The 144179-nt window shown below is 45.6% G+C and overlaps 1 protein-coding gene across 2 annotated transcripts; it reads right to left on the bottom strand.

The window, feature by feature from the left end:
- Positions 1–46839: 46839 nt before the first annotated feature.
- Positions 46840–114293, bottom strand: LOC143943349 (cysteine-rich protein 1). Of its 2 annotated transcripts, none has more exons than XM_077465066.1 (5): positions 114152–114293; positions 59795–59889; positions 56681–56738; positions 56514–56554; positions 46840–47964 (listed from the first exon to the last, which is right to left on the bottom strand). In XM_077465066.1, the coding sequence occupies exons 1-4, from the start codon at positions 114189–114191 to the stop codon at positions 56514–56516; spliced, it is 234 nt and encodes a 77-aa protein (XP_077321192.1). In that variant the 5' UTR covers positions 114192–114293; the 3' UTR covers positions 46840–47964. The 2 variants fall into 2 exon arrangements, with proteins under 2 accessions (XP_077321192.1, XP_077321193.1); XM_077465067.1 differs by lacking the exon at positions 114152–114293 and adding an exon at positions 108819–108873.
- Positions 114294–144179: the final 29886 nt, after the last annotated feature.

Genomic DNA, 144179 nt, shown 5'->3' with positions numbered 1-144179 from the left:
ACTGGTGAAGGTGGTATCGATAAAACAACTGCAAGCCCCAGAATCAATAATGGCGCTGATGGAGACTGTCTTTTCCTGGAGCTGTAACGAAAGAGGAAGAGCAATGTGGGTTGTCTTGGCTGGCAAGAATACAGGGCTGGCAGACACAGAAGAGAGGCACTTATGTGTCTTAGCAGGGCAGTTAATTACATAATGTCCGGATCCACCACAGTAAAGGCATAGGTTCAACTGCCGGCGCCAAGCTCGCTCCTCCGGGGGACAAGGTGGGTCGCATAAGTCCGAGCTGCATGGATTCATCAGAGACAGAGGTGGAGCTGGCAGTACCCCCTCGTGGGACGGGTGAGAAAAGGGTAGCAGGGGTCAGAACTCTCGCAGTCATCCAAGCAGGGCGATGGGGTTGCGAGGAACGTTCAGCTCTACGTTCCCAAAGCCGGTCGATTTGGATGGCAAGTGCGATCAGACCCTCCAGGGAGTCCGGAATATCGACACGGGCAAGTTCATCTTTGAGTCCTTCAGAAAGGCCCATGTGGAACTGGTGCCTCAGGACTGACTCGTTCCACTGGGTGTCTGCGCTCCAGCGTCTGAAGTCCGTAACATAGTCCTCAGCCATTCTGCGGCCCTGCTGGAGCGCAGATAGAGCAGATTCAGCTGTGGCAGTTCATTGAGGGTCGTCGTACAGCTGAGCCATACCCTCAAAGAAAGAAGGAAGAGTCTGAGTGTGCTGTCATTCTCCAGGAGATGATGGACCCAGGTCTGAGGCTCCCCTTGCAATAGGAAGATAACAAATCCCACCTTGGTTGCTTCCAAGGAAAAAGTTCTGGGCTGGAGGGCAAAGTACAGCTGGCAAGCATTGCGGAAGGCCCAAACTTGGAACGATCCCCTGAGAACCTCTCAGGAATAGACACCCTTGGTTCTGGTGGAGGCATCATAACAGCAGGCTGGGAGGTGGGTTGAGCAGGAAGAGATGAAGGTACTTCGACCGTGGGACTGGAACTGGAAAGATGTTGAACCCGCTCCTCCAATCTAGTATACCCCGCCAGGAGAGACTTTATGGCCTGAGTGAGAGCCGCAAGGTGTGAACAGATCTCCTTCATAGCAGAGGCTCCATCCGCAGGCTCAGTCATGGCTGTTTGTACTGTTAGGTACCTGGGTGGTGAGCCTGACTTGACGGAAGAAGACCTCTCTTACGGCTCTGGTCCAAGTCCCACTGGAATGAGAACAGTGGTACGTGAGCGCAGCGGGTAGGAGCGTCTGGGCTGGATGCAGAAGCTGATGCAGACAGGGTAGATGATCCTCCAGTTCCTGGAACTGCAGGAGCTGGTGGAAGCAGGAGACTGCTGGCAGAGCTGGCAGCAGGAGGCAGGGCAGGCAGACCAGTGGCAATCAGAGTAAGAGAAGGCCCTGGATGGCAGCAGCGGATTCTGGAAGGACTCAGAAGGTTAGGTACAGGCAAGGTAGGTCAGGCAGGCTGAGTCAAGCATACAGGTGGTAGGCAATGCACAGTCACAAGCAGGCAGAGGTTCAGCAGCAATAAGCAGTCCGTAGCAAAGTCAGACAAGCCGGGATTGGGGCAGGAGAGATCAGCAGAGTCAAATGAGAGCCAGGTCGGTAACAGTAATCAGCAAACAGGTAACAGGGTTTTCAGGTACTAGCTGCAGACAAACAGCACAGAACATCTGCAGCTGTACCTTTAAATAGGGCCACTGGCGCCAACTGTGCTAGCGCGCACACGTGCGCGTGCACATGCGCGCACGTCCCGCGCACGCGCCTGAGGTGCCCAGCGGCGCGCACACACACGCCGATGCCCGGGCTGCCTAACGGCGCATGTGCGCATGCGCACATGGCGATTTGCTCGTACAGCGCCCTGACACCCGCCTTTTAGTGTTTCTCTTCCAGGTACAAGACCCTGCCTAAACCCTTAAATTAGATGTGCTAGCAACAACGGATCTGCCCATGTGAGACGAATTTCTCACGTACTAGAATGGCATGCCAATGTTTTTTCCATCAGCATCTCCCTCTTTCACCTCAGGTAGTCATGGACGCCACAGCCTCCACAGGTCCTTGCCTCAATTTTTGGCCATCTTTGGTTTACAGGGCCATGGCCGTCAGAAATCCTCTTGATTCCCGGGTTCAGTTAGTCCTCCTCCTGGCTTTCTACAGCTTCCTATGCCCCAGTGAACTCAGTCACCGTCCCAGTTGTAAGCTGTTACGTAGTTGCCACCTCACACGCCATCAGACTTGTTTCATCTTGCACCTCAGGGTGTACAAAACACAACAGTCCGGTCCGGGGTTGATATCAAACTTTCCGAACTCTCAACGCCCGGTGCCCCACGTCTGTTCTAAATCCATTAGCTGATTAGCTCATCTGTCCGATCCCTCGCAGGACAGCCCATTACTACCGTTCCCGATTAGCCCCCTAAGCAGGAACCAGTTCATTAGTCACGTCAGGATCCTTTTGAGCAACTTAGGCCTTGACCCCGGCCGTTTTCCTGGACAATCTTTAGCATTGGAGCAGCATCAGCAGCCTCACTAAATGGGGTCCCAGACCATGTGATCAAAAAGGTGGGCAGGTGGAAATCCACCTGCTTCGCTCGATATGTCCCGAGCCTTCAGCAACCTTGCCTTGTAGTGTCTTATTGTACATTAATTAATAATTACCTCCCTAACCAAGTCTTTTGCACCCTTCTCTTGGCATATCGCCCAGTTCACCAGGGCTTACCTTACAGCAGGCCAGGGCACACTTCAGGTCTGTTTTTGTTGTTAGTCTTGTGACGTGTTTATGTGCTCTTTCATATCTCTTCAGCCCCATACACACTATCAGATTTTCTGCTAATGTTTTCCTTCAGATTTACCAAAACCATATAATATGAGGTCAAACCTTAGGATTTTCAATGTGTATGCAGTCAGGCAGGCCCTTACACTACATGGTTTTGGTAAATCTGAAGAAAAAAACAGCAGAAAATCTGTGTATGGGGCTTTAGAGCGGAGGGCTCCGACCATAAATATGAATGCCAGTATGGTGGCCTGTAATTATGGGAGGAGCCTGGGGGTATTTAACCAGACCACCCACAACGGTCTGTGTCGGTTCCAGTGCGCAGTACCCACCCACCCTTTTCCCTTCTTTGAGTACTTCTCTTCTTAAAACACGCTTCTCTATAGAAGCATCCATTTACTTTCTTAAGGTATGCGCCCTTCTCTTGGCATATTGCCCAGCAGACCAGGGCTCACCACCCAGTTCACTGGGGCTTACCTTACAGCAGGCCAGGGCACACTTCAGGTCTGTTTTATGTTGTTAGTCTTGTGACGTGTTTATGTGTTCTTTCATATCTCTTAGCCCTTGTACACACGGTCGGATATTCCGATGGACAATGTCCGATAGGACCGTGCTGTCGGATAATCCGACAGTGTGTGGGCTCCATCGGACTGTTTCCGACAACATGATCCGATCACGTCAGTTCCGATCATGTGTAGACTAGTCCAACGGACAAGGTGCCATGCATGCTCACAATAAAATTCTGAGACTGAAGTGCTCGCTCAGGTAAAACTACTGCTCGTAATCGATATAGCACATTCGTCACACTGCAATGTTAAAAATTCTTTCATGCAGCACATTCTCTTTTTCTTTACAATGCTACAAGAATGAAGTTGTTTTGATGCTCATATTCACACACACACTTCTCCCAAATGTATTTCTTTATTCTTTTTACTCATTTCAGCAATACAATATTTTAATTCGTCACATCTCCCCAATCATTTTTTTCATTTTTTATTTTGTGCTTGGTTTTTTTAATCACCATCTCCTTTTTTGACAGTTTGCTCATCTTTGTATTTTTTTTGGTGTGTTTTGTGTGTCATCTTACCACAACACCATTATTATCTTTTTAATTTATTGGTTTCTTTTTTAATCTACAGGAGGTTGTATGGTGTTGGTGCCCCTTGTTATTAATTTGACTTTGTATTTTTGAAATGTACCTGCCTACTCACAAATAAACTGTCCTTTTTGAAGTAAAACACATAGACAAGTATTTCTTCAACCAAAAAAAACCTTTATTTAGGTGTCAGTAACAAATAAAGAGGGAGGCAGCGCTGGAGAAACTGGGGAGATTAGCGAAGCCTTTGGCCCCCAGGGCACACATCAACTATTTAAATGCAAAAATTGGTGGGCTGAGGAGTACATGTCTGAGGGAGAGCAGTCTGGTCCTGAAGTCCAAGAAACCCGGAACAGCAGCAGATGACATCTATGTTCCCAGGCTGTGGTCCTACAAGAGGCTGCATCTTCTGTCAGACCAGACTGAACCCAGGTTATCACACTCTGGTCTTCTTTCCACGCTTCCTTCCAGGCTGTGGCTGCGGTGCTGGAGGTGTGGCAGAAGGAGGAGGAGGGGCATGGGCCAAATCACACAAGTGTGTTGCTTGTGTGATTTGGCCCAACAGCCCCTTGTTGAGGGTCTGATCTGTTGCCCCTCCTCCATTTTCTGGAGTTTGCAGGCAGCCAAGGCAGCAAAGGCCTCTTCAGAGCCGACTCCTCCACATTCCCCCCCTTTCTGGCCCTTTTGCGTGGAAGGCGGAGGGGAGGGACCTGTGATTCAGTCAGGCTCCTCCGCCCGCCCACCACTTGGCTGCCACTTACCCCTGCCGACCTCCTGGCTGATGCATTCCACACCCTCCTCCTGGCTGATGTCTTCCTGTGTATGAAAAAGGGACATAGTTTTCGTTTTTGGTTCATCAAACACACACAATTTTCAGCTCAAGACTGTTGCAAATTGTTAACAAATACAAAAGACTATCATTCTGAGCCCAGCATTTTTCATTATTGGCCACTATTGTCTATTGATATGGGAAACACTTTCTAAAAACAGCAATTAGAGAGCAAAAATCAAGTTAACATCATTCATTTTTACTCCCAAAATATGTAGAACAATACTATACCTGCCTCAAGTTGGGCTCCCCCAGTTCTCCCTGAGTGGAAGGCCCAGGTTGGGTGTCGGAAGACTCAGCAGGTGTGGAATGTAGCATAGAAGGACGCGTGGAAGGAAGGGTAGAGAAGGATTCCCTGACCTCAGCCTGGTCTGACAGAAACTGTATCCTCTCATAATACCACAGCCTGGGGACATAAACGCCATCTGCTGCAGCTCCAGTTTGCATGGACTCCAGCACCTTCTTCCGTTCCCTCAGATATGTACTCCTGAGGCTACCAATTTTTGTTTTTAAATAGTTGATGTCTGCCCTGGGGACCACAAACTCAACCAGTTTCTCCATTGCTGCCTGCCTCTTTAGTTTGTTATTGTAATGTGGATGGGTAGATTGCCACAGGCAGTGCAGCTCCCTGTACTTATCGATGAACAGAGGGAAGAAACTGTGGTCATTAAACCCGTCCATAATCTCTGCAAGACACAACACAAGACAAACCCTAAAGTCAGGCTAAACTCGACTAAATCTTGTCCCAATGCAGGCCTCAATCTAGAAGCAGTATAGGCTAGTGATGTACCAAGTAAAAAATTGTACCTTCGTTTGCACGATCGTCGCGTCAGCTTCTCCCTCTGTTCACAGATCGTACATACGACACACGCATGTTGCGTTTATATACAGTGCACATGCGTGAAACTTTGCCCGCCCCTTACGTTCTTTCTAGACTATTCCCCGCCCCTTCTCTTTCGGCGCAGTGGGGAGAGCACATGACGGAGACAACGCAGGTGCACAATCATAGTTCCACTAACGAGGAGGAGGGCGATGAAAGCCCGGAGCCTGAAACGTCTCAATCCTGGGGGAGAAGATTTAAGGCCTCAAATATGTCTTTTGGAGAGATGTTGGAGATGGTGGACATATTGAAGAGGAACGACTATGGTGGGAAGTATGGACCTTACCCAAACCCAAATGTCAGAAAGGCCAAGATTGACTAAAGTTGTGAAGAGTCTTCAGAAGAATTTTGGGGTACAACAATCCAAGGATCAACTGAGAAAACGCTGGTCAGACCTGAAACTGAGGGAGCATGATCAGTACAGAAGGATCAAGCGTGTTCTTCAAAAAAGTAAGTAGTTGTTCATATTATTATTATTATTATTATTATTATTGCTTGCATACTGCTCCATGTGCTTTGATTTAATGTTGTACAGTTTAAAATGGCCACATTCATGTTCATGGGTTCAATCATTCGTAATGAATATCGTTCGTTAGCCCACTCCCAAAACGATGTTTTCCCACCTTACACTTCACTACATTTCTTCACACTGCAGGTAAGTATTCCAGCTTTAGAAATTGTCTAAAATAATGTTCTCACCTTTTGAACTCGGCCGAAAAACACAATTGTACGACACATCCAAGCAATGTTTCATATTCCTATTTCTGCCCTCTGTGTGCTAAGTATTCCTTTTTTACATTCTCATAGGAGAGAGAAGACTTGGGACGTCTGAGGACACCAGGGACCCCACACCTCCCAAAGAAGGGGAAATTCCAACACCAGAAGCAGAAGAGGTGGAGGAAGGAGAGATTGTTGAAGTTGGACAAATTGTCATCACAACAGGTGAGTGTCAGAGACCACAGCTTCTGGTAAGCTAATCAATGTATGTCTGCATATTTATAATACATGGTGTGTTTATTTTATTTTTTTAGGTGATGTGGAAGAAGAATCGCATTTTACCAGTGAAAGTGCCCAGATCCTCATTGGGGAGATAATGGGGTGCAATCGCAATTAGAAAATATACAGAAAAACATCAATGATGTTCAACAGAAAATGAAGAACATCATTGATGTTTTGGGGAGAGTCAAACACCCCAAACTAGCTAGCATATTTGTTCAAAAAACTTTTATATTTTTCAAAAAGCCAAATTTGGAAGATGCACACAGTGTGTCAACATGTACTATCTCCCATCATGGGGGATCAATGTACGTGTTCTTTGGGTGCAACCCCTTCCTTGCTACGAAAGTGGCTGAGATGAAGGGGTTGCACCCCCAAAACATGTACATTGATACCCCATGATGGGAGATGGCACATATTGACATTAGGCATGGGATCAGGAGGAAAATGGGCACTTTTGAATTCTCAATGTGTGTGCATCTTCCAAATTTGGCTTTTCCAGGGGTGAAACCCCATCCGATGAAGGCAATATCAGCACAGTTTGTACATACTCATGTCTGATATTGTCTTCACGTTTCAAAGTTGAACTTTGTAAGTCCCTGTGTACTGTATGTTATGCTTTGATACATGCCTGTTTACACAAAAACGCCAAGTTATAAAAATGTTACCCAAAATAATGTTTTCTATACACCAAATATGTTGGTTTGTTGTAAAACCCTTTTCTAAACGCACATATGAATGTTGATAATTTCACTTTTTACTCAAAGCACAATGTGTGGCTTCCTTTTTCAATGCGCAAAAGCAGTATTTGGAGTAAAGTTGTTGTTTTCTGTGGCAATGGGTGTTATTTACTAAAGGAAAATCCACTTTGCACTCCAAGTGCAGTTTCAGGTGCACTTTTGCAGTGCACTTGTAGTGCATAGTGGATGTGCCTTTAGTAAATAATACCCGCAGTGATGTTTAAATTTCCCCAATCACGCCATTTTCATGACCCCACATATTTCTGCCACGGTGCTGAAAATGAGCAATATTTTTGTCAGTAATGCACTACATACTTTAGAAACAAAAACAAGGTGTGTGTGTAGCAGACCCACAACATTATTATCTGAAGAAGAGACTGTCACCCCCTCTTGCTCAGAACTTGGGTTTGCACTGTTGTTAAAAAAGGCCCAAAAAAAACTGCAAAAATACCTATGAGACACCTAAAACAAAGCCAAGCAGTAAATGAGAGTTTCAAAGAAAAATTTATTAAAAAAATGCCTCTCAGACATTGTCTGGCAAATCAATGGCCCCCCTACCCACAAAGTACTCCATGTATTGGTTTCTGACCTTGCGGGCGCTTTGGGGGGGCAAGCCAGGACGAGCAGCTTCAAGGGCCGTGAGGTTTCATTTTCCGGCAAGTCTGCATCTGGGCCAACTGAGACCACATAGTTAGCTGAATGTCTTTTCAAAAAATTGTGCAGAGCGCAGCAGGCAAGCACGATGTGATTTAGTTTATATTCCGCCATGTGGATTGGCGTCAAAAATAGGCAGAACCGGCTGGCCAGTATTCCAAAAGTGTTCTCCACGACTCTTCTGGCTCTGGCTAGCCGGAAATTAAAGATCCTCTGATCCGGGGTGAGGGTCCTCATCGGGAAAGGCTGCATCAGATGGTTTGACAGAGCAAACGCCTCATCGGGAGTCCTTCCAGATTCTCCTCTGGAGGTGGCAAGCCCAGACTGCCACGCTGGAGACGCCAGTAGAATTCCGTCCGTGCGAACACTCCCCCATCCAACATCCGGCCATTTTGCCCCACGTCCACATACAGGAAGTCATAGGTCGCTGACACCACCGCCAACATCACGATACTATTAAACCCCTTGTAATTATAATAGTACGACCCCGGGTTGGAGGGTGGGACGATGCGGACGTGTTTCCCATCAATTGCACCTCCACAATTGGGAAAGTCCCAACGGCTGGCAAAGTGAGAGACCACAGTCTGCCATTCCTGTGGCGTTGAAGGAAACTGTGGAGTGAAACAAGAAAAAAAAATTGTAATTTGGCACATCAACATTGCAAGCAGATTAGACACAAACATTTTTGGACAATATCAATATAACATTTTGGGAAATGAGTATTTAAAGCCTAAAGTATAAGGTCCCCTTATCTGAGTCATCACCCCCCCCATCCCCCCCCTTGTAAAAAATGAGGGGGGGGGGTGTTTTGGACAGGTAACTTTCTCCACTTCATTGAGAGCTGAATGCAGAAATAATGTGTGATACTTTGGCCAGCCCCTCCTTACTTACACTATTGGCAGCCCACCGAACAGGTAAGAAGTGTCATAATACCAAAAAAATTTAACAAATGGAAGCACATTTTGACATTCTGCTATTACCTATCAAGATAATAATAGGAGAAAAAATACTTGAAACTGTAGCATTTGAAAGTATTGAGGCAGGCCCTTGCACTACATGCTTTGGTGAATTCGTCCATAAATCTGACCAGGAAAAGGTAGGTATAGTGGGTATTGGGTTTGTCAAAGTCAGCAGATAGAGGATTGCTATAAGAGCATGCTGGGGAAGTTAGTGAAGGCAAATATGCATGAAGGACAAAAATGGAACTTGAAAAGCTTCCAGCATGCATGAGGACAAAGGGGCACAGCATATCAATTAGAGCATATTGAAATCATGGTAATTAGGGAATGAGGAAAGAAATCCAATACATTAGCAATCATTAAATACATATAATGTGATGTTAAAGGAGAAAACTTAACTTCATATAGTGCTTCTGCAGGACCTGAATGATGGCAGAACAGGTCTCTGGAATAGTGATCCCCAGAGCCTGGGGGGAGATGCCTGTAGAGAACTTCAGGTCCTGAAGGCTTCTCCCTGTCGCCAAGTAGCACAACGCGGCGATGAGCCTCTGCTCCGGAGTGATGGCTTGCCGCATGCAGGTATCCTGCCTGGTGATATAAGGGGACAGCAAAGCCAGCAGACGGTGAAAAACAGGGTCTGTCATCCGGAGATAATTCCTGAAATCATCAGGATTATTCTCCCGTATTTCACGGAGCAAAGGCATGTGCGAGAACTGGTCACACTGGCGCAACCAATTCTTGGTCCACAAACTCCTCCTCACCCTGTTCATGGACCGGGCTTGTGTCAAAGCTAAAAGCCCAACACCAAGCCCCTGCACAGGACAAACTCTACGACGAGTACGTACACAAAACATGGCTTAAAACAGTCGGCTGGTCAGAACGGACAACAGAAAGCACCGATAAACAGCAATGCCTGAAAGAACGACCTGAAAAGCAGAAACGAGCAGACAATAAGCAATGCAAATCAAAGCATTCTATACCAAGATATAGTCCACAATGAGCAACAAATGCTTACTGACTACACACACTGATAATCAGATATGCACCGACAAGCACAAACTGAAGAGCAGTAACGAACTGAAGCACAAATCTGAAAAGCGTGAATCGTCTCTCACCAAACTTCTACTTACACGCGATAAACACGAGATCAGCAGAAGGAGCCCAAAGGGTGCCGGACGTGGTGCTGAACTTCCCTTTTCTAGTCCCATCGTACGTGGCTTACGTCACCGCGTTCTTGGCAACCGTAAATTCCGACAACTGAGTCCGACCGTGTGTATGCAACACCACTTCCGGACTAAATCCGGCCAAATTTATCCGACGGATTTGGTTGCCGGAATGTCCGACCATGTGTACAGGGGCTTAGAGTGGAGGGCTCCGACCATAAATAAGAATGCCAGTATGGTGGCCTGTAATTATGGGAGGAGCCCAGAGGGTATTTAACCAGACCACCCACAACGGTCTGTGTCGGTTCCAGTGCGCAGTACCCACCTACCCCTTTCCCTTCTTTGAGTACTTCTCTTAAAACACGCTACTCTACAGAAACATCAATTTACTTTCTTTTTTTAATCAATAGTTTTTATTAAAGTTTACATTTTTATCAAGACAAATGACAGAAATTATGACTAAATAACAGATCAGTTACAGTAGTTAGATACATAGATAATAGTATCCAAAAATAATAAAAAATATAATATAAAGAAAACCATATTAATTATCTCAATTACTCCCTTAAGGTATGCGCCCTTCTCTTGGCATATCTCTTGGCATATTGCCCAGCAGACCAGGGCTCACCACCCAGTTCACCAGGGCTTACCTTACAGCAGGCCAGGGCACAATTCAGGTCTGTTTTATGTTAGTCTTTTGACGTATTTATGTGTTCTTTCATATCTCTTAGAGCGGAGGGCTCCGACCATAAATAAGAAGGCCAGTATGGTGGCCTGTAATTATGGGAGGAGCCTGGAGGGTATTTAACCAGACCACCCACAACGGTCTGTGTCAGTTCCAGTGCGCAGTACCCACCCACCCTTTTCCCTTGTTTTGAGTACTTCTCTTAAAACACGCTTCTCTACAGAAACATCCATTTACTTTCTTAAGGTATGCGCCCTTCTCTTGGCATATTGCCCAGCAGACCACCAGGGCTTACCTTACAGCAGGCCAGGGCACACTTCTGGTCTGTTTTATGTTGTTAGTCTTGTGACGTGTTTATGTGTTCTTTCATATCTCTTGGGCTCCGACCATAAATATATATATATATATATATATATATATATATATATATATATGTGTGTGTGTGTGTGTGTGTGTGTATATATATATATATATATATATATATATATATACAGTGCCTTGCGAAAGTATTCGGCCCCTTTGAACTTTTCAACCTTTTGCCACATTTCAGGTTTCAAACATAAAGATATAAAATTTTTCTTTTTTGTGAAGAATCACCAAGTGGGACACAATTGTGAAGTGGAACGAAATCTATTGGATTTTTGAAAGTTTTTAACTAATAAAAAAATGAAAAGTGGGGCGTGCAAAATTATTCGGCCCCCTTGCATTAATACTTTGTAGAGCCACCTTTTGCTGCGATTACAGCTGCAAGTCGCTTGGGGTATGTCTCTATCAGTTTTGCACATGGAGAGACTGAAATTCTTGCCCATCCTTCCTTGCAAAACAGCTCGAGCTCAGTGAGGTTGGATGGAGAGCGTTTGTGAACAGCAGTTTTCAGCTCTTTCAACAGATTCTCGATTGGATTCAGGTCTGGACTTTGACTTGGCCATTCTAACACCTGGATATGTTTATTTGTGAACCATTCCTTTGTAGATTTTTCTGTATGTTTGGGATCATTGTCTTGTTGAAAGATAAATCTCCGTCCCAGTTTCAGGTCTTTTGCAGACTCCAACAGGTTTTCATCCAGAATGGTCCTGTATTTGGCTGCATCTATCTTCCCCTCAATTTTAACCATCTTCCCTGTCCCTGCTGAAGAAAAGCAGGCCCAAACCATGATGCTGCCACCACCATGTTTGACAGTGGGGACGGTGTGTTGAGGGTGATGAGCTGTGTTGCTTTTACGCCAAACATATCTGTCATGGTTATGCAATAGAGTTTGTCTGCTTACCTGTCTCCGTGTGTTCATGTCTAAAGACCAGCTGACCCTCACCTGACTGCTTTTATAATCCATCCTCTGGCACCCTAGTTCCTATCAGAGAGCTCTATATTAACCTGTGCAGTGCAGGCCAGCCCTGCTGATCAACCTTAGTGTGTTAGCTTCCTGTTTCCTGCCGTGTGCTCTGCTACTGTTTTCCGTTACCGACTTTGGCGTGTCTTGACTATCCCTGTTTGCCTGTGATCCTGACCTTTTGCCGTGTCCCCGACTATTCTTGTCTGCTTGTGGCCCCGACCTTGGCTTTGTCCCTCCCCATCCCTATCCTCCTGTTTCCTACTGTGGGTGTGAGCTGGGGGACCCTGGGGGTCGCGGCCTGAAGTCAGTTGCAGCCTAGTCCATCCTCACCACTAGAGGCGCTGGTGAACACCTGCTGGCTCTTAGACTCCGGGCCCCAGGGAATCTTATGCTCTAACCCCAGTGGGATCTGTCCCCCGTCTGCAGCAGTCAGCCGTAAGGTCCACAACCTTGCGGTGCACTCCTGATCCCTACGGTGTGCACCTGTCACCTCGCCTCAAGGTGACCTGACAATATCGTTTTGCATTGTGGGCAAAAAGTTTGATTTTGGTTTCATCTGACCAGAGCACCTTCTTCCACATGTTTGGTGTGTCTCCCAGGTGGCTTGTGGCAAACTTTAGACGAGACTTTTTATGGACATCTTTGAGAAATGGCTTTCTTCTTGCCACTCTTCCATAAAGGCCAGATTTGTGCAGTGTACGACAGATTTTTGTCCTATGGACAGACTCTCCCACCTCAGCTGTAGTTCTCTGCAGTTCATCCAGAGTGATCATGGGCCTCTTGGCTGCATCTCTGATCAGTCTTCTCCTTGTCTGAGCTGAAAGTTTAGAGGGACGGCCAGGTCTTGGTAGATTTGCAGTGGTCTGATACTCCTTTCAAAATGATCGCTTGCACAGTGCTCCTTGGGATGTTTAAAGCTTGGGAAATCTTTTTGTATCCAAATCCGGCTTTAAACTTCTCCAACAGTATTACGGACCTTGCCTGGTGTGTTCCTTGGTCTTCATGATGCTCTCTGCGCTTTCAACAGAACCCTGAGACTATCACAGAGCAGGGGCATTCATACAGATACTTGATTACACACAGGTGGATTCTATTTATCACCATCAGTCATTTAGGACAACATTGGATCATTCAGAGATCCTCGCTGAACTTCTGGAGTGAGTTTGCTGCACTGAAAGTAAAGGGGCCGAATAATTTTGCACGCACTACTTTTCAGTTTTTTATTTGCTAAAAAAGTTTAAAATATCCAATAGATTTTGTTCCACTTCACAATTGTGTCCCACTTGTTTGTGATTCTTCACAAAAAATTAAAATTTTATATCTTTATGTTTGAAGCCTGAAATGTGGCAAAAGGTTGAAAAGCTCAAGGGGGCCGAATACTTTCGCAAGGCACTGTATATATATATATATATATATATATGTAGATTTGTGTGTGTATATACATGTAGGTATATGTAGATAAATTAGAAAAAGAGAAGTGGAATCCATTCTCCTATATCTACTCCTGATCCTTCTGTCGCTTTTCAGCTATCCTCACCTCAGCTGGCCATCCCATGTCTCCACAGACCAAGAGTCAGTTACTGCTCATACAAAGACCCTCAACAACTAGTGTGGGGACCACCGTATCTGTCAGTTTTCAGGAAAAGAGTGCCCTTTCGTGCCGATTGCTTTGAATTGCTTCAGCCACGCATGCCCATGCTCTCAAAAGGGCCGGGCCAAGGCAAGGGGGACGTTCTTCAGAGGAGCATAGCCTGGATGGCACTCCCACTCAGGAGAAAAGTTCCAGGGAAGAGGTCTTTGCTCCTCTTCCCCAGAGCCAGCGCCCCAGCAAGAGTCCTGCAGGGCCTGTAGTGCAGTATCTATGCCCAGGAGGCTGTCAAGTGGACACTGCCTGGAGAAGTATGCAGCTAACAGGTAATGCCAAATGTCTTTATTATTGATAAGAGTGGCACAAGATTCTGTTTTGAACTCTCCTTAATTACCTGAAGAAATTGTTACACTTGTATTGGAAACTGTTGGAGGCTGTTGCCATAGGAGACAGCGTTCTTGTCCGTGCAGATGTGGCATCTTGCTGGATGCCTTTCCCTGTGTGGCTGTCCTCCTGTAGAAGTCTGGGAGTCTGCAGGGTTGGCATTGCACAGACACATTTGGGTTTCCCAAGGAGTGTAGTAATGTAGCCCACAGAGCGCGCTAGTGGGTGTGGCCAAATTGCCCTTGCTGACATCATCAGCCTTCAGTGATGCCAAACAGCCACCTACAGCGGCAACAGATTTGTGTATGACTATCTCAGTTGCTTGGGGAACCACTGCCTGGTCTGGTTAATGTGTTCGGGTTTCAGGTGGGTTGAAACCCTGACACATGATTCAAAACCCGAACTGTCTGGGTGAATCCTGGACAGGTGGCCCACCCTAGGTGGCTGGCGCCTATGAATCTACTTTGCACTGCACTTACTATGCCATGCGACCTGCTCTATGTGGAGGGATGTCGACAACTCATGCCTCTGGAGGTTCTCATTGGACTGAAGGAGGCCTGAGTCCTTGCTACATATAATATATTACAGATGCAGTAGTCTGCTAGTCAAAATATGGAGGCTAACCAGGATGCACCCTGGCACTTTGGCAGCTAGTGAGGCCATATGGTTGAGACCCTGGGCTGCGTATTGCTTGCTTACTAGAAACAAAAGTGGGGAAGAATGGAGGTGGTTCAAGAAAAATGCCCATATAAACAGGCCGTTGAAACTGTATACTCTGAACAAGCTAAAAGGTCAACCTGCTCCTACATACTGTAGCATCTGCAGGTGCCGGCAGACCAACAATAATCAGCCCATATACTGGGTAAGTCTAATGGGAATGGTTGAATTACTATCAACCAGCTGCTGCACCTGCATGACTATGTGGAGAACGGCAGGGTCTGCATCCCTTTAGACATGATTTCCTATTGGGAGTATCTTGCCCAAAAATTTTTTTTTGGTAGCAGTGGATGCCAAAAATCTGACTTGTATCTTAGTGCAGACTTCTGGGAAAATCAGTGAGCCAGTCACACAAGTGCATGCCCAGACTCTTAAGGTAAGACCTAGAAGGCGCACTTCATGGGTTTCTGGACAGCGTGTTGTACAGAGCCTTGGATGAAGGTATCAGGCACTCTTCAGGAGATTCCTCACTGCTCCTCCTGTAGACCATTTCTCTCTCTGCTAAATCCACCAGCGGGTGGGCTGCTACAATGCTTACAGACACTTCAGACTCAAGAGGGATTTCAGGTTTTCTACCCAATCCCATTTGAAGTTTGCAGATGTTGTCCAGCAGATCAGAAGAGGTTGAACCCTTTTGGGCACTCTTTGAGATCTTTAAGACGGAGTCCATTAAACAGTACAACCCCATGGCTGGATGCTGTTGCCGGATTGTCAGGATGCCTATCCTATCCTCACACCTTAGAGGGAAAGCAAAGCCAACGGATGGATCCCAACGGATAGTTTACCCGGGGGTGTTCTGCTAGTTCCCCTGGCTTACTTCCATCAGAGGAAATGGTGACAGTCAGGAACAGATTTCTGAGGACAGATACTTCCACTTGTTTGATGGCTTCTCAGTGCCTCAGTCATCTGGGCACAATGTCATCATACATACAGATTGATCCCTGCGGTGAATGGGCACCTGCGCAAATTTTAACTAGAATTGTGCAAGGGAGGAAACTGGATCGAACACAGTTAATAAAAGTGTTACTCAGTATGAGTAGTGATCCATGGTGATGGAAAGTCCTTGAGGAGGTCTCGGTCCGTTAGGACCTTCAGATGGGAGAATTGCTACGAATCATGTCTGCTGTGACAGCCGGGAAGATGCACCGGGAATTGACTTTCAGTCAAGGCAAGCAGAGATTCCAAGCCAAGGAGGGTAATCTTGAATCAGCTTGGGGTTCAAACAGCCTTTTTAGCACTTTGGTCCTCCTTGACTCTGTGTAGTAAGGCCAATCTCCTTGCAGTTTAGCAACAGGGCAGCAGTTGCCTATATTCAGCTTCAGGGTGAAACTCGCAGAAAAATGCTATTGAGAGGGGTGACACCCATAATGCCTGGGGCTGAAGATCACCAGCAAAATTCTGGAAGCAGTTTACCTCCCAGCCGATTTTTTTTGAACAAGTACAAACTTCACAGAGCACAATGAGTGGTTCTACGTCCCAGGTCTTCTCTGAGCTGGTCCACAGGTGGGGCTTACCACAGACAGACCTCCTCGTTTCCCACCGTAATCACAAACTTTGGTCTGACTTTTTTTCCGTACCCCAAGGCGCAGGGGGCAGATGCTCTGGTCTCTCCCTGGGACTGCAATCTAACCTATATATTTTTCCCCAACATTTCCCATAAATGAGATTCCTCTTGAGGCTGTCAAGGGAGAACATAGTTGTCATAGTCAGTCCTCCATATTGACCAGGAGGCCCTCGGTTTTCCCTGGTCATTCATTACAGAAGACATTTCCCCTCCATAACATACGCAGACTGGGGCTCCAAGCAGGGGCACTAAAGGGGAGGATGGGCAACTCTGGTTGCTCCAGTTTCACTCCAGAGTGATCTCTACTTTGTTGTGTGCGAGAAGACATTCTACTTACAAATCTAGGCCTAATTCTGGAACAAGTTTGCTTTTTCTTCGTAGGGTGAGACATTGATCCTACTGCCCTTCCAGTGTCAGCTGTTTTATACTTTCTCCAGGCCTTAACTTATTCTCACATAATCGGTAATAACACATTTAAAGAATCCTTCAGTTTGCACAACTTTTTTTTGTTTTCAAAAAAGGTTTTTATTAAAGCTATTAACAGAAATACAAAGTCAGCAAAAAGAATCATATTTCAACATTGGCATAAGAAGTTGGATGACAAGGTTACCAAAAGGTGATAAACAAATAACAGAACCCTGCAGGACCAACCACAGATAAATAATTAACTGTATGGGTCTTACATCCAACAATCGGTCATAAAAATAAGGAGAATGACAAGTTAAACGAGCTGACCATCATAACCAAATTACAAAAGAGAGATCATGACAGGGAGAAAGGGAAGAGAGAGCAGAGAGAAACTAAGGAAAAAGAAGAGAAAATGCAAACAGAGAAGAGAAGCAAAATGAAAAACCTAAGGTGCGATCACTTCAGTAAACGAAATAGGAACCATGGGTTCCACTTAAGGTCATAAATGTGTTCAGTGTCATGCAGAGTGTGAAAGATCTTTTCAGACAGCATTACCTGATCAATACGAGAGAGAACCTGTGCTAATGGTATAGACGGGGACTTCCAATGAAGTGCAATAGTCCACAGTACAGCGACACAAATAGAGTGCACTAGCCTTATAAAATGTTTAGGAGTGTCAGGGGGGGTCTGGAAGAGAAGACAGTGGTGGTAAGAGAGGGACAGTGTTCGGCCCGCGAACCCATCCACCAGTTTTAAGACCTCCTGCCAGACAGGGCGAATTAAGTCACAATCCCAAAAAATGTGAACAAAGGTGCCGGGATGATTACATCCTCTAAAACAGTTGGGGGATGTAAGGGGATAAATCTGGTGCAAACGTACCGGGGTGTAGTACCACCTGGTGAGAACTTTGATGGCCGTCTCTCTAACAGTTAGGGATCTGGTGCATTTGCGCATGTTGTTCCAACCTTCCTCCCAATCCACCACTCCCGTCTCCAGAGCCAACTCCTCCTCCCAGCGCGCTCTATATCGCAGGGACTGACATTCCGAATGTCCCTCAAGGGCCCTATATATCAGAGAGATCAGTCCTTTTTGGCGTGGGGAATTAAAACACACGTCTTCAAAGATAGTGAGCTGTGCCTGGGGACGGAGTCCATATCGGGAGAGAAAGAAGTGGCGGATCTGTAGGTATCTATAACGTTCAGAGTCCGGGAGTTGGTGCTGGGCCTGCAGAGTCGAAAATGGAACAAAGCCAGAGCCCGTCACAAAGTCTTTCAGCTGGGTAAGCCCACAACGGACCCATATATCAAAAGATTCAGGATGGAGATAAGCCAGGGGGAACCTATGGTCACCCAGGAAGGAAGCCCCCATGGAGCGACCCAGGGTGATGTCGTATTTCTGCTTAAAGCGGTGCCACAGTTGGAGGCAATCCGCCACTATAGTATTGCGAGTGGTTAAAGTCAGGAGGGGACGATTAGTTGACCACATAAGGCCGGGGAGATAGAATGGAGTGATCGAGTCACCCTCAAACCTCACCCAGGGGACTCTAGAATTAGGGATCGACCACTGTGCCTGCTGGGTAAATCTGCAGGCAAGGTAGTACAACCAAACCTGAGGTACCCCCAAACCACCATTTTTCATAGATCTGTAGAGTACCCCTCTCGCAAACCTTGGAGGTCTACTGTTCCAAATAAACCTATTGAAATGGGACTGAAGGTCAAGGAGAAAACGCTTGGAGAGCTTGACCGGAAGAGAGCGAAATAAATATAGCAACCTGGGAAGGATGACCATTTTGAGGGCAGTGATTCGTCCTATAAAGGGGATACGTAAAGAGAGCCAGCTTTTTAGGGTGTTTTTAAGTTTGCTAATCAGAGGGGGATAATTGACCCCAAAGAGGTCCCCGAAATTCCCGGGAAGTCCAACCCCCAGGTAAGGAATGTGGGAGGTGGCCCAAGTAAATGAGTAGTTTTGTTTAATAAGGGCCAAATCATCGGGGGTAAAGCCTATAGGGAGGGCTACAGATTTAGACACATTAATGGAAAGGCCAGAGATTTTCGCAAAGTGAGACAGTGTCAAAAAAAGATTGGGAAGGGAGACATGAGGGTTAGTAATAAACAACAAAACATCATCTGCATACATGCAGAATTTATATATTTCGGATCCCTTAGTGTAACCAGTAATATCAGGATGTCTAAGGAGGGCAATTGCAAGGGGTTCCAGGGCTAGAGCAAAAATTAAAGGGGAAAGGGGGCACCCCTGTCTAGTGCCTTTACCTATGGGGAAGAATTCTGAGTTACAGCCAGGCAACTTAATGCGAGTCATAGGATTGTTATAGAGGGCTTGGGATCCTGCTAGAAAGCTACCCCGAAAGCCCATGAGAGGCAAAAGTGTGTCTAAATAGTTCCATGTAACACTGTCAAACGCCTTCTGTATGTCTAAACTCAACAGGAGGAGATTACGGGAGAACAGGTTGGCATCTTGGATAACATTGGAGGCGAGGCGTATATTGTCAGTGATAAAGCGATGTGGAATAAACCCAGATTGGAAGGGGGAAATCAGGGAAGGGATAAATTTTGCTAGTCTGTCAGCTAAGATTCTGCTAAATACTTTGATATCATTATTTATAACCGAGATTGGCCTAAAATTTTGAGGTAGATTATGATTTTTATTGGGTTTAGGGATCAGTGACATGTTGGCTAACAGCATTTCCTCCGGGAAGCTATCACCTAATAGAATCGAGTTGAAAAGTTGCATCATTCTGGGGGCTAAAATCATGGAGAATTTTTTGTAATAGAGGGCTGAAAAGCCGTCCGGACCCGGGGCCGAACCCAGCTTTAGTGACTTGAGAACCCCTAAGATTTCCGGGACCGTAATGGGGGCATTCAACGCCTCCATTTGTGAGGGGGAGAGCGTCGGGAGAGGGATGTCCTGCAACCAGGACAGGTCATCGAGAGAAGGAAGGGTGCGGGGGGCTTCTAGGAGTTTAGAATAGAATTGCTCAAAGATCTTGAGAACCTCTTTGGGATGTGACGATACAAAACCCTCACTATTAGATAGCTGGTAGACATGAGGCGGGCGAAGTGTGCTAGACAACTTCCTAGTAAACAAGGTCGATGCGGAGTTGTTGAATAACAAACTGCGAGCCTTGGCCCAGCGTAGCGTCTTCTCAACCTTGGAGGACAACAAGGAGTTGAGTTCCAGGCGCTTCTGGTCTATGGAACGCCTGGTCGAGTCCAAGTGCAATGAGGATGAGTCTTTGTATAAGTGATCTAATTCTCTAGTTAGTTCTACTATCCTAAGTCTATTGGATCTATTCCGGGCTGCGGAAAGACTAATAAGTCGTCCCCTGATGACGGCTTTATGCGCCATCCAGAGGGTCGAGGGCTGCGTATCCGGGCGAGCATTCAAGGAAAAATACTCCTCCAGAGACTGAGCTACCTGGGCTTCCACCCCTGAATCTGAGAGAAGGGATTCATTCAATCTCCAGGAGTGAGGCGTGGGAGCGAGCCTAATGAACCCCGTAGTAAAGGAAATAGCCTGATGATCGGACCAAACACAGGGGTGGATGGAGGCCTCCACAGAGTTAGCAAGAATAATTGGAGTGGAGTAAATGTAGTCCAACCTCGCATAACTGTTATGCGGGTGGGAGAAGAAAGTGTACTCCCTGCAGCCTATGTTGTGGGCTCTCCAGGTGTCAGTGAGTTGCAGGTCACGTAGGCCCCTGGAGAGCGACTTCGGGAAAGCTCTAGAAGTGATTGGGGTCGATGAACGGTCTAGAGTGGCGTTGGCAACTGAATTAAAATCACCACCTACGATCAAGTGAGGAGAGTGGTATTGAGCAATTTTCTCAAAAAATGACCCAAAGAAAGTAGCCGATCCCTCATTGGGAGCGTAAATACTGGCAATAGTAAGTTCTCTGTTGTGGACAACACCCTGAACAATAACATAGCGGCTCTCGGGGTCTCTAAAAATATGCTTAACCTCCATCGGGAGGGAGGAGTGAAGGAGTATGGCGGCACCCCTGGTCTTGGACGAGTGGAGCGAGTAGAAGGCTTGAGGGAAGTCCTTATGGAAAAATTTAGGGTGAGAGGAGCGGGAGAAATGTGTCTCTTGGAGTAGAAGGATTTTAGCTCCAAGGCTTTTATAAAAGGAGAAGGCTTTACGCCTTTTGGATGGTGAATTAAATCCCTTGACATTGTGGGAAACACAAGTTATTGCCATGGAAAATAAAAAATAACAACTATAGTGGAGAGATCAGATATGGTGGCAAGGGGAGAAAGGGAAACTCTCAGGGACTATCGTCCAACAGGCGCCAGAAACACAGGGGGATATATAGGGCTCATATCATCAGCTGGGTAACAGAAAAATAAGATAAGGTGCAATAACAACAAGTGTAGCATGAGAACACCAATCTTGAGCACAAAAGGAGCCTGAATGATTGAAAGAGCATAGAACAAGGAAAATGATCGACCTAGAAGGGAGAAAACCAAAAGACATAAAAAAAGAGAATAAACATCAAAGGGAAAAGGCCCAGAGCCTGATAAAGTCAAAAAATGTTACCCTGTGACACTGCGCTATCCAAATAAAAAACAAAGCTGCTATCACAATCACAAGGATATAAAACAGTGAATCATTAACAAATATTAAATCATAGTGTAGCGCTAGAAAACAAACAAAAACAACCTAATACATAACGATATGTGATCATGAAATATTTTAACCAATCACGAAACTCATATAATGTGCAAGAAATACACCTTAAGTGTATAATTCGTAAGTGTATATAAAAAAAAGTCCAAAGAAAAATAAAAGTCTCTGTATAAACGTTGATCAAATCCAAACGTGAGATAAAGGTCACCATCCACCTTCCTTAAATGAGACTAACATGCAGACACCATGTGGTATTCCCGTCACCTTTCAAGATAAAGGCTTACCAGATGTAATGGACCCACACGAATCTACATTCGGAGGATCACACAGGCTTGTGTACTCGTATAGGAGATTTTAGACGTAAATTTTCCAGGAAAGTAGCGAATCAGACTGGATGTCTCGGCTAGTTGACAAATCCTTCAGCAGTAAAATCCAACTCAAATAGTATTGAACCCATACAAAGAGAAAATAGGGGCCACAATAGTGTAATTCCGTTTAAGAAAAAAATTTAATAAAAAAGTAATGAACTTACATGTAACCAAAGAATCAAGCGCTTAGTCAATAAAAACAGTGCTACAGCAGGAGTCCCGACGCGTTTCGTCCTCCAAAGACGTCATCTGGGGTAACACTCCACTGTAGCACACTCACTTTTATATCCCCCCTTTCAATCTGGGCGAAAATTCCATCTGCCTGTGTCACCGCATATTACTTCCGGTTTAAGATGGCGCCCGGCGTGCGTTCCACGCCTCGTTCCAATGCTACAACAAAAATCTGCCAGCGTTTTACTGCCATAACCTATATGGAGTAAACCGATAAATAAAATCAGCTTTAATCCACCTAGAAAAACAAAATACTAAGGATATTCCCGTCGCACAAAAAACCTCATATCCGGGTCATAGCTGAAATAATAGCAGACGCCCAATAAGAGGACTGATCCCATAGTGGGCGTATCTCATTGCATAACCAACCTCATATCCGGGTCATGAGTGAAATGATAGCACACGCCCTACATGGGAGACTAATCCCACAGTGGGCGTATCCCCGATTAGGGCGTGACGTTTCCAGACAGCGGCGCTGATAAAGGCCTGGGGCCCAACATTACTGCTAAGCATGGTAGCGTGTGGGGAAACATAGCCACACCAAAATAACCGTCAAACACCGAGACAACAAGGTCTCGTGACCAGTAGGGTTGCGCAATGGTAGGGGGTACCCACCAGAGAAGCAACCGACCACTGGAAAGGGGAGCCATACAACAGCTCCTAGGGACTTGTAAATGGCTTGTGGTTTGGGTAGGGAAACCTGGAACACATAAGGCCCCTCTCTCCGGCAAGCTTCACCGTCCCCCGAAAGGACGGAGGCGCGGAGCAAGCGGGAGATACTAGGGGGAAACAGTATAAAACCAGAAACCTGAACACACTCTACCCTGAACAATGTAAACAAGAGCAGCATATAAACAGCCATTGAGAACTATAGCAAACCGCAGTCTGAGCCTTCAGATAAAGGAGAGAAAAACAACTTCATTGAGGACTATCTTCCACCCGATCATCCGCACCATATCTGATTCTACGCCTGTCTCTCCTGGTCGGAGGAGTTTGCCAAATAGGTGTAGCTCTGGGAGTGGAGGGTAGTCTGCGAATCGTCGAGGCGTCCCAAAGTCCTAGCTTCACCAGGATCTCCTGACCCTCCAGGACCGAAGTGGCAGAGTATGTCGAGCCGTTATGTGGAATCACAAGACGAAACGGGAACCCCCAACGGTACCTGATGCGGGCTGATTGCAAGACTGTGGTTATCTCCTTTAGGTTCCTCCTCCGCTCCAAAGTCGCCGGTGCGATATCTGGGAAAATTTGGATAATTTTGTCATCGAGAGTGATCCTCTGTTTGTTACGAGCTGCTCTCAAAATCTCCTCTTTGACCAGAAAGTCCTTCATGCAGAGAATGATATCCCTGGGAGGTTTGTCCTCCGGGGGTTTGGGGCGCAAAGCCCTATGTATCCGATCACATTTGAACATATTGGCTTCATGGTCAGGGAGCAAGGACTTAAACAACCTGATCATTACCGGAATGAGCTCAGATTCGGACTCCGGGATGCCACGGACACGCAGATTATTGCGTCTATTTCTGTTATCGAGGTCTTCTATTTGAGACTGTAGAAGCTGGACCGTGGAGGATAGGGCTTCATGTTCTCGGCTGAGGTCATTATGCGCTATCGCCAACTCGTCGTGTTTAGTCTGTAGCCTCTCAGTCCTTGCGCCCAGGGCCGAGATTTCCTGTGAAAGTGCATGAGAAGTTTTCTGAAGTTCTGATTGAAACTTGGAGGCCAATCTATTGTACATGGAGTCCAGGCTATCCTCTAGGTCTGCCTTTGAGAGGGCACTGGGAATTCTTCTATCCAACAAAGGAGCAGGAGAAGTTGGACCCAATAAGCGAGGCGGGGAGGCCGGATCGGGGGAGAGGCGCCCCTCAACTGACCCCTCACGCTCCATGCTAGATTGTTCCTGAGAGCGTAGAAGGTATTGTGTGAGAGTCTTTTGGGCGGTGCTCCGTGCCTTCTTTTTTTTAGTCGGCATACACCAAGGCTCAGCGGGTTAGGAGATGAGGTAAGAAAAAAAAAAAATGTTGAAGGGGTGAAACGTGGTGCAGGTATACCTCAGAGATAGATTGAAGTCCCGAACGGAGCTAATCTGGGGTCTTAGAAATACATTTGGAGACTAGGTGCGTGCGCTGCTACTGTGGAGGGAGGCGGTGCAGTGAAGCAGAAGCAGCTAGCGCAGTGTCAATAGACAGTCTGTGGGCCAGCTCAGGGCTCCTGTGCCTCTGACTGATGTAAAAGCCCGGCAGCAGCTAGTTCCAAAGTGACAGGCAGAAGGGGGCACCCCCCAGAATGAGCAGTCAATGGGGGGGTCAGGGTACCAGGAAACAGCCCGCAGCAGGGGGGGGGGCTGTGCCGTACTCACTGCGAGTCCAGGGGGAAATGGAGCAATTGTTGAGGTAAGGAATCCTGCGAACCGCAAACGCTGGAGGTGAAGTGATGAAAAGCGGTGGCAGGGAAGACACAGTAGGCCCAGGCAGCTCCTGACTCCAAACCGCTCTGTCTGAGGGCTAATTATTGCTGGGGGGGCTGGGGGAGCCCCCCCTGGCTCCAAAGTAGTCCCACGTCGCTCGAGAGAGCGGAATCCAGAAGGGGTGTCCCACTTGCAGCAGATGTTGGTATCAGATGTGCGGACGGAGGGCTGCGGCCTGCTCCGGGTGTACCAAGATGGCCGCCGTCTGGTGCTGTGGATCACTAGGCCCCAAACCTCCAGGCGTTCCTACTCTGCTTCGTTCGGCCACCGGACCAGGGCAGGGATGCACCACTGCGTGGATGATTGGGAAGAGGAACCCCTTTGGAGCCGAGGGATGTCCAGACGCTCCAGATCGAGGTAGGCCGCAAGATGGCGGCGGAGCACCTCACGTGTGGGCGGCAGCCCCGGGACGGACCGGAGCTCGTGGACCGCCCGGAGATGCACCGAAAGGCCCCCAGATGACAGCGGGCAGCTCCAGCAGGGCTTGCGGACGGATGGGAGCCCGACCAGCGGCGCCAGGAGTCCGGATCGTGGTGGATGCTAGAAGGCCACAGCGGAGCTCTTGCTGAACACGTCCGTCCTCATCAACTTCCGGCCCCGCCCCCGTCGTTTGCACAACTTTTGAGGGCAGTCATGAGGAGTCTGTCACCAAGGAAGAAAGATCTATTGAAGTTGCTGGATCTCATATTAGTTTAACCATGTGTTCCAACAGAGCAGTGTTCGGTTCAGGCCATCACTTACAAGTTACATAGTTAGTTAGATTGAGAAAAAAGACACAAGTCCATCCAGTTTAACCACAAATAAATTAATAAATAATATCATACAATCCCATATACCTAATTCTATGCCCACAGTTGATCCAGAGGAAGGCAAAATAAAACCCAGCAGAGCATGATTCAATTTGCTACAGCAGGAGAAAAAAATTCCTTCCTGATACCCCGAGAGGCAATCTGATTTTCCCCGGATAAACTTTTTTTTTGTAATTCTTTTATTTATTTAATGCGGAAGAAATAACAGGCACATGGACAATCATAATAAAACATACAGAGTTTCAAACATAGAGCTTACAGTATCACTCAGGTGGGACATATATAGAGACCACCCCCAACACAGGCTTAAAACGAAACAAGAAAAACATTCCCAGACCGGGGGCTAGAGTCCTTCTCCAGACCTCCAACATCAATTAGCAAACCAATCCCACCTAGGTGAGCAGCAATCATCGCATGGCCATGTATTACAGTGAGATGGACAAATTTTTTGTGTTATAAAGAAAGGGAAAAGGAGGGAGATGGGCGATGAGCCGCGCCCCAGGCGGACAGAACAAACACTCGTTGAAAACCAGTCAGTCCCAGGGAAGCCCACAACCCACTACTGTCCGCCAGGGCTAACCGGCAGGATCTAAGCATGAAAAATAAAGGCTGAGAAAGCAAAACGGTAAGGGGAAAGGGGGGTACGGAAGGAAGAGACTACAGGGGGAAACAGAGAGAAAGGGGAGCCAGGGAGAAGGAAGGGGTATCAGAACAGAGAGACAGACCACGTAGAAGAAACACAGAGAAGGCTCCAGGCGAGCGAAAGCGAGGAAGGCAAACAGAAAAGAGCGAAACAGGGACCGTGAGTACCATCCCCGGATAAACTTTACCTATAAATGTTAGTACCCAGTTATATTATGTTAATTTAGGAAAGAATCCAGGCCTTTCTTAAAGCAATCTATTGAGCTGGCCAGAACCACCCCTGCAGGGAGTCTATTCCACATTTTCACAGCTCTTACTGTAAAGAAACCTTTCCATATTTGAAGAATAAATCTCTTTTCCTCTAGACGTAAAGACCCTGCCCTCTGTGTTGTCTGTAAAGTGAATAACTCAACACCAAGTTCACTATATGGACCCCTTATATATATGAACATGTTGATCATATCCCCCCATAATCTCCTCTTATCAAGAGTGAATACATTCAGTTCCTCTAATCTTTCCTCGTAGCTCAGCTCCTCCATGCCTCTTATCAGTTTGGTTGCCCTTATGTCAGGTCTTAGGAGTGCACCGCAAGGTTGTGGACACTACGGCTGACTGCTGCGGACGGGGGTCAAGGTGATAGGAAGGCAGGGCCACCAGAACACCAAGATGGATCCCACCGGGGTTAGAGCGTAAGATTCCCTGGGGCGCGGAGTCTAAGAGCCAGCAGGTGTCCACCAGAGCCTCGAGTGGTGAGGATGGACTTGGCTGCAACTGGCTCCAGGTCGCAACCCCCAGGGTCCCCCAGCTCACACCCACAGTAGGCAAACGGGAGGATAGGGATGGTGAGGGACAAAGCCAAGGTCGGGCCACAAGCAGACAGGAAAAGTCGGGGACACGCCAAAAGGTCAGGATCACAGGCAAACAGGGATAGTCAAGGACACGCCAAAGTCGGTAACGGAAAACAATAGAAGAGCACACAGCAGGTAACAGGAAGCTAACACACAAAGGTTGATCAGCAGGGTTGGCTATCAGTGCACAGGTTAATATAGTGTTCTCTGATAGGAGCTAGGGTGGAGCCATGCCAGATGATGGATTATAAAAGCAGTCAGGTGAGGGTCGGCTGGTCTCTAGAAATGAACACATGGAGACAGGTAAGCAGACGAACTCTATTGCATAACCATGACACCTTCTCTGCACTTTCTCCAGTTCCCCAATATACTTTTTGAGAACTGGTGCCCAAAACTGAGCTGCATATTCCAGATGAGGTCTTACTAATGATATGAACAGTGAAAAAACAATTAAAACTCAATTGTGCAAACTCCGCGCCATGTAGAAAAAATAACAAAAATCAAATAATAAAACAAAAAGCTGCACCCTATATGTGAGAAAAACACACCCTCCTCAATAGTGAAACGGTATTAATTTTGGGGCACTCTTAATACATTATTAAACTAATATAAATTATCTCAAATTACACAAAAAACTCAACAGTCAAAATTGATAACCAATATATGTGACACCAATAAGTTCCCACTCGTGATCCAGTGACAATAAAAAAAATCTTCACAAATTAATTATATTTCAATCATAAGAAGTCTCATAAATATGCCACTTCAGCTTCTTTGATGAATGATCCCAAGTCCACCAAGTGCAGAGAAATCTTGTAGACTGTGATAAAAAAGTAAATCCAGAGAACTTGCGTATACCTCCACCAAGGAACATCGACACCCAATCGTGACATACAAATACAATCTGCTTACCAGATTTGTTTGACCACTTTAATCAAAAAGTAAGTCAAACAACGCCTGTACAGGTAAGTGCCTATTCACATAAAAGTGTTGACATGGATACATAGGATAGTGTGTCCCCCTTCGGAATCTCAGGCGGTATGTAGAGAGAGTACAAAAAATCCATAGCATAATACAGATTTTTATTAAAAAAGAATATAAAACACACAGCCAAATGGCTATGTGCCCGACCCGGCACTGGGGTTGCTCGCTTTCAGAAAGAACAATCCAACAGGTACAATGTAACCCCTCCGTCCTGTTGATATGGCGTGTGTTCCAAGCCGTCAAACTGGCAACCAGGTAACCGGATATGGCGTCAAGAGCGTGACCAGGTACCGCTTCAAAACGAAGCGGTACCTGGTCACACTCTTGACGCCATATCCGGTTACCTGGTTGTCGGTTTGAAGGCTTGGAACGCACGCCATATCAACAGGACGGAGGGGTTACATTGTACCTGTCAAGAGTGAATACATTCAGTTCCTCTAATCTTTCCTCGTAGCTGAGCTCCTCCATGCCTCTTATCAGTTTGGTTGCCCTTCTCTGCACTTTCTCCAGTTCCCCAATATCCTTTTTGAGAACTGGTGCCCAAAACTGAACTGCATATTCCAGATGCGGTCTTACTAATGATTTGAACAGTGAAAAAAATATTAAAACTCAATTGTGCAAACTCTGCGCCATGTAGAAAAAAAATAAAAATCAAATAATAAAACAAAAAGCTTGACCCAGTGTTCCTCGGTGGAGATATATGCAAGTTCTCTGGATTTACTTTTTTTTATCAGTCTACAAGATTTCTCTGCACTTGGTGGACTTGGGATCATTCATCAAAGAAGCTGGAGTGGCATATTTATGGGACTTATAATTGAAATATAATTCATTTTGTGAAGAATTTTTTTATTGTCACTGGATCACGAGTGGCAACTTATTGGTGTCACAAAAAACTCAACAGTATTGATTACCAATATATGTGACACCAATAAGTTCCCACTCGTGATCCAGTGGCAATAAAAAAATTCTTACATTTGAATTTTTAAAAGTGTAATTTGGGATAATTTATATTAGTTTAATAATGTATTAAGAGCGCCCCAAAATTAATAATGATTTGAACAGGGTAATATTATATCTTTTTCCTGGGAGTCCATACCTTTCTTAATACAAAGGACTTTTCTCGCTTTGGAAACCACAGCTTGGCATTGCATGCCATTATTGAGCTTATGATCTACCAAAACCCCCATATTCTTCTCCACTATGGATCCCCCCAGTTGTACTCCCCCTAGTATGTATGATGCATGCATATTCTTAGGCCCCAAGTGCATAACTTTACATTTATCAACATTATGTGGCCTCATCTGCCACATAGTCGCCCAATTAGACCGAGCATTGAAACTGATATTTCCAAACCTGTAGACTTTACCTTACACAGGAGCAGTGTGTGCGGAACTGTATCGAATCTGCTTTTGCAAAATCCAAGTATACAATGTCCACCACTACCCCTCTGTCCAAGGTTTTACTTACCTCCTCAGAAAAAGAAATCAGGTTTGTCTGACAACTTCTGTCTTTGATTAATCCATGCTGTCTGTTGTTTAAAATATTTTTTTTCCTGCAATAACTCATCTATGTGGTCTTTTATTAATCTCTCCAGTATCTTCCCAACTATAGAAGTTAAACAGGTCTATAGTTACTTGGTAAAGACTTTGTTCCCTTTTTAAATATAGGCACCACACTGCCCTGCTCCAATCCAGTGGTACTATTCCTGTCATTAATGAGTCTCTAAAAATTAGATACAATGGCTTTGAAATTACAGAGCTCCATTCTTTTAGGATCTGTGGGTGACTGCCATTAGGTCCAGGTGCTTTATTCACCTTTATTCTGTCTAAATATTTTTGGACCTTATCACTTTTCTGTTGCAATATTTTTTATTGAAAAGTTGAATAAACAGGAATAAACAAGAGACTACAATCTGCTCCTTGTGCGCCCTCGCAGGGGCTACAAAGCATGAATATGAAACCAAAGGGACAGCCATCACATTATACTTATAATAAACAGAAGAAAAGGAGGGAATATGAGTATGGGATGGTATTGAGACTGGTTCCAGAACCAGGCAACTTGTTCCCTCGTCGTTTCCGGAGGGCAGGCCCTTCTTCCACTACCCCCTCCTACGGGGGGCAGCAGAATTCGTTAGCAATGGGAGAGATTACAAAGAAGAGTGAAGAAATATAGGGAACAAAAGAAGAAAAGATAGAGAGACAAGAGGGGGAAGGAAGGAGGGGGAACGTTCGGGTGTGGGTGCCTCGCCAAGAGGAGTTAGACCAAGCCCAAGCATGCAGCTTGGAGTGCGGGGAACTCATAGGAGATCCACGGCTCCCAGATTTTTAGAAATTTAGCATGAGAATCATGAACAATACTGGACATACGTTCCTGAAGTAACATTGCAGTCATGCGGGTTTTACCACCTTGAAAATCTACCCGTTGGGACTTCCAGGCTTGGGCAATGGTCCGCTTGGCCGCTATAAATAGATAAGTAGCCAACTTCTGTTGAGGGCCCCGCAAACCAGGTACCGGGCAATGTAGGAGAGCTAGCTTAGCGTCCCTTCGGATGGTTAAATGGAAAAGTGTCTGCAGCAAACCAAAAATCCTAGACCAGAACCCCACCAGCCTTGGGCAAGCCCACCATGTATGCATAACATCACCTCGCTGTCCACAGTTGCGGAAGCATCTGTCAGTACTCCCAGGGAAAGCCCGAGCTGTGCAGGCAGGTACCCAATACCATCGGAGCATTACTTTATATGCAGCCTCCAGGGTATTTGTGTTGAACAAGCATTTGGTGATTGTTTTCTAGGCCCTGCTCCAGTCCTCTAGGTCTACTGGGGTCTGAAGGTCCTTTTCCCATTGAGTCATATAAGAGAGGGGCGCTGATGGCGAACGGCTATTCAGGGAGGCATAAATGGACGAAATAAGGCCTGGGGACCCTGGGGCGTGTTGGCATGAATGTTCAAAAAAAGTTTTTTGGAAGGGGTAGGTGGACCTGCGGCGCAACGTTGCAATCCAGTGCTTTAATTGGATAAAGTGATAATGCTCGTTAGCCGGCGCCCCTTTTGTTTCCCGGATACTCTCCCAGGAGGGGAATAAGCGTGAGGAAAGAAAATTTTGGACTCGTGGGTAGCCATGTGAGGACCACCAGGAAAATGCCTGGGGCTCCTCCAGACCCGGGGGGAAAAGAGGGTTATGGGTGATGGGAAGTAGGGGTAGAAAGGGTGACATCAGATTGCTGGAAAAGCGAACTGAGTCCCACACCTGCAGACTATGTAGGAGCATGGGGCTGAGGGAGGGAGGGCGCAGATTTCTGGGGAGCCAGAGGAGTGCCTGAAGTGCACAGAGGAACATCCGTGGTTGCAAGGAGCATAGTCAACGGAGCGATCTGGGCCGCTGTGTAGTGTTTAGAGATATTGGGGACCCCCAAGCCTCCCCGGAGCCTATGGGTGTAAAGGGTCGCTCTAGGTACCCTGGGGCGTTTGCGCGCCCATATAAATTGGAGGATCCTATTCTGCAGGAGTCGAAGAAAAAAAGTGGGTACCCGGACAGGCAAAGTACGAAAATAATAAAGGACTTTAGGGAGGATGGTCATCTTCGCCGCCGAGATCCTGCTTACCCATGAGAGTGTGGGGAATTGCCAGGCTTGCATAAGGGTGGACACCGTTCGCAACAGGGGATAATAATTAGCAGAGAAAAGGGAAGAATAAGACGGTGTCAATTTGACACCTAAATAATCAATCGAGTGGGATGCCCAACGGTATGGAAAATGGTCCTGAAGGCACTGCATCAGTTCCAGATGGAGGTTAACATTCATCGCTGTGGTCTTGGAGAGGTTAATTTGAAGACCTGAGAAGGTCGAGAATCAGTCCAATACTAGTTGCAAGTTGGGCAGGGAGATAAGCGGGTTGGACAGGGTCTATAGGGTGTCGTCCGCAAAGAGGTTCACTTTGTACTGAGTGCCCGCGTTAGGGATTCCCGAGATATCACCACAGGCCCTGATCGCCGCCGCCAGCGGCTCCAATGCCAGGATAAATAGTGCCGGGGACAGGGGGCATCCCTGTCTAGTCCCCCGGAGTATCGGGAAAGGTTCAGAAAGGAAGCCCGCATATTTCACCGACGCCGACGGTGCGGAATAGAGGGCCTGGATCCATTGTAGAAAATGTGGTCCAAATCCCCATTTGGTTAGAACAAAGTAAAGGTAATCCCAGGAGAGCGAATCAAACGCTTTATAAATATCTAGGGATAGCAAAAGTCCTGGTATTTTACGCTGACGAAGTATATGAAGGAGATGGACCACCTTGCGGACATTGTCCCCCGCCTGGCAACCGGGCACAAAGCCCACCTGATCCCCATGAATGAGGGCCTGAAGATATCTGTTGACTCGTGTGCTCAGAACCTTTCCCAGAACCTTCAGGTCAACATTCAACAGGGAGATGGGACGAAAGGACTGTGGGTCTGTGGCCTCCTCGGATGACTTAGGGATCATAGAGATACGGGCTTTCAGCGAGTCCGGCGAGGGTCTCGCACCTTCCCGCCAGGCGTTGAAATAAGACGTTAAATGGGGCATGAGCAGGGAGGCAAATGTCCTATAGTATAGACCGGTAAAGCCGTCCGGACCCGGGGCCTTGGACGGCTTAAGGGACTTTAGGGCTTGGGCGACCTCCAGTTCAGTTATGGGAGCATTAAAATTAGCCTGTGCCGCTAAGGGCAATAAAGGAAGACTAATTGATTGGAAGAAACTCTCGGCCCTGTCTCGGTCAAAGGCAGCTGGTCCACTATAGAGGGAGGAGAGGAAGGAGGCAAAGCCAGCAGCTACTTTGGATGGATTGGACGTGAATCCCCCACCTGTCACTTGTAATCGAACCGGCCTGCCCGGACCCCCCACTGAATTAAGTTTCCTAGCCAACATGGGACCAGGTTTGTTTGAGCAACTGTAAAATTTATATTTGGACCAGCGCAGAGCTTTCTCCACCTGAGCGGAGGTGAGCAGGTCCAACTCAGTGGCCAAGTTGTCACGTGTCCGCCTATGGGCTACCGTAGGACGCGCCTTCCACGTTGCATCTGCCGTTTCTAACAAGGAGGTCAACTCCCATATCCGCTGCTCCCTGGCCCGCTTTGTACGGGAAGCGAGCTAGATTAGGTGTCCCCTGACCGTCGCCTTGTGGGCTTCCCACAAGGCAACTGGAGAATCAACTGAGCCTACATTTTCTGTGAAATAGGTTTGGATATATGTTTCTATCTGAGAAGATGTAGCTTGCGTACTCAGGAGGGATTCATTAAGCCGCCAGAGATAGGTCGGGCGGGAGAATCCTGCCAAGGATATTCCGAGGATCAGGGGATCATGATCAGACCAGGGAGAGGTAGCAATAATGATCTTATGTACCAACGGCAGGGAGCTAAGTTGCAGAAACACGTGATCTATTCTACAAAAACTCTGGTGGGGGTTAGAAAAAAAAGTGAATTCCTGTGACAACGGATGTTGCTCGCGCCACACGTCCACCATGCCATATGACTGGAAGAGATCATGTAATATTTGTTCTTGGGAGGCATCACGGGACGGAGGCACTTCCCTGAGACTACGCCTGTCCAAAGAGGAGTTAAAAACAGAGTTAGAGTCTCCCATCATAATCAGAAGGCCTTTCTGGTGCCTAGTGATCACCTGAAACAAATGGGAGAAAAACCTCTGTTGAAATGAGTTAGGAGCATAATACCCAACCAAAGTGACCTCCTGGTCCCAGAGGGTGCCTTGCAAGATCAAATATCTACCCATAGGGTCCGCTATTTCCTTAGAACAGGTAAATTGGAGGTTACGCCTAAAGGCCATCAGCACCCCCCTCTGCTTCTCAGAAGCGGAAGCCATAAAAAACATTGGATAATGGGAGGACAAATATTTGGGGGAAGAGGATAGGGAGAACCTGGTTTCCTGCAGACACACCACATCAATGGATTGAGATTTTAAATGACGGAAGACCTTCGACCTCTTAATGGGGGAATTGAACCCATGGATGTTCTGCGAGAATATTTTCAGCACATTCTGAGCCATCTGGGGGATAAAGGAAGGTTCATATAATTATAGAGCGACCAACAAGGTACATACTTACCCTGATCCCATGGCGAGGCTATCCGAGCCCGAATAGGGGAGTGGGAGGGAGGGAAACACAAGGAAGAAGAGAAAGAGAGAGAAAAAGAAACACAGAATAGAAAAGTGAAACACATAAACACCACAATTGGTGGGCATTGCATCCTGCAGCAGGACACTAAAGGAGGTGGCTCCACCACCAACCACAAGGCTAGCAAATAGTAAAACATAACAGCATTGACAACAGTAAAACTACAATAGTACTAGAATATTACTACATTATTATCTTATTACCGCCCCTGCACAGGGCAATTAAAACTAGAACAAAAATAGGTGAGACGGACTAAGCCCATCCCCTAGTACTGCTACTGGGTAGCAGTGAATAAAACTAACAATGGGATTAAAGGTCTTCCCCAGCCGGCGCCGCCCCACCGGGAGCGCCCACGGAGAGAACACAACCTCGGTTCCCGAACGTGACCCCCGCGCTGGAGCGCCACCAGGCCCCCAGAAGTCCACCAATAAAAGAGGGGACCCCGTATGGCCTAGGGCCACGGTCCAGCGGGGGGCCACCGGTGCTGATCATGGCCCGCACCCTTAAGGGGGGTGGACCTGGAATGAACCATGGCTTGACCTGAGCAAGGAAGGGAGGGTAGGAAGGAAGTGGGAGGAACAGGGAAGAGAGAAAAGGAAAAAAAATAATAATACTAATTTAAGAGGGAGGGAGAGGTAAGGGAGGGGAAGTAAGAGGAGGGGGATGGGGAGGGGGAAGTAAGAGGGGGAGCAGGGGGAAGAAGGAAAGTGCAGGAAGGGGGGAAGAGAGGCGCAGGGTATGGGGAGCGGGGGAATGGAAGGGAAACGGGGAGGAGGCATGGATGAGGAGGAGGGAGTGGGGATGAGGAGGGAAGGCAGGGTAAAAGATGAAAATATTAGAACCCTTTACAGTTCTTAGGGTCCATAAACCAACCAATATACATAGGAAATTAGACTTTATATACAGTAAGCCCTGGAACCGGCCCCCCAGACTACCCCTATCCCACCAGGGTTACAGTCCCACTTTCTTTATTTTTAAAGAAACCATTGGTCCAAGAGAAGGCTCCCAGATAAGCTGGGGGGCTTGGGCAAAACTAGGCAGTCATAGTAGGGCTGGAGCACTGACAAAAGCATAAAGTCAAAGGTGAAGGCGCATAGGGCCTGTAGATTAAGTAAAAACCACAAGTAACTAAGTTTATAAAATAAAAACAAGGAAGGGAGGGGGGAGGTATGGGCCAGGAGAGCATGGTCCCATCATCTGATAGGAGGCAAAATCCAGCACCAGGCAGAAACAAACAGCGCTTCAAAGGTCCGGGGAGGGAAACCGAACCAAAAGCAAGGGATCATGGACGGGCTGACCCGTGCGGTCGTCATCCCAGATCTGAATAGGGGGATCGAGCATGTGATTGGGTAGCAGAAAGGGGGCGTTTCCGGTTGCTGACTGGTTCCCACACACGGCCCAAGCGCCTAGAAGAGGGCCCAGGATCTGAAGCCTTCTCACGGAGGTTGGGGTCATCCGAAGAGGGGAGCAAATGTAGTGCTTCAAAAGTCGCCTGGGCTTCCTCCGCGGTGCGCACTGTGTAGCCCCGGCCTTGGTAGGTGAAAGCGAGGCGAAAAGGAAAGCCCCATGTGTATTTGATGTGGCGTTCCACCAGAGCTGAAGTATATGGTTTCAGTTGTCGCCTCTTTTGCACTGTGGAGGGGGCCAAATCCGTAAAGAGCTGGTACTTATGGCCTTGGAAACGGAGATCAGGCTTGTCCCATGCTGCCCTAGCGTTTCCTTGGTGCGGTAGTATGTGAACTTGATGATAATGTCCCGAGGAGGCCCCCCTTCCTTCCTCGGCCCCAGGGCCCGGTGAATCTGGTCAAATTCCATGCGATCAATTGGGATGCCTGGGACCAATTCCTGGAATAGAGCCGTGGCGGTGGAGGTTAAGTCCTCAATAGTTTCAGGGAGTCCCCTAAGCCGGAGGTTCCCTCGCCTAGACCTGTTCTCATAGTCCTCTAATTTTAGGAGGGCTGCATCCAGCTCCCTGCGGATGTCCTGCAAGTCCTGCTCATGGTGATCAATGACTGTTGCTGCAGCCTCCATTCTATCTTCCAGCGCATTCGTACGGTTACCCAACTCACGGATTTCCTTCGTGAGATGCGTGGCCAGTTTGGAGGTGGCCACTGACAGTTCCCCCTGCAGCATGGTTTTAAAGCGAGACAGCAGGTCTGCATCCCACAGTGAAGGCGCTACATAGGGTTGCTGGACTCCTGGTATGCTTTCTGCATCCGAACAGGCTTCGGGCTCTCCAGTGAGCAACGGAGGGGTGAAGTCCATGTCTGAGGCCTGCGACTCCAGCAGGCCGTCCGGTGGAAAGGCCTCAAGGCTCGCACGCACAGCCTGTCTCTTCGTAGTGCTCCGTGCTGTGCCCGACTTGCGCCCCATATTGTCAGTCTCGATCCCGGGATATAGTCAGTCAAGATTAATGTGCAGGAGCGGTCATATCACAGCCGGTGTGGTCGGTGGTGGAGAAGTGCCTCTAGCTTGCGGTCATCCTGGCTCTTAGCTCACAAGTGCCCTTGGTATGTAGTGATTTCCGATAATGCCAAGTAATTACATTCTCCCCTCACACCAGCAGGCTGTAGTAAGGAGATTTTGTTTTGGGTGCTGGGTGTAGCAAGATGGCCACCGTCATCCAGGGTAGGCCGGAGCCAGGGCCTTTCCTGGGAAAAAGGGCTGCAGCAGGCTAGTATTTGGCTTAAATTCAGGAGCAGTTAACAGGGCTACCGCTAGCCTCGGCCTCCTCACTGCCCAGGGAGACAGCACCCGTCCGATGGGGAGAGAGTAGCAGGGAAGTCTAAGAGTAACCCCTCAGGGGACTCACCAGGCCAAGGGAAGTCTGTTTTGGTGGCCGAAAGGCGACTCCGGTCTGGGAAGTTCAACGAATAGAGGGACCTCTCCTGATGGCCATCCCAGCAGTCCCGGCAGGCAAGCGCGGTGATTCCGAAGGCCGAGTAGGCTGCAAGATGGCGGCCCGCCGATGGGATCCGCGGTGGGCCGAATCACGCCATCCGTGGGCTATGAAAAGCTGCCAAAGTCGTTCCGAGCCGTAGGGGAGAGCCCGGCAGAGCTGATGGGTGATTTCTGCGGCAGTACGAGCAATCCACGTTGGAGGATGGTTGTGGATTGTCGGCAGGCCTCAGGTTTTCAAGATGGCAGCGGCCATGGGTGTCTGAAGGCTGCAGTATACGAGTGTCCAGGGATGAGTTCAAAACAAAATATCAGCCCAGGACTCTGCAGTGGGCCAAGCTGATGCGGCTGGTATGATTTTTTAGCCCGTTAAGGCGATCAGATGCGCGGATGGCTGCGGATTAGGTGCAGAGTATCCAGAGCTCCGACGCCGTTCACAGCAGGCCACGCCCCTCCTACATTGTCAGACCTTATCACTTTTGAGCCATTGTGGATTTGGGGCTGTGTCACTACCACCCCTATTATGGACATGAGCTCCCCCATGCTCCTTTGTATACACAGAGCTGAAGAAAGTATTTAATAAATTAGCCTTCTCTTTGTCCCCAGTCACCCACTCTAGATTCTTTTGTAAAGGGCCTACATGCTCAGACTTGACCTTTTTACTATTAATATATTTGAAGAATTTTTGGGGGTTTGTCCTACTATCTTTTGCAATCTGTCTTTCGTTTGAATTTTTACATCCTTGATTTTCTTTTTACATATTCTGTTATATTATTTGTAACATTTAAATGACACTAGTGTTCCTTCATTTTTGTATTTTTTAAAAGCTATTTTCTTATAGTTTATAGCTTTTTTAACTTTGGCCGTGAGCCACATAGGTTTTATTTTTAGCCTTTTAAACGTATTGCCCATGGGAATATACTTTGCAGTGAGTTCACAGACAGTCTTTTTGAAGAATTCCCATTTCTGTTTTGTGTATGCCAATATTCTCTCCCAGTCTAAGTCCTGGAGAGCAGCCCTCATCCTTGAAAAATTAGCTTTCTTGAAATTAAGTGTTTTATGGGAAAGATCCCATATGTGATTTTTGCTTACAGCCAACATCAAATGAAATCATGGTATGGTCACTGCTACCCAGGTGTTCCTTTATCTGAACATTAGTAATACACTCTGCATGGTTTGAGATTACCAGGTCCAACAGAGCATCATTCCTAGTTGGGGCCTCAATAAACTGGACCATATAATTGTCCTAGCAGTGCCATTTCTCCAGTCAATTTCTGGGTAGTTAAAATCCCCCATTATTATCACCGTCCCAGCCCTTGCAGCCCTTTCAATCTGTGCAAGGAGCTGAGTCTCCACCTCTTCATTAACAAACTCCAATGATTAACTTTGAACTATGCACATGCAGTTCCACCCATAATGCTTCAGACTCATCACACTCTCCATCTACCAGGTCCTCTTTCATACTCGCTTTCAGATCACTTCTCACACACAGACAGACCCCTCCACCTTTGCTTTTTACTCTGTCTTTCCAAAAGAGTGCATAGCCAGGAATATTAATAGCCCAGTCATGTGAGGAATGGAGCCAAGTTTCAGCAATACCGATTACATCATATGTCTCCTGATACACCAGCGCTTCCAACTCACCGATTTTGATTCCGCCACGGGAGGGGGGCTTTCGCCCACTGAGCTGAGAAGAGGCTGAGAGATTGTCTGGACCGCCCCATCCCGCCCCGCCTATCCAGAGAGAGAGAATGTAGGGAGGCAGGGCGGACACTGAACAATTAAGTCAGCTGACCAGCTGACACCAATCGAGTAAAGGGGAGGGTCTCTCTCTCTCTCCCCATAAGGGAAGGCATCCCTGGAGGCATTCAAGTAAGTGACTGTCTAATAATTCGAATTGCAGTGCAATCGATCCATCCCAAGTCCTCCACCACCTCTGCTTCTTACTGATCCCATCCCTACCCACCCACCATCACTTCTACAACAGAGGTGATGGGGGGATATGGTAGGGATGAGATCAGTGGTGGTGGGGGATGGGATCAGTAAGAAGCAGAGGTGGTGGTGGGAGCGGATTGCACCACCACCACTGCCACCCCCCCAAGTACCACCGCTGCCTGCTACCCCCCAAAGTACACCACTGCTGCCTTCCACCCCCCCAAGTACTGTACACCACCACCGCCACCCCTCAAGTACCACCGCTGCCACCCCCTGTCACAGTTACTTTCCTGAATGACAATGTTACCACCTTTGTCGGCCGGTTTAATGGTTATAGCAGGATTTTCCTTTAATGATTGCAATTCTATATGTTCATTGTGTGTCAGATTGTTATGTCCATGGGGCGAATATTTAAAGTCACGTATGTCCCTTGAAACTGACTTTAAAAATGTTGCAGCGTTGGGGTTAGTGCTAGGTGCAGGGCAAAGACTTGATCTTTTTTTCAAAGAGATGCTTTTAGGTTGTGGTGATAGAGGTGTAAAGGTAACTCCATCCATCTTAACCAATATACTGTCGAGATCTATAGAATCTATAGGATCAATGAACTCATTTTCTTGCAATAGGTCAGTGAGATCTCGCAAAGCCGTGAGTTCAGTGGCAGTATACGAGGAGCCATTGGTCAAATGTTTGAAGACTTTGAAGACTTTTCAACAAAAGATTACGAATAAACAAATTAATATCTTTAATAACTTCAAATTTGTTTATGTGTGTTACCTAACAAAGTAGGACCCTTTTCCAAAACTCAGATCTTACTGGTGGTTAAATTGTGATCAGAAAGATTGATAATATTTAGTTATTATGAGGTAGTTGTTTTTGTTTTGTGCTCGTATGCGATCTAAAAAAAATCAATTCGTTACGATGTTTCTGGGAGTGAATAAGATCTAGGGGTGTTAGATTGATATGGTGCCCTATTTTGGGTGCGAGAAATTTTCGTCTTTTGTGAAGTTTTAGACTGGTCTCTAGTGTATGGAGTTGAGATGTCATCATTTGAGATATTGATTGGGCGATCACGCTTCTGTCGCCTACGTCCATTTCTTTGGGCTGGGACAGGTTATGGAGCTTTTAGAATGCTAGTGTTATTAGATGTTTTTCCTCAGGTGGTAACCCATTGAGGGGCAGTGGATTTGGGATAAGATGGTGAAGCCCATCAATCCCCCTCTAGGCCCGCTCCTCCTGAAAAGCCTTTTTGTCCCTGAAAAATTTCTTGTTCTTTTTAATTAAAATATCCTTATTTACATTTTTCAAATCTCTTTCTTAGTTGGATTTCTAGTTCCTTGTGGAGGGTATGAGTTTAAAATTTGAAAAGTTGAAAATTTAGAGTCAACTTTAATGTCAAGCTCTGCAATTCTCTTGCGATACTCATGAGTCAAAAAACTCATAAGTTCAAATGAGCATTGTTTGAGTATTTTCTTCCATGCAACTTTGAATTTGGGTTGGATTTTCTCAAAAGTGGGAAAAATCTGAACCCAAAGTCCAAATGGATTAATGCAATTTTTTTGGTATTCCTCAAACGATTTGATGTGCCAAAAAAGTGAAGCCTTTTTCTGTACTGTATGTGTCAGATTGAGAAAGGCAAACTTAATTTCACACTCAATCAATTTATTTGTGTCATAGTCCTTGGCCATTTTGGTCATCAGGCTATCCCATCGATCGGGTTGGGGAAGACCCCCAAGTAATCCACCATGGTGGAAAGAGATGGTATTTATAACCAACAGGTGACCAATCAGGCAACAAAAGACTATATCAAAAAGAGGGGGCAATGTGCAAGATCCACAATGCTTACAGCCCAAAAAAGACGCAATAAACAGAGATGATACCCTTAAAGAGTTCTATATGATAAGAGGCGATCAATGATTAAAAAAAAAATGTATATATATATATATATATATATATATATATATATATATATATATATATATATATATATATATATATATATATATAAAATGCGAGAAAGACAGGATAAGTACACAAATTGTCATTTCCAAATTGGAGGGGATTTGGTGGGCGCTGAACCCAATATTAAAGAATACTAAAGGATATAAGATTGACAGTGTCTGTATGGCCCTTACATCAGGATCCTCAGAGAGCCCCCCTACTTACATCCTCATCCTCAGAGAGCCCCCTACTTACATCAGGGTCCCCAGAGAGCCCCTACTTACATCAGGGTCCCCAGAGAGCCCCTACTTACATCAGGGTCCCCAGAGAGGGCGGGCAGCAGAGAGATGCTCGTGAACAACACTTTAGGCACTAGCAAAAAAACTGATGTACTCCCAGTAGTGGGAGGGGTTATATAGGCAGGCAACTTCCTGTTTAGGGTGTGCTAGTGTCCATCACCTGAAGGTGGCCTATAACCCACATAGTAATTACTATAGCGCTGTGTCCTGTGATGTACTATTAAGAAATAATCACAGTGGTAAAATAATAAAAACACCAGACACATTATTACGTGTCTCCACAGCATAATACTAATGATAATGTCTTGTGGATAAACCATATTTGTGACCATATACCTTGCATAATACCAGAATACATACAATATAGTAAAACAAGGAAACTTTAATTCCATAACATAGTACATAGTAGCAAAGTAACATAGTGGCATAGCAGCATAATATAATCACAGTGGTAAAATAATGAAAACACATGATCGTGACGAACACGCGTCGGGGCTGTGACACCGGAAGTGATGCAGATCAAGCGCGTCGTTCGTTTTTACATTGCTCTATTGTTACTTTTTAATGTGAGTACCTGTTATTCTACATTTTTATCAATAAAAAAGCTGTATAATACTACACTATGAGGCATCCTTCCTCTCTCTAACCTATGGTACACTGGCGAGCTCCCTCACCCCGGACATCTTAAAGGAGACGCCATCACTGACTATAGGCAGGATAGGACCTGGGCCACCACGATAGGAATGGTCACCCCAAAGACATATAATTTTATGCTGTTACCTTACAGCAGTAAGGTAAGGTGACAACCATATATTTTAACCAGCACGGAGGAATGCACGGTTTCTCTATCACCTAGTAGAACCTTTACAGAATTGTGTTTACCAGCACCTGCACTTTATTTTCCAGATCCATAGGATCATGCTATTTTGCACCATTAGTATTTCTTTTTGTTGAAAGAACATTTGTGGACATTTCTTTGTGCATTTACCATCTAGTACAGTGTGATATTTTTCCTTTTTTTTTTTTCCTTCTATAATTTCACTTGGGAGACGAGCACATTGTTTTTATGCACAAATATTTTGCAGCTATCATTATTTGCATCATTTGCACTTATATTTTGTGCTCATTCTATCCCCTCTAGCTTACATGTAATATGTAATGTTTATGGACATTTTTATTTTGTATTTATTTAATTGATGTGACATTTCTGCATTTTCTTCTTAAAAAACACATTTGTGCTATATGAGCTAACAATTATTCATCATAACCCCTCATCTCTCACTACCATCTTTAGTATTTTCTCTGGCACTTTTGCACAGAATTCATTCCTCTCTGCCATATATACTTTATATCTTTGTGTGACTACCTTTAGCAGCCTATTTATTTACTTCTAGTACAGCGCACCACTACTCCTTTTACCAGACGCATTGTTGTGTGTCCCCACAGTAACAACATGATAAAAATTGGTAGAGTCCAAAAGAGTATAATATCAGTAAAATTATATTGTAAATTATACATCATAAAAATTGTATGAAAGGCATCTAATAGCTTGACGCGTTTCTTGGCTATGTTGCCACACTTCAGGAGCAGATGCGATGTAGATGTCTATAAAGGTATTAAGGTGAATATTAGATTAGGTATTATATAAAGAGAATATAGCCAGCACCACCAAGGTGCGTTTATCATTTTACTATGATTGACTATTTTGCCATGATCAGGAGTATGGATGGGTGGTTGTTGGTTGGGGGCTTAATTCTTTGTAATTAGGGTCCCCACGAATATTCCCCCCCCCCCCCGCTCTGCTGCATGCCCTATGGGGTTTGGATTTTGGTGTACTGGGTGCTCTGGCCGTGCTGGGTTTCTTCTGGCCCGGGGAGCTGCGATGAACTCTGTGTGTCCTCCCCTTTTCCTCCTCTCGTTGCGACATGAGGATTGGGACGGGCTTCCCATTACTCATCAACATCACGCCTTCCTCTGTTGTGCGTACTATTTCATTACTAGTGGTGCTGGCTTGCCAACATGGTGATTTTCACATTGGCGGTCTCCATGAGGCTACATGCTACAGCCTCTCTTCGTTCCCACTTTTCGACTGTTGCTCTAACTGACCCACAGGGGGTGGTTATCCCCAGTCACACAGGAGTATTTAAACTCCCTTTATTCAGTGAGATACATCCCCATGGACACCGTGCACCATTGGATTTAAACATCTACACACAAGCATTTAGGTATTTCTGCTACAAACTTTTTTTTTAAATGTTTTCATATACAGTTTTCTTATTTCTGTCTTGTTGATTGTAATTTATAACCCTCTATCAAAGTATTAGCCACCATGATATATACACTTATATGTTTTATTACATTATATACACAATTTTTTTATAGATGGGCTTTCTATATGTGGCTCACACTACTCTCAAACTATCCATGGGGTATTCGCTCCTGGGGACTACTTTCTCTGTTGATGGTTCCATCTGTGTCATGGGGGTCACCGCCTCAGCTCCCGGGCTGATGATTCGCCCGGCCGGCCCTTGTCCTGTCTGCCTGTGCCCAGACTCATGGCTGGTCTGTAAGTATGAGCAGGGGATTTGTTCCTGTACTATTCTCTCTATATAATACCCAATATAATATTTACCTCAATACCTTTTATAGACATCTACATCGCATCTGCTTTAAAGAGTAGCACCATAGCCACGAAACGCATTGAGCTATTAGATGCCTTTCATACTATTTTTATACATTACTTATAATATGCTCTTTTGGATTCGACTTTTTTTTATCATGTTGTTAGTGCGGAGACACACAACAATGAGTCTGGTGTTTTCATTATTTTACCACTGTGATTAAATAATGTTATGGAATTAAAGTTTCCTTGTTTTGCTATATCATATTGTATGTATTCTGGTATTATGCAAAATATATGGTCACAAATATGATTTATTCACCAGACATCATCATTAGTATTATGTTGTGGAGACATGCAATAATGAGTCTGGTGTTTTTATTATTTTACCACTGTGATTATATTATGCTGCTATGCCCCTATGCTACTTTGCTACTATGTTCTATGTTATGGAATTAAAATGTCCTTGTTTTACTATATCATATTGTATCTATCCTGATATTATGCAAGTTATATGGTCACAAATATGGTTTATCCACCAGACATCATGATTAGTATTATGTTGTGTTGCCTCCCTGGCTGCATACTTCACATAAAGTCCCAAACCTTTTTTCTTATATATCCAAATGTCGGGAATGGAGGTACATTCCAAAGTCCCAAATTGTTTCTTCTCCTTTTCATTCCTTTTGTAAAGGAATGTTCACTTCCACTCAAATACGCCGTTCAAGTATGAATGACTGTGTTCCCTCTCCGAGACGCCTAGACATCTACTCTCTTCAATTTATAAATTACTTCATGTGTTAATGCACAATGGACTTCCCCCAATATACCAGAGCATGGTCCGTGGCCTTGGGGAAGGAGCCTAAAACTGCTGATTGGAAGACTTTCTTTCACTTTACTCACAAATCCACGATTTCTTGTTATGCACAAGAAAATAATTAAAAACTCCTCTCCAGGTGGTACAGAGACCTCCATTTATTACATAGAATTCCCTTCTAGATTCCCTTCTGTACCGGCCACTTGTTGGAGATGTGGTTCGATAGAGGGAACGATTTACATTTTTGGTGGGAGTGCAGTAGGATTCACCCCCTTTTGGTCCAAAGTTTTTACTATCTACAATAAAATATACCACGAGTCCCTGTAACCTACCCCAGAGGTAGCATTCCTGTCCATGCTCCCATGTTCAGTTGATTGCTTTGTTTTGGAAAATGGATAAGCCCCCCTCCATTATCCCTTTGGGTTTCTACCGTTAATGATATCATGCGGATGGAGGAGATGCTTGCACTGGATAATGATACTTTTGAGAAATTCAAAACCCTATGGTATGTATGGCTTGACTTCTCCACCTCTGCCACGCTTAAAGATTTGATATGATCTGTCAATTATCATACTTTTTCAAATTCTAACAAATCTTTTTTTAATACCTTTTTATTATCCGGTCATGGGGATGCTCATGTTCTTTCTTTCTCTCCCTTCTCGGGCCTCCTTAGGCCTTTTTTCTTTTTTTACTTTAACTTCTTTCCTCCTCCTTACTTCACCATGTTCCTTGATATTATATGGTCATACATGTTTTCTGTTTCTGTACTACTATGTTATAAAGTCCGTGAAATGGTTATCCATTTTACACTACGCCATAGGTGAATCTCTTGTTACGGACCCCAATATTATTGCTTTCACTAAACTTGTACTGTTTGGGCATACATATCAGGCCCTTCGTGTCTGGTATTGTTTTAAGGGGATAGAGAAAATAATTAAATCCAGATGTCCGCACTCCAACAACACTTTTTCTATTGGAAAAAGATGAAATTCAAAGCTGACATGTTTCACACTATAACTAGTGGTGCTTACTCATAGCTAGATGAGCTATGATAGCTATGGATTTTAAGGGAAACCCCATGCCAAAAAAAAAAAAATAATAATTAAATATCCCAAAATCCATACCAGACCCTTATCCAAGCATGCGGCCTAGAGGTCAGGAAAGGGGGGTCAAGTGAGTGGTCCCCCTCCTGAACTGCATCAGGCTGCATGCCGTCAACATGGGTAGGGTGCTTTGGGGTCCCCCCACCCCAAAGCACCTTGTCCCTGTGTTGACGGGGACAAGGGCCTCTTCCCGACAACCCTGGGCAGTGGTTGTCGAGGTCTGCAGGGTTGTTGGGCATGCAGAGGGTCCTAAACAGGAAATCACAACTTTGTGAGGGCTACTTCGCACAAATTGGTGACAAAGAGCATTTGTCATTCATCATCAGCATACAACATTAAAATATGTGTGCAGGATCACACCAGACCTATACATCCATATCTGGGCCAAAACATCCCAGTTCTAGATGTGGTGCAAACCCACACTTGCTTGATTTATAATGTGATTTCTTGGGGTTCTATTATGTGAAACCCATCAAAAATTTAATCACTGGTGAAAAATTTAACTTTTATAGCACAAAAGAGCAAGAACATGGAAACCTCTAGTCAGGGAGCTGGATTGGGATTCAAACTAAGAACCTCAGCGTTGTTAGGCAGAAGTGCTAATCTGTTAGCCACCCTGCTGCTACATGTTTGTAGGCTGCATCTTTGTGGTGTCAAACTGTCCTAAGTCCCAGGGGTGCAAGAAGTTAATGCAGATGTACTGTGGAAGGCCAGAGAGACACTGAACAACCTGTTTTTTGCAGTCAGGAGTTATGTTTAATAACATAGGGAAAACAGACAATTTCTCCACATGAAGTGGCATATTTGGGATTTGAAACCAAGAACCTCAGTGCTGCTAGGCAGAAGTGCTAACCTGCTACTGTGCTTCCACATGTGGAACCCTCCTATACATAAATACTCATAAATATTGCATTTCATTGGACAAATAGGTGGTGAAATTGCATTAGTCAGGAGTTATTCTTCTTGATTTATTCTGTAATATTTGGTGGTTCTTGGTGTGCAAGTGTAGAATAGTGATGTTACCCTCCTATTTTTGGGAAAGACATTTTGGTTTCTGATGTTGGTACACATATCAAATTTTTTGGGATTGAAATATGATCATTTGGAAATAATTAAAAAACACACAAAATTGTGACTAATTTTAAATTTGCATTGGTATTGGTATTGTTTGTGGTTTTTAAAGACACCTGTGTGAGTTTGGGTAAAGATTTTTGTGAGATTGACAGCAATAAGTGAGAGATACGGAGAAAAATATATTTTACCAAAAAATTCCACATTCTAGCATTCTTTTAAAAAAAATACATGAAGACGCAACATTGTTGCAAGGACCATTTATTTGAGAGAAAGATACAGTTCATCTCATCTCAAAATTATAAATATTTGGGGAAAATACAAATGTACCATTAGAATCAATGGCTGAACTTGCATTGGGCTACATAACTCTAATTTTCACTCTCAAAAACGCTTTTTAACCCAGTGCTCATTTTGGTATTTACTATACCTCTTGCTAAAAAAGGCATGGGAGTTAAAATGAGAATAGTTTGCATGTCTAAGCATGCTCAGTTGTGCTGGCACCTAGTTGTAAAGAGACGGGGAATGTATCCCTTCTCAGACTTTTAAAGATATTTTGGTGTATATATCCCTTTTTAACACCGTTTAAAAGCAGATTATCTTTAAACAATATACAACATATTTAAGTGCCATTTAGGCGATCATATCATGCTCTAAACATTATTTCCATATGCAATACTCCAGGTTCTAGCAGAGTAAAGGTGTGCCATAGTAAATTTTGGTTTTGGGAGTATTTTTGCACCAGCGTTATTGTGAATTCCGTTAATTAATGTGTTTGCTGTAATTTGAGCACTAATTAGCATACGGTGCTATAGTAAATGACCCCCACAGTATTTTACGTGTTTAAATGTGACCCAATATACCCCCACGGTATTTTACTTGTTTAAATTTCACCCAATATAAACATGGCTCACCCCAGCTCTTAATAAGAAATGTAAGATTGGCAGATAATAGAAAGTGCTTTTCAATAGCCTCTCATTTTATCTTATGTACACTTACATCTATCAATGGAAATTTAACCAGCAGCTACATTTAAAAACATTAGTGACTGAGTCATATTTCTATCTTTAAATTACACAATAAATAAGTCTGGCGTTTTTTTAAATCATTTTATTTTGTATCAACCATGTACACTTGTATAATGTTTATGGTTTACGAACAATAGTCATTTTTCAGTGGTATTACAGAAACAGGGCATTTTGATTTCACTATATTGTGACATTAACATTGGTTAACTAGATGACAAAGCACAAGACCACCATTTTTAGCATGTGTTGGCAATTAAATTGTAATCATCGTTATATCATCATGCAGTAGGAGAATGAATTTCTAGTAGAGTCTGTATTCCTCCAGATAGTAAACCAACAGACCTATAAATTAGGTGATATGAATATAATTAGTGTACTACAGAGAAACATGTCGAACACTGTAATATTTATTTATAAAGTCGTTTTTGTGAAGCACTACCACTGAGAAATTTCACAACCATTTCCTTGTCTTTCTTTTCACAGTGCTTCTTATTGCATAAACAAGAGTCAGTATATAGTACTTGGGCATCTTTAATCAGTTTGAGATTTGAGTGTATGCTCCTCCCCTGAGGGAGTCACGAGACTCTGACTATATGAATTGGGAGGAGCCTATGAGCTCATGCTGCCATGGATCAGATATGCTGACATGGATCAGACTGGCAGGAGACACTAATGCCGTGTACACACAATCAGACTATCCAGCGGACTTAGTCTGATGGACAAACTGCCGGAAAGTCTGCCAGACTTTCCAAACGAGCGGACCTACCCACACACGACCGGACTTTGGCGGGAGTCCGCCGTACTTTTGAAATGAACGGACTTGCCTACACACGGAGGAAAGTCCGTTCATTTTGAACACGTCTCCACACAGACAGCCGGTACCAGTCCGGCGGACAATTTTTAAGTCAAAACTGCTTTCTAAGTCCGCCGGACTTTTGGGGAAAAAAAGTGGACCATAGTTTGATCATGTGTACACGGCATAAGTGTACGGGTCGCCATCTTGCGAGAGACATTCCTATATATTTGCATGCAATCTGACGTGCACCAGCAAAGTGCACTTTTTAAGCTACGTTTTTAATCTTGGACTTAATCTTAAATATACGGAAAGCACTATACAGGTATATATCCTTTTTTAAGATTCCTATGCACAACCACTGAAAATTTCATGTGAATGGAGATGGCTTGAATGACATTCGAATACAGCAAAAGGGAACAACACTTTATGTATACAGTATCATACCCTGTTTAAAAGGGAAAGCGCATGAGACCTGATTTTTATTAGGTCAAACCAAAAGGTGGGAGTATTTATTGGAATGTTGGTGATGGGTTTTGCACAATAAAAGTTGGAGCGATTCACAAAAAGGTAGCAGTATTTATGGCACAAGTGAAAGAAAATAATAAATGGACACACACATTGATAACTGAAGGTTGTATTTCATAATTATTGTGGACTTGCACAGTTGATTTTTTTATAGATATTTGACTTGTTTAATTCTGCGTGGCACTATTCAATATATTGTTTGTAGATTTTAATGTATACTGCTTCCGAAAGACTCATAGTTGACAGGGACAGGATGATGAGGTGTTAATGAGAGAGATAAAAAAGGTCTGGCAGTGAGGAGGCAGGAATTTTATTTTTATAGGGCAGATTTATACTGGTTGAAATCTTTCTGAGATTTTGTCCTACCCCACAGGCGCTCAAGAGCATGGCTGTGTTTTTTTTCAGACTTCTAGTGTCATCTGTTTGCCAAGGTTGAAGGAAACGGGGCCTGATTCTGTGTGTAGTTAGGGGGACCAGTGTGTCCAGTGAGGGTAGTAGTGAAGTGTTGTAGTCAGAAGTGGCTAGGTTGGTGCAGAACAAGGGTACAATTTTGTCATAGAGATGGTCAGTAGCAGAGAAGAGAAGAGAAGGGTTGAGATGGCGTAGGTTTCTACAAGTAACTGTTAGACAGTTGGAGGGAGAGGAAGTGGAGGAGAGGGGGAGAGTGAAACTAATAAGGATCAGAGAGAGGGTAAGGCTAGTTGGAGAGGTTGCACGGAGTGTAAAGGTGAGAGAAAACAAGCTCAAGGGTATTGCCTTCAGAACGAATAAAAGCATGTATTCATTGCTTCAGGTCAAAGGAGGAGGTTAGACTGAGAAGTTGATCTGCATATGGCTGGAAAGGGATACAAAGCAATTTCAGATTGTTTAGGCCTCCATTAGGCGACAGTTAGACAAATTGTCTATAAATGGAGACAGTTTAGTACAGTGGCTATTCTTCCTAGAAATGAGTGCCTAGCCAAGATGAGTCTCAAGGCACAACATAGAATCCTCAATGAGGTAAAGAAGAAATAACAAGTAAGCCCTTGTACACGGGGTCGGACATTCCGATGGAAAATGTCTGATCGAACCGTGTTGTCGGATAATCCGACTGTGTGTGGGCTCCATCTGACTTTTTCCGTCGGAATGTCTGACCAACAAAGTTTGAGAGCTGGATATAAAATTTTCCGACAACATGTTTGTAGAGAATTCCGATCGGACAAAGTGCCATGCATGCTCAGATCAAATTACGAGACCAAAGCTATTGGCTACTAGCCTGAACGTAGTCCCGTCGTAGCGAATGAACGTCATAACTTTCTGAATGATTGGATTTTCCGACAACTTTGTCCAACTGTGTGTATGCAACACCAGTTTCGGACAAAATCCGTCTGAAAAAATCAGACGGATTTTGTGGTCGGAATGTCCGACCGTGTGTACAAGGGCTAATAGCTAAAGGCTTGAAGACATCACTGTTCATAAGTTTTCAGTAAGTCTTTCTAAAGGCAAGGTGTTCATGGCAGAACAACACAGAGGAACCTGCTACTCTCCATAAAAAAAACAAACAAACAAAAAAACATTGCTGCAAGCGGAAGCTTGTTAAAGAGCACATTGGCAAACTGCTGGAAAAAGGTTTTGTGGACGGATTAAATAAAAGTTGAATTGTTTAGGATGAATACTATGTATGGCGCAAAAAGGGCACAGCTTACCAATATCAAAATATTATCCAATGGTGAAGTATGATGGAGGGAACATCATGATCTGGGTTTACTTCACTATCTCAGGGACTAGACCATTTGCCAATGATGGGAAAAGGAATTCTCAAATTTACCAAAATATCTTACAGGATAATGTCAGAGTGGCTGTCTGCCAGCTGATGCTTAGTAGAAGTTGGGTGATGCAGACAGACAATGACCCTAAGCATCAAAGTAAATCCACCACAGACTGGCTTCAGAAAAAGAAAATATGCCTTTTAGAGTGGCCCAGGCAGGGCCCAGTCCTTAACCCCATAGAGATGCTGTGGAATGATCTCAAGAGATCTGTTCACACCAGATATCCTACAAATATGTCTGAGCTGAAGCAGTTTTGTAAAGAGAAATAGTCCAAAATTCCTCCTAAACATTGTGCAGGTCTGATCCAGAGCTACTGAAAGTATTTGATTGAAGTCATAGCTGCCAACTGAGGTTCGACCAGCTATCAACTCTAAGGGCTTGCTTACTTTTTTCTCCAGCAGTATGAATGTTTAATGGGTTTAATTCTGCTTTAAATTCACAACCTTCTGTGGCTGTCAAATTTAATGAGACCAGATCTGACTTCTTTCACATTTCTCCCCTTACTGACATTGGAACCCTTCCCCTGCATGTTTTGTGATGACCCCAATATTGCCGGTTATCATAAACCCACAGCAAACCATAAGGTGGTGGCTTTTATAAAGCTGAAGACAACTGATATACATTTAACTTATGTAGGGAGATTTGTTTCATCCCTGTGTATCATCTGAGGCTGTTCACTTCACTGGGTATATATGAGGTTTTACATCCACTTAAACACCTCTACGGACCCTGACGTAATCTGAAGTCTCCGGCCTATTATTTCCTTTTCGATGGGCCTCTGAGGTGATCAGTTATCTATGCACCAATATCACTTCTGACTAGTCCAAATTGTATGGAACCAATTTTGAGACGCTTCTTCTCAAGTTGAAAGAAGACTCAATGCACTGGCATTCCTTAACAATGGTTCGGCTATTGCAGTGCTCTCAAAGAGAACTCTTTCCAATAGAAAGCCTTCTCAGACATCTCCCGCCTATGCTCTTTTACAACTGTTTACTCCCAGTTCTAAAAATTTTGTTTGGTTATATAAGAAACCACGTCAGACATTGAAAAGTTTATCTCTACCTAAGGTCTCTGGGGGCCTTGCACTTTCAGATATTCGGGCTTATTATCACGCCATACATCTCACGAGGACTGTTGATTGGCATTGCCATGGTGTAGCTAAGCTTTGGGTCTCAATGGAACTGGAAGACTCTCAGGGTACTGTTTTGGGTTGGCCTTGGATATACCTTGGGAGCTGTGCGTGCATCCTACCCCTGGTAATGCCTTACAGATTGCATGGAAAGCGTTTCAAAGCTCCTGAATTTCTCCACTTCCCTCACCTATGATTCTCATCTTAGGTAATCCCAAATTCACTTGTTTAACTCTTTTAGCAAATCAAATTGATCAGTAACATCAAATGTTGGCAAGTTACTGCAGAATGCCAGCTAATTCCAAAGAACTTGCATCCTTCTTTTTTTTCAATGTAACATGGCAATACTTCTGCACTGTGTGCAAAGAGTAAGCAGATTCTCTCCTTAGTATTACTGCAATACAATATTGCAGAGGTAAAACTCTCTGCAAATAACTAATAATTTCCATATTTTTTGTAATTTGTGTTTTAATAGTTTTCTTTCAACAGTTTAATGTAACAACCTCTAACATTTGATCCTATGAGAAAAATAGCTTAGAAATAATTGAGCTTGAGAGTTAAAGAGGTTGTAAACCTCTGGAAAAAACCCCCTCCAAAAAAAAAAACCCTGCAAGACAAAGGCATAATGAGCAGTGCCGCCTGCACACCGCTGCCATGGCTGACAACTTTCACTGGAGTTACTTCCGGGTTCGCGGGCTCTGGTGCCGGAGCCACTGGTCGAAGCATGGGTCCTGAATAAACGGCGGGCCATTTCTTCAGTGCGCATTAGCTGATGACATCTGTAGCAGCGCATATAGTGAATATCTCCTAAATTGTGCAAGTTTAGGAGATATTTACAGTACCTACAGCTAAGCCTTAATATAGGCTTACCTGTAGGTACAAGCAGTGGTATATTTTGGTTTTGTGCTGCCCTAGGCAAGACAAAAATCAGGCACCCCATCTACATTTGCCACACCCCTTCTTGTTTAAGCTACACCCCTCCATCTGTAAACTCCCCCCTTCCTCTTTAGGCCACACCTCTTCCCAGGAGTTGGTCAGAGACTGCAGACATGATACAAGAGATGGTTAGAGACTGCAAACATGATCAGAAACTGCGGACATGACACAAGAGATAGTCTGATTATCTCCTGTATCATGTCTTCAGTCTCTGAGACTATGGACATGATGGAAGCTGGGGACATGAGTAGAGGCTGTGGACATGGCCAGAAGCTGCCGACATGGCCAGAGGCTGAGGACATGGCCAGAGGCTGTGGACAAGGACAGAGACTGGGACCTGGTCAGAGGCTGGGGACCTGGCCAGAAGCTGCGGACACTGTCAGAGCTGGTGGACACGGTCAGGGGCTGGGGACCTGGCCAGAGGCTGCGGACATGGACAGAGGCAGGGACCTTGCCAGAAGCTGCAGACACTGTCAGAGCTGGCGGACACAGTCAGGAGCTGGGGACATGGCCAGAGGCTGCGGACATGGACAGAGGCAGGGACCAGGCCAGAGACTGCAGACAAAGTCAGAGCTGGCGGACACAGTCAGGAGCTGGGGACATGGCCAGAGGCTGCCGACATGGTCAGAGGCTGCAGACATGGTCAGAGGCTGGGGACATGGTCAGAGGCTGGGGACATGGTCAGAGGCTGGGGACATGGTCAGAGGCTGGGGACATGGGCAGATGCTGCGTACATGGTCAGAGGCTGCGTACATGGTCAGAGGCTGCGTACATGGTCAGAGGCTGCGTACATGGCTAGAGACTGCGTACATGGCTAGAGGCTGCGGACATGGCTAGAGGCTGCGGACATGGCTAGAGGCTGCGGACATGTCCAGAGGCTTCAGGCATAAAACATTTGTCAATTATTACTTACATCACTGTGACCATCCCCTCCACCAGAGCCCAGCAAAGCTGAGGCGAGTCAAGACCACCTACTTCCACCGCCTGAGCCCAGCGTCCAGCCAAGGTGAGATGAGACCGCCCCCCTGCCCGAGCACAGCCGAGCCCAGCTGAGGTGAGCTGAGACCACCCCCCTGCCCGAGCACAGCCAAGGTAAGCTGATGCCACCCCCTGCCCAAGTATAGCTGAGCCCAGCCAAGGTGAGCCAATACCGCCCCCCTGCTCGCACCCAGCCAAGGTGAGCTGAGACAGCCCCCTGCCCGAGTACAGCCGAGGTGAGCTGAGACCACCCCCCCACTCGAACACAGTCGAGCCCAGCCGAGGTGAGCTGAGACAACCCCCCACTTGAGCCCAGCCGAGTGGAGACTGCCCCTGCCAGTCACTTCAATTGCGAGACTGTATTTGTGCGGCTGTTGGGATGGGAGAGGAGATGGGGGGCTTTTTTTAGTGCCCCCGCAACTACTTTTAATAAGCGAAGAACATTCAAACAGAAGGAAAGTACTATGAGAGACTTCTGCACTGTGTGCAGTCTACAGAGAATCTTGTGTAAACAGCTGAACGAATGAGTGTTTGGCTAAACAAACCTCCAGCCCAGTGGCGTAACTAGAACCTTCAGGGCCCCGATGCAAGAAACCATGAAGGGCCCCCCTGAACCCCAGCCAGGGCCCTTCCCTCCGAGTCCAGCGGTGGAACTCCAGGGCGTGGTCACAGGTATGACCTTTGTGAGCCCTGTAGTTCCACCACTGGTATCAGTAGTTTTTTTTTTTATTATTATTTTTTGAATTTTTAGGTGCCCCATTGGGGGACTGTCACTAGGCAGGATGGGGTCCCCGTCCCCAGAAGAGATGAGGTCCTTTTCCCCAGGGCAGATGAAGTTACTGCCCCCAGGTGAGAAGGGGTCCCTGTCCCCAGGGGAGGTGGGGGTCCCTGTCCCCACGTGAGAAGGGGTCCCTGTCCCCAGGGGGAGATGGAGAGGGTATGTAATGGTGTGTGGGGGATGGGGTCCTTTCACTCACCATGACCAAGCTGTAGGCCGCGCACTCATCCATGTTGACCTGGGCTCCATCCAGTGTGCTGGACGGTCGATCAGCATATCTCCCAGAAAGACCTTTCATCATCTGTGTATGACGGGGGAGGAGGGGGGGCTGGCAGACAAGCCTGCAGTGTCCTCCGGGGAGCCGGCTCTCATAGGGCTGCACTACATCTGTGTGCTTAAAGTTTGTTTACCAGGGAGAATTATGCAGTGCAGTGTGGGCCGAACTCGGGGTGGGCGGGACTCTGGCTGGGGAGAATAGACATCGGACAGAGCAGCAATGCATGGAGCAGGAGAGGGGTACTCTGAGGAGCCGGCTGAGGACACAGGTCATGCGGGGAATGCACAACTAAAGAGCAGCCATATGTAGAGGGGGCTGCATGGGCCCCCTGCATCACAGGGCCCGGTTGCGGTCGCAACTGCTGCACCCCCTATAGTTACGCCCCTGCTCCAGCCACAGAGTGAGTCAAACTTTTAGCCGTGGTATTATTACCACTGCTAAATGTGACAGTTTCCTCCTGGTGGTTAGGGAGCCGATACCCACTGATGTCCTAACAACCAGTGACTCATCCTTCCCCATCCTTGTCAGCCAGGGATCTGTGATTGACAGGTGAATGTAAACAGAGGGAATAGTAAGAAAAAAAATACAGCATGAGGTCCCCCTAAATGTTCCTACTAGTCTGGTATAATTTAAAGGGAGAGTCTCACTTAAAAAAAGTGAGCCCCCCAAATCCATACCAGAATGGGAGGGGGGTACCGTGCCGGGGGGGGGGACTCCCTAGCAAAGCACCTTGTCCATTTGTTGATGAGGCCAGGGGACTTTTCCCTACATCCCTTTGTGCAGTAGTTACGGGGGTCCATGTGTAGAGAAATGTACCCTAGAAAAAAAAAAAAACGCACCCAAATGTTTAAGTCCTTTAGTAAAAAAAAAAAAAAAAGTTCCTCCCACAATGTACATCCATCATGACATCCAGCAATGCTGGTCCATCTCAATCACGATGAACAATAGTGTCCTATTAGGTAGTTCCCTTCACTGCATGTCCTGTAGACTAAACATGAAGTAAGCTGAAACCTCTCCAAAGTAAGTGATTATGGGTCCTCCTCTATTTCTTTTTTAACTGTGTGTTTGCTTTTTAAAAAACTCTAACTGACCTTTGCAGCCATGGCGTAAAGAAAAATCTCCCCAATGGGACACAGACAGTGAAGAAAAAAAAATCTTGACGGGGTTGAACCCTAGTCTATGCAAAATGGAAAAGAAAAGTTTTGGCTTAAGGTTCAAAGCAGAAAGGCAAGTTAGGTTGTAGTCGTTTTTTAAACAGCATAGCACCCCCCGTTTTTCCATATTAGAAGGGTGCCAATTCACTGCTACAAAAGGAAGATGAGCTGCAACTTTTGTATCTCTACTGAGAACTCTGAGCCACACATTCATATCTAACAACCTGACTAACAACCTATACTTACCTATGGTAAGTATACCATAGCAGATAGACCAGCATACTATGCAAGGAAAATTGTATGTTTTTTTTTTTTTTTCTAAACTTTGGTTTACAAATATCGGGCTACTTTTTTTTAGAGTTTTGGCCATGTATTTGATCTTTTATTTAAACCTCTTGTATAAATCAATGGCATAGTAATTTTGTCAGCTGGAGACAGTGGTAACCTAAAAACTATATAAACTTTCCAAACTTATTTAATATAACACGTGCGGAGTATAAGTTGACTTACTTATTTGAAAGTGTGGCTTTCTGTTCCACCTCGTCCAAAACCTAAATAGCAAAATATAAGCTTTTTTAACATATACTTTTAGAGAAATGCAATTAATGTAATCTACAAAACAATCAACATGTGCCTAGATCTTCAGGATAGATGCACATTCAGATATTATTCCCCACCTTTCGGTCCAAACAATGCTGCATAGCAAGGTTGATTGCAGTACGGCTTGCCATCATGCTGGAGAATGGAGTAAAACAAACATAATTAAGAACACTTTTTCAGGAATGCATATTGGATATTTTAATATTCTCTTTTCCAGCTAATCAAACAGCGTCTCCTCTGTAGCTTCCTGTAACAAGCACAACTGTAGGGAGACACAGAAAGAGGATTTACTTATGTCTATTCTTCTCCCTGGGACTCTTCACAGTACACGAGGTGGTACAGCTTTGGCTTTTCTCCCCTCTTCTTCTATTCAATGGTCCAGTGGGTGGGGCTATGAGTAGCTGTAATTTAGCTCCACCTATTGGACTAGGGAATAGGAGAATGAGGAAAAGAGTTGGAGCTGCAGTATCCTGAGTACTTTGAAGAGTCCAGGGAGAAGAAGGATAAAAGTAAACAGCACAGAGGTGAGACAGACAGTCACTACTGCACCTGAACTAACCTTTGCCTCACTTAGCACTGACTTCTGAACTCTGCCTCACTTAGCTGACCTCTGCCTTACTTAGCACTGACCTCTGAACTCCTTACTTAGCTCGGAACTCTTCTTTACTTAGTACTGACCTCTAAACTCAGTGTCACTTAGATCTGACCTCTGCCTCACTTAGTACTGACCCCTAACCTATGCCTCACCTAACACTGACCTCTGAACTCTTCATCACTTAGCACTAAGCTCTGTCTCACTTAGCACTAACCTCTAAATTCTATTAAAATAGAGTAAACCGCGCTAATCAACCCTAGGTGTTAGATAGATAAACAAAAGGGGCAGTAGGCTCAGGAGAAAAAAAAAAATATATATATATATATATATATATATATATATATATATAAAATTATATATAATTAATAATTTATAGGTTGCAGCCCCCCCACAAAAAGAAAATACCCAATTGGGGTTTCTTTCAACAATAAAGACAATTTAGCAACCGGGGTAACTGGCGCTACCTATTTAACACGAACAGATGTTGATTCTCAATACTGAGGAAGATGTATTTTTAAATAAAAAGTCAAAAAATGCCAGCACGTCCAGTAAAACCGGCCTATTTCACACCTAATAGTTTTCATATATCAATTACAACTAAATAAAGATAATTACTCCTTACGGAAAGTAATAAATCCATTGGAACCCACTCATTTCAGTTTAAACCAATAAAGAACACAAAAACAGCTTCTGCCAAAATCGTATGCAGTCGCACAGATTACCTAAAAACAGATTTCATATAATAAAAAATGTGGAAACACAATCCACCACGAGATCTACTGCATAGATTATTGATCCAATTTTCCGGTAGTAGTCCAGAAAAAACAAATTAAAAAATATATAAAGTAAAATCAAACTCTGGAAAAAACACGTTAATGGCTTTCTGTCCCAGGCAAACCAAAAAAACAGTATCGAATGTAGTAATCGCTCCTAAATTCTGCCTCACCTAGCACTTACGCCTGAACTCTACCCTTGAACTGACCTCTGACCCCTAGTATTAAGTTTTGTAGAGTTCATAAGTTACTCAGAGGTAGTGACTCAGTAGTAGGCAGGGTGGACTGACAACTCATGGGGCCCCCGGGCAATAGGTGATTATGGGGCCCCCAGGCAATCAGATTATGGGGCCACACAGTAGACACAAACACACACAGACATGTTTCTATTGGCTGAGAAGGTATTGGAGAGGTGGGGCAGCTATAATCTCAGGATTTTTAGACCAAAAGGATGTCGGTAAGGGACATTTCAGAGACAGATGTAAAAAAAAACACACATTTTTACATACTCTCCCTAGTTGGGGCCCCCTAGTGGCATGGGGTCCTCTGACAATGCCCGAGTGGCCCAATGGTCAGGCCGCCCCAGGTAGTAGGTGATGCAGAGTTCTAGGGTCTGTAGCAATTAAGTTCTAGGGTCTGTAGCAATTAACAGTCAGCTTGGCTCTCAGATTAATGCAGTGCAGTTTTCCCACACCATGGGTGCAGCACAGTGTACCTGTGGTTTTTATCTAGGTTAGCTGCACTTTGTAATACACTATGTTATATATTGATATTATATCCTACAATTTTTACATACTTACTTAGTTGCATAGTAGGTAAGGCTGAAAAAAGACAATAGTCCATCCAGTACAACCTGCGTAGGTTTATATGTGTCAGTGTCTATAATAATTTCTCATATCCCTATAAGTTGAGGTTTTTTTTAAGATATACATTCAAGAGTCCTTTAAAAATAATCATACTCCCTGCAGCTCGCTGGGACTGAATAGTTTTTTTTCCCCTATGATGGGTATTTGTAGGTCGCTATGATATCCCCCCTCAAGCATCACATCTCCAGTGAGAATAAATTTAATGTTTACATTGTTAACAAATGTTAACTTTTTGAAAGCGCGCCAAAATCACGCTTTCAAATTTTGGTTTCAGAAAGCACACCAAAACTGTGAGACATGATAGAAGTTTAAGGCAAACCTCAGCTAACCCACACAAAGCCGTAGGTACACTGCACCCATGCAAAACCACACCACATCAGTGTGAAAACACCCTACTGGGCGGAGGGAGGACCAAAAGCATATTTTATGGGTACAGAAAAGATGGAAAGATTTATTTTATATTTTTATATATATTTTGGTGTGCACACCCTAAAGCCTATTGCATAATAATGTGCACATCAAAGCTCAAAGCCGTGCACACCTATGCTCACCCACCTACCTCAATACCTAAGGATTTGTACAGGGTTTGTAAAGGGCCCTATTACAGGGCCAGTAAATTGGGACAATTGGCAAGGGATCTCTAGATGACAGGTCTGATGTATTGGCTCAGTTTACCTATGAGGCCTAAAATCAACATGGAAGGATCAGGTTTTGACTATTGACTGTATTGTTCTCTAGAGTAAGCCGTTCAACTGCAGGGACAATTAGTGCTACCCCAACTACACAGTATGTTCAGAAAAATACATTTCAAATATGTATTTAGCTGACTTGTATGGGGTACGGCTTTATAACCTTTAGCTAGAATATTGAAAGGGTTTTAAAAACTGTGAAATGATAGATAGCTACTGTATGCTGTAAAACTACAATAAAATATTGAAACATTATAGTACACTATACCTCAGCATGACCACCAGGACTCAGAGTCTTTCCACATTTCTCACATTTTAGGCATGGCCTATGCCAGTCTTTATTAAGAGAAGTAACTCTTTCAGCTGTAACAAACACAAAAACAAAAAGATTTTCAGTAATGGATGAAAATATGGTCAGTGGCAATGTAAAGCTGGTCATATACACTAAGATTTCTCTTTTTCAGACCTATGGGGGCTGCGTGGGATGCACAGGTGTTCCCTGCAGACTAGTGCATGCAGCCTGTTCCAATCAATGACAGCCAGCCAGCTATGGATCTGCATGGATCTCCAAATGTATGCCTGAGTGTACATCTGTTTGGGTCTGATAAACAAACAGGATGTAGTCTGTGTTCTGATCTGTGAATTAGATCTACACAGATGTACACTCTGTACACAGATGTACTTAGAGAGCTGTTCAGCTCCATGCAGGATCATTGATTTGAATAGGCTGCCTGCGTGGGTCTGCACAGCGTGGATGAAAACAGCCCTTCACAATCACACAGATGAAAAAATACCAGAGGACCACAGCTTAGGAGTCATGATTCAATTCTTGCAAAATGGCAACTCTGGCACCACATTTTCAAAACAACAAGCACCAACCAAAATCTAGCAAGGCATTTTTTTTTAAAGAACTCCCCGTTTCTCCTTTTTAAACAAAAAATTAGGCACAGGGAGTTCTTTAAAAACATGACTGCTTCATACATTTTTTAGATTTAAAGAACAGCCACTTTTGTTGAGAAAAAAAAACAATTCACTCTTGGTGATCAATGTACATTGCATGAATTTTAACAAACTCTTGCAGAATCCTACCTGAAGAAATTTTTATCATTTTTTTCCCACAAATAGAGCTTTCTTTTGGTGGTATTTAGTTACAGCTCGGAGTTTTATTTTTTGCTAAACAAACAAAAAAAGATGCAAAAAAAAAAAAAATCATGTTTTAATAGTTTGTTATAAAATTTTGCAAACGGGTCATTTTTCTCCTTCATTGAAGTGCGCTGATTAGGCGGCACTGATGGCTGCATTGGTGGGCACTGATGGGCTGCATTGGTGGGCACTGATGGGCTGCATTGGTGGGCACTGATAGGCTGCACTGGTGGGCACTGATAGGCATAGTTAAGGCGGCACTAATAGGCACAGATAAGGCGGCACCGATGGGCACAGATAAGGCGGCACTGATGGGCAAAGATGGGCACAGATAAGATGGCATGGATGGGTGGCACGGATAAGTGGCATGGATGGGTGGCACGGATGGGCACTGATAGGTACCACTGATAGATGGGACTGATGGGCACTGATAGGTGGCACTGATAGGTGGCTCTGATAGGTGGCACTGCTGGGCACTGATGGGCGGCACTGCTGGGCACTGATGGGCGGCACTGCTGGGCACTGATGGGCGGCACTGGGTCGCAGCACCTTTGAGGCAGATTGTGGGCACTGTGGGTGGCACTGTTGGTGGCACTGCTGGATGGCACTGTGGGTGGCATTGTGGGTGGCACTGTAGGTGGCACTGTGGGCACTATGGGCACTGATGGGGGCACTGATGGGGGGCACTTACTTTTATTCAGGATGGCACGGCGGTGGGCAGGTGGGCACTGGCAGGGGGCAGGTGGTCAGCTGTATTGCTGGCCGTGATCGGGACTGATGTCCCGATCACGGCCGCCGGTGATCGGCTTTTTTTTTCTCTCCTCGCGCTGTCAGCGCGAGGAGGAATAATAGCCGATTACCGGCTCCGTTCTATCACATGATCAGCTGTCATTGGCTGACAGCTGATCACGTGATAAGGGGTCGGGATCGACCCCTTGCACGGATCGGTGATCAGGCGAGTCTCACGGACTCGCCGATCACAGAGCGCGCCGCGCGCGCCCCTCAGGGGGCGCTCAGGCCGCTCGTATCCGGGATGACGTCAATAGACGTAGTCCCGGAAATGTGGGTCCGCGCTGATGCCGTCATTTGGCAATAGCGCGGATCCCAAGTGGTTAATCAGTTGATGCACCTGCAGTGTTCTAATGAGGAAAATGCATGGTCTGCATCCCTTTAGACATAATTAACCCCGTGGGAGTATCTCACCAAAAGTGCAGAGGATGCCTCAAATAGACCTGATCTGGCGGGCATTTTACATTCTGTATTTTGTCAGTGTAGGGAAAGGATGATGTGTGGAGCAGGGACAGCCAGTCTGTAATCACTAGCTAGCTATTACTATTAGGTCCACAAAAGTCCTTTTAAGGACTGGTATAGGTGTACAGTATATAGGGTTGTAATACACGTATAATATACTTTCTTTCAAATATAGAAAGTATATTATGGCGCACTACTGTGCTGGTGAGTGCTGACCGATTCTGCAGCTGTCTTTATGTAGGGAGGAACAGTTTGGTGTTTGGAGCAGGGACAGTCTGCATATCACTAGCTACTAGGTCCACAAAGGTCCTTTTAAGGACTGGTATAGGTGTACAGAAGGAGCAGGGTTGTAATACACGTATAATATACTTTCTTTCAAATATAGAAAGCATATTATACTGCACTGCTGTGCTGCTGACCGATTCTGCAGCTGTCTTTTCTCAGTGTAGGAAGGGACAGTTTGGTGTTTGGAGCAGAGACAGTGTGCAATTCACTAGCTACAAGCTAGCTACTACTAGGTCCAAAAAGGTCCTTTTAAGGACTGGTATAGGTGTACAGTATATAGGATTGTAATACACGTATAATATACTTTCTTTCAAATATAGAAAGCATATTATAGTGCACTGCATGCGGTGCTGCTGACCGATTCTGCAGCTGTCGTTTCTCAGTGTAGGGAGGGACAGTTTGGTGTTTGGAACAGGGACAGTCTGCAATTCACTAGCTACTAGCTAGCTACTACTAGGTCCACAAAGGTCCTTTTAAGGACTGGTATAAGTGTACTATTTGGTGTTCAGTATATAGGGGTGTAATACATGTATAAAATACTTTCAAATATAGAAAACATAGTATAGTGCATTTCCACTGTGCAGCATTGTGACTGCTGAGTGGTTCAGCAGCGATACTACAAAGAGTGACAAACGCAATTAGAAAAAAGTATTATAACTGGTGTGATAGACCAGTGGCCTCCCAAAACAACAGCTTGAAGCAGGGTGTTATATACCTTCTTCCACATATACTGCACTTCTGTAGAGACTTTTGTCAAAGGGTCATTAAAAAAATGACAGGCAGAAGAAGAGGCAGGCCCTTACGCAGGGGTGGTAGGGGTAGGGCAGGAGCAACAGGCTTGAGTCAAAGTGGCAAATTGCAGAAGGTGCGTGCGATTACGTCAAAGGACGCACCAGACTTGGTTGAGTGGCTCACTCAGCCTTACTCTTCTGCACCCTCCTCATCCCCTCGATCTGCACCCTCTTCTTCACTCTCTGCTGTGTGCACCCCCAAAGACACTACCACCACCACCACCATATACCCTCCGCTTGAATCACAGAAATTATTTTCCGATCCATCACAAGACATTGTCAATGCGCAGCCACTCTTGGCATTGGATCAGGAAGAGGAGGTAGCAACAACCGCCACTCAGCAGTCTGACGACAGTACCCAGATCAGCCCAAGGAGGAGGTTGGTCCCCGGTGTTGCTGCCTACTCCGAGATCTCTAATTCTAGCGGTGGGGAAGGTGACGTCGATGACGTGTCTAGTGATGTCACGTGGGAGCCCACAAGAAAGGAAGAGGGAGGGAGTTCAGAGGGACATATGGACCAGCATATAGGGAGGAGAAGCAGCCGGAACTTACATTGCCCAGGAGGGACAAACCAGACTGCTAATGTATCAGGAGCGAGGCATCATCCATGTACGGTCACATCTAGCACTCCCAGGATGCCGACACATGTCTCCGCAGTGTGGGCTTTTTTTAACGTGTCCGCTGCTGACAATAGTGTTGCCATCTGCAGCCTTTGCAGTCAACGCATAAGTTGCAGTAAGCCTACCACTCACCTAGGGACGACCGCCTTAAGAAGGCACATGAGCTGCCATCACCGAGCCCAGTGGGAGCAACGGAACACACAAAGCCACACTCCAGGCTCTCACCGTCCAGCCTCGTCTTCTACTTCTCTTTTTCCTCTCTCCTCACAATTGTCCTCCACTCCACCTTCCATCATGCAGTCCTCACGTTTTCCTGGAAAAAGGCAGGCTTCCTTGGGCCAAATGTTCAAGCGTAAAAAAAATGATGATGCCGGATAACCCTCTTGTCCAACGGTTGATGGCTGGCTTGACAGAACTGATAGCCCACCAACTACTACCATATAAACTGGTGGACTCAGAGGCCTTTCGAAAATTTGTGGCCATTGGAACACCACAATGGAATGTCCCAGGAAGGAAGTATTTCTCACAGAAGGGCATCCCAGAGCTATATGGCCATGTTCAGCGGCAAGTCAATGTATCTCTGGCACACAGTGTCGGTGCCAAGATACATCTGACCACAGACACATGGTCTAGCAAACACGGGCAGGGAAGGTATATAACTTTTACTGCCCACTGGGTGAACCTTCTGACGGCTGTCAAGCATGTAACCTGTGGCACCCGTGTAGATTTGGTTTTACCGCCACGGATTGCATGCAGGCCTGCTTCAGGAACTCCATCCTCCTTCTCCTCCTCGGCTGACTCCTCCTTTTCCACTGCTAGCATCTCTTCCGCTGCACCGCCCAAGATCCCCAGAACCTATTCGACATGCCAGGTGAGACGTTGCCATGCTGTGCTGCGTCTGTTGTGCCTGGAAGCCAAGAGCAACACTGGCCCTGCACTCCTTTCAGCTTTGTGTTCACAGGCAGATCAGTGGCTAACACTGCTCAATTTGACAGTTGGTAAAGTGGTGTGTGACAACGGGGCCAATCTGCTTATCGCATTGAAACAGGGCAAAATTACACACGTGCCATGCATGGCACACGTCTTAAACTTGGTCGTGCAGCGATTCGTTGTCAAATACCCTGGGATCCAGGACATCTTGCGGCAGGCAAGGAAAATCTCGGCCCATTTCAGAAGATCTTACACGGCCATGGCTCGCCTTGCTGACATTCAGTGGCGAAACAATCTGCCGGTCAGACGTCTTATTTGCGATTTCCCGACACGATGGAACTCAACCTTCTATATGCTTGATAGGCTGCTCCAGCAGAAACGTGCCGTTAACGACTACCTGTACGAACTCTGCGGCAGGACAGGTTCTGGGGAGCTTGGTTTTTTTCACCACACCACTGGCTGCTCATGCGCGACGCATGCAGACTTCTGCGGCCATTTGAGGAGATCACCAAACTGGTCAGTCACAGCTATGGCGCCATCAGTGACATCATACCTTATGCCTTCTTTATGGAGCATGTATTACGTCGTGTCATTGATCAAGCCATGGAGGAGCAGGAGCAGGAAGATGAGGAAGTTGCAATGCTGGATGAATACCCGGGGGGGCTACTCTATCTGAGACAAGTCAACAACAGGAGTCAGAGGAGGATGGTGCCGGGGCGGATGAGGAGGAGCAAGAAGAGCAGGCTTTAAAGCTTTCTGGGATCCCTGTTGTTGTCCGTGGATAGGGAGAGGAGAACGAGGAGGACGACATTACCCTGGATGATGAGCAGGAGCCAGGCCACCACACCGCTTCCAGTTTAGTGCAAATGGGGGCCTTCATGCTCCAGTGTTTTAACAGGGACCCCCGTATAAAAAGCATAAAGGTCAAGGACCAGTACTGGGTGGCAACGTACTTAGACCCCCGGTACAAACACAAAATGGTGGAAATGTTACCACCATCACAGAGGGCTGTCAGAATGGAGCACTTACAGGCCTTGCTTCGAGAAATGCTGCATTCTGCTTTTGCGTGCACTGGCAGAGGAGGAATTCCCACTCCCAGAGAAAGAGTTGCGGGTACCAATCCAACCGCGCCTGCAAGAAGAGGGCAGTTTGAAGATGTGTTGGTGACTTCTGATATGAGATCATTCTTTCAGCCGACCCATCGACAGGTCTCATCCGGATCCAGCATCAGGGAACGCCTAGACCGACAGGTGTCTGACTGCATCGGGTTAAAGGCCGATGTGGACGCTCTGAGAAGTGATGAACCCCTGGACTACTGGGTGGGCAGGCTTGACCTCTGGCCAGAGCTTGCCCAACTTGCAATGGAACTGTTGGCTTGCCCCTCGTCCAGTGTCCTGTCCGAAAGGACATTCAGCACAGCAAGAGGGATCGTGACCGATAAGCGCACTCGCCTAGCTCATGACAGTGACTACCTCTTATTTATAAAAATGAATGAGGCATGGATCTTGGAGGAATTCAACACATGTGACCAGTAGACCATGTATATGCATAACTCTATCAACGATTTATTTAATCTAGCACACGGACCTTTTTTCCACCTTTGGTTCACTTCCTTGTACAAAAAAAGCACACCGTACTATATGCCGTACCCTCCTGTTTGAAGCGGTTGAGCGGTATCATATTTTGAGTCCCGCAGCGAGTTGCTGGTATCAGTGCTCTCTATCTCGGTGCTGGTGTGGTGTCGGTGCTCTCACGGTGCTGGTGTCAGTGCTCTCTGTCACGGTGCTGGTGTCAGTGTTCTCTCTCTATCTCGATGCTGGTGTGATGTAAGTGCTCTCTATCTCGGTGCTGGTGTGGTGTCAGTGCTCTCTATCTCGGTGCTGGTGTGGTGTCAGTGCTCTCTATCTCGGTGCTGGTGTGGTGTCAGTGCTCTCTATCTCGGTGCTGGTGTGGTGTCAGTGCTCTCTATCTCGGTGCTGGTGTGGTGTCAGTGCTCTCTATCTCGGTGCTGGTGTGGTGTCAGTGCTCTCTATCTCGGTGCTGGTGTCAGTGCTCTCTATCTCGGTGCTGGTGTCAGTGCTCTCTATCTCGGTGCTGGTGTCAGTGCTCTCTATCTCGGTGCTGGTGTCAGTGCTCTCTATCTCGGTGCTGGTGTCAGTGCTCAGTCTCTATCACGGTGCTGGTGTCAGTGCTCAGTCTCTATCGCGGTGCTGGTTTCAGACAGTGAGCGAGATAGCAGCGGAGAAGCCAATCAGCAGGCAGTGCCAGCACCATGGCTGAGGATCAGCACTGGACTAGCACCTACGGAGTCCGGACCACCGCAGTGGAGCCCTGCATAGGTGGGGGTAAGGGCCGGGCATAGGGAGGGGCTAAAGCACAGGTTGGCGCACTGGGACACTGGCACAGGACTGCGCTGCCCTGACTGTGGCACTGATCATCTCCTGCACCCCCTTCATAGCCTGCCCTGACATTGCCTCTCCTCCATGGCCTTCATGCGCTCCTGAATTGTCAAAATTTCACAGATAAAAAAAGAATGCTTGACGTTGTCGATCCCAGATTCACTTAATACTTTTGTTATGTCAGTGTCCATGTTGTGGGACTATGTGTGCACAGCTAGTAAGTATTTTGTGGCTGAAAATATGACCTGGAGGTTTTTAAGATTCGCCTGCCATTAAAGTCAATGGGGTCCGCCGCGAACCTTGCGGTTCACAAACTTTTGGTGGCGTTCGCGTAACGTCCCGTCGGAAGTTCGTCCATCACTAGACATGGAGACTAAACGATAACCTACTTACAGACACAGCATGTACCGCAGCAGTATCTAAGGATATAGCGGACTTTGTCCTCTCACACACTAAAGACGCTCCACCATGATTAAAGGGAAACCTTGAAATGTGTTTTACTTTATCTTTATACAGCACGGCGCTAGACTGAAGTGAACTCGCATGGAAGACATTAAACGCCTCTTTGCACTAATGGCCTCTTATTGCATAAATGCACACTTGACCCCAAGATGCTAGCTGAACAAACTAACGTGCGTCAAGACCTCCTACGCCTTTTTACGGAACGCTCGTTGACCGCCAGAAACAAAGGGAGCCACATCCAATACCCCCAAGCAAATAAATGCTGGGAAACACTTAGCCCCGGTTATACACAACAGACAACACAGACAGAATATACCCTACATTGTCACCCCATTCAACCACAAATGATATAAGAACTCGAAAATTGTCTCAGAATTCAGAGAATACTAAACTCTATAACCTACCCCCTCCCTCAACGATGAGTGATCTACCCAACTCCGACCCTCTAGACCTACAACAATATATACAAGACACTGCCCTACCTAGGATCCCCCCTCCCAATGTGGAAAGTCTCGAACAACCTATCACCTCCTCAGACTTCCTGAACACGATTAAAGGGCTCCAAAACGTCAAAAGCCCATGCCCAGACGGGAATACCCGCAAGTTCTATAAAACTTTCGCTCACCAACTGGCCCCCGATTATGGCCCGAGCATTTGAAGAGGTAGACGAGATGCACCTGTGACGGAACCGATCCCACATACTCCGATTGAGTGCTTCCGTCAGTATACTGCTTCCTAAGTCTGAATATAGATATCAGATATTCCAACCGCTAACAAGCACAAAACAAGACGACACTTGCTTAGCTGCTCAACATGGACTGATTTATTAGAAACAAAATGACAAGTATTTATAATACAGTAGAAGACTTAGCCCTTGTACACACGATCGGAGATTCCGTCGGAATGTGTCCGATCGGAGCGTTTTGTGGGATATTCCGACTGTGTGGTCTGCATCGGACTGTTTCCGTCGGAATATCCGTCGGACCAAATTTTCCAACTTGCCGGAAATATTTTCCGAAAAAATGCTCCGATCGGACATGCTCCGATCGGACATACTCCGATTATGTGTAGCCTACTCTGATGGACAAGGTGCCACACATGCTCACATTCAAATTCCGACACGGAAGCGCTCGTTCAGGTAAAACTACTGCTCGTAATCGATATAGCACATTCGTCACGCTGCAATGTTAAAAATTCTTTCATGAAGCGCATTCTCTTGTTCTGCAAGAAGGAACTTCTTTTGATGCTCATAGTCACACACACTTCTCCCGAACGTATTTCCTGACTCTTTTTTAACCATTTCGGCAATACAATTTTTGAATTCGTCACATCTACACAATTTTATATATATATATATATATATATATATATATATATATTTTTTTTTGGGCTGCATTTTTTGTTTTGTTTTCCTAAACATCTCCTTTTTTGACAGTTTGCTCATGTTTCCATTTTTTGGGGTGTGTTTTGTGTGTAAACTTACCACAACAACATTATTATATTTTTTCGATTTTCTTTTTTAATCTACAGGAGGTTGTTTTAGTGTTTGTACCTTCCCCTTTTTTTGGGAAATGTACCTGACTGCTCACAAATAAACTGGCCTTTTGGAAGGAAAACACATACGCAAGTATTTCATCAAACAAAAAAAACCTTTATTTTGATCGCAATAAAAAAAAAGAGGAAGGCAACGCTGGAGAAACTTGTTACTTTGGTGCAGCCTTTGGCCCCCAGGGCAGACATGAACAAATTAGAATAAGAAAAATTGGTGGCCTGAGGAGTACATATCTCAGGGAGAGAAGTCTGGTCCAGAAGTCCTAGAGATCAGGAAAATCAGATGCCATCTATGTCCCCAGGATGTGGTTCTTCAAGAGGCTGCATCTTCTGGCAGACCAGACTGAACCCAGACCATCACTCTCTCGTCTTCCTTAAGCACTTCCCTCCAGGCATCCTTCGAGGCTGTGGCTGGGCTCCTGTAGTTGGGGCAGGAGGAGGAGAAGGAGGGCGTTGGTCGACCTCCTGGCTGCCACTTGCCACAGCCTCCCCCCGACTGAGGTCTTCCTGTGTATGAAAATGGGACATAGTTTTAGTTTTTTGCTCATCAATCACACCATTTTTAGCTCATGACTTTTGCAAATTGAATGTTACCAAATAGAACAGACTATCATTCTGAGCCCAGCATTTTTCATTCCCGTCCCAATCATTTTTGGTCACTACTGTCTATTGAGATGTAAACCACTTTGTTAAATCACAACTTACTGATCAATAAGAACATCTAGTTAACATCATTAAATGTACCACAAGAAATATGTTCAAAAATGCAATACCTGTCTCAAGCTGGGCCCCACCACATGTTGCTGCCTGGAAGGCCCAGGTTGGACGTTGGAAGCCTTAGCTGGGGGTGAAGGATGCCTTGAAGGAAGATGGTCGAGTGGTGGCCTGGGTACCCCCTGGTCTACCAGAAAATACAGCCTCTAGAAGTAAACCATCCTGGGGTAATAAACGGCATCTGGATCTCCTGATCTCAAGGACTCCAGGTGCTTCTTTCTCTCCCTGAGATATGTAATCTTCATGGCCCCAATTTTCCTATTCACATAGGCCATGTCTGCCGTGGGGACCATGATCCACACCAAAGAAAGAAGTTTCTCCAGCGCTGCCTTCCTCTTTCTTCTGTCGAAATAAAACTGTTTGTTGATCTGCCACAGGCAGGGCATCTCCTTGTACAGTTCGAGGAATAGCCCCATAAAATTGGGGTTTTGGAATGGATCCATCTTGTCTGCAAGACACAACACAAGACAAACCCTAAAATACTAATAATGCCATGAAAAACCCTCCTAATCCTGTCCCAACATCGGCCTAGATAGAAGCAGTCTAGTCTAGTGATGCACCAAGTTAAAAATGTTACCTTTGTTTGCACGATCGTCGCGTCCGCGCCTCACTCTGTTCCCAGATCGTACGGACGACACACATGCGTGTTGCGTTTTATATACAGTGCACATGCGTGAAACTCCGCCCGTCCCTGACGTTCTTTCTAGACTATTCCCTGCCCCTTCGCTTTTGACGCAGTGGGGAGAGCACATGGCGGAGAGAACGCAGGTGCGCAATCACAGTTCCACTAATGAGGAGGAGGGTAAGGAAAGCCCGGAGCCTGAAACGTCCCGATCCAGGAAGAGAAGATTTAAAGAGGAAGTAAACCCTGATGAGTTTACTTCCTCTTTTTTTCCCTGCAAAGGTAAAGCATAATGGACTACTATGCATCGCATTAGTAGCCCATTATGTGTCACTTACCTGACACAGGAGCCAGCGAAGTCGCGCTGTCCCCTGTAGTCCGCCGCATCCATCTTGCTTGTGGCGTCTCGCAGCTCCGCCGCTGTCATTCGGCGAAGCCGCGATGACGTCACTCCCGCGCATGCGCACGGGAGTCGACAAATGCAGCAGCTCCATTTTTGGAACTGCCGCGTTCAGTGCGCCTGCGCGCCGCTGTCTACGGCGCATGCGCCATAGACAGCGGTGCCTGTCTTCAGGCAAATATCTCCTAAACCGTATAGGTTTAGGAGATATTGTTTGGACCTACAGGTAAGCCTTAATCTAGGCTTACCTGTAGGTCAAAGTGGTTTGTAAGGGTTTACAACCACTTTAAGGCCTCAAATATGTCTTTTGGAGAGATGGTGGACATATTGAACAGGACCGACTATGATGGGAAGTATGGACCTTACCCAAACCCAAATATCAGAAAGGCCAAGATCATGACTAAAGTTGTGAAGAGTCTTCATAAGAATTTTGGGGTATGCCGATCGAAGCATCAACTGAGAAAACGCTGGTCAGACCTGAAACTGAGGGAGCACGATCAGTACAGAAGGATCAAGCCTGTTCTTCAAAAAAGTAAGTAGTTGTCGTGTGTTCATATGATTATTCTTGCTTGCATACTGCTCCATGTGCTTTGATTTCATGTTGTGCAGTTTAAAATGGCCACTTTCAAGTTCATGGTTTCATTCGTTCGTAAGAAACATCGTTCTGCAGGTAAGTATTCCAGCTGAACAAAGTGTCCACAATAATGCTCTCACCTTGGAGCTCGGCCCAAAAAATCAATTGTACAACACTTCCAAGCAATGTTTCATATTCCGAATTCTGCCCTCTGTGTGCTAATTATTCTGTTTTTACATTCTCATAGGGGAGAGAAGACTCGGCAAGTATGAGGACACCAGGGACCACACCCCTCCCAAAGAAGGCCAAATACCAAAACCAGAAGCAGAGGAGCAGGAGGAGGAGGAGGAAGAGGAAGGAGAGATCGTTGAAGTATGGCAAATTGTCACCACAACAGGTGAATGCCGGAGAACACAGCTTCCGGTAAGCTCATCAATGTATATCACCATATTTTTAATACATGGTGTGTTTATTTTAATTTGTTTTGTAGGTGATGTGGAAGAAGATTCCCGTTTTACCAGTGAAAGTACCCAGATCCTGATTGGGCAGATAATGGGGTGCAATCGGGATTTGGAAAATATACAGAAAAACATCAATGATGTTAAAAATAAAATGAAGAACATCATTGATGTTTTTGGGAGAGTGTGAAACAGCCCAAACTAGCTAGGGTTTTAGTTTTGCTATTTTAAAACACAACTTTTGTATTTTTAGAAAATCCAAATTTGGAAGATGCACAGAGTGTGTAAACATGCGCTATCTCCCATCATGGGGGATCAATGTACGTGTTTTGTGGAAAGTGGCTGATATGAAGGGGTTGCAGCCCCAAAACATGTACATTGATCCCCCATGATGGGAAATAGCACATGTTGACACACTGTGTGCATCTTCCAAATTTGGATTTTCCAGGGGTGACACCCCATGTGATGAAGGCAATATCAGCCCAGTATGTACATACTCATGTCTGATATTGTCTTCACTTTTCAAAGTTGAACTTTGTAAGTTCCTGTGTTCTGTATTTTACGCTTTGATACATGCCTGTTTACACAAAAACACCAAGTAAACAAAAATTAGCTGAAAGACTGTTTTTGATACACACAATTTCTTGGTTTGTTGTAAAAACCTTTTCTAAACAAACATGTGAATGTGCCTGGATTAAAAAGTTAAATTATCATCAATGTGTGGCTTCCTTTTTCATTGCGCCAAAGATGTAATTGGAGTAACATTTTAGATTGCGGTGAGAATGGGTGTTATTTACTAAAGGAAACTCCACTTTACTTTACTTTTGCAGTGCACTTGTAGTAAAAAACACCCACAGTGATGTGTTAATTTGGACAATCATGCCATTTTCCTGCCATGGTGCTGAAAATGCGCACGATTTTGGTCAGTAATGCACTACATACATTAGTTAACAAAAACAAGGTGTGTGTGTAGCAGACCCACAACATAATAAAATTATCTGAAGAAGAGACTGTCCCCTCATCTCGCTCTGAAATTGTGTTTGCACTGTTGTTGAAAAAGAGGTTTACTTACCTTCTCCCTAGGATCCAGCGTTGTCTCCCCGCTGTACGAGCGAGCCGTGTCTCGCTCGATGCATCACATCGCCGATCTCCGTGCCCTGCGAGCGCTGCGGCGCACGGGGACGGAGATCGGCGCCAAATTCAAAAAGTGAAACAAACAGTAAACATACAGTATAATGTAATCTTACAGATTACATTGCTGTATGTAAATATTTCACATCCCCGTTGTCCCTAGTGGTCTGCCCAGTGTCCTGCATGCAGTTTTATGTAATAAAAACTGTTCTTTATGCCTGGAAACTGGAGATTGTCCATAGCAACCAAAACTGTCCCTTTACATCAAAAATGGTTTTAGACCAGCTAGAAAACAGCGATAATAAATTGGAATCACTCGCAGAATTGAGCGATAGCGATTTGTGGGGAGATCTGTCATCAAATACTGAAAAGTAATGACAGTAATGACAGTGACAATTCTGCAACTGAGCAAATTTCAGTGTTTTTGATTTGATTACATTATTGAATAATTTTTATTATTGTTATATTATTATTTGGTACAATTATTTATAATTATTTATTATATTATAATTTATGATTTCATTTTTCAAACTTTATTATACCCGGGATGTCTGCTAGACTCTGGTTTGGACAGATTTAAGTGAGTTATTCCCAAGAATTGCAGGACTACAATATAAAAACGCCAAATTTTCATGCAAAATAATGGTACCGCTTTTAGCACCTAAAATCCGAAATAATCGTACCGCCAGGGAGGTTAAGAAAATTGTGCAGAACACAGCACGCCAGCACTATGTGATTGAGTTTGTATTCCGCCATGTGAATAGGCGTTAGAAAAAGGCGGAACCGGCTGGCCAGTATACCAAAAGTGTTCTCCACCACTCTTCGGGCTCTGGACAGGCGGAAATTAAAAATCCTCTGGTCTGGGGTGAGGGTCCTCATCAGGAAAGGCCGCATCAGATGGTTCGCCAGGGCAAACGCCTCATCCGCGATGAAGACGAACGGGAGTCCTTCCTGATTTTCCTCTGGGGGTGGCAAGCCCAGACTGCCACTCTGGAGACGCCAGTAGAACTCCGTCCGTGCGAACACTCCACCATCCGACATCCGTCCATTTTCAAAAAATTTGAAAGTATTGAGGCAGGCCCTTGTACTACATGCTTTGGTGAACTCGTCCATAAATGTGAGCAACAAAAAGGTAGATATAGTGTGTATTGGGTTTGGTAAAGTCAGCAGATAGAGGATTGCTATAAGCTGAGCTAGCAGTTGGGGGGAGGGGGGTTCCTAATGAGTTTGGCACAAACAAAAAAGAAATGTCACTCTGCATGAATTGAAGCACACACATCACATTTGTAGACATTTTAGGGGGTGTTTAGGGGAAAGCAATACTATGGAGCTGACAAAAGACATTGGTAAGTGACTAGACTATAGTTTTATGGGCCAAGAAGAGCATGGTGGGGAAGTTAGTGAGGCAAATATGCCTGAGGACAAAGGGGCAGAGTATATGAATTAGAGCATTTTGCAATGATGGTAATTAGGGAATAAGGAAAGAAATGCAAGACATTAACAATCATGAAATACATAGAATGTGATGTTAAAGGATAAAACTTACCTTCATATAGTCCTTCTGCAGGACCTGAATGATGGCAGAACAGGTCTCTGGAATAATGATCCCCAGAGCCTGGGGGGAGATGCCTGTAGAGAACTTGAGGTCCTGAAGGCTTCTACCTGTCGCCAAGTAGTGCAACGTGCCGATGAGCCTCTGCTACGGAGTGATGGCTTGCTGCATGCAGGTATCCTGCCTGCTGATATAAGGGGTCAGCAAAGCCAGCAGACGGTGAAAAACGGGGTCCGTCATCCGGAGATAATTCCTGAAATCATCAGGATTATTCTCCCAGATCTCACGGAGCAAAGGCATGTGCGAGAACTGGTCACGCTGGCGCAAACCAATTCTTGGTCCACAAACGCCTCCCCTTCCTGTTCATGGACCGGGCTTGTGTCAAAGTAACAACCCCAACACGAAGCCCCTGCACAGCACAAAATCTACGACGAGTACGTAGACGAAACATGGTTTCAAAACGGTTGGCTCGTCAGAACGGACAACAGAAAGCACCGATAAACAGCAATGCCTGAAAGAACGAACTGAATAGCAGAAGCAAGCAGACAATAAGAAGTGCAAATCAAAGCGTACTATACCAAGATATAGTCCACAATGAGAAACAAATACTTACTGACTGCACGCACTGATTATCAGATAAGCAAAGACAAGCACAAACTGAAGAGCAGTAGCGATCTGAATCACAAATCTGAAAAGCACGAATCGTCTCTCATCAAACTTCTACTAACACGCGATAGACACGAGATCAGCAGAAGGAGCCCAAAGGGTTCCGGACGTGGTGCTGAACTTCCCTTTTGTAGGCCCGCCGTACACGGCTTACGTCACCACGTTCTTGGCAACCGGAAATTCCGACAACTTGGTCTGACCGTGTGTATGCAACATCACTTCCAGACCTGGTCCGGAATTAATCCATCTGAATAACTCTGACGGATTTGGTCATCGGAATCTCCGACCGTGTGTACAAGGGCTTAAACGTAACCTAATTAGCATGAGCTAATTATCTAATCATTGACCCAGACTAGTTGTCTGAGAGATAAGACTTTTCAGGGTAAGACTTTGTCTCCTAGCTCACTGATTGACTATTCAGTACACATTACCATAAACATAAACACAGGGTTAATTAGCACAAACAACAATGATTTGAATACTCTTACAAGCCAGACTAGACTCATTTACACAACAGACAGGTGGCTGGAGTTGATGACATTAGCATCTAACAGTTTGTGTCCCAACAGTGTGATTCAGTCTATTGCTAATATGGCAAATGCATATCCAGAGTCTGTGTGCCTTGGGGGGCGACATGGATCTGAATCCAAGTAACACCACCTCAGGGGTCCCCAGGCATACAGCTCACAAAGAGCACCGTTCCCCCAAATGCCAGGGCCCATAATCGCAAGGCAAGAGGCCTGCATTCTGTCCCCTCCAACAGCCTCTGTCCCGGCTAGGTCTGTCACAGCACCCCCTTTCACCACAGCTTCTCCAAGCTCAGATAGTAGTGCTGGCCAAACCTGGAAAAAACACTTGAATTGCAGCAAAAATAGACCCATATCTTTAAATGAATGTCGACCTAAAACTCTTTTCAAAAAATGATTGTGAACCACCTGACCCCTCTGCTCCCCTCCCTTGTTCACAGCTGGGAGGCAAGGGACAACACCACAAAGACACTGCATCTCATATTTTACGCACACAGCGTCAGAATATCCCCACATGCCTACTGGCATGTGATGCCGAGAAGGCCTTTGAAAGAGTCAGCCGGTCTTTTCTACAAGCATCCCTACAACAAATAGGCCTAGGCCCTAAACTAGTGACCAAAATAATGTCCTTATATACCAACCCCTCGGCAAATGGGGAGGTGTCGGAGGCCTTTGAGATCAGGAATGGTACAAGACAGGGTTGTCCACTGTCCCTATTTCTGTATGCAATCACGATCGAACACCTAGTTCAAGCGGTCCGTCATAATGACGCCATTCACGGGATCCCCAAACCCTCAGCATATTGTAAGATTTTCTTATATGCAGATGACTTACTACTTTATATCACACAACCACACACTAGTATCCCTGCCCTTATCCAGGAACTTGATCACTTTGGAGCCCACAGCAATTTTAAACTAAATATCACCAAAACAGAGGCTATAAATATTTCCCTCCCTTCGACAGTCGTTTTCACACTCCAACAGCAATTCCCTTTTCACTGGCAACACTACTCGATTAAATATTTTGGGACTGAGATCTCTCGAGACTTTCACGACATCTACTCCCTGAACTTAAGGGAGTTAAGGGAATTAAGGGGGGATATGATCAACATGTACAAATATATAAGGGGTCCATATAGTGAACTTGGTGTTGAGTTATTCACTTTACAGTCAACAAAGAGGACAAGGGGGCACTCTTTACGTCTAGAGGAAAAGAGATTTCATCTCCTAATATGGAAAGGTTTCTTCACAGTAAGAGCTGTGAAAATGTGGAATAGACTCCCTGCAGAGGTGGTTATGGCTAGCTCAGTGGATTGCTTTAAGAAAGGCCTGGATTATTTCCTAAGTGTACATAATATAACTGGGTACTAATATTTATAGGTAAAGTTGATCCGGGGAAAATCTGATTGTCTCTCGGGGGCTCAGGAAGGAATTTTTTCCCCTGCTTTAGCAAATTGGATCATGCGCTGCTGGGGTTTTTTGCCTTCCTCTGGATCAACTGTGGGTATAGATTTGTACTATGTAACTTCAGCCCCTTAATGACTAAAATTAGACCCTCTCTGGAATCATGGTACCACCTTAAACATAGTTTGGCCGCATGAATGCTCTCAAGATGGACACTCTCCCCAAATTACAAGTTCATCTGGCAACACCACCCCTCTAGACTTAAACATAAAATGCTGTGTGCCCCCAGGCTCCGGGAGGCATCGGTCTCCCAGACTTTCAGTTATATCATGCCTCCGCCATAATATCAACACTTCTTGAATGGTTTCTTGCCCCTTGACTCATTGAGCAAGATATGGCTTGAATAGACCTTTTATGGGGATATAACGCGAAACGCAATACAAACCACCTATGCTCTGTCCACAGACCCTAGTCCACTATCCCCCATATTTGATAACCTGGCGCTCCCAGCCTACAACACTCAGGGATACTGTGGCTCCTATGCAAGAAAACAGTGGCCCAACTCACAACAATTTGACCACCCCACCATAGGCTGATTTCGAAAGCAACACAAAACCCACAATCCCCCACCTCAACTGACTGGTTATCCATGCTGTCTCTGTCACAACTTAGCAAAACTCTACATCTCTCTGGACAGATCCACAGACCACTCACAGCTTTCGAGGATATGTGTAGTCTCTCTCTAATTTACAAAGAAATACAGTCCCACATCTACAATACACTCCCTAACTTAACGCAACGGTGGTCCAGGGACCTAGACATATAAATATCCCCGGAACAATGGCACACCTCATTCACACTCACAACTAAATCATCTATCTCCGGGTTTACAGAAGAGAAGAACTACAAAGTTCTATCTTAGTTGTACAGGGATCCAGTCACAGTGCACAAAATGTATCCCAATATTCCGGACGTTTGCTGGCACTGTCACAGAGGAAAAGGCTCCTACCTCCATGTGTGGTGGGAATGCAACCAAGTTGGACCTTTGTGGAACCAGGTTTTTGATATATATAATGATATATATAATGTCTCTCTCGCTCCCTCCCCTAAGGTGGCCCTCCTATCCATCCTACCAGGTCCAATTAACTCCCATAAAAAGTGCCTTCTCAGATTCTTTCTATTCGTGTCAGAGAATCACCAGACTTCAACGTCGGCACTTCCCCGTGCGCCTGCGGGGAAGAGCTGCACAACGACACATGCATATGCGTCGTACGACACAATGTCGTACACGCATGTGCAAGCCTATGCACACGGCTATGGGCCTTACCTGATTGGCCTGACAGTCCTATAAAAGGCATCAATGTGCTCTGTGTCTTTGCTGGTTTGTCTCCTCAGCTCACCTGTGTTCCTGTTTCCTGTTCCTGTTGACCACTTCCTGTTGTGACCCGGCTTGTTTGAAGACCACTCTGCTTCTCTCCTGATCTGACCCCTGGCTTGTTTAAACGGACTTTCTGCACTTAGCCTTGCTGGCTCATGGACTGATACCTGTGATTGACCCTCGGCCTGCCTCTGGAATATCCTTTATCTCACGGACTGATACCTGTGCTTGACCCTCGGCCTGCCTCTGGAATATCCTTTATCTCACGGACTGATACCTGTGCTTGACCCTCGGCCTGCCTCTGGAATATCCTTTGTCTCACGGACTGTACCTGTGTTTGACCCTCGGCCTTCACTCCAGGTGTTGGAACCCCTGGCAGGCGTTTACCTCTACCAGTTCCAAGATCTTCTGCACGGGCATCTCTTCCTTCAGTAGACCTGCTGCATTCCAGTCACCTGCTGGTAACCCATGCCTCTCTGTGCCCTGTACCCACTGTTCCATCCTCAGGGGTATTGTGCACCCAGCTGCAAGGGGAGCCGCTCTCACCACTTCGGCTTTGGTGAGTACCTGACAGTACAAACCAGCCATGTCAGAAGCCGACAGGGCTGGCTCACCTTTGGAGGCTCTCTGCCAGCAGGTTGCAGCCCTCACCCAGGCCGTACAGCGACTCCAAGATGGCTACTTCCAGATTGAGGGTCGCCTTCAGCACTTGGCAGTCGCTCCCAGTCTACCAGATTCTTCATCGTCCACAGCCAGCAGCCCTTCTGCTTCGCAAGCCCAAGGCGATGCTACACCTGCGGTAGTCATGACCTTTCCGGAACCCAGGGTCCCTACTCCTGAGCGTTTTTTGGGCAGCCGGAAGAAGTTTAGGTCATTTAAAAACGCATGCCTCCTGTATTTGGCTTTGCAGCCCAGGACCTTCCATTCTGAGTCGGTAAAGGTGGGTTTCATCATTTACCTGCTATCCGATGAGCCACAGTCCTGGGCCCATAACCTCCTAGAACAGAAGAGCCCCCTTCTTGATTCAGTAGAGACTTTTTTTGAAGCTATGTCACAACTATATGACGATCCCCAGTGCACCGCTACGGCTGAAGCCATCCTGCATTCCCAAACCCAGGGAAAGAGACCAGTAGAGGATTACATTGTGGAATTTCAGAAATGGTCTGGGGACACTAACTGGAATGAGGCTGCCCTTAAGTATCAGTTCCGTCTGGGCCTGTCTGAGACCTTAAAAGATGAACTAGCCCGAGTAGACACCCCTACATCCCTGGAAGATCTGGTCCAGTTGGCTACCAAACTTGATCGACGTCTACGGGAGCGTCGCTCCGAACGCCTCCAGTCACCTAGACCCATGTGGATGCTACCCCGGGTACCCCCGGTACCCGCACCTGTTCCACCTCCCACCTCCTCTACTGATGGCGAACCCATGCAGCTGGGCTTGGTCCGGGCTCCACTCACCCCTGATGAGAGTCTCCGTCGGCGTCAAGCCAACCTTTGTCTATATTGTGGTGAAGCGGGCCATTTCCTACGCAGCTGCCCTGTGAGACCCAGTAAGTACCAACCTCGTGTTGCTGTGAATTCCCAGATTGCGGTTTCCACCCGGTCTCACCTTGTCCTCCCGGTTTCATTACAGGTGGCAGAAGAGGAGGTTTGGCTGGGAGCCATCATTGACTCCGGGGCCTGCAGTTGCTTTATGGACATAACCCTAGCTCGGAGCCTGCACGTTCCTCTCTGCTCTAAAAAACAATACCTTCAGATTCATCTGGCCGATGGCTCCCTACCCTGCTCCGGTCCTGTGACCCAGGAAACAGTACCAATCTTGACATCCACAGACTCTGGTCACTTCGAATTTCTTCGCTTTGACGTTATCCACTCTCCTATGTTCCCAATCATTCTGGGTTTCCCTTGGTTACAAGGCCACGACCCACAGATCAACTGGAACAAGAAAGAAGTACTCTTTTCATCTGCCTACTGTTCACAGCACTGTCACCTGCCGACCTCCCACAAGTCCACCTCCTGCCTAACCATACAGACCATTCCTGATAACCTGCAACATGTCCCTTCAGCCTATCATAATTTTTTGGACATCTTTGACAAGAAGAAGGCTGATACTCTGCCACCCCATCGGCCCTATGATTGCCCGATAGACTTGCTACCCGGTTCCGAAATTCCATTTGGTCGGATCTTTCCATTATCAGAGACTGAACTAGAAGCCCTATGCTCTTACATAGATGAAAATCTGGAAAAGGGATTCATCCGACCATCCTCTTCTCCAGCTGGTGCAGGCATCTTTTTTTGTCGAAAAAAAGGACGGTTCTCTCAGGCCTTGCGTGGACTACAGGGAACTTAATAAAATTACCATTAAGAACAGGTACCCGCTTCCACTCATCCCTGAACTTTTTCAACGCCTAAGAACTGCCAAGATATTTACTAAACTAGATCTTCGGGGAGCATATAACTTAGTCCTAATCCGTGATGGGGATGAGTGGAAGACGGCTTTCAGGTCTAGATTCGGGCATTTTGAATATCTAGTGATGCCCTTCGGGCTCTGCAATGCCCCGGCCACATTCCAGCATCTGGTCAACGATATATTCCGTGAGTATCTAGACAACTTCGTGATAGTATATCTTGACGATATTCTGATTTTTTCCAATTCCTTAGAACTGCACCGTACTCACGTCAGGAAGGTCCTCCTTGTCCTCAGAGAACATGGGCTCTACCGAAAGGGAGAAAAGTGTGAATTTGAGAGAGACACCATCCAGTTCCTTGGATTTATCATCTCCACAGGAGGAATCTCAATGGATCCAAAGAAGATCAAAGCCATTCAAGAATGGCCGGCACCTTCATACAAAAGGTCTGTACAGCGATTCGTTGGCTTTGACAATTTTTATCGCAGGTTCATCCAGGGCTTCTCCACGATTATTTCCCCCATCACCCAACTAACCCGCCAGCAGGTCAAATTTCGATGGTCTCCACAAGCACAGGAAGCCTTCGATGAATTAAAGAGACTCTTTATATCAGCTCCTATCCTCCTACATCCAGATCCAAGCCTTCCCATGTGTTGGAGGTGTACGCCTCTGAATTCGCATTAGGTGCTATCCTCTCCCAAAGAAGTGGGCCGAAGGCTCTCCTTCATCCAGTTGCCTTTGCCTCTCGGAAACTCAGTCCTCCGGAGAGGAATTACGATGTCGGAGATCGAGAACTTCTCGCTATAAAGTTTGCACTGGAAGAATGGAGGTACCTGCTGGAGGGTGCGTCTCAACCCATCATGATCTTTACAGATCACAGGAACCTGGAGTACCTCAGAGCTGCTAAACGCCTCCGACCCCGACAAGCACGCTGGGCTCTCTTTTTCTCCAGGTTAAATTTCCATATCACCTTCCGTCCCGGTTCCAAGAATGGGAAAGCAGACGCACTCTCCCGAATGTTTCCAGAAGCCGAAGAACCACCTGAACCCACAACTATTCTGTCTTCACACAACTTCCTCCAAATTATCCAGCCCGATCTAGAAACTGCCATCAAACAAGCCACTAACCAACTCTCCAAAACTACAGCATCCTCCCTGGAAAGGAAACACGGTTTGCTATGGGCACACAACAAGGTATTCATTCCTCCTTCAGTAAGACCTTAGATTTTGCAAACCTTTCATGACCACAAGATGGCAGGACATTTTGGGATCCAGAAGACTGCCGATCTAATCAGTCGTTCGTACTGGTGGCCGGGTTGGAGAAGGGACTGCAAGAACTATGTCCAATCCTGTATCACTTGCCAGCGTAACAAGGGGGCAAACACCAAGGCCTGGGGACTTTTGAAGTCCTTACCTGTTCCCGAACGCCCTTGGAGAGAGATCTCTATGGATTTTATTGTTGACTTACCACCTTCTGACCAGTTCACTACAATCCTAGTAGTGGTAGATCGTCTCTCGAAGATGGCACATTTTCTACCTATGTATGGCACCCCTTCTGCTTCAGCTACAGCAAGTACCTTTATCAAGGAAGTCGTGAGGCTACATGGCGTCCCTTCCAACATCGTGTCTGATAGGGGAATCCAATTCACCTCCAAATTCTGGAAAGACCTCTGCAAAGCACTAGAAATCAAGTCCTCACTATCCTCCGCATACCACCCGCAAAGCAACGGGCAAACAGAAAGAACAAATCAGACACTAGAACAATACCTTTGTTGCTTCTGCTCCTGCTCTCAAGACAATTGGTCCTCTCTCCTGCCCTGCGCGGAATTTGCGTATAATAACTCTGTACATTCCGCCACCAACCAAACTCCATTTTGGGCGAACTATGGCTACCACCCTTCTTTCCTGCCAGATTCCGTCCCTGAAGTCTCCGCTCCTGCAGTCCAAGAACGGGTAAAGTCAATTCAGGACAATTTCCTACAGATTCAGGAGGCCATGAAGAAGGCTCAAAGAGACTATGAGGTATACTACAATGGAGGAAGAAGAAGTTGCCCAAGTTTCAAGATCGGGGATAAGGTTTGGTTATCTTCTGCCAACCTGAGATTGCCATACCCGTCACGGAAGCTCGGTCCCAAGTTCATTGGCCCCTTTGCAATCAAAAGGGTGGTAAACCCAGTAGCTTTTGAACTGGCGCTACCTAGTTCCTACAAAATTCACCCGGTGTTCCATGCATCCCTATTAAAACCAGTGATTCCAAGCTCCTTCACCGGAAGACAAGTGGCACCACCTCCACCCGTCCAAGTCGAAGGCGAGGAAGAATTCGAGGTTGAAGCCATAATGGACTGTCGAAAAAGGGGAAGACAGACCCAATACCTGGTAAAATGGAAAGGGTATCCCCCTGAAGACAGTTCTTGGGAACCCAGCAACATCCACGCTCCTCACCTGATACGGGATTTTTACCGGAGACACCCCAAGCTACCAGCCAGATTGGGCATCCGGAGGCTGCCCCTTGGGGGGGGGCACTGTCAGAGAATCACCAGACTTCAACGTCAGCACTTCCCCGTGCGCCTGCGGGGAAGAGCTGCACAACGACGCATGCATATGTGTCGTACGACACAATGTCGTACACGCATGTGCAAGCCTATGCACACGGCTATGGGCCTTACCTGATTGGCCTGACAGTCCTATAAAAGGCATCAATGTGCTCTGTGTCTTTGCTGGTTTGTCTCCTCAGCTCACCTGTGTTCCTGTTTCCTGTTTCCTGTTCCTGTTGACCACTTCCTGTTGTGACCCGGCTTGTTTGAAGACCACTCTGCTTCTCTCCTGATCTGACCCCTGGCTTGTTTAAACGGACTTTCTGCACTTAGCCTTGCTGGCTCACGGACTGATACCTGTGCTTGACCCTCGGCCTGCCTCTGGAATATCCTTTATCTCACGGACTGATACCTGTGCTTGACCCTCGGCCTGCCTCTGGAATATCCTTTGTCTCACGGACTGTACCTGTGTTTGACCCTCGGCCTTCACTCCAGGTGTTGGAACCCCTGGCAGGCGTTTACCTCTACCAGTTCCAAGATCTTCTGCACGGGCATCTCTTCCTTCAGTAGACCTGCTGCATTCCAGTCACCTGCTGGTAACCCATGCCTCTCTGTGCCCTGTACCCACTGTTCCATCCTCAGGGGTACTGTGCACCCAGCTGCAAGGGGAGCCGCTCTCAGCACTTCGGCTTTGGTGAGTACCTGACAATTCGCAGCTCACCATGTCATAACACAGCATTGAAAAACAGAAGTCACCCCCTCCATCGGTAAATGGATAGACATCATCAATGACACCATGTTTATGGAGGAGCTGCAGGCAAAGATGCGGGATACTTGGGATAAGCACATGAAATGATGGTACATCTGGCTTCACCACTCATCCTCTCACCCCTTCCTTAACAGGAGCTCTGCTGAGGGAACAGGACCGATTTCAAACAGATACATGTTATATAATATTGATTACCCTCCACTGGGATCATCCGCATTTGGGTCCCCAATTCTGAGTGCTACGTCCCCTTCCCAAGGTTCGACATGCCCAATATTAGGAATTCACCTTGTATACATGGCTGGGTTCAAAAATAAATCACTGTGTGCAGGGCTGGATTTCCTATTAGGCACTGTAGGCATGTGCCTACAGGTACCTTTCATAGAAGAGAGAGAGAACTCTACGCCTCTCTCTCACCACAGGGGTGCAAGCAGTTTACTGATGCTACTACTCCCCCTACATATCCTCCTCCTGTCCTCCCAGGATGCAGGAAAGATGGATGGAGTCCAGTGTGAGCAGAGCTGCGGCATCCACCCTACAATATAAATAAATGGGAAGATGGGACATAAGCTGACTGAGGAATTGCTCTCCTCCATGACAGCCACTTCTGGACAGATTGCGGTGCCATAAAACTGCGGTCCCATGACAGGTGAGGTGATCACCCACCAATCCCCACACCAGGAACTGGCTAATGACAGCTCAGCATGCTTTAAGACTGGGAAAGATCCTCCCTCGGAGTGAGTCTACCTCTCCTGTGCAGGGGCTGTAAACTACCACTGGCTGCCTTTCTCATCTCCCACCTCCGACTCCTCCAGCATCACCCTCCCCTGTATACCTTGTAACCTGCGGGACAGGTAGCAGGTATAAAGCTCCCTGGGATGAGCAGTTTTCTCAGGCACAGATACCAAGTCCAGAAAATGAAATGACCAACAGTGCTGTGTTTATTTGTGGCATATACAAGTCCATATACAGGTGCTGTACAGTGCTCCAGAAAACAAAAATAAAGGGCAAAGTAGCACAACACAAAACCTAGCCGTTGTCACGGCTCTAGCTATACAGTCTGCAGGCCCTCACTACCATGCTGAACAAGCCTAACGCTTATCAGTCTCTACAAAGAACTGCTTAACAGGTTTTACCAACCTTACTCTCGTCACAGACCAACCTTGTGTGAACATCCCAGGCAGAGAGCAAAGGCTGTCTGCTCAGGTGAGCCTAAATTAGCCTGGGGAGGAGGGCCAAGACCCGAACTGGATCAAAGATTCCTGAATGTGTATGAGAGAAGCCTAGGAGAGGTATAAACCCCCGAACAGGACTTTTCCTGGCTCTCTCTGGGACACTCTGCTACAACCTATAATAGCTCCATGGGAGCACTGACTGTGTTGCTGGGGGAATTGTGTGATTTTCCTTCATGCAACTCACGGTTGCAGGAAATAAAATCGAACCATCTATGGCTGGCTTAAACTGTACACCCTCTTTCAGTACTTAACAGAAGTGATATACCTAGAGTACTTTTGTTCCCAACCAACACTGAGACATTTGTTTCCTCCTATTGGCTTGTATTTACAGTATATACTGTGGAGGGGTTATCTCTGTCTATTTTACTGGGAATTGTATCTGAAGTTGTTGCAAATATGCTCTTTATCATCTGTAGTTAAAACATAGTAAAGCATTAGTCTATAAAAAAAAATACCCCAAAATATTATAGTTTGCCTTTTGCTACAGAATATAAAATGGATTTTGGATTTGGAATGGATTTGTATTCCATAGTACACGTAAAGGACATTTACGCTCTGGAGAAGATCTACTTTTAAAGAGGTCTACATAGATGCAAAATAACTAAACACTGAGGGTGTGATTGTAGGGAACCAAACTACAAGACTCAAGTCTGGAGTTGGAGCAGCCTTCTTCAGTTCAGAAATGATAATTTCAGTATTGAATATAGTCCTGTGTGTAATCCATCAAGGAAGGCATATATGAAATTATAGCTTTTGCAAAACAATCACATACTCCATTTCAAGCACAGTGTCTGAAGAATCACATGACCAGCTAATCTGAATGAACTGTTGCCAGTTAAACTTCATAAAATCACAATGCATGACACAAATAGATAAAATATATTTAAATATTTAAACTATGTGTTGCAGATAAGTACTGCAATTACCTCATGCTTCTCCTAAGAAGTACCATTACATTGCTATCAAACGCAAGATAACGCTGATCCCATCTTTTTGTTAATTGTCGTAAAAGAATGCAGACAGTTTCAACTAGGTGTGGCTCGTGAACTTTGACTGAAATTGTGTAACACTCTTGTGAAATCATTTCTTGAACAAAAATCCATCATGGCAGAGAAAGTGGGAAGATGCAGAATAAAAATAAATGGAAACAAACAATCAACAATATATTACAGAAGGGGTGGAATTGTAGTAAGTAAAAGTGCATTTTGGGAGGGTAACTAAGATTATAATGTTTGCCTTTATGTGTATTTAGATTATTATGATAAAGTATTACTACTAGTATTATTTGGATTATTAAATCTTGCAAAAAATACCCATAATATTATTAAACAGCAATGGTGAGTCCTAACATCAAAATCTATTTGGAAATTAGCTTTCACTGGTATAGCTATACCAAGCTACTGTAATCTTATTAGTAGGTCTTTGTTTTTTATATTTAAGAAATTCAAGGCTGGATTATAATGACTATAGCAAAGAAAAGAGAAAAAAAGAGTGTGATTGCCTACAGCAATCAGTTTTAGCTTTCCATACCTAGCCTATACAGTGTAACTGAAATAAGTTCGTAAATTGTGAATCTTCAAGCTCTGACATAAAATATGCTGGCGATTTTACTGTATAGATAACCGAGATGATAAATGTTGTTTTTACTTTCTGAGATTGTTGATGCACTGGCTGTAGGAAAAGTCTGAGTGGCATAATGATTCTTTCCCTAATCATCATTTAGAACAGCCACCTCAGAGAGATTGTATCTTTTGTGGCCAACAGTGGAACTCTTGGTTTTTTGTTGTTCTAGAGTAAAGCCGCAGAGAAAAATCAAGCCTCCATGCAGTTCTCAGAAGAAATGCCCATCATGTAAGACCACTATGGGGAAATCTTGGTCCAAGGTTCTGTGTAAAGAGTGCATTGAAGGCCTGGTGAAGGAGGAGGATATAACTTGACCTCCTTTCGCATGTGTGGCATATTGTATAATGCAGATGACTCAGTCGAGTCAGTGTGCATGTCTGCCAGATCCTCAGCCCTAGCCAATTCGGCAAGACGGGTCTTATGGCTTAAAACTTGGCAGGGGGACAGTGCATACAAGGTTAAGCTCTGTGTGATTCTACTCACAGGGTACTTGCTGTTTGACACTGAATTGGGGACCGTATTAGATCAGACGGCCGAGAAGAAAAATTATTTTCCTCTCAGGTGTAGAGTAACTAAGCAGACAAGGAAGAAGTCCTGGCCACAGAAAAAATGTGGTGCCCCAAAAGCTGAAAAACCAAAGAAGAATTAGGTTCAGAAGGGCAGGGGCAAAGGGGAGCAATTTTTCACCCTCCTGAATAGCCCCAAAAGACAATGACTGGTTGACCACAGTGGGAGGAAGATTGGGGGCTTTCCTCCCACAGTGGGAAGCGATTACCTCCAACCAATTCATTTTTCGAATTGTAAGCAGGGGATACCAGTTGGAATTTTTAAGACCTCCCACACAGTCTGTTTGTCACCAATCTGTCAAGGTGCATGGTGAAGGCGGCAGCCTTACTATCCTCCCAGAGAGATCTAGAGAATCAAGAGATACGGGCATGGGTTCTGTTGGGAGATATAGGCAGAGGGTTCTACTCCCACTTTTGTAGTACAATAACTTTTGGGAAAATTCAGGCTCATTTTGAATCAGAAACCCCTAACTGTCTTGGCGACCTACAGGAGTTTCTGAATGGACTCTTCTCTGTAAGAGCACTGCCCCCTCCAGACTGCTACATGCCGTCAATAGACCTGAGAGATGCCTACCTGCACATTCCCATCCAAAATTTTTCAGGATGGCTGTAAAAACCGGAGAAGGGATGCTCCATTTTCGGTTTTGGGCTCTTCTTTGTCCTATCCACCTCCCCCTGCATCTTTAACAAGGTCATGGTGGAGGCCTTGGCCTTTCTGTGGCTCAGGGGTATTTCAGTAATCATGTATCTGGACAATCTGCTCCAGTTTACTCCCTCTCTGAAACAGCTTCCCCAGAATCTTAAGTTGGCAAGAAGCATCTTAGTCCCTGTACACACAGTCGAAAATTTTGACAACCAAATCCGTCGGATTTTGTCCGTCGGATTTTGTCCGAAACTGTTGCATACACACGGTCGGACTAAGTTGTCCAAAAATCCGATCTTTCAGAACGTGATGACGTAATTTCGTTACGATGGGACTACATTCAGGCTAGTAGCCAATAGCTTTGATGTAGGAATTTGATCTGAGCATGCGTGGCACTTTGTCCGATCAAAATTCTCTACACATGATCAGAGTATGTCCGATCGAACCAGTTGGTCGGGAAATATTTCCAACAAGTTGGAAAATTGGGTCCGACGGATATTCCGACGGAATCAGTCCGATGCATACCACACACAGTCAGATTATCCGACAACACGGTCCGATAGGACACATTCCGACGGATTCTCCGACCGTGTGTACAAGGCTTTAGAGAGCTTGGGTTGGCTTTTGAATTTAGAAAAATCCAACCTGGTCCCTACTCATAGGGTTATGTTTCTGGGCTACAAGCTAGATTGTACACAACGGAAGGTTTTCCTTCCACAGGAAAACATTCAGAAGATGGAAAAAGCAATGAAATTACTGCAGCACTCATAGATGAACCTTTTGAGCCCATTAATTCTTGTATGGCTACATTTTCTGTTTCAATATTTTTATTAAAGAGGAGGGCCTCTTTCCTACTGCGCATGCACGAGTCGCGCAGCGCTTTGTGAATGGGTTGCGCTGTGTTCTGGGACACACAGTTCCCAGAACACAGCGTGACCCATTACCCAGGAGACGCCGCACGGAGTAGAGAAGACCGAACATCTCCGCGGAGGAGGAGGAAGAGGCATATTAGGATGATGTGCCTAGCAACAGGCATTTCTGGTAAGTATAAAAAAAAGATTTTTTCATTTTTATTTCTGATTTTTTTTCTAATTTTTAATGGTTTTTTTTTCAGGGTGGCCCTCCACTTAAATTTTCGAGAGAGTATGACAAGCCATGGTTTGCCCACGCAGGGGCAATATTGAACAGGCACATACAAAAGAAACAGCGTATGTATGTAGAATTATTAGCATAACTGTAAACTGTTGCCAGGACCCAAAAGGTAGCACAAGTTATACTGTACTGTCCCCTAAGGGAAATCAGTCTCCATATAATAGCCGTCATATCAAGAATGAAGAGGAAAAGAAAGACAGAGAAAATAAAAAAGGGGAAAGAAGAAAAAGAAAGGTAAAGTTTACAGTCGACCATAACTAGTCGGGGCCAGGGACGGGCAGGAGTAAGTTAACCAAGGGTCCCAAACTTTCAAGAATTTTGCATGCAGATCCTTTAAAATACTAGACATCTGCTCATCCACCATCAGGGTGGTCATTCTGGCTTTCACTCCCTGAAAAGCAACAGACAGAGTCTTCAAGACCTGATATATAGTTCCCTTGGCAGATATAAAAAGGTATGAGGCCAATTTCTGCTGGTCCGCGAAAAGACCTGGTATAGGACAATGTAAAATAACCACTCAGGCATCTTTACAAATTATTACATGAAATAAGGATTGCAATAGGCCGAAGACTCTGGACTAGAAGCCTATCAGACATGGGCATGACCACCATATATGTAAGACATCCCAATGCTGACCGCAATTACAAAAACATCTGTCACTGCTACCAGGTTAAGCATGGGCAAGCCTTCCCAGGACCCAGTACCACCGCAGGAGCACTTTATACGCAGACTCAAGAATGTTAGTATTGAATGAGCATTTTGCTATAGTCGCCCAAGCCTTACTCCAGTCTTCACCCTCAACAACTGAACCAAGATACCGCTTTCTTTGTGTCACATAGGAATGGGTCGACAAAGACAACCTACCATTAAGGGAGGCATAAAGCAATGACATAAGACTGGAGGCCCCCAGGGAGTGTAAACAGGTATGCTCAAAAAGGACGCTTTGCGAAAGGGAAAGGTGGCAGTGCGACGGAGAGATAAAATCCAGTTGCGCAATTGTAAACAATGGAAATGTTCCTGCCTAGGGATCTCATGTGTCTCCTGGAGGGTCTCCCATGATGGGAATGAGCGCATAGTTTAAAAAAAGATACACACTGGTAAAGTCATTGGAGGTCCACCAAGAGGTACGGCTAAATTTTAACAGTTTTTTTTGTTGCAATTGCTAAATTGCTACCACCAGGAGGGTTAGTGTGCTCAAAGCCCTTTTAATCAGGGCTCCCTTTCTACAAATATTTCTGGATCAAGTGATTTTTAGAGCCTTTTTCCCAAACGTTGCCTTGGAGTTTCACAGAGGCCAAGAAATTGTTTTGCCTACTGTGATGGACCCCCATACTCAAGAGGAGTATGTCTGCCGTATACGCATCCCTTGTCCGGTACCAGCACGATCCAAGATCCCTTAGTCCAGCCAGTCACTTGTCAAAACATTAGTGTAAGGTGGTAACAAACATAAAACTGTTTAGTCAAACACAGGTTCAAAGATATATACACTCAGGGGACAATCCCCCCCTTCTTTGAATAATGACACAGGGCAGGGTAAACATTACCTCCTCCAGTAACATGACACACAGGTGTATTCAACTTTCCAGACATAGACAGTCTTTAGGAGGGGCGGCTTGAGAATTCCCCCTCCCTCTTTAGAATCTAATCCACATACACACCCTGTAATAATTTGCTCCCAAGGCAGACAGAAATAATAGAACAATGTGATACAAGCACTTGAACACATACCAACCCCCACCTCAAACTATCTAGCAATGGTCTGGGAAGAAAGGTGTAATTTATCCCTATATATTTCTTGAGGGATATTGTTCATAAATATTACTGTCCCAAGTGAAAGAGCATCTTCATTTTTCAACACAAACCATATAAGACCCAGGATAACAGGGGTAAAATGAAATGCTGAGTCCGGTGTGGTTATACGTTGAGTCTGGTTAGTGCAGACCAGACCGGGGTTCTCGGTCACCCTATGGCCCTAATAGACACAGGGTGACTTACACATAAGAGGGGCCGGGGGAACTGGACAAGAAGTTTCCCTCGACCTTTCTAAGGTAAGCTGGGTTCCACAAGCCCTCCGCCCAAAGTGACTCCCGTCACATATCTCCCCTTTTGGTAGGAGACAAACACAGGACACAGGTTGACTTTGAAATTAGTCCGTAGTTCCAGTCCCCCAATGCCTGTACCCACACAGTACCCCAAAAAAATTGTCCTGTACAGAGCATTCACCCAGCCAACCTCTGCCTCTCTTGTATGGTGGGGTGAAGTGCGGACTGGTCCTTTCCACTGGGAGTCCTTTCAGCTGCTGGAGAGAAGACGGGGTGGCTGGGGTCAATTTGTCATGCTGTTGGGGATGGGGGCCGACTGAGACCTTAGTCCCATCCAATTTTTCTAGATGAAAATCCCCCAGTGCTTGCAAACAAAGGCTGACCTCTTCCTGTCCAAATGCCAGATCCTTTTCTGGGGTTGTGTCAGTGGAAACCAAAGTCCCATCCACTACCACAGAAAATCCATCTTTTGTTGAGGGCAGAGGCCAGCAGTTCTCTGCCCTGTTGCCAGCCCTGTTGCTGTCAGTGGAGACTAGGGTTGCACTGATACCACTTTAAGACCGAGTACAAGTACCAATACTTTTTTTCAAGTACTCACTGATACCGATTACCGATACTTTTTTTTAATGTCATATGACAGTGGCACTGATATGCAGCGCTGATGGGCACTGATAGGTGGCACTCATGAGGCGTGGACTGTGCCAGTAGTTTATTTTTATTAAAAAATGTTTTAACAGTTTTATTTTCTAACAATTTATGTTTTTATTTAAAAAACATTTTTCAATGCTTTCTTTTTTTCTTTTTTTGGGGGGGGGGGGGGGGGTGGAAGGTGTCCGGGTTTTTTTATTTTATTTTTTATTATTTTTACAATTTTGCTTTTAAATATTTATAAGGTTTCCTTTTTTTTTTTTTTTTTTTTTTTTTTAAATGAGCCCTGTTGGGGGGGGGGGGGGGGTTGGTGAAATGTCAGGGGTCTAAACAGACCCTTAATATCTTCTCTTTGAGACAGGGAAAGGGACTGGGAATATAGATTCCCCAGATTTCTTCATACTCACCCTTCCAAATCTTTTCACGCACTTCCGTCTTCCCTCTTAGTGGTCCCTCAAAACAAAAGTATACCTCCGCCAAGCGTACACGGTCCACCTCCTTTTCTGAACCTTTCCTTGTCCGCTGTCCATTCCAGCACTGTTTACGGTCGCCGAAGCCAGCCCAGTGGCCTGAGCAGGGGGCTGCTGTCACTAGACTTGCTGTTGCAGAAGGACCGATGTTCCCCTCCCCAGAACCCCCAGGTGGAACCCACTCTGTCATGTGGGGCCCTGCTCTACAGTAAGAATCTATGCAACCCAATACATCCCTCAAACCAGACAAAAGCCATGCCAACTCCTGCCCCCCCCAAAGCGTCTGCGCTACCCACATGCAAACCCCCCCAACAACAGGCACACACACACAGAAGATGACACAGAAGTAAGGCCAACAGGCCACTTACCAGGCTTCCGCAGACCACCATCAGCCGTCATCGGGATCGGGATCTCCAATGCTGCTCGGTCTTCCATGCGCTCTGCCCTACTCTCCTCTTCCAGCTGCCCTTCATATAAGCGTCTTCCATTTCCATTGTGCCCTGACCCGATGTTGCTGGGACCCGCCGGGTGATGTCATCTGGAGCCTGTAGACCGGAGGGCCAAGGCCGCTCATCATCACTGACCCATCAAGCCCTCACCCCAGCAGAGCAGGATGAAGCTGCTCTCATGGCATCGTCCTTTTCCTTCCTCCTCCCACTGGCCAACGCTCTGTTATCAGGTAAAAGCAGTGGTTCAGGCAGCTGCTGAGGGACCCGGGCCGCGCCAAGTATTAAGCCGGGTCCCACAGTATCCATGCTCCCTTGCCAAGCTGGCCGTGAATCCACTCACATGCACAGCCATCACCAGAGGATTAGCAGGGGGGCAGGCTGGAGCAACTTGCGCTGTAGCACCACCCCTCGGGTCCCACAGAGGAAGAGGATTCCTCCCGGGCCGCACAGGCACCTGTCACAGTCCCGACCGTGTCTTTTAGACGGCCAGGCGTGGTCGTGCCCCAAGTGGCTCTGGGTGGTATTGAACTAATGACTGTTCGTTCTTGCTCCTGTTTCTTTACCTCTGAGTCACACCTCAGTTCTATTCTGCCTGCTTTCCAGCCATGCCTAGTTTTGCATAAAGTACTGTGGGCAATTCTGTTTGTACCTGTCACTCTTGGATCAGCTGTGGCAGGTTACCTAATCAGCTGGGTATAAAACACTGCCTCGCTATGAGGGCTTGGTCAGTTCATTGTCTCTTGTTGCCAAAGGTTCCTGTGTTTAAGTTACAGTGTTCCAAGACTGACCCCAGCTTCCGACCCTGGCTTGTATATCATTTATTCTGACTTCTGGAATCCCTGACTACGGATTTACCTGCATAATCCTTTGGCAAATTCCTGTCAAGCCCCCATGCACAGATTCACAGCCCAGGTAGCTTATCTCTTTGTTACCATGGGCTGTGTCTATTTGCAAGGGTGAGCCTACATCTCTGCGCCATGGACTCCAACCTAGGTAAGACCTCACATAATGAACTGACCACCATAGAGTCCGCAGAGCTGTACAGGATGCTCACCTCCCTTGCTCTACAAGTCTCCAGCCTGGGCCAGACTGTTGCTGAGCTGCAGCAAGAAGTCCACTTGTTTAGAGGCACAGTACACCCAACCCTGGAACCTGCATGGCCGGAACCGTTTGTTTTGATGCCTGAGAAGTTTGAGGGTAATCGTGCATCCTTCTTTTGTTTTAAGATGGATTGTGAGCTGTTGTTTGCCCTTAAGCTTAGGACCTATGCCACCGACTATATTAAGATTCATGCTTCCATCAACCTGCTCACTGGACAATGCAAAACATGGGCTCATCAGCTTTTACAGGAAAGGAGTCCAGTCTTGGATAGCTGGGAAGAATTCATGTTTTCTCTGGACTCTTACATTCCTGTTTCTAAGAAAACCAGAGTTCCCAAGTCTGCTCTCTGCTCACGTGGCCTGCGGGTATCCAGGGACAGGAGTACCCGGTACAGATACGACTCCATGCCATCACAGTATGTTCCAAGCCATGAAGCTGAAGTCCTTACCCCACAAAGCCTAGACGCTCCTAAGGTCACACCTTCCTTGGGAGACGTGGAACCCATGGAGATTGGGGCCATCCGGCCCAAGCTATCACAAGGTGAAAGAGAGCGGAGGAGAGACTGTGGTCTTTGTTTTTACTGTGGGGGGAAAGGGCATCTTATCTCTCTCTGTCCAATTCACCCACCTCGGCCAAAGGTTCTAAAAAAGTGGGTACTTCTAGGATCCTTCCTGCTACCCCTAAATTTCTGCCTGCTATCCAGGTTGAAGTTCCTGTGCCTGTGTCCCCAGTTGAAGTTCCCGTGTCGGTGTCCCCGCTTGAAGTTCCTGTGTCGGTGTCCCGGCTTGAAGTTCCTGTGTCGGTGTCCCGGCTTGAAGTTCCTGTGTCGGTGTCCCGGCTTGAAGTTCCTGTGTCGGTGTCCCCGCTTGAAGTTCCTGTGTCGGTGTCCCGGCTTGAAGTTTCTGTGTCGGGGTCCCCGCTTGAAGTTCCTGTGCCAGTGTCCCCACTACCTCCTGACTGCACGTATGCCTCAAATGGCACCATAGTCCGTAAGCAGGACCTGAAGACTTTCGAAAGAGCCTTGCGAGCGACAAAAGTCTCCCCAGCTGGAACTTTTAAAACAAAGAAAGCCCAAAGGAAATAGACTGTTCCATCCTCTGAGGGCATTCCTAAGGGGAAGGAACTGTCACGGTCCCTACCGTGTCTTTTAGACAGCCAGGCGTGGTCGCGCCCCAAGTGGCTCTGGGTGGTATTGAACTAATGACTGTTTGTTCTTGCTCCTGTTTCTTTACCACTGAGCCACACCTCAGTTCTACTCTGCCTGCTTTCCAGCCATGCCTAGTTTTGCATAAAGTACTGTGGGCAATTCTGTTTGTACCTGTCACTCTTGGATCAGCTGTGGCAGGTTACCTAATCAGCTGGGTATAAAACACTGCCTCACTTTGAGGGCTTGGTCAGTTCATTGTCTCTTGTCGCCAAAGGTTCCTGTGTTCAAGTTACAGTGTTCCAAGACTGACCCCAGCTTCCGACCCTAGCTTGTATATTGTTTATTCTGACTTCTGGAATCCCTGACTACGGCTTTACCTGCACAATCCTTTGGCAAATTCCTGTCAAGCCCCCGTGCACAGATTCACAGCCCAGGTAGATTATCTCTTTGTTAACGTGGGCTGTGTCTATTTGCAAGGGCGAGCCTACATCTCTGCGTCATGGACTCCAACCTAGGTAAGCCCTCACAGCACCACAGCTGGTCGGCGCTTGTGTGCGTGGGCTGGAGGGTCCTGGAAGTGTACTTGGTGGGGCTCCTGAGGTGGCGCTGGACCCTGGGAGCTGAGTCAGGGCTAAGGCACTCTGGAGGCCTAGACCCGCGAGCACATGTCAGGGGAGGGGGGGGCAGGAGTGGAACCCCCCGCCTGACTCCCAGCAGCACCTGACCTGGTCATGTAGCCACACTGTGGCATGCACAGTGGCCGCTGCCCGCAACTGGGCCATCAAGCCATGAGACAATTCTGTAGAGGGGTATTACTGATGAAGTTGCTAAGTTGAAGTTTCTCCGCAAGTTGCTCACTTTCCTTTTCTGACTGAAGTCCTCCCCTTCAGCTTTACCATCGTATTCTCCTCCCAGCTAAAACTCTGCCCCAAGCAAATTACTGACCTATCCTATGCCCTTAAACTAGGTGCCTAAGAAGCTTTAATGCCTGTCATGCTGGCCCTACGTCTAGTACATTCTTTCTTTACTCCGCCTTTCTTTTGACAGGGTGGACTGGAAATTTCTTATGGTTACATTGTCACACCTGGGAATTGGATCTTCTCTTTTGAGTCGGATCTCAGCTCTCTACAGTATTCCTACGGCTCAACTGCGTATAAACGGCACATTAAGTGATCCTTTCATATTTCACAATGGCACTCGCCAGGGGTGTCCCCTCTTCCCCATCCTATTTGCCCTCTCCCTAGAACTGTTCCTATCCATGATAAGACACAACCCTAACATCCACAGAATCACCATAGGCAACACAGAACATAAATACACAGCTTACGGGGATGACATTCTGTTTTATGTTTAACAACCTCTCATATCCCTCCCTAGCTTAATGTAAGCCTTTACAACATTCGGCACTATTTCCAACTTCAAAATAAACATGTCAAAATTCAAAATACTAAATATATCCATCCCTCACACGAGCGTCATTCGCTTGAAGCCATCCTTCCCATTTAGCTGGCAAAATCACTCAATGAAATATTCAGGTATATTCCTTACTCCTAAACTAATCTCTTTGTTTCGTTGTGAAATTCATGCCCCTACTGAACATGTGATAAGGGCTGATCTACATAAGTGGACCCAAATCACACACTCATGGTTGGGGAGAATAAGTATAGTGAAGATGAACATATTGCTCAGGCTGCTATTCCTGTTCCAGGTGATTCCATATAGAATCCCTCCGGGATTCTTTAAACTGATACAATCATTAATCTGCAAATAAATCTGGAACTGTAAGCGACCTAGAATCACCAAAAACTTGCTCACTAGATCTAAACGTAGTGGCGGGCTAGCCCTATCAGACATTAAGGGTTATTTCTTAGTGGTTGTATTAAATAGAATCTCAGACTGGAAATACCACAAAGACTCTAAGTTGTGGGTGGCCCTTGAATCTGAATTTAGTGGTGTGGATCTATTCCCTAGAATATGGATATGGAATTCAGGAACCTGTCCACATCCACCTCGCCTCTCATGTGGTCCACATTTATGATATGGGACTCCCTGTGCAAAACACACAAATGGCCACATAATTCTCCCCTCATGCAGTTGTCTGGGCATGCCTACTTCTCACCGGGGACCCTGGACTCTAAATCTCACTCTCACTACCCTATTGCATCAATTAACATCTACCACATGCATTCTACCTCTTGCGTCCCTTCTGCCATCCGCAGCAGTGTCATTCCTGGACCAATGGAGATTCTATCAACTTTCCGCTTTTATAAAATCACTCCCAAAAGCATTAGGCTCTATCTCGTAATTGACTCAGATCGAATCGGCTTGGGTGGAAAATCAACCGATTGCTAAACCCATTTCCTACTCCTACCAAGCCTTACTTGCTCTATCCTCAAAAGACAAGCTGACTTTCCTACATAGATGGGAGTAGGACCTACAAAAACCACTGTCTGAGGCCCAGCAATCTACAACTCTACAACTAACACATACCTCTTCGGTGTCTACTAAAATAGCTGAAGTGAACTATAAATTGATGGTGAAATGGCACTACACTCCAGTGGTGCTCTGTAAGGTTTTTCCGAGTATATCACCACGCTGCTGGCGAGGATGCAGAGAACAAACCACCCCTGCTCATTTGTGGTGGTTCTGCCCATGAATTCTCCCTTTCTGGTTAACCATTTTACACTGGATTAAATAAATTCAAGGGTTTTACAGTTCCTAATGACCCTTGGGTCGTACTGCTTAATTGTAATGGCAAACCAGTGGGAACATACAAGAAACATACAAGTGCAAAGGCACTTATACCCAGGCATTCGAAACAGCCCATTATCCCAACTGGTCAGTGGTTGGCAGAAGTTTGACCATACTTACCATATGGAAGACCTCACACATTCCCTTAGAAACAAATCTGATTTATCAAAAAAATATGGTCCTGCTGGTTTGCCTTTAAATTTTCACCCGCCTAAGTGGAAATCAAGTCGCAACCTGTCTAACATGCATCTCAGTGGGTAACTGTATATGTAAGCATCTGGAAGAGGCAGGGATCCTATTCCTTCACCCTACCCTCCCCCACCCCCATCCCCTACTCCTTTTTCACTTCTGCTCCCCACTAAATTTTTTCCCCCCTTTTCTGTCATTCACTATTAGCATTTTTTTAAATTTTACTGTTATACGGTATAATAGAGGATAGTGTTTATTGTAAGACAATAGGCATATATTAACGCTTGACAATTCATGAGGTGTTCTATTACCCGTGCAGGATGTCCTTACATATTTTTATGTTTGTACCAAAAGCTATTATGAGGATTACTGGTTATTTTTGCCATGTACTCATTGTTACGTGTATTTCATTTCTCAATAAAAATGTATTGAAGAAAAAAAAAATTAAAAGATATAATAAAATATTTACAAAAATGTGAGGGGTATCACTTTTGTGAGATACTATATATATATATATATATATAATGTGATGGGAGTTACTGTGGGTGGGGGGCCTGTGGAACCCAGTTTACCTCAAGCCTTGTACACACGGTCGGAGAATCCGTTGGAATGTGTCCTATCGGACCGTGTTGTCGGATAATCCGACTGTGTGTGGTATGCATCGGACTGATTCCGTCGGAATATCCGTCGGACCCAATTTTCCAACTTGTTGGAAATATTTTCCAACCAACTGGTTCGATCATGTGTAGAGAATTTTGATCGGACAAAGTGCCACGCATGCTCAGATCAAATTCCTACATCAAAGCTATTGGCTACTAGCCTGAACGTAGTCCCATCGTAACGAAATTACGTCATCCCGTTCTGAATGATCGGATTTTTCGACAACTTAGTCCGACCGTGTGTATGCAACAGTTTCGGACAAGATCCGACGGACAAAATCTGACGGATTTGGTTGTCGAAATCTCCGACCGTGTGTACAGGGGCTTAGAGAGGTCAGTAAACTCCTTGTTCATATCTCCAAGGGGAAAAGCTTATTCAAGTACCCTTCCCACTGACAAAGTTGTCTGCTTGCCCTGTTTTTATTTATAACATTTGTTGAAAAGTTTGAATGTAACTGTGTGTCAGGGTTGGCTTAGCCCTTCCTCATCTGGACTGGCCGCTCAGCTGTCGGCTAATTGCCAGCTCTCTTCTCACTCCACAGTTACCAGCTGTTCCCGATGATGCTCGTCTGATCTGCCTATTTAAAGCCGTCCAGCTCATTTCTCCTCTGCCTTCACGTTGGTCACATCAAGGAACCATCTACTGCTGTTTGTTTCAAGACTGGCTTGCTGACATCCCTCCTGGCTCCTTATCCTGCATGCAGTTGCTCTCCTCGGATCCCTGACTTCAGGCCTGGCTGATTACCCGATCTGGTTTATGAACTTTGGACTGGCTGACTACCCAATCTGGTTACTGGACTCTGCTATGCTTGACTACGCTTTTTCTATTTACCTTTTTATTTTTATTAATAAACAAGTGTGATTTAATTGTACTTCTGTCTCAGTCTGATTCGTGGTTTCTGACAGTACGCGAAGGGCATGAATTCAGAAGATACAGTCAATCCACTTGTTGGTAATATTTTTTCCAGATTGGATGAGCAAGATCACCGCATGGATCAGTTTGCCTTGGCGTTACAAATGCTCCTGAATCGCACGGCTCACCTGGAATCCCCCATGGTGGCTGCTCCGGTACAACTCCGCCCCTGCTGCTGCGCCAGTCTCTGTGCAGGCACCTGCCTCGTGTATTACTTCTATATGAGGTATGTCTGGTTCTGCTCTGCTTCCCCAGCGATTTGGGGGCAATCCAGTTCAATGCAGAGGGTTTCTCAATCAGGTTGAGATATACTTCGAAATGCTGCCCCAGGCGTTTCCCATGGACAGAAGCAAAGTAGGTTTCATGATATCTTTGCTTTCTGAGAGAGCCTTGGCCTGGGCTTATCCTCTATGGGAGACGCAAAAACCTGTTGTCTTGAGTTACCCTCAGTTTGTGGCCTCCTTTAAAAGGGTTTTTGACGTTCCCACACGCTCAGCTTCTGCTGCCAAGTGCCTCATGTCCATCAAACAGAGTACGAGAACTGTTGCCGACTACGCCATTGAATTCCATACTCTGGCAGCAGAGGTTGCTTGGAACAATGAGGCCCTCGTGGCTGTTTTTTCTCATGGTCTCTCGGATTCCATCAAGGATGAGATAGCAGCCCGAGATATACCCACTGAGCTGGAGAGCTTGATCTTGTTTGCCATCCTCATTGACTCCAGACTCAGAGAAAGACTTTCTCTTAAGGAGCGCTTGCGGAAGCCTTCTGTACGTTTGCCTCTGAGCTTTTAGTCCCACCCATGCCTCCCTCACCTCCCATGCCTCCTGGTACCGAGTTGGTCAGTGAAGATGAACCCATGCACCTGGGCTTCACACGTCTCTCTGCGGATTAGAGAGCCTTTAGGAGAAGGGAGAGATTGTGCCTTTATGGTGGCCAGGCAGGTCACTTTTTGAAGTCTTGTCCTACCCGTCCAAGAAACGCCCGAACCTTGAGGTCCTGTCATGGACAGACCTTAGGTGGCGTTGTTTTGTCCCCAGTTATCCAGAAGGATAAGCCCCTGGTTTTGGTCACCCTTTCTTGGGCTGAGTCGTCCATCGAGATACAGGCTCTAATTGACTCTGGGGCTGCTGGCCTGTTCATTGATGCTGCATTTGTTTCGCAGCACTTGATTCCGCTGCAGCTGCGTGACACTCCATTTGCTATTGAGGCTCTTGACGGGAGACCTTTACAGCCTGCCCATGAGACTCATGAGACGGTTCCGTTGTCCATGACCATAGGGGCTCTTCACCATGAGATAATCCAATTCCAAGTTATTTCCTCACTCAGGTTTCCGCTGGTTATTGATTATCCTTGGTTACAGAGGCACAACCCCTATTTTGATTAGCTCCATGCTGAGGTTCTCTCCTGGTCACCACAATGCAGTGAGACATGCTTCCTGAAGTTATCCAAGGTCCTGTGCACCGCTTCACCCCCTCCCTGCCCGAGGATTGCAGTGATTTTGGCAATGTCTTTGATAAAGGTCAAGCCGGTAGTTTGCCTGCACACCGGTCTTATGATTGCGCAATTGACCTGGTGCCATACTTCCTTGTGGCCGGGTTTACCCTTTGTCAGTCTTGGAGGATAAGGCCATGGAGGAGTATGTTGCTAACGCACTTTCTCGAGGTTTCATCCGCAAATCCTCTTCTCCTGCTGGTGCTGGTTTCTTCTTTGTGAAAAATAAGAGCGTGAACTGAGACCTTGTATAGATTATAGGGGTCTCAATCGTGTCACGATTAAGAATGCCTACCCGATAACAGAGTTATTTGACCGCTTCAAGGGAGCAACGGTTTTCACGAAGCTTGACTTGAGAGGGGCATACAATCTTGTGCACATTAAGGAGGGCGACAAGTGGAAAACAGCGTTTAATACCAGAACAGACCATTATGAATACCTGGTAATGCCTTTTTGCCTTTGTAACGCCCCAGCAGTTTTCCAGGAATTTATTAACGATGTCTTCTGAGATTTGTTGCAATTGTGTGTGGTGGTTTATCTTGATGATAGCCTCATATTTTCCAAGTGCCTGGAGAGCCACCACACAGATGTCTGTCGTGTGCTTCAGGAACTAAGAGAGAACAATCTCTATTGTAAACTGGAGAAGTGCGAGTTCCATCGTGAACAGGTTACATTCCTGGGCTATGTCATTTACACTGCTGGTTTTTCGATGGACCCAGAGAAACTTTCGGCAGTCCTACAGTGGCCTCGACCCGTGGGTTTACGTCCTCTGCAGCGTTTCCTGGGCTTTGACAACTACTATCGGAAGTTTATTCGTAACTTCTCATCTCTGGTCAAGCCTCTGACTGATATGACCAGAAAGGACGGTAACCCACAGAGTTGGTCTCCGGAGTCCATTAAGGCCTTTGAGACGCTCAAGGCTGCCTTTGTTTCTGCTCCGGTGTTGGCACATCCTGATCCTACATTGCCTTTTATCCTAGAAATTGATGCGTCTGAGACTGGAGTTGGAGCCCTTCTGTCTCAACGTTCTAACTCTGAGAGCGCTATGCATCCGTGTGGCTACTTTTCCAAGAAATTGTCATCTGCTGAGTGCAATTATGAGATTGGTGACAGAGAACTGTTGGCGATAATTTTAGCCCTGAAAGAATGGAGACATCTCCTTGAAGGTACCACTGTGCCCGTTCTTATTCTTACTGACCATAAGAATCTTACATTCTTGTCTGAGGCTAAGCGACTCTCTCCCAGAAGGGCATGATGGGCTCTTTTCTTGTCAAGCTTTAATTACATTGTCTCATTCTTACCCGGTACTAAGAATGTAAGGGCTGATGCCTTGTCATGACAATTTTCCTCCACTTCCAAGTCGGAGTCGGTTCTGGTTCCTATGATTCTTCCTGATCGTATCTTGGCTACGGTTCGCACCAGTCTTACTTCTCCTTTGGGTGACAAAATTCTTGCTGCTCAGGTCCATGCTCCTCCTGACAAACCTTGTGAGCGCTGCTTTGTCCCAGAGAGTCTCCGTACTGCAGTGCTCCAGACTTACCGTTCTCCCAAGGCAGCTGGCCATTCTGGGAAGAATCAATTCATTTGGGCCATCTCCCAACAATTCTGGTGGTCTAGTCTACGGGCTGATGTTACTGCCTTCGTAGCTGCCTGTCCCGTGTGTGCTCAGAGTAAGACTCCACGACACCTTCCAGTGGGCCTCCTACAACCCATACCCAATGGAGAGAGGCCCTGGACTCACCTGTCTATGGATTTCATTGTGGAATTGTCCAACTCCCAAGGCAACACTGTTATCCTTATGGTGGTTGACCGGTTCTCAAAGATGTGTCATTGTATTCCACTTAAGTTGCCCACCTCTAAGGAACTGGCTTCCATTTTTGCTCGGGAGATCTTTCGCTTAAATGGGCTACCCAAGGTGATTGTCTCGGACAGGGGCAGTCAGTTTGTCTCCCAGTTCTGGCGAGCCTTTTGTGCACAGTTGGGGATCCAGCTTGCGTTCTCTTCTGTGTATCACCCGCAGTCTCACGGGGCTGCAGAATGAGCCAATCAGTCCTTGGAGCAATTCCTACGTTGCTATATTTCTGACCATCATAACAACTGGTCTGACCTATTACCTTGGGCAGAGATTGCTCACAACAGTGCCTTGACTTCTGCCTCCCGATTGTCTCCATTTATGGCGAATTATGGTTTCCAAACTTCCATGTTGCCTGACTCGTTTGTTCCGCAGAGTATTCCTGCGTTAGAGGAGCATCTCCGTGGTCTTCGTTCCACTTGGAGCAGGAGGCTTTGCGTCATGCTAATGATAGGTACAGACTCCATGCTGACCGCAGACGCCTGCCTGTGCCTTCCTACCAGGTTGGGGACAGGGTCTGGCTGTCATCTCGCAACCTCCGACTCCGTATTCCCTCACTGAAGTTTGCACCTCGATTTATTGGGCCTTTCCGTATCCTTTGCAGGATTAACCCAGTAGCTTACGCGTTGGACCTTCCTCCTAGTATGCGCATCTCAAATGTATTTCATGTCTCCTTATTGAAACCGTTGGTCTGTAACCGATTTACCACCTCGGTGCCACGTCCTCATCCTATTCAGGTTGAGAACCATGAGGAGTATGAGGTACAATCCACTGTTGACACCCGTAGGTTCCGTGGGCGCATACAGTACCTGGTGCATTGGAAGGGCTATGGTCCGGAGGAACGCTCCTGGGTTTCATCCTCTGACATACATGCCCCTGTCCTCCTCCGCGAGTTCTATAGATGGTTTCCCCTCAAGCTTGGTGGCCCTCTGAGGGAGAGGGGTCATTGAGGAGGGTGTACTGTCAGGGCTGGCTTAGCCCTTCCTCATCTGGGCTGGCTGCTCAGCTGTTGGTTAACTGCCAGCTCTCTTCTCACTCCACAGTTACCATCTGTCCCCGATGATGCTCGCCTGATCTGCCTATTTAAAGCCTTCCAGCTCATTTCTCCTCTGCCTTCGCGTTGGTCACATCAAGGAACCATCTCCTGCTGTTTGTTTCAAGACTGGCTTGCTGACATCCCTTCTGATAAGGAATCCTGCTTGCAGTCCTTGGATCCCTGACTTCAGGCCTGGCTGATTTTTTTTTAAATTCTTTATTTCTTTGCAAAAAATACAGTACATGGGTTATTAATAATAATTATATATAAGAAACACTTTCTAATAACCATATCTTGCCATTTTTATAAACAAAACAATATCAGTACGATATCAATACAGTATCAATTCTCCATAACGGTTCCCTTCCTTCTCCCTTGGAAGAAAAAAAAAAAAAGGGGGGGAGGAACAGAAAGAGGATAGGGAAGAGGGAGAAAAGGGGAGGAGTCCGGCATCACCCCTCCAAAAGGTAAGGTTTACATCACTCAACCAATTAATCTAGTCCTCAGTTTCCTCTCCAATCAACCTCTTCCCTTCCTCTGACTGTGAAAATATTTCCCATGGGGCCCAGACTTGCGCTATAGCTTCCCTTTCCTCGGGAGGCATAGGGATCAAACTCTCCATGATCCCAATTTTCCTTACTTTATTTAACCATTGCGAAATTCGCGGAGCCCCCGTTTCCTTCCAACAAATGGTGATGCAGCTTTTAGCTGCATTCACCAAGTGACATAGCATTGAATTCTTGTATCTCCCTAATGGGATATGTGTACAATGTAGTAGAAAAAAGGCCGGGTCTTCCTCAAGATGATATTCAGTAAACAATTGAGAAATTTTCCGAACCGCTTCCCAAAACTGTCTAATCACTGGGCAATGGCAAAAAATATGGACAATAGTGCCTCTCTCTTTACCGCACCTCCAACACCTATCCGATGACTCTGAGAAAAAAAGTATGCATTCGTGATGGAGTATAGTACCAATGCATTAGTACTTTATAATTTAATTCCTGTATCTTGACACATCTAGATGATTTAAAAGTCAAATGTATTATTTTCTGACGTTGGGCCGGGGTAAAGGTTTGTCCGAGATCTCTTTCCCATTTATCCAAACTCATTATATCAATAGCCTCCAAAGGAGAGACTAGTAAAGCATATATTTTAGAAATAATATGAGAGAGGGGCTCCTTCTTCTCACAATACTCTTCAAACCTAGTAAGTGGTCGATCAAAATCCTCAGACGATCCCAAAGTGTCCAAGAAATGTTTAACCTGTAACGCCTGCCATAGGGGTAATTCATATTGTCCTCCTAATCGCATTAACATTTCTATTGATAGTCATTTTTTAGACTTCAAGAAGTGTGATGCCTGAAAACATCCCCTCTCTCTTAAATTCCCAAATATTCCTGGTTCCAGACCAGGCAGAAAATGTGGGTTCCCAAGAATGGGAAATAAGGGAGATTTTGCTGTTGAGATTCTGGGGATACGTACGGCCTTAGCTCCCATCTGGAGCGTAGGTCCTATTAAAGGATGAGCTCTTAATAAAGGAGGTATAGCCGTACCGCACCACATGGCTCTATCTAAGGGAATGGGGCTTACTTGTTGTTCCATAGCGACCCACCTTTTACTGTCTCTATGTCGGCACCAATCCAGAATTCTACCAAGCTGAGTAGCCTGGTAGTATTTGTATAAATCCGGTGCTGCGATTCCACCCGCCTCTTTAGGCATTGATAGTAGCTTCCTATTAATCCTAGGACGCTTACTTGCCCATATAAACTTTGTAAAAATTGTTCGAATTTTACTAAAAAAGGCCTGTGGAATCCGGATTGGTAGTGCCTGAAACAGATAAAGAAACTTGGGGACTATGTTCATTTTCAAAATATTACTTCTCCCAAACCAGGAATGTGAGGATTTACTCCATACATTCAACGTTGTACTAATTTCCCTTAATAAGGGTGGGAAGTTCAATGCATATGTGTCTATTAAATTAGGTGGAATCTGTATCCCTAAATAGTTCAGCGCTGTAGCTGTCCATTTAAACTTAAAATTGTCCTCTAAATTTTTTTGAATGGAGCCCTCCAGTGATATCCCTATCGCCTCTGACTTGCTATCGTTTATTTTAAAACTAGACAGAGCTCCGTAACGCTCTATTTCCTCCAATAGATTAGGTAGTGATATTTGTGGACTAGAGAGTGAAAATAATAAATCATCCGCTTATACTGAAAGTTTATATTCCTGATCCGCTAAGGGAATACCTTTAATATCGGGGTTCTGTCTAATTCTATTTAACAAAGGTTCTAATGACAACGCGAATAAAAGAGGCGACAGGGGACATCCCTGACGCGTCCCATTGGATATTGGAAAAGTTTCAGAGTTTATCCCATTCACCTTCACCAATGCTTGTGGCTTTGAATATATTCCTGCTATCCAATCTAACATTCGATCACCAAAGCCCATTTGTTTTAAGACTCCTAACATAAAGGGCCAATTGACCCAATCGAAGGCCTTTTCTGCGTCTGTATTGACAAAGATACTCGGCAGCTTCCTGTGATTTGCATATTGAATTAAGTTCAGGACCTTAATTGTACTATCCCTAGCTTCATGTGTGGGGACAAACCCCACTTGGTCCAAATGGACCAGTTGCGTCATAAATGACTGTAGGCGAGATGCGAGTATCTTTGTAAATATTTTCAGGCCTGGCTGATTACCCGATCTGGTTAATGAACTTTGGACTGGCTGACTATCCGATCTGGTTACTGGACTCTGACTGTGCTTGACTATGCTTTTTCTATTTACCTTTTTATTTTTATTAATAAACAAGTGTGATTTAATTGTACTTCTGTCTCAGTCTGATTCATGGTTTCTGACACTGTGCCTTATGTCATTGGATTTAAAGTTTATCCCACCCTGTGTCTCTATGCCAACAAAGAGGGGGATTGTCTCCAGGGATATATACTTGTGTCTGTTAAGTCCCATACACACTATCAGATTTTCTGCTGATTTTTATCTTCAGATTTACCAAAACCATGTAGTGCAAGGGCCTGCCTGATTGCATACAAATTAAAACTCCTAAGGTTTGACCTCATATTATATGGTTTCGGTAAATCTGAAGGAAAAAATCAGCAGAACATCTGATAGTGTGCCGGGGAAGCTGGACAAGGAGTTTCCCCACCTCTCTAAGGTAAGCTGGATTCCACAAGCCCTCCGCCCAAAGTAACTCCCGTCTCACTTACATTTTGTTTGAATCCTGTGGGTGAACAGGAGCATGATTTTCATAGGCTGGACATAAGAAGGTGCGTTCTTCAGTACATTGATAGTACAAAGTAATTTAGGAAGACGGATTCCTTTTTTGTTATATTTTCAGGGGCTAACAAGGGGGCAAAAGCTTCTAAACGTACAATAGCAAGATGGCAAAGTTAGCTATTAGTCAGGCTTACGTATTAAGCAGGTTGGAAGTTCCAAAGGGTATCAGGGCTCATTCCACCAGGGCTATGGTAGCATCGCAGGTGGAAAGGGAGGGTGCTATGTCAGAGCAGATCTATAGGGCTGCAACATGGTCCAGGTTTACCAAGTTTTTCAAGCACTAGAGGTTGGACCTGTTATCTGCTAAGGATCAGGCCTTTGGGTGAAAGGGTCCTTCAAGCTGTGGTCCTTCCCAAAGGGTAAGTGCTTGTTTATCCTCTGAGATGGCTGTCCTGAAAGACCATTAGGGAAAATCAAAGTTACACTTACTGGTAACGTCTTTTCCAGGAGTCTTTCATGACAGCACCAGTACCCACTCTAAAAATGTTTGTCAAAGTTCCTGACACAGAAACCGTCAGGAGGGTCATAGATTATTTTGATGTGTTCTTGTGTCTCCCCAGCTGGCCTGGGGTACTCTTGGAAAACTGAAGGGCTGGTAGGGCAAGGTGTGCTTTGAAACTGGGGCGGTGTTTCCTGTGAAGGGATGAGCCAAGGTCTCTTGGAGGTGGCTGTCCTGAGACTCCTGGAAAAGACATTACCGGTAAGTGTAACTTTGATTTTATGAATGTCTCCCGGATAGTATTTTCACCATTTTGAATTTGTTCAGCATTTGACAAAATGATCCTTGCTTTACCAAATGATACTTTATCTGCACCGTCACATTACTGACTTTACAGAAATGTACAGTATGTGAACTCTGTGTTTGACTAGTCAGTGATTATCACCAGAGTACAAGCTGTTCATTTGCCCAAAAATACTAGAATCTTATATTTTTTTAATACGGTAAATCTAAGCAATATTTGCAAAGGTCTCTGCAATGGACAATGGTGATGAGCAAAGTACAGTCACCTAGAGGATCCAATAATATTGAGATTTTAGAATTTAGTCAGAATGATAAGATGGTTGACTATCCTTTGTACACGTAAACTCCCACCCATTCATGTCTTAAAGAGTAACTCCACTTTTGTTGAGAAAAAAACATTCCCCTCTGGGTGATCTATATACATTACAAGGATTGTAACCTTGCAATGTATATATAAGCCTTTGTTGTGCTATAATTTTTTTTCCATTTGCTTTTTTTCCTCACAAAAGTGGAGTTACCCTTTAAGTATTATCATTATTTGCATTACCAGAAAAAGCAGATATTGCTTGAAAGCACCTAAACCAATGAAATCTTATTGCTATGGTTCACAGCAAGTCTTTACAGTGTGTTGTCAGATAAAAGGCTGTATGTATTGTACTTACCAAAATACACTCCTTTCTGGCACTTAGGACACTTGGACATGTTGATTCTTATGATGTAGGAACATTTTAATATTGTGCACAGCAACTCAGCTACTGTTTTTGTTCAGAGTTGGGAGGGGCAAGGATAGGAGGGGAACATACTTTGCACACGGCTTAGATATAGATGTGAAAAGGTCTTCTGTCACAAATACATTATAACTTTAACCCTTAAGCCTGCACATATGTAGCAAAAATACATTGAATACCTGCAGAATCTATTCTGCAAGTTAGTAAATTACATATTTTAGGTTTTATGTGTTTGCATTGAAGTGAACCTATAAGCCATTTAAGACTTTTAAAAATGCCCTTCACAAAATTGCTGTGCTCGCCTTCATTGGCCTGCTGTGTGACTCCCTGATTTGAATTTGTTACTAGGGTTGTAGCTTCCCTGACCCTGCAGGCATGCAGGCTTTTAAGCCCCATACACACTTTCAGATTTTCTGCTGATTTTTGTCTTCAGATTTACCAAAACCATGTATTGCAAGGGCCTGCCTGATTGCATACAAATTGGAACTTGAAACTAATTGGTTTGACCTCATATTATATGGTTTTGGTAAATCTGACGGAAAAAATCTTCAGAAAATCTGATAATGTGTATGGGACTAATAGTAATGTTCTTCACTAGTTTGGTATTAAAGCATTTTTTTTCTTACTTTTTTTGCACACATGTAAAAATCTTCATTTTTGGCAATATGATTACTAAAACCCCCTGAATATTATATTTTTTTTTTTTAAAGCAGAGGCACTGTAGAATAAAAAGATGATAGTTGCCTCTAAAATCCTATGGAACTCCCTACCTTAATCTGTCCGATTATTTCCTACTCTGTTTGCTTTTAGACGATCCCTGAAAACTCGCCTCTTCAGAGAAGCTTATTCTGCCCACACCCAACAACCGTACTTTGATTTTCTCAATTAGCTCATCCCCCACAGTTATTACCTTTTGTATCATTTGACCCTCCCCTTCTAGATTGTAAGCTCTAATGAGCAGGGCCCTCTGATTCCTCCTGTATTGAATTATACTGTAACTGTACTGCCTGCTCTCATGTTGTAAACTGTTGGCGCTATATAAATTCTTGTAGCATAATAATAATAGCTGCCATTTTTATTTCACATAATATTTGCGCAACTATTTATTAAATGCAGATTTTCAGGAAACAAATATGATACAATTAAGTTAAATGGAAAACACAAACAATATAACACCAATTTTTGGTAAAATATAAAAGATAAGGTTGCGTTGAGCAAATATATATCAAACATATACAGTACCTCACAAAAGTGAGTTCACCCCTCACATTTTTGTAAATATTTTATAATATCTTTTCATGTGGCAACACTGAAAAAATGACACTTTGCTACAATGTAAAGTAGTGGGTGTACAGCTTGTATAACAGTGTAAATTTGCTGTCCCCTCAAAATAACTCAACACACAGCCATTAATGTCTAAACCGCTGGCAACAAAAGTGAGTACACCCGTAAGAGAAAATGTCCAAATTGGGCCCAAAGTGTCAATGTTTTGTGTGACCCACCATTTCTTTCCAGCACTGCCTTAACCCTCTTGGGCATGGCGTTCACTAGAGCTTCACAGGTTGCCACTGGGGTCCTCTCCCATTCCTCCATGACGACATCACGGATCTGGTGGATGTTAAAGACCTTACGCTCTCTACCTTCCATTTGAGGATGCCCCACAGATGCTCAATAGGGTTTAGGTCTGGAGACATACTTGGCTAGTCCATCACCTTTACCCTCAGCTTCTTTAGCAAGGCAGTGGTTGTCTTTGAGGTGTGTTTGGGGTCGTTATAATGTTGGAATACTGTCCTGTGGCCCACTCTCTGAAGGGAGGGGATCATGCTTTGCTTCAGTATGTCACAGTACCTGTTGACATTCATGGTTCCCTCAATGAACTGTTGCTTCTCAGTGCTGGTAGCACTCATGCAGCCCCAGACCATGGCACTCCCACCACCATGCTTGACTGTAGGCAAGACACACTTATCTTTGTACTGCTCACCTGGTTGTTGCCACACACACGCTTGACACCATCTGAAATAAATACGTTTATGTTGGTCTCATTAGTCCACAGGACATGGTTCCAGTAATTCATATCCTTAGTGTGCTTGTCTTCAGCAAACTGTTTGCGGGCTTTCTTGTGCATCATTTTTAGAAGAGGCTTCCTTAAGGGACAACAGCCATGCAGACCAATTTGATGCAGCATGCGGCGTATGGTCCGAGCAGTGTCAGGCTGACCCTCCACCCCTTCAACCTCTGCAGCAATGCTGGCAGCACTCATACGTCTATTTCTCAAAGACAACCTCTGGATATGACACTGAGCACGTGCACTCAAATTCATTGGTCGACCATGGCAAGCCCTGTTCTGAGTGGAACCTGTCCTGATAAACTGCTGTATGGTCTTGGCCACCCTGCCACAGCTCAGTTTCAGGGTCATACAATCTTCCTATAGCCTAGGCCATCTTTATGTAGATCAAAAATTCTTTTTTTCAGATCATCAGATTGTTCTTTTTCATGAGGTGCCACGTTGAACATACTGAACCAGTATGAGAGAGTGAGTGCAATAACACCAAATTTAACATAACTACTCCCTATTCACACTTGAGACCTTGTAACACTGATGCCGAGTACACACGATCGGACTATCCGGTGGACTTGGGCATCCTCCGGGACAGTGACATCATAAGGGGCGGGGTCACAGTGTGACATCACCTGGTGACCCTGCCCCTTGTCCCTATATAAGTCGCCGCACAAAGTGTCCCTGCCATTATGGCTAGAGAGAGCATCATGTCAACATCGCAAGGAAGAAAAAGAAGAGAAGAAGGTGGCGGCGACAGAAGACCGGGCCAACCTAGTAAAAGAGCTATAAGAAGATAGCGGAGGCCGGCAGAAGAACCGAAGAGCGGGACAAGACCCCCGAAGAGTGGGACAAGACCCCGAAGTTGGAAGAAGACCCCTGGATGGCGGCAGCGATGACGAAGAAGAAAGCCGGGCTCCTCTGCTAGTAAAAGAGCTAGCAGAAGATAGAACTTGTGTTGTTGTTTTTATTTACACTTTTTTCACCAGGTGAATGGGAGGGGGTACAATGTACCCCATGCTCATTCACATAGGGTGGGGGGCTGGTATCTGGGGGCCCCCTTGATGAGGTGTCAATCTTCGCTAGTACCGGCTACCTGGAGCCATGTTCAAAATGAACGGACTTCTCCATGTGTGGGCAAGTCCGTTCATTTCAAAAGTCCTGCGGACTCCCGCCATAGTCGGATTGGGTTGTCCGCCGGAACTAGCCCGCGGAAAAGTCCAGTCATGTGGGGGCAGGTCCGCTCGTTCGGAATGTCCAGCGGATCTCAGCTGCAAAGACTGGCAGTTTGTCTGGCGGCTAGTCCGATCGTGTGTACGCGGCATAACGAGTCACATGACACCGGAGAGGGGAAATGGCTAATTGGACCTAATTTGGAGATTTTCACTTAGGGGTGTACTCATTTTTGTTGCCAGCGGTTTAGACGGCTGTGTGTTGAGTTATTTTGAGGAGACAGCAAACTGACACTGTTATACAAGCTGCACACCCACTACTTTACATTGTAGCAAAGTGTAATTTCTTTAGTGTTGTCACATGAAAAGATATAATAAAATATTTACAAAAATGTGAGAGTACTCACTTTTGTGAGATACTGTGTGTTTTTGTTTTTATGTTGGTTGAACAGGATGGATTAGTGTCTTTTTTTTCAACCAGATTAACTGTAACTTTGAAACATGCCAAGTCCTCAAATTGTGTGCGCTTGCAATAACACATATAACTACGGTACCCGAAAATATCCATAGGTGATGCTTTAAAAGCTTATATAGCTCATGAGTATAGAGTTAACCAGGAGCTCTTGTGCTAGAATGATCGCTCTCACTTTGACATTCATGGCGAGGCATCACACGTGTGCTACAACATTGATTTACATACGCATGCACATCCTGGGCTGTGTTTAGGTGTGTGTTGGATAAACAGGGGTTATGGCAAATTTTTAAAATAATTTTTATTGTTTTTAAAAATATTTCTTTTTTTTATTTTTACTTGTTTGCTATCACAAGGTTAAAGTATAAATTCACCTTTAAAATAAATAAATAAATGCACATATTTTTTGCATGTAAAAAAAGTGTGCATTTATTTTATTTTTTACTTGAAACCTTGAAAGCATTGCACCCACGATCAGCAGATTGCGTGTGCCATGCAGAACTTCCGCAGAGTTCTCAGTGTATCTGTCCGCTTGTACAAGCAGGCAGATATACGCTGACAGGAAAAGGCAATGAGATAACTGAGTGCTCAACAGGGCCATAGTAGTTAATTGAAATTACAAGCTGACAGCCACAATGTCTGGGCAGGCGGAGCCCCGCGCGGCCACATTATTTTCAAAGAACGGCAGTGGGAGCCCTGAGACAATGCCTGCCCGTTGTCACTGGTGAAAGGGAGGAGGGGGGGCTGGGGAGAGACTGCAGCTGCTGGAACCTGTTACACCCTACAATGTTCCATCCATCTGATTATTAGGTCTCTGCTTTTTATATTAAATAGTTAAAAATAAGGCCGGGCTATAATTAAGGGAGTATGAAATATGTTCCTGTTTTTATTTGTAAATCTTCAACCTTTAACATGAAATATGCTGGCAATTTTACTGTACAGCTAACACAGGTGATAAACGTTGTCTTTACTGTCTGAGATTGTTGATGTACTGGCTATAGAAATCGTTTACTGAGTGACATAATGATTCTTTCTAAATGTCTCCCAGATAGTACTTTCACCATTTTGGATTTGTTCAGCGTTTGACAAAATTATCCTTTCTTTGCCAGATGATACTTTATCTGCACCATCACATTACTGTCTCTAAATAAATATACAGTATGTATTTAAATGAGTGAGTATCATCAGAGCAGAACAAGCAGTTCATGTCATAAAGAGCAAATCATTTGCCAAAAAATGCTAGAATCGTACATTTTTGCATTAATTGCTGCATATTAATATGGCCATGCAACTGACAATGGTGATAAGCAAAGTACAGTCACATAGAGAACCTACAGCCACATAGAGAACCCAATAAGATTTCGATTTTAGAATTTAGTCAGAATGATAAAATATGGTTGACTATCTTTTGTACACTTAGTAAACTTTCACCTGTTCATGCCTTAAGTATTATTTTTATTTGCATTACAAGAAAAATCAGATATTGCTTTACACCACCTAAACCAATACAAGATTATTGCTATGGTTCACAAGTCTTTACAGTATGTTTGCTGTGTATTGTACTTACCAAAATACACTTCTTTCTGGCACTTGGGACACTTGGGCATGTTGAGTCTGATGATGTAGGAAACTTGAAATAGTGTGCACAGCAACTGAGTTACTGTTTTTGTTCAGAGTTGGGAGGGGCAAGGATAGGAGGGGTAGATACTTTGCACACGGCTTAGATATACTTGCAGAAAGGACTTCTGTCACAAATACATTATTACTTTAACCCTTAAACCTGCACATATGTAGCAAAAAATACATTAATTACTTGCAGAACTAGTAAATGACGTATTTTAGGTTGAAGTCACTTCAAGAAAATAAAATCTGGACACTTAGGCTCCCTCCTAACTGCAAAACTATAGGAAGCAAGTGGACTTTCAAAGTAAAGTCAGACACAGAAGGTAATATCCACAAATACAAAGCCAGACTAGTTGCCAAGGGTTACTCCCAGAAATTTGGTGAAGATTACGATGAATATTCACTCCCGTTGTAAAACACTCCACCATCAGAGCGCTTCTTAGCATTGCAGCTGGGAAGGGCATGTAAGTCAAATAACTAGACATTAAACTAGCTTTCCTATATGGAGTCATTAAAGAAGACCTCTACATGGAGCAACCACCAGGGCTTGAGCAAGGAGACAACTTTGTGTGTAAACTTCAGAAGATCATCTATGGTCTTAAAGTGGAGTTCCACCCACATTTATACGTTTTCTCCACCCAGCAGTAAAGTGTGCAGTGATTTCAGTTTGGCATATAATTTTTTTTTTCTCTCAATCACTTACTGTAGTAATTCTGTATTTGATTCTGACTTCCTCCTTCACGCCGCTGATGTCATTTCCAGCTTTGCAATGTCTCCTGGGATATGCGCGTCATCAATCCCAGGAAACAACAGGATAATTTTCCTGTGCTATGCCCTGTGTATAGTGCGCACGCACAAGATCGGAAGGTGCATGCTGGGATCCAGCATCACAATATCCCAGGAAAGCTGTCGGATTGCTGGCAACGCCAACAGGTGGAGGGAACTGATGGGTAAATACTTGCAATTGAGGAGCGGTGTGCAAAGTACAGGATCTCTCTGGTCTTTTGAAAAGGCTTGACTCAGGTCAGTTTCCCACTTCCATAGGTAAGGCGGAAAAGAGCTGTCCTGTGGTACAACTAATAGTTTGTACATTACGGACAGTAAGTGACGGAGGGGAGCAGGGTCCAGGTAGAGCCTTTCAAAAGCAGACGTGGAGTGACTGCTGGCGGGTTCAAAGTACGAGGAGGTGAGGAAATGTCTGATCTGTATAGCTCGCCATCTAGTAGGGGTACTAGCATAGCTTGAATTTCCTCAATAGTGAACCAGCGACCCTCATGGTGGAAGTTTTGGAGCCTAAATCTGTTGGACTCTATAAACTCTTTAAATCTCCTCCCTGACATACTAGCAGGGAAATCTTGGGCGCCTATGACTGGAGATAGCGGTGAGGGATTGTGGGGTGCCAACGTGACACATCCCGTTTTAGCTACCACCGACAGCGTGGTCCCGATCAATGGGTGGGTTTTCAGGGCCGTCGGGGGGGGGGGCATGTCTGGCACAACAGGGTTGAAAGCGGGAAGGGGGACATTGCCTGTTCCACTTCTTCTCTGAGGCGTGTTTGACCCAGTCCAATGCTCTGGTTAAATGGACCGCTTGGTGATAATTAATTGGGTCTCGGAGCCCCATACCGCCTTGATCTTTTGGTAAGACCAGGATCCGATGTGACACTCTTTTTACTTTATAGCCCCAGAGGAAGTTCAAGAATTCCTCCCGTACCAAGCGAAGGAAGTGGGCTGGTACTGTTATTGGCAGAGTTTGGAGGAGCTATAAAAAATTTGGCAGGACCACCATCTTTAAGATGCTGTTCCTACCAAACCACGAGCATGCATTCTTGTGTTGGAGGCTTGGAAGTATCGAGGTTAGCCAGGGGGCATAATTCTCCTGAAAGATTGTTGACGGCGAGGGGGTGAGGAAAATTCCCAAGTATTTAATTTTGTGGCGAGCCCAGGCAAAGGGAAAGTTCTGTTGAATGTTATCTAGAGTCTCCTTGGGTAGATCTATATTTAATGCTTCGGATTTATGTACATTGATTTTGTAATTAGATAGGGCGGAGTAGGTCCTAAGAGCCTTCAATAAATTGGGAATAGAAGTCAGAGGGCTTGTTACAAAAACAGAAGATCATTGGCGTATGCCACTACTTTATGGTGTGTATTGGCTGTTCCGATGTCCTTTATATTTTGGTCCTTTCTAATGTGGGCTAGCAGGGGTACCAGTATAAATATCAGGGGCGATGACGGACACCCCTGTCTTGTCCCATTGCTTAGTAGACATGTGCATTCGTTTTCGTCCGAATGCATTTTCGTCCGAATTTCAGGTATTTTCGTTTTTGTTTTGACAAACGATAACGAAAGTGCAGATTCCGAAAAACGAAAGATCCGACATAAATAAATGCTTTTTTTCGTTTTCGTTGTTACAACAGTTCGATATAGAATAGGAGATTCGACGTGACTCCATATGTCTATTGAACCTGTGGTCGAATGTGCCTAAGTTTCGTTTACCTCTATTAGTCCTATTATATAGAAAAGCTTCGACAGAGAGTAAATATTCGACATAGAGAGAACAGAATCGACAGAGAGAAACGATACTGGAATTGGGTGGGGGAAGTAAATTAAAAAAAAAATGATAATATTCGACGGGATCGTTGCACGTTTATAATAATATTCGACGGGATCGTTGCACGATTATAATAATATTCGACGGGATCGTTGCACGTTTATAATAATATTCGACGGGATCGTCGCAACTATACGACACTGCAATCATACATTTCGGCAATCGAATGCTCCGCCTATAGGCTATATAGTTTAGCAGCTCCATCGAATCTTCTTTATCCATTCGACAGATACCATAAGCCTTCCAAGACAGATTCGACCGTAATTCATGTGGATTTTCGGACGAATGCAATTTTTGCACGAAAAACGAAATAAATAAAAACGAATTTCGGGAGTAACTAAATAAATAAAATTTACGGACGAAAACGAAAAAACGAAACGAAATATTCTAGTCTGCACATGTCTATTGCTTAGGGTAAAGGGAGCGGAGTATGCCTCATTGGCCCTGACCGCTGCTGAGGGATGAGAGTAGATAGCCTCCACCCATTGGCATATATGGGGACCCAGACCAAGGTGTCTCAACGTGCATTTCATAAATAACCTGTTGACCCGGTCGAAGGCTTTCTCTGCGTAGGCTGAAATCAGCAACATTGGAGTCTTCCTGGACCGGGCCAAGTGGATGAGATTCAGGGCCCTAAACGTGTCATCCCTGGCCTCCCTGGTCGGTATGAATCCCACCTGATTGTAATGGATTCGTTTGGGAATGAAGGAGATCAGGCAGTATTCAATAAAGATATCGGGTGGTAGTTCGCACACTCTGTCGAATCCCTACCCTCTTTAAGGAATCAGGACAATATGTGTGAATAGGGAGTCCCTAGGAAGTTGGGTCCCATCCAGGAGCGCATTGTAAGCCTGCAAGAACTGAGGTACCAACAGTGGGGCGTATGTCTTGTAGTAAAGAAGCAGGAATCCATCAGGCCCCAGTGTTTTCCACAACTCCATACCCTGGATGGCAGTGAGAACTTCCTGCTCAGTGATGTGGCCCTCTATTTCTTCCCTCTCCTGCGGTGACAATGTAGGAACACCCAAGGAGAGTAGATATACGTCTATTAGTGAGATTTGGGTCGACGATGCAGACTCAGCACCCCTGGGAGCCAAATTATAAAGTCTCTCGTAGTAGCTACGGAAGCAGTTGGCTATCTCTTGAGATTTATATAGTTTTTGACCCATCGGGACGTTAAGGAAGGGATATAGGAACGAGCTGTATTTTCACGTAATGCCTGGGCTAGCGGTTTACCCGGTTTCGTAGGATTCGTAGAATTGCCTTCGTGAGTACATGAGTTCGGTTTTTTTATCTTTAGCTAGTAGGAGAGAGTTCAAGGTGTTGAGTAAGTTCTGCAGTTCTATGGCCACATCGCGAGCAAGAGACAATTTATGTTGCTTTTCCAGGACTCCAATGCGCCCCAAGAGAGAATCCGCCTCCCTCTGTCTATCTTTCTTAATTTTAGCTCCCAATTTAATAAGTACTCCTCTGACTACACACATAGCTGGCAGGGGGAAGACACCAAGGTCGCATTAGTTGTAAAGTAGGCTTTGATCTCTTCCTCCACTATTTTTGCATATTGAGGTTGCTGGATCAGGCTCTCATTTAACCAGGATGATGGGCCCTGTCCCCCCGCCAACATAAGTGACAGCAAAATCGGTACGTGGTCTTAAAGGGTTCGCACTCCTATATCACTAGATGTCACTAAGGGAAGGGCCGATTGGTGTACTAAAAAGTAATCCAGTCTCGATTAGGAATTGTGGGTAGGTAAAAAAAGGTAAAATCTCGCGTGTTGCTATGTGCAATCCTCCAGGTGTCTACCAGGTGCACAGCAGTCAAGGCCTTCTTAATCCGATGCAGGGCTGCAAATGACTGGTGGGAGGACCCAGTGGAAGTGTCCAACAGGGGGTCCAAAGCCACGTTCAAGTCTCCCCCCAGGATTAGCTGTCCCTCTGCAAAGTCAGTCAGTTTGTCCAAGCAGTTCTCTATGAACCCCAACCTGGTCTATGTTGGGGGCATGAACGTTGGCTAGGGTCACCGCCTACCCAAAGACGGAGCCTTTGACAAAGATGTATCGCCCCATGTAATCACTAAGGACCTCTGTCAACGACCAGGCCACATTCTTAGAAATAAGGATACTAACCCCACGGGATTTTGAGTCTGCGGAGCAGCTGTGATAAACAAAAGGATACCTGAAGTTCCCGAGTTTTGTGAGTTTTGATGCCTTAAAATGTGTCCCCTATAGAAATGCTACATGGGCACGCAGTCTCCAGATCTCACCCAGCACTTGTGACCTCTTCTCAGGAACGTTCAACCCATGGGCATTCAGGGAGAGCAAAGACACTTCTGGCATGGTCTTGAGTGAGGTGTCCTCTGTTGGGAAGAAAAAAAGATGGAGCCTTTCACAAAGATGTATCGCCCCATGTCATTACTAAGGACCTCTGTCAAAGACCACGCCACATTCTTAGAAATAAGGATACTAACCCCATGGGATTTTGAGTCTAGGGAGCAGCTGTGCTAAATGAAAGGGTACCTGAAGTTCCAGAGTTTAGGGAGTTTTGATGCCTTAAAATGTGTCCCCTGTAAAAATGCTACATGGGCATGCAGTCTCCAGATCTCACCCAGCACCTGTGACCTCTTCTCAGAAACGTTCAACCCATGGGCATTCAGGGAGAGCAAAGACACTTCTGGCATGGTCTTGAGTGAGCTGTCACCTGTTGGGAAGAAAAAAAAGGGGGAGGGGGGGACAAAAACCGGGAGGGGAGAGGGGAGGGAGGTAGAGAGAAGGAGAAACGAGAAGGAAGAGGAGAAAGAAAGAGAGAGGCAGAAAGAGAGGGAGTGTGGAGCCAAAAGGATTCCCTAAAGACAGGTGGCCAGAGCCTACGCCAAGAAACAAACTTATGCCAGCACTAACTGGTAACCTCAGAGCCACACCCCAGTGAAGACCCGTTGAAACAGCTTTAAAGGGGTTGATGCCCCGAGACCGAGCACCTCCCATGCCTGAGGAGAGGCGCACACTCTCGATTTATAGGATGTGGGAGGTAGCGCAGTGAGTGCCCCGATAGGTAAACAGAATATAGATAGACCATTCTAAGAAACATGACCGGAATCAGACTATCGCAATGCTTTCCCAAATGGGACCTGAATGATGAGGAGCCCCTGACCCTGAACCAGAATGTGTTTTTACTGAAAGTGGTATAAAACAATAAGTACAATACCATCACACAAACATAATGTGACATTACAGTGGGTATTCACAACAATTTTAACATGTAAATAATTCTTAGATAACCCCTGCACGTGTGTCTCCAAGTGGGACCAATGCTCAGCGTGAGAATGCCTCAACTCCGGGCACCTTCCCACTTCCAGCACGCTGTGATAAATACAGAAATGCAAAGCTATCAACACTATGCAATACAACTGCTAGGAGCTCCCCCTGCTTTATAATGCAGTCCTTTCCTATAGTAATTAAATGCAAGACCTTGCAATAAAAGATGTAGTCTTTGGTCTTCTGTCTTCTGCTAGCTATTGTACTGAAGTAATTGTAATCCAAAGGGTTTAACAAACAAGAATAGTGTAGAAAGCATATTGAAACTGTTCTTGTGATGTAGCCCACTTGTAACTACCTCCGATTTAGTTGTCTCCAAATCGCAGTGTCAGTTCTCAGTGGCGTATAGGCTTGAGGCCTGCTTTAACTCAGTCTAATGATGTGAAACCTCCTCTGTGGGACTACCGGTCCCAACAACACTGTGGTCTGAGTCTGATGCCGCGTACACATGACCGGAATTCAGGCCAGAAAAAGGCCGATGAGGGCTTTTCATCGGAAAATGCGACCATGTGTATGCTCCATCGAAAGCTGTCTGAATTTCCGCCAGCCAAAAATTTATAGCATCTTCTCAATTTTCCCAACGGAAAAACTTTCTAACGGAAATTCCAATCGTGTGTATGCTATTCCGACATGGCAAAAATCACGTAAGCTCAGATTCAACTACGAGACGGAAGCTATTGGCTACTGGCTATTGAACTTCCTTTTTCTAATCCCATCGTACGTGTTGTACATCACAGCGTTCTAAATGATCGGAATTTGGTGTGACCATGTGTAGGCAAGACAGCTGGAGTGGAATTCCGTTGGAATACCGTCGGGAAAACCATCAGAGCTTTTTCCAATGAGAATTCCGATCGTGTGTACACGGCATAAGTGTGTAAAAGTGCGTAAAGAATTATGGGCGGAGTGGGAAACCTCCGCTTTGGTTGTCTCAGTCCTGCTTCACGCCAGCCATCCTACCCAGCATGCAATTCAGTACTGCGTGTTAATGGGCAGATCACTTGGCATTGTGGGTAGGTAGGTCATTGTATAATGTAAACAAACAGTCACTTCCTGTAACATTTCTCTATGTTCTTGAAATAAAAAATAAATTAAGTCCATTCCACGTTTAGGCCACTAGATGGTGCTAAATGCCAATTTATAACACTGCCTATAGATTAACATTACATAGCACTAACAGGCAAAAATACCAGCACTACATACTCCCCCTGCTTTGACTCTTTGGTCCCCAAAGATATTCAAAATCTTAGCTCTATTCTGTATTTTTGCCTCTAGGCGATTGCATAATACTGACAGAGGAGCCTCCCACCAATTCTCATGTGAGAGGAGACTGTTCTGTGCATTCACAGTTGACACTATAGTGTCTGGTACAGATGTGTCAAAGGGTGAGATGGGGTTGTCCCTTTATGAATTGACAGTAGAGGGGCCAGGCACCTCAGAGTTTCTTTTGCCGGTAATTTGGGTTGCTTCAGAACATTCGCCCAGTGTATTGTATGTTAGTCTTTTTAGTGGGCGAATGTCTCTTTTCACTCTTTGCCTTTTGGGTGTGGTCCCCACTTCTGGGCAAGTATTACTTTCCTCCACTTCAGACTCCTGCATCTTAATGCCAGTGGGGGGCAAGCATTCCTCAATGTACAGACAGTGGCACAAATTCTGGGGCTTCTGGCCTAAGAGTCTCACTGTCTCCTCTTCTTGACTGAGGTGAAAGACCCGCTTCAGCTTCTGGTGTTTCAGATGGCCATAGCCAACTTATTTCCATTTCTTATCCCGTACTATCCTCAGCTGCCACGGGTCCCGGCTGAGGCCTAGTTACTGGTCGATGTACAGCAGTGGATGTAGATGGTAGTTCTTCCTCTGGTAGGAGAGGTAGGAGATGGTTCCGGTGCCAGGTCTTTACTGGTCCAGTGCTCCCTTCTGGTCTGCTCTCATACACTGGGAGCCCTGGAAGTTGTCTGCATAAAATATATGGCTGTAACCTCCAGGGATTAGCCAACATATGTTTGCCTGGGATGCCCAGGTTTCTTAAGAGCTCTCGTCACCGGGTTGTAGATCCTGAATCCGTACTTTAACGTCAAAGTTCCTTTTGTTCCTACTTCCTCTGGTGTCTGACATGGCTTGAGCCTTTTCATATGCGGTTTTCAAACTCCTCCGCAATCTATCCACATATCCCCAATGGGAGGTTTCTGAGAAATGATCCAGGGAAGTTCCAAAGGCTAGGTCTACTGGTAGTCTGGCTTCTGACCCAAACATCAACTGGTAGGGTGAATACCCTGTAGCATTACTATTGGTGCTATTGTAAGCGTTCCCTAAGGCAGTTATGTGCTTGCTCCAATGTGGTTTTTGTTCAGAGGTCAAGGTCCCCAACATGTTGAGAAGAGTTCTGTTAAACCTCTCTGGTTGAGGGTCTCCTTGTGGGTGATAGGGAGTAGTTCTAGACTTCTGGATACCTAGTAGATCCAACAGTTATCTGATTAGGGTGCTCTCAAAGTCTCTCCCCTGGTCTGAATGGATCCGTTGAGATAGGCTACCGTGGATGAAGAACTTTTATACTAGAGTCTTCGCCACTGTAGCTGCTTGTTGATCTTTGGTAGAGAATGCCTGAGCGTAACGGGTGAAGTGATCGTGACTACTAAGATGTTTCCTTGTGGGGCGTGGCCGAGATGGCGACTAGGACAGATGTCTAGGAGAGGAGCTCTGCACCGACGCAAGGGGAAAACATCCTATTTACCGATCCTGACCTGACTGAGACCCCTCTGATCTCATCAGCAAGCCTGGGTAGATGGTCCTGTCGCAGAAAAGTAAGGGGGGAAACCGTAAGCCACAGCACGGCGGAGTCCCGGCGAGCTATTCAGACGCGGCTGCACATGTAGCAAAAACCTCCAGCATGGTGACACAAACATCCGAGGCCGACCTAGCACTCATGGAGGATGACAGATTCTCAGCCCTTATGCAGGCCATTAATGGATGTCAGGCGGCGCTTACCAGTAAGATTGACTTCCTGCAAATTGAGATGGGCCTGATAAGGAAGGAAAATGATGAAAAGATGCTACGGCGAATGGATGAAGTTGAGACCCACGTTGGGGACACGGAGGAGACGGTGAGAGATCACTTGGTGACCCTACACACCATCCAGGTTCGGCTGAAGGATCTAGAAGCCACATCAGAGGACGCCGAGAACCGTAATCGGTGCAATAATCTGTGGATCATTGGCCTCCCTGAGGGGACAGAGGGTCCCGACATACCGGCATTCATTGCGCGCCACCTCCACACACTCTTCCCACATGCCCCCTTTTCTCCGCATTTTGTTGTGGAGAGGGCCCACAGGATGCCTCCGGTCCACGGTCCTCCAGGGGCCCCGCCATGCATATTCATTTTCAAATTGGGGAACTTTAGAGATAGCGATCTCATACTTTGCTAGGCCCGGAAGATGGTTAATTTACCGACACGAGGATGCATGTTTGAGGATGGTCGATGGCGTTTTGGTCCGCTTTTTTACCTCACCTGAGGAAGCAGCGCAATGGGTGAATACACTCCCACACGGGGGATCTGATGGCCACGCGATGAAGTGGATTTGGGACAAGTAAGTTCTTCCCTGTTCTGTGACCTTTGATTTTGATCTTCACCCCTGGAGGCTGGGAGAGTAAATACTGAGCAGCATGTCAAATGGACAAATTTAGAGCCCCGTTTACAGAGGCTGAAGGCCGCATATCTCAGCTAGAGGACACCACCAGATCTGACTCCAGAAACCTCTGTGCATTACAGTTACAGGTTAAATCTTTGCAGGAGAAGTCTATAGATACAGAGAATAGGCTCAGAAGGAACAATATCCATGTAATAGGCTTCCCTGAGAAAGCGGAGGGTGCGCGGCCAGCTGAAATTACTGAGGTCTTCCTAAAAACGCTCCTGGAACTGCCTGACATGCGTCCTACATTTGTAGTTGAAAGGGCGCACAGAGTTCCTCCAAATCCCCCAGTCCAGGGGACCTCACAGCGACCTTTTCTGCTTCAGCTGCTCAACTATAGGGACCAGGACAGGATTCTGATGGCAGCTAGGGAAAAGAGGGATCTACTTTTCAATGGAGCCAAAATTATGCTCTTTCCGGACTACTCCCCAAAGGTGCAGCATCGTTGCCGCTCCTTTACTGAGGTCAGGAAGTGCCTGCGGGATGAGGGCCTCAAATTCAGCCTACTGTATCCCAGCAAACTCGCTGATGATCGTGCACACTTTTTCATGGACCCGGACGCAGCCATGTCCTGGCTGGATGGTCGTAGATGAGCCGCACCCGACTACAGGTATCCTCTGTACTTCTACACTACTCACAGGTCCCCTTGGCAGCTCGTTCCTTACTTTGGTTTATGTCCGCTGGATCCTCTGCCGGGGGCCCTAGATCCTCTGCCGGGCGTTTGCTGTGCGTGCTGACTTTCACCTTTTATCCTGCCTGGCCACTGAGGAACCAACTGGCCACTGAGTGCTGATGCAGATTTAGGGACTGTACCGGCACTCACACCCCCATGTCTCCTTCTTCCCCCTGTATGCACGGCTGTGCAACCATTGATGATCTGTCGGGCACTTTAACAGGAGCGGGCCCGCCCAGCATGATACGAGACACACACCACTACAAGCAAGCACTACCACCACGGCCTGGATTGCCGCCCCCCACCTCTTGTTTTTTACCTTCCCCCACCCTGTTTTACTTTTTGTGTTTTTCCCTTTTTTTCCCCTTCTCTGGCCAGTGGCCAACGCCGCTTACCCTTATCTTGCTCCCTGGCCATATGACTTTGACCAGTGGTGTGAGTGGCGAACACTGACGGTGTAGGGCCCCAGTTGGGGGGTTCTTGCACCTATTTGGTTTAACTTTTTTTTTGTTTGGGGATAAACTATTCCCAGACCCCCCCCCCCCCCCGTTTTTCTTTAGGGGGAGTGATGGGAAATAGTAGGAAAGGCACCCTGTGCCTGGGAAGTTTGGAACCTGTTTGGGTCTCCACTGTTTTTTTTGTACATGTTTATGTCTGTTTATGTTCTGTACTATGTCTCAGTGCTATCAGTATTAAATGCAATGCAATAGTGATCTTGCTGCCTATAGGGTACTCCTAGGTATGCCCCTTTCAATACTCCTGCCCTCCTTTTCCTTCTATGCCATATGGCTAACCAGGTCTCAGATTCATTTACCATCCTCTCCTGGAATGTCAGGGGCCTAAATTCTAAATTCAAGAGAGCTCTGCTTTTCCAATATTTGAAAAATCACTTGCCCAGCTTATTCTCCTACAGGAAACTCACCTTTTGGGCAACAAGGTCCTAATTCTTAAGAAACCCTGGATACAACGGGGATTACATGCCACCTATTCCACCTACGCCAGGGGTTTATCGATCCTTATTCATAGGAATTTCCCTTGTGTTATTGAAGAAGTCTGCACGGACCCCCTGGGAAAGTTTGTGATACTAGTGTTTACTCTGTGGTCTCAAAGATACATTATAATTAATCTTTATATCCCCCCTCCGTTTTCACCTGCATTACTGTATGATGTTCTAGAAAAAATCTCACCCTTCTGTCCTGGGCGGGTACTGGTGATGGGAGACTTTAATGGCACCCTGTCTCCGGACCTGGACAGACCTACACCGGCAAGGAAGCAGTGTGTGGAACTTTCCGTGTGGGCTCAGGCAGTTGGCCTGGTGGAGGTCTGGAGGTGGATGCATCCTGACACAAGGGCTTACTCCTGTTTTTCAGCTTCTCACAAAACGGCATCCCGGATAGATTTGGCTTTCTCCAACCCCGCACTGTTAGCGGAAGTGTTGGAGGCATCCTATCTCCCAAGTGGACTAGCTGATCATAGCCCCCTGTCGGTGGTGCTCCGCTCCCCGACCTCCCATAACGCGGCACTTTAGCTGTTGGGCACACAATGGATTTCTCATCCTGATCTTTTCGACAAACTGCCAACCCAGCTAGCTGAATACTGGGAAAAGAATGTGGGGTCCTCCACCCTTGAACATGTATGGGATGCTTTCAAGGCATATACCAGGGGACAATACATTTCCTGTATTGCTGACATAAAAAAAAAAAAAAAAAATGAGTATGACTCTCTCACTGCAACAAGCCATTGACAATTGCAATGACATGTATACTGCAGACCCAAACCCTGCCAATTTTGACTTGCTGATGGCAGCTCAGAGGGACTTACAGCTACACCTGACAGAAGTTACATGACTTGACATGTATAAAGGGAAGCAGCGGGCCTTTAAAATGGGAGATAGGAATGGCCGTCCACTGGCAATGATGGCTCAGCATGACCAACCTCTCACACTAGTGTCCGCTCTACAGACTCCGGACGGAGGAACCGTGACTTCCTCCTCGGGCATACTGTGGACATTTAACGCCTTTTTTGAAAAGATGTACTCTTCGGGCCTCCCCACTGATTTCCAACCCGAGTCCCTGAACATCCTATTAGACCCGTTGGCACTCGGATGGCTGTCTGTCTTGGAGAGGAAAACTCTGGTCCAGCCCTTTACAGCCCTCGAGGTCCTAGGGGCCATTAGACCTTTTCCCCTGGGTAAAGCTCCGGGACCAGATGGGCTTCCGATGGATTTCTACAAAACTCACAAAGATCTCCTGGCACCCCTTCTAGCTCAGCTCTATACCACCTGTTTGTCTGCTGGTGGTTTACCTGTCTCAATGTATCATGAGAACCTAACGTTGATCCATAATGCCTCCAAGGACCCCACCTCTTGTGCTTTTTATAGGCCCATAGCCTTATTAAATTCTGACTTAAAATTTTTGACCAAGCTCCTGGCACGTAGACTTTATCCCATGCTCCCCTCAGTAATAAACTCCGATCAGACAGGCTTTATGCCCCATAGATCCACGGATACTAACCTCAGGAGGCTTTTCTCTAATACACATGCCCAACACTTAAATGTGGGAACCCGGGTGGTGGCCTCCCTGGATGTAGAAAAGGCCTTCGATATGATTGAATGGCCTTTCTTGTGGGAAACATTACGCAGAATGGGTTTCCCCTTACTGTTTATTACTTGGCTCCAGGGGATCTACAGAAGCCCTACCTCGTCGGTACGATTGGGAGGGGCTCTGTCAGCCCCTTTCAGGCTCTTTAGGGGGACCAGCAGAGGCGGCTCTCTAATTAGGCAAATTAGGCGGTCGCCTTAGGCCTCGCCGCCGCAGGGGCCCCGCGAGTCGCGACTGCCTTATTTGCCCAAACCACAAGCTCCATGATTCGCTGGGACCGCCTTGCATTCTTGACCCGAAGTCCCGACTAATCAGATTCCCACGGCTTGTGCGGGGTGTCTCCGTTCCCGCATGCCGCAAGCTCCACTCCGTTGTGCATTGCAGCCGGGATCTCTCCCCAGCTGACTGACACACAGTGCACTGTGGAGCGGAACGAACTGAACCCGCCCCTCCTCCTGTGCTGTGTTGTTTTCCTGTACACAGTGGAGGAGGAGGGAACAAGTCACAGCATTCACCGAGAGCAGCGCTGGTCTGAGGTCTGTGTAATCTAAACATTAGCCTTGGAGGGGAGGGGGCATAAAGAAGAGGGCGAGGGACAAGCAGAGTTAACTTGGAGCTATTTGGGGGAGAGGATATCCATCCATCCCCCCATACCATCCCAGCTCCATCCACCCCACCCCAATTCCGGCTCCATCCATCCCCCTGATCCAATCCCAGCTCCATCCATCCCCAGCTCCATCCACTCCACCCCAATCCCATCCCGGCTCCATCCCCCCGATCCAATCCCGGCTCCATCCATCCCCCCTCGATCCAATTCCAGCTCCATCCATCCCCCCATACCATCCCGGCTCCATCCACCCCACCCCAATCCCATCCCGGCTCCATCCATCCCATCACGGCTCCATCCATCCCCCCCAATCCAGTCCCAGCTCCATCCATCCCCCGTAATATCCCAGCTCATCCACCCCACTCCCCGATCCAATCCAATTTCCATACCATCCCCCCTTATCATCCCAGCTCCATCCACCCCACCCCCCATCCCAGCTCCATCCACCCACCCCAATCCCGGCTCCATTCATTCCCCCAATCTCATCCCGGCTACATCCATTCTCCCCGATCCCATCCCGGCTCCATGCATCCCCCCAATTTCATCTCTGCTCCCTCCATCCCCCGATCCCATCCCGGCTCCCTCCACCCCCCCCCCCCCAATCCCATCCTGGCTCCCTGCATCCCTCCGATCCCCTCCCGGCTCCACCTACCACCCCAATCTCATCCTAGCTCTATCCATCCCCCATTCCCATTTTGGCTTCATCCATTCCCCAATCCCATTCCAGCTCTACCCCCCCCCATCCCATCCCTGCTCCATCCATTGTGACAGGTTAAGGAGGGAGAGTCACACCAGCACACTATCCTGCCAAATGCAGGGGGGTGACACCATGTTCTACCGAACCAGGTGACACCAACCCAAGTGGCGCCGCTGTGTGCTGGGGGGGGACTTTAGGACTTGTGCTACAAGGGGGCTTGGATATGAAATCCACCCCCCAGCACATATCTTCTCCCCTCCCAAAGCCCCCCCTAGCACATATCCTCCCTCCAATCAAACAGATGCTGTCTGCCACAAAGGGGTTGGCATGCATTTGATGGCACAGTGGCTGCATTTAATGGTCACAGTGGCTGCATTTAATGGTCACAGTGGCTGCATTTGATGGGCACAGTGGCTGCACTTGATGGGCAGAGTAGCTGCATTTGATGGGCACAGTGGCTGCACTTGATGGGCAGAGTGGCTGCATTTGATGGGCACAGTGGCCACATTTGAGTACACAGTGGCTGTATTTGATGTTTCTTTTTTTTGTTGTTGAATTTTTCAGTTTTCTTTACACCCCCCCCCCCCCAAAGAATTGTGAGCACCAGCCGCCACTGATCTTGTATCATGCCTTAAGCCTCTGACTATCTCCTGTATTACGTCTGCAGTCTCTGAGCATCTCCTGTACTATGTCAGCACAGTCTCTGACCATCTCTTGTGTCATGTCTGCAGTCTCTGACCATCTCCTGTATCATGTCTGAAGTCTCTGGCCATCTCCTGTATCATGTCTGCAGTCTCTGACCATCTCCTGTATCATGTCTGCAGTCTCTGACCATCTCCTGTTTAATGTCTGCAATCTCTGACCAACTCTTGTATCATGTCTGCAGTCTCTGGCCATCTCCTGCATCATGTCTGTAGTCTCTGACCATCTCCTGTATCATGTCTGCAGTCTCTAGCCATCTCTTGTACCATGTCTGTAGTCTCTGACCATCTCCTGTATCACGTCTGCAGTCTCTGATCATCTCCTGTATCATGTCTGCAGTCTCTGATCATCTCCTGTATCATGTCTGCAGTCTCTGACCATCTCTTGTATCATGTCTGCAGTCTCTGGCCATCTCCTGCATCATGTCTGTAGTCTCTGACCATCTCCTGTATCATGTCTGCAGTCTCTAGCCATCTCTTGTACTATGTCTGTAGTCTCTGACCATCTCCTGTATCACGTCTGCAGTCTCTGATCATCTCCTGTACTATGTCTGCAGTCTCTGATCATCTCCTGTACTATGTCTGCAGTCTCTGATCATCTCCTGTATCATGTCTGCAGTCTCTGATCATCTCCTGTATCATGTCTGCAGTCTCTGATCATCTCTTGCATCATGTCTTTGACTCTCTCACTCTGCGGAAGGAGCTCCAGAGCCCCCTCCACATTAGAGTTTGCAATTTAAATACAAGTTGGAACTCTGTGATGTAAAGGGTAATGCAGTGGACTCTGATATAAATGTAATTTTTGGTCACCAGAGCTCCCCCTTCCCTTACATTAGAGTTCCCCTTTACACCAAAGTCTGCAGGTTGCCCCTTAGATCATGATCCGCAGCATTCCCCTTTATATCAGTGTTCACTTGCACTGTAAGGCCCCTTTCACACATGCGGATGGTATGTCCGTATTTCATCCATCCGTTTGCGGATGAAATACGGGCCATACATTCATCCCTATGGGATAGCGGGTGTCTGCGGATGAGCATCCGCAGACACCCGCTATTGTCCGCCTCCGCAATTGTCCGATTCTGCAGACGGAGGAAAATCCTATTTTTCTATCCGTCTGCAGAGCGGATCGGATGAACATGGACACACGGTCCGTGCTCGTCCGATCCCCATAGAGGAGAGCGGAGAGCTGACAGGGCGGTCCCCGCACAGTGTGCGGAGACCGCCCTGTCCGCAGCCGGCTCAGCGGGGACAACGGAGCGATCCCCGCTGAGCGAGCGGATCATCACGGGGCGGATCTTTACTGATCCGTCCCGTGTGAAAGAGGCCTCAGGGGGAATCCTGCAGACTCTGATATATGGGGCAACTCTGTGCTGGCTGGGTTATATTAACCTGACCTTCATGTCAAAGGAAAAATATGCGTGTTATATATAATATATATATATATTTGATTAAAGAAGAATTGGTTAGAGAAAATTCTATAAACAGTGTATTCATAGTTCATAGAATTTAAAACTCTTAATATATGCAATTTATACAGTTAATTTTTATTGCTTGAATTATTTTTCCCATTATGGATGTGAATGGGGCCTCATGTCTCAAATTTGCCTAAGGCCTCGCAAAGCCTAGAGCCGCCTCTGGGGACCAGGCAGGGCTGCCTTCTTTCTCAGGCCTTATTTGCCCTTGCAATTGAACCTTTGGCAGAGGCCCTGCGTGTCTCACATCACATTAAAGGATTGCGTATCGGGCTGCTGGAGGAAAGGGTGGCCCTGTACGCCGATGACATGCTGCTCTTCCTGAATCATGCTGGTCCTTCACTGAGGGGGATGTTGAATGTCCTAGATACCTTTGCTGGGGTCACCGGTCTAAGGGTGAACTGGTCCAAATCCCTCCTGTTCCAGATTGATCAGGGGGCAAGGGCCACATCGCTCTCAGACAACCCCCTTGTTTGGGTTGACTCCTTTAAATATTTGGGGGTTCATGTATCAAACTCGGCATCTGATTAACTCACACTAAATCTTACCCCGGTACTTTTAGAAGCCCAGTCCAATCATGGGGCAACCTGCCACTGTCGCTCTGGGGGCACGTAAATCTCCTTAAAATGAAGATCATCCCCAGATTTACTTACCTTTCCCCACAATGGCTGCCTAAGTCGTTTTTCAAAAAAACTGAACCAGATTTTTTCCTCCTTTATTTGGGGCCCCTCACCACCCAGATACCGCCTGACAACTTTAATGAGACCACGGTCACAGGGAGGTATGGCTTTTCCAGACTGCTACAAGTACTACCTCTCCGCACAGTTGGTGACGGTGGCCTGGTGGTGCAACCAGACAAAACAAACTCCTTCACTGTGCTGGAGGCTACTGTTGTGGGTTCACTAGAGGCCCTCCAGCTTCTCATTTATCGAGGCCCTCAGGCCCCATATCCTCTAACGCCCCCCATGCTCTCTACGCTGCGAGCATGGGAGGCAGGGCTGGCCCTGGAAAAACACAAGCCCACTGATATCTCTCCAAATGCCCCAATATGGCTAAATCCTAGCTTACTCCACCTTTATAAGATCCCTGACCCATACGCATGGACTAGGCACGGGATTAAGCTTATGTCGCATGTTGTGGCGCAGGGCTCTCTACTCCCCTTTACCAGCCTGACCTCTCTTTATAACTTCCCTAGCCACTACCTATTCAGGTACCTTTAATTGGTCCAATTGGTTCAATTTGCAGCTCAATTCCCACACTCTTCCTGTTCTATGACACAATCGAAACTGGAACGTACACTCAGGGTCGACTGTGACAAAAAACCTACTTCCAACTTATATTCACATCTCATCAATGTGTCACTACCGACTCTTGACAAACTTTGGACTAGATGGCAGACCGATATCCCCACACTCGATACTGATGACTGGGATGATATATGGGATCTTCCTTTTAACTCTTTGGTCTCTATCCGAGACCGCCTAGTGCAATTTAATATTGTACACCGGCCTATTATACCCCGTACAGACTCCATAAGATGAACCCCTCTCACTCTCCGGGATGTTGGCGGTGTGGTGCCTCACATTTTCTGGAGTTGCCCAAAGGTCCAACAATACTGGGAGTTGGTGTTGAATTTTGAATTGGAAAGGTCACCATGACTACTGTGCCTTTGGCTATGGAGGTTTGCATACTGGGACTGATTGAGCCCATAGTGCCGTCCACTGCTAAATGCACAGTGATTAGTCTATTACTTTTCTATGCTCGCAAGAATATTGCTATGCACTGGAAAAAGTCAGAACCCCCTTCCATGGTGCAATGGAAACGCCTGGTGAATAACAGTCTTCCTCTATACAAGGATACCTACTTACATCGGGGCTGCCCAAAGAAATATGATAAGGTCTGGCAAACTTGGTTAGCTGACCCCGAAACAGCCTAAATGGAGGAAGAAAGTTAAGTTGTTGACGGGATTCTGCTCCCCCCCCCCCCCCCCCCCAGGGTTTCAAGGGATTTTGTTTTCTTGTGAGTTCATACAAGGGATCGAGCATAACGTGCCTGTTGAGTTGGGGCTACCAGGGATATACCCTTACAGATGTAGAATATTGAAATGCCTTGTTGCAATGCATACCTTTATGTCATTCAATAACCCTTCTGTATACTGTAAGCACTGTTGTTATAAGTGTTGTCTGTTATAAAACTCTTAATAAAAATATATAAAAAAAAAAAATGATTTAACATTAAACAGAAATACAAACTGACCACAGGGGTGGCAGGCTCATCCACCAGGGCCTCTCTTGCTCAGGTGGAGGCCATTGCCCAAAGACTAGAGCATGAATATGTAAGAGATGGAGGGGAGGATAGGAGACAAGATCTGCTTGTAGCCCAACGAGAAGTGCAGCTCCTTAGACTATCGGCAGCCAACAAACAAATGCTTTACCAATCGGAAAGGGTATTTGAGCAGGGTGAGGTAGCAGTCCGCCTGCTGACAAAGCTCTCTATGGACCTGACTGAAGCTACCCACATAGCCAACATTAGAGATGGATCTGGGAGGATGCTGTCAGACCCAAGCCACATAAATGCATGTTTTGCAGATTATTATAAAGATCTGTATTCTTCCAGATCCGACTATACATCTGCAGAACTCCAACTCTTTCTAGATGACCTACACTTCCCCACTCTCTTGGAAGAGGCACGTACACAACTAGAGGCCCTGATTACTCTGAAGGAGGTTCAGAGGGCGATATCCTCTATGCAGGCCAGCAAGACCCCGGGTGATGATGGCCTTCAGGCCGAGTTTTTCAAAACACACTGGCTGCGAGACTTTAGGGGTGTTCTCTCATCATCCTTTAGAGCAAATGTCCTGCCACCCTCTATGATGAGAGCGGTGATCAAAGTCATTCTCAAACCAGGGAACGACCCTGAACTGTGCCCATCCTACAGACCGATTTGACTGTTAAATGTCAACACTAAATTTTTAACAATGATACTTGCTACTCGTCTTAATGCAGTGATACTTTCTTTGATACATGGAGACCAGACTGGCTTCATGCCAGGGAAAGGTATGGATATAAATCTTAGGAGGCTCTTTACGGTGACTGACAGGATGGCTGGAGGGAAGGGAGAAGAGGTGATAGCATCATTAGACACCGAAAAGGCCTTTGACTCGGTGGAGTGGGACTACCTGTGGAATGTGCTTCCTAGATTTGGAATAGGCCCAAACTTTATAGCCTGGCTCCAGATGCTGCATTCGAATCCGACAGCTAGGGTTCGGACAAATGGCCTACTTTCAGCATTGTTCCCACTCCGCCGAGGTACTAGACAAGGATGCCCCCTCTCGTGCTTGCCATTGAGCACCTGCCTGTCCTCCTCCGATCATCAGGAGAGGTTGCTGGTATATTGGTACACCCCATTGTCGAGAAGGTATCTATGTATGCTGACGACACTCTCCTATATCTTAGAGACCCCGCCAATCCCTATCAGCGGCCCTCAAATTAATTGATTTGTTTGGCAAATTCTCAGGCATTAGAATCAACTGGACTAAGTCGGTTATATTCTCCCTACACCACGATGGGCCTCCCCCAGTCCTGCCCACCCCTCTTCAATGGGTGGACTCCTTTAAATATCTGGGTATCCAGATTCACAGAAATTTGCCCAAATACCTTGAATCCATTGTATACCCGATCCTTCAGAAACTTGTACAGAAGACTTCTGTATGGAAAAATTTACCATTTACCCCTATAGGCCACGTCAATCTAATCAAAATGATCTTTCTTCCTAAATTCATTTATGTCTTTAGAAATACTCCCGCCAGTATACCCAATTCATTCTTTACTAAATGAGAACACACCGTCACGTCATTCATATGGCGATGATCGGTGCCAAGAGTGGCGAGGTCCACGCTTCAGCTTGGATTGTCTGGAGGTGGCCTCGCCCTCCCCAACTTTTAAAAATATTACTGGGCTGCAGTGTTAGTCTCGGTAAGATGGTAGTTTACTGAGGGTTGATAGAACTGGTACTTTTCCATTGAGGGCTTCAGGCCTTCATCATGGAGCCTCTTCAGGACTTTCTCAAGGGCGCTCTTCATGCTCTTCTAGTGTTGGGCCAAACACTATGACATCACCCAAGTACACCAGCACCTCAATCAAGTTTATGTTACCCACAGTCTTCTCCATCAATCTCTGGAAAGTTGCTGGGGCCCCAGACAGGCCATGTGGCATACAATTGAACTCGAAGAATCCAACAGATGAAAACAGTCTTCTTCCTATCTTCAGGGCACATGGGGATCTGGTAATATCCACTTTTTATATCCAGCACGCTGAACCACTTCACCCCTGGCAGACTCTGTAAGGCATCTACTATCCGAGGTGTGGTGTATTGGTCAGAATTGGTCCTTCGGTTCAGTGTCCTGTAGTTAATACACAACCATAGTGACCCATTTTTCTTCCTCACTACCACTATTGGTGAGGCATATGGACTCCGGGACTCTCTGATAATCCCTGTCCTCTTCAGCTCAGCCAGCTGTTCTCTCAGGTCTTCAAGATCTCCCAATGGAATCTGTCTGACCCTCTCTCGGAAGGGTTTGTCTTCCTTCAACCAAAACGTGTGTTCAGCATTCCTTGCAAGCTACACATCAAACTCACTTTTGGAAAAAGCAGTTCTCCATCTTAGGAGCTGGGTTTTGTCCCTCTCCATCCAAGCAGGTGTAAGGGGTGTGTTCTTCGGGTAGAACTCTTCCAGAGAAATCTCTCCCTCTTGTCCTCCCATGATACCACACGGTGAGACTGGGGTTGCCTGATTTATCTATCCCAGCAGCACTTTGGCTGGCACCTTCACAGACGAGGCTGTTGTGTTTCGGACACTGACTGAGATTCTTCCTTTGCTTCTCTTCAGTGCCTTTGTCGACAACACTTCTGGGATTACTTCCAGACCTTTATCCTCTTTCTGTCTGTCCGTCCCAAGGACGACAAAGGGGCCGGGCTGTCTCCAACTCAGCTTGATAGAGGCTTTTAGGCAGACTACCTCACCTGGTTGCACCAGCTTTTTTTAAATCAACAGGTTTTATTTTGTTTACAGTGCATACATGCTACAGTGTACATTTTCAGGTATGGTACATATCATACATAACTTCAAACAACAGTAGTGTCTACATCTCAGGTCTTTATCATCACACCATGGCGTATCCATGGAATACATGGAATAAATAAGTACATGGTTTCAGTATTTTGGGACTCGCTTTGTTACCCATGGGCTTGGTGATCCACATGCCATCGACCTACCCGTGCGTAGTGCGGGGGTCAAGTTATGAGCAAGTGTCTGACTTCTGCAGCCACCTGTCCCAAATTTTATAGTATTTCTCAGGACATCCTCTATTGGTGTATATACATTTTTTATATGGGAGGGTGTTGTTTATTTCGGACTTCCAGTCTGCTAAGTTCGGGGGGCAAGTCCTCATCCATTACCTAGCTATTACCTTACATGCTATGAATAGTGTCTCATGCAGAAATACCTTTGTGTACCTGTCAGTCGAGTCTGGCATGAGCCCTAAGAGGCACATTTTTGGGTCATGTGTGGCTGGAGAGCCCATATCGTCATGAAGGAATCTCACTATCTGTGTCCAAAGTCCCTGTATTTTGGAGCATGTCCATAAGAGGTGGATGAACGTGCCTGTCTCCCTCCCACACATTTGGCACAGAGTGGATTGAGAGTTTCTGTATCTGGCTACCCTAAGAGGCGTAATGGATGGATAATATAGGTTTGGGTCAGTCTGTCCGAGAGCTTTGGCGAAACCTCCTTGCAAAGTTCCAAGGCTTCCCCCCATTCCTCGTCCTCTATGGGTCCCACAGCCCTTTCACAGCGAGGCTTAAGGCCATACGCTAGTTTAGTTGTGACAGGAGTGGAGAGCATGGTATAGAATGCTGATATTAGTTTTTGACTATCGCCATAAATACATTTGGAGTGGGCTGAGGAGGGGACGGTATAAATTGATTTTGGATTGCATGTTTGACCTGTAAGTATCTGTAGAACATGTGGGAAGGAAGATTGTATTCCTCCTTGAGTGCGTGAAAGGTTATTAGGGTCCCATGCACGACTAAATTATGTAGGTAGAAAATCCCATGAGCGGACCAGCAATCCACTTCCGGGATTCACCAGAACTCTAGTAGGGTCCTGTTGTGCCATAATGGGGTGAATCATTATATTGGGGAATCCCCAGCTTGGCAGAAGCGATGTCCCATATATGCCTGTATTGTCTTAATAAGGCCTTCTCCCCACTCCACAAGCCAGCATTTCCGGGGCCTATTATCGCATATAGTGAATCTTTCGTGCATCTGGCCCACTTGGGGCACATTAACTGGAGGAACTGCTCTCTGTCTGTTTTGTCTATGTGATACAATTGGGATAACTGGGACGCAATATAATATAAGCTGAAATCTGGCAATGCCATACCTCCCAGGTCAGTAGAGTTTTTAAGTACCTGCTACGCCAGTTTGTGCCTGTTAGGACCCCATACAAACGGTTTAAGGAGGGCTTCTAGAGTTTTAAAATATTTCAAGTAAGTTGGGGAGTGCCATAACACATAACATTTTGGGAAGTAGGATCATCTTAATTAAGTTTATGCGCCCCCATACCCCCAGTGGGTTTGCACCAGCTTTTCACTCTTGTCTAGGCGCCAGATTTTTCCCATTCCTTCTGTTGGGGTCATCTGCTCCTGCACTAGATCCTGGTACACCTGTGTTAGCATAGGGTGCAAAACTGTGGAAGGGGCGCTGTTCTTCTGTACAAGTGGTGTCAGAAGTCTTTGAACCAGGTCAGTATTGGTCCCAATGATCAGGGAACTTCTATCAGCCCCTGGAGGGCAAGGACACACCACTGCCAAGGTATCAAAGGTTTTGGCCTTTCCCACCACACTCAGGTTGAAGGTAAGCTTGATGGGTAGGTAGCCGTTGTAAGGGAAATTCTGGGTCCCTAGGCCCCATATCTCTAATTCCTCCAGCTTCCGTAGTGGCAGGTGTTTGAGATATTTCTCATAAAAGTCTTTGTACAACAAATTTACTTGGGCTCCAGTATCCAGCAGGGCTCTAGTGTATATCCCTTCTACCTGAATAGGGACAATTGGGGAGGGTCCCCCAGCTTGGGAGGGAACCCATGGGAAGTGGCACGTTTGGCCTGTTTGGTGGCTTATACCTTCACACTTGGCTTCCGTGGACTCCCTTTTGGCTTAGCTGTGGCTCCCGGAGTTTGAGGTGTACGGGTTGGTTTGGCATTGGCATTGGCTATAATTTCAGACTCCGGGTATCCTCTCTGTAGTCCCAGCTCAATCTGATGTAGGAGGTTTCTGTAAGACAGCTTGTCTTTCTGCCCCCTCTCTCCTACCTGACCATCAACCTTAAAGTCTTTTCAGGTGGTCACCTCTAGCAAGTGGTTATGAGTGCGTCTTTTATTACTAACACAGGTCTGGGTGTTGCCTAACTATCACTCAGGTCTCTGCATGTGACACTTAGTCCTTTGATGTGTTCTGCAATCATGATGGAGGGCTCCTGAAACCTTTCTTGCATGTCATTGTACTGTTGTTTCAGGTCAGCCAATTGTTGCTCTAACTGTGAATTACTCAGATTAGTTCTGGGTTTTTTAATAACGGACCTCTCTTTCCTGTTAGGGGGTTCCATCTGTCTTGAATTGGGACAGTTCTCACCTGATCTGGTGGGATGTGTCAGGTAAAATTTTGTCCTGTCAGACAGTTTCACACTGATGCCTTGGAAATTTTCAGGGACACCTTTCCTCCAATCTAGTAGTGCATAAGTGTGAGAGGTCCCATAATCTGGTCTCACAGCTATCACCCAGGCCTTCCTATCTGGGGACAATGCCTGTACAACTTCTTTAACCTGTTTTTCTTCCCAGTCCTCCCCTGGGAGTTAAATTGCTACACTCGCTTCTGAGCAAGCACCTTCTGCTTTGCACCACTGGAACACTGAGATGGGGTCCATACTGGCACCGAGGGGTGAGCTTGTTTTCAGAGTGACAGGATCCTGGACGAGCCCCCATGTGTAGCACTGACCCCCCAAAGGAGCTGCTAGTATTTGATTGGGCCTGCACTCTGCTACTACACCCCTATTAACTTGGCTCAATCCCCTTGACACAGCTGTGGTGCAGTGTTGGTGTGAAGCTAAGAAGAGAGGATGGACCCCACAATGCACAACACAACAATAGTGTACCTTTTATAACAAATAAAAATAAACTGCGCTCAGGGAAAAAAATATAACAATTAAAAATTAAAAAATTAAAACATATATAAAATAAAGGCTGCAGCCCTAAGTGGGATACACACACTAGAATGAATATAAGAAAGTTTGGAAAGCTGCGCCACTAGTCCTATTCAGTAATGAAAGACTCTCCAATGAAATATCAATAAGGAGTTAATGGCACACACACAAAATGAATATTTGTTGCCAATAAAGTAGCATTAACATTACACAAATTAAACCACAAAAAAATGTAAGAAGTGTAAAAATAGCATATAACAGAAAAAACAGCTTGCAGAGAGCTGGGACTGGAAAATAAAGTCCAATATATCAGTGCTTATCAAGTCACCGCGGTGAGTCCAAACAAAGCTGCAAACCAGTGCCCGTCACCAGGATTTTGATGCGCTTACCAGATGTAGATTAGATAGTAGACTTAATTGTATTTATCCGAAACAGGTTGTAGTCTTAGTAATAAAACATTCGTATCATAATTCTTGCATCACGATTCCACTATCACCGGTGTATGGCAGCATCACAGCACTAAAACTTCCACTATCAGCAATCGGGTATGTCACCAGCATCAACCCCAGAAAGAAAGAGATGCCTCCATAGCGTAAAACCATTCAAATATTTTATTAAGATATAAATATCTCACTTACGTAAAGAATTCTTTAAAACAGCATCAAACTAGATCACAGAAAGCCGGCCGGCATTCAAAGAAGTGTCCCGTCCTCCCCTCGTAAAGGGTGGTGGCGTCACTGCGTACGCGTTTCGTCATAGATGACGTTATAAATGGGGAACGGGCAACGCAGTGACGCACCACCATTTATACCCAGACCTCATTCTGAGATGTAAGATTCGGCCTACACCGCCATCTTAACTGATGGCAAAAAGCACTGATAGTTCCATATTAAAGAAGGGAAAAAGGTGAACAAAAGGGCTATATTATAACATGGCTCATAATGACAAAATTATAATATACGATTGTGACTGTGATAGGAGATAAACTCAGAGGGAATCACAATAAGTTCGATATTGGATAAGCCATGTCACAAATAGAAATCTGAAAATCGATGTATGTAAATATGTGATGACTAAGTGTGTGTATATATATATATATATATATATATATATATATATATATATATATATATATATATATAAAATTCTCTTTATAAAAAGTGTATATATATATAAATAAAAAATAGCAAAATTAATTAAATGTAAATCTAGTGTAAAAATGTGCATATGTGAAAAATAGATATCCTCACATAAACATAATTATTTATATATATAAAATTTAAATACAAAATAAATAAATATAAATTAAGTGAAAAATTTATAATACAAAAATCAATAGACGAAAAAGTGTAAATATACACATACCATAAATTAAATATGTGTATGTATATAAAATTTAAATATATAATAAATGAATATAGATTAAGTGAAAAATGTATAATACAAAAATCAATTGACAAAAAAGTGTGAATATACACATAATTTATATGTACAATCATTAACCCACACATTTTAACCATATATTATAATAGTGGTATTTGAGGCCCATCCCGCATCTCAGAGCGGGTTTGCACAAACACAATAAAATTGAACATGCCCATATCACATTTAATAGTAATCAGAACAGGCCTAACTGATAAAAGAGACAGATTCAGGAATTATCTATGAAAGCATTAATATCGGTATCAATGTTCAATCCATATGGAGTATATGATTTTAAACGATGGATCCAGGACATTTCAAGTCTTGAAATCCCTATCACTAAAGAACTACCGCGCCAATGGGGCTTAAATTTGTCTATTCCCAAAAATAGGGTATTCGAAGGATCTTTATTATGCGCCACCAGGTAATGCTTGGACACAGAGTGTTTGGGGAACCCTATCAGTATATTGGTGATGTGCTCATTCAATCACACCTGTAATGGGCGCTTGGTCCGTCGCACATACTGTAGCCCACAGGGGCACTGCAGCAAATAAACTACCCCAGTAGTGGAACATGTGATGCAAGGTTTGATGACATGATTCAGCCCTGTGACTGTACTATCAAATGAAGTAGTACATCTACGTGGGCATGAGTTTAAGGAGCAGACTCTACATCTTCCACATTTGTAGAAGCCAGTTAACATGTGACTTGATAAGCACTTATATATTGGACTTTATTTTCCAGTCCCAGCTCTCTGCAAGCTGTTTTTTCTGTTATATGTTATTTTTACACTTCTTACATTTTTTTTGTGGTTTAATTTGTGTAATGTTAATGCTACTTTATTGGCAACAAATATTCATTTTGTGTGTGTGCCATTAACTCCTTATTGATATTTCATTGGAGATGTCTTTTATTACTGAATAGGACTAGTGGCGCAGCTTTCCAAACTTTCTAATAGTGTACCTTTACCTTTACCTGGGTAACTGTTGCTCCACCTGTAAGAAAATTAACAACACTGCACACCAATTATAATTAACCAGAATGTGTTTTTACTGAAACTGGTATAAAAAAATAATTACAATAACTACACCATCACACAAACATAATGTGACAGTACAGTGGGTATTCACAACAATTTTAACATGTAAAGAATTCTTAGATAACCCCTGCACGTGTGTCTCCAAGTGGGACCAATGCTCAGCATGACAATGCCTTAACTCCAGGCACCTTCCCACTTCCAGCACGCTGTGATAAATGCAGAAATGCAAAGCTATCAACACTATGCAATACAACTGCTAGGGAGCTCCCCCTGCTTTATAATGCAGTCCTTTCCCTATGGAAACTGTTCTTGTGATGTAGCACACTTGTAACTACCTCCAATGTAAATCAAATCACACAGTGTCAGTTCTCAGTGGAGTATAGGCTTGAGGCCTGCTTTAACTCAGTCTGACCCCATCCCACCAGTTAGAACACATCTCTAGGACACACTTAAAAGCGGAGGTTCACACAAAAAAGGGACTACCTGTCCCAGCAACACTGTGGTCTATGTCTAAGTGTGTAAACGTGCATTAAGAATTATGGGCAGCAGCCCTCTCACCAAACCAGGCCTGGAAGAATAGGAACCCTCCGCTTCGGTTGTCTCAGTCCTGCTTCGTGCCAGCTAGAGCCGTCACACTGCTCCGCTCTGCAAGATCACTGGGACTCTTAGATGGCTCCATCAGGTGTGTCTGGATCCTTCCCAATCTAGTCACACAGTCTCTCCAGCACACAGGTGAAAGGTAGAATTGCTGGTTGTTTCGCTCCGCAATTGTTGCAGGCTGTGCTCTCTGGAACACCTCCTCTGTGATCCTTGCAGGCAGGCCACGCGTCCAGAAGAGAAAGAAAATTGCCATGCGGGGTATTTTATATCCTACCCAGCATGCAATTCAGTACTTAGTGTTCATGGGTAGATCACTTGGCATTGTGGGTAGGTAGGTCCTTGTATAATGTGAACAAACAGTCACTTCCTGTAACATTTCTCTACATTCTTGAAATAAAAAATAAATTAAGTCCATTCCATGTTTAGGCCACTAGATGGTTCCAAATACCAATTTATAACACTGCCCATAGATTAACATTACATAGCACTAACAGGCAAAAATACCAGCACTACATATTATATCTTTTCATGTGACAACACTGAAGAAATGACACGTTGCTACAATGTAAAGTAGTGAGTGTACAGCTTGTATAACAGTGTAAATTTTCTGTCCCCTCAAAATAACTCAACACACAGCCATTAATGTCTAAACCATTGGCAACAAAAATGAATATACCCCTGAGTAAAAATGTTCAAATTGGATCCAATTAGCCATTTTCCCTCCCCTCTCAGGTGTGAAAGGGGAGCAGGTGTGTTAAATTTGTTGTTATCACTCTCCCACACTGATCACTGGAAGTTCAACATGGCACCTCATGGCAAAGAACTCATGGAAAAGAATTGTTGCTCTACATAAAGATGGCCTAGGCTATAAGAATATTGCCAAGACCCTGAAACTGAGCTGCAGCACGGTGGCCAAGACCATACAGCGATTTAACAGGACAGGTTCCACTTAGAAAAGGCATCACCATGGTCGACCAAAGAAGTTGAGTGCACGTGCTCAGCGTCATATCCAAAAGTTGTCTTTGGGAAACAGACGTATAAGTGCTGCCAGCATTGCTGCAGAGGTTGAAGAGGTGGGGGGTCAGCCCATCAGTGCTCAGACCATATGCCGCACACTGCATAAAATTGGTCTGCATGGCTGTTGTCCCAGAAGAAAGCCTCTTCTAAAGATGATGCACAAGAATGCCCGCAAACACTTTGCTGAAGACAAACAAACTAAGGACATGGATTACTGGAAGAGACCAAGATAAACAAGTGAGTCTTGTCTACAGTCATTCATGGTGGTGGAAGTGTTATAGTCTGGGGCTGCATGAGTGCTGCTGGCACTGGGGAGCTACAGCTCATTGAGGGAACCATGAATGCCAACATGTGCTGTGACATACTGAAGCAGAACATGATCCCCTCCCTTCTGAGACTGGGCCGCAGGGCAGTATTCCAACATGATAATGGCCCCAACACATCCCTCCAAGATGACCACTGCCTTGCTAAAGAAGCTGAGGGTAAAGGTGATGGATTGGCCAAACATGTCTCCAGACATAAACCCTATTGAGCATCTGTGGGGCATCCTCAAATGGAAGGTGGAGGAGCGCAAAGTATCTAACATCCACCAGCTCCGTGATGTCATCATGGAGGAGTGGAAGAGGACTCCAGTGGCAACCTGTGAAGCTCTGGTGAACTCCATGCCCAAGAGGGTTAAGGCAGTGCTGGAAAATAATGGTGGTCACACAAAATATTGTCACTTTGGGCCCAATTTGGACATTTTAACTTACGGGTGTACTCACTTTTGTTGCCAGCGGCTTCTACATTTATGGCTGTGTTGAGTGATTTTGAGGGGACAGCAAATTTACACTGTTATACAAGCTGTACACTCACAACTTTACACTATAGCAAAGTGTAATTTCTTCAGTGTTGTCACATGAAAAGATATAATAAAATATTTACAAAAATGTGAGGGGTGTATTCACTTTTGTGAGATACTGTACATCTTTATCTATGTTGATGACATTATAACCTGTTTTGAACAAGAAGGGGATTACAATCAGATGGTTGACAAGCTGAAATAAAATTTGGAAATAAAAAAGCTAGGAAACATTAGTTACTATCTGGGAATCTAAGTAGAGAGGGAAGAAGGTGGAAAATATCTTCTTAACCACTTGCTTACTGGGCACTTAAACACCCTTCCTGCCCAGACCAATTTTCAGCTTTCGGTGCTCTCACACTTTGAATGACAATTACTCAGTCGTGCAACACTGTACCCAAATTAATTTTTTGTCCTTTTTTTTCCCACAAATAGAGATTTCTTTTGGT

The sequence above is a fragment of the Lithobates pipiens genome, unplaced genomic scaffold (assembly GCF_037356315.1).
Source record: "Lithobates pipiens isolate NorthernLeopardFrog02 unplaced genomic scaffold, aLitPip1_a1.2 Scaffold_30, whole genome shotgun sequence".
Taxonomy (NCBI): domain Eukaryota; kingdom Metazoa; phylum Chordata; class Amphibia; order Anura; family Ranidae; genus Lithobates; species Lithobates pipiens.
Note: the sequence above shows the minus strand (reverse complement) of the source record. Positions and strands in the feature narration are given on the sequence as shown.

Excerpts from the sequence above, each read along its gene's own strand:
- LOC143943349 (XM_077465066.1), bottom strand. The coding sequence starts at position 114,191 with ATGCCCAAGTGTCCCAAGTGCCAGAAAGAAGTGTATTTTG. Across the intron at positions 59,890-114,151 it reads CCAGAAAGAAGTGTATTTTG|CTGAAAGAGTTACTTCTCTT; the intron begins GTAAGTACAATA and ends TGTTTGTTACAG. Across the intron at positions 56,555-56,680 it reads AGCATTGTTTGGACCGAAAG|GTTTTGGACGAGGTGGAACA; the intron begins GTGGGGAATAAT and ends TTTGCTATTTAG.